Genomic DNA, 144,179 nt, shown 5'->3' with positions numbered 1-144,179 from the left:
TCTTTATTGTCATTCACTTTCACTTTAGAGTGAAAAAAGAACAGCATTTCGTTTCAATAGACTCAGGATAGAGTAGGGATGTGCTTACATGAATAAGTGGATTTATACACTATCTATAAAACGTATGTCTAAAATATATATTACATACATTACAGCCGGTTTATATATATTAAGCTATGTATAAAAAAGCTATTAAAATATTTGTATAAAAATGCTAACTAATTACAAATTTCCGTAAAGCAGTCCTGTAAAGGTGTGTGAGGGAGAATTATTATTTTAAGTTCAGCAGTCATATGGCTTCAATGCAGAACCTGGCTGTTCTGCATTGAAAGGAACCTCTTTCCAGAATTCAGCAGTAAGAACAGTCCATGGTGCGGTTGGGAGGTGTCCTTATTGATGTTGTGAGCCCTGGTCAGACAGCGCTTCTTTGCAGTATTCTGTATGGGAGGAAGTGATTTTCTCCACTGTCCTCACCACCCTCTGCAGGGACTTCCTTGTCAGAGGGACAGAAAACTCCATACCAAACAGAGATGCAGTTGGTTAATTTGCTCTCTACTGTATAGTGCTCTGTAGAAGATGGTTAAAATTGGAGGGGGGAGGAGTGCTCTCTTCATCCGTCGCAGAAAGTGCATGCGCTGCTGAGCTCTCTTTACAAGAGCTCTGATGTGATTGGACCAGGTCTGTTATTTGCTAACAGCTATGCCAACGAAAAGCTAGCTCTTCGTTGACGCAGGTGCCCTGTTATACACTTGAGGAGTGAGTTTCATTGATTTACACCAGTTACACAGACAAACACACATTTCAGGCTTACATTAAAAGTACACACACACACGCACACTTTAGCAGTCATAGAATTACCTAAACAAAATAGTTTTGAACCTAACTTTGAATGTCAAAATGGTATCAGCCTCCTTAATTGAGACAGGTCATTTGTTCCAGAGAAGAGGTGCTCTATATGAGAACGCCATACCTCCAGCAGTATTGCTCTATATGAGAACGCCATACCTCCAGCAGTATTGCTCTATATGAGAACGCCATACCTCCAGCAGTGTTGCTCTATATGAGAACGCCATACCTCCAGCAATATTGCTCTATATGAGAACGCCATACCTCCAGCAGTATTGCTCTATATGAGAACGCCATACCTCCAGCAGTATTGCTCTATATGAGAACGCCATACCTCCAGCAGTATTGCTCTATATGAGAACGCCATACCTCCAGCAGTATTGCTCTATATGAGAACGCCATACCTCCAGCAGTATTGCTCTATATGAGAACGCCATACCTCCAGCAGTATTGCTCTATATGAGAACGCCATACCTCCAGCAGTATTTTAAAAATTAATTCTGGGAACCACCACTAGCTGGTATCTTTTGGATCTGATAGGGTGCAAGAAGACCAGAGAGGTGTAGTGGTGCTAATCCATGCAGAGATTTGTAGGTTAATAGTAAGACTTTGAAATCAGTACTGGCTAGGATTGGGAGCCAGTGTAGAGAGACGAGAGTAGATGTTATGTGATCATACTTTCTTGTTCTGGTCAGTTTAGCAGCAGCATTTTGCACCAGCTGTAAATTTTTTATGTAGGTGTTTGGGAGGCCAGAGAATAATACAATGCAGTAGTCCCAAGATATTAGGGTAGATATCAGGGTAGATGTCAGGGGTAGACATCAGGGTAGATGTCAGGGTAGGTATGAGGGGTAGATATCAGGGTAAATATCAGGGTAGATGTCAGGGGTAGATATCAGGGTAAATATCAGGGTACGTATGACGGGTAGATATCAGGGATACATATTAGCGTAGATAGGGTTATATCCTAGTCCAGCGCTCTCTTACCCCACCCAGCGCTCTCTTACCCCACCCAGCGCTCTCTTACCCCACCCAGCGCTCTCTTACCCCACCCACTGCTCTCTTACCCCACCCACTGCTCTCTTACCCCGCCCAGCGCTCTCTTACCCCACCCACTGCTCTCTTACCCCACCCACTGCTCTCTTACCCCACCCAGCGCTCTCTTACCCCACCCACTGCTCTCTTACCCCACCCACTGCTCTCTTACCCCACCCACTGCACTCTTACCCCACCCACTGCTCTCTTACCCCACCCACTGGTCTCTTACCCCACCCACTGGTCTCTTACCCCACCCAGCGCTCTCTTACCCCACCCACTGCTCTCTTACCCCACCCAGCGCTCTCTTACCCCACCCACTGCTCTCTTACCCCACCCAGCGCTCTCTTACCCCACTTACCCCACCCACTGCACTCTTACCCCACCCACTGCTCTCTTACCCCACCCACTGGTCTCTTACCCCACCCACTGCTCTCTTACCCCACCCACTGCTCTCTTACCCCGCCCAGCGCTCTCTTACCCCACCCAGCGCTGTCTTACCCCACCCACTGCTCTCTTACCCCACCCAGCGCTCTCTTACCCCACCCAGCGCTCTCTTACCCCACCCACTGCTCTTTTACCCCACCCAGCGCTCTCTTACCCCACCCAGCGCTCTCTTACCCCACCCACTACTCTCTTACCCCACCCAGCGCTCTCTTACCCTACCCACTGCACTCTTACCCCACCCACTGCTCTCTTACCCAACCCATTGCTCTCTTACCCCACCCATTGCTCTCTTACCCCACCCACTGCTCTCTTACCCCACCCACTGCTCTCTTACCCCACCCACTGCTCTCTTACCCCCCCCCCCAGCGCTCTCTTACCCCACCCACTGCTCTCTTACCCCAACCAGCGATCTCTTCAGGGCTTGAAAATGCAACTGTTTTGGTTGCATATGCTCACTAAATTTGATCCGTGCAACCACAAAATATATTTGAGAAAATTAGTGCAAGTGCAAATAATCGTTGTGGTGTAACCTGTTACAATTTCTTTACAAAACGCTCGCTAATTAGCCTCCTGCACAGTACCTGCTGTGAGCTGATACAGTGACCGGTCTACCATTCTATCCAACGTTACAGTTAAACTTTCATCTTTAATGCAGATTTTAGATCAAATGAGCCTTCAATCACTTAACGTCACTGTGCTCCATTGTCACATGACATGGAGCTGAAAAGACAATATGAACACTATCAGTGGGAGCTACAACATTGGTGCTCCTATCCTTTAAAGTTGGGAGCACCAGTGCTTCTAAGTAAAAAAGTTCAATTCAAGCCCTGCTCTCACCCTCCCCAGCGCTACCACCCCCCCCATCCATCTCTCCATGCCTGCTAGTGATGTGTCGTTCGTGAACGATTCGTTCATTTTGAATGAATCTTTAAAAGGACTCGGGAGTAACGAGTCCTCTCAAAGAGTTATTCGTTCATTTTCTCGTGGCCGCGCATTGGGACTGTTGCATAGGCTCGTCCAAGTAAACAGAAAGGATTCGTTCATTTCCCGACTCGGTCTTCGGGTACAAGTCTTTGGATAATTTTTCACGTGACCTGCATAAGCTATGTACTGGTAGCTAGAGGAAACGAACGATTCGTTCATTTCCCGACTAGGTCTTTCAACGAGTCTTTGGATAATTTTTCACGTGACCTGCATAGGCTCTGTAGTGGTAGCTAGAGGAAACAAATGATTTGTTCATTTCCTGACTCGGTCTTTCTACGAGTCTTTGGATCATTTTTCATGTGACCTGCATTGTATTTTTTTGTAGAGGAAACAGTTTCCTCATTCCCTTTCACGTGGCCACTGTTTTAGTAAGACGTGAATGATATTCGCTAAAGTCATCATATTTACCGGTTTTGTTATTTTCACTTTACATTTACACTTACAGTTTAGTGCAGTGTAATTGTTTGCCGTGATAATTACATTTACATTTATTCATTTAGCAGACGCTTTTATCCAAAGCGACTTCCAAGAGAGAGCTTTACAAAGTGCTAGGTCACTGATAATAACAACAAGATAGCCCCAAAGCATTGCGGGCAGCCAAAACAAGCACACATTGTGAACAACCAAAAAATAAGTGCTAAAGGGCAAAACCATAAGAGCATGTAGTTACAATTTAAACAACATGAATCTGAAGTGCAAGTGTACCTGTAGAAAAAAACAAGCAACAGTAGAATAAAAACATAAAATTAACTAAAAAAATAGAATACAACAGTTTAAATCTGCTACCACTAACCAACAAGAGCAACAAGTCTCTAAGTAAGTCATTGTGATCCATGAGGAAACTAGCATTGGGTTCAACAAACCATTCCTAAGTACCGTTGTACTCCCTGAACAAGTGCGTCTTGAGCCTTCTCTTGAAGGTGGAGAGACAGTCTGTGTCTTTAAATTAAATGCTAGTGTGATAATAAATGACCAAATCATACAAACTGTCATGATACATTATTGTAATGCAGGAATTTATTTTCAAATAGTATCTGCTGGCGCACATGTCATGCACTAACCTACATGAGATATGTGTTTGCAGTGGATGGATAGCCCCCCCCCCCCCCCCCCCCCCCCCCCCCCGTTGAAATGAAGGTATGACTCGAAAAAAGATTCGTTCATTTCACTGAACGAGATTCAAAGAACCGAATCAGTAAAAAGATCCGAACTTCCCATCACTAATGCCTGCCCTGTTGCTAACACAGAAATCCCCAAAACACAATCCTATTAAATCTTTTTTTCTTCATCTCAGAGAGACAGGAGAGAGTGAGAGGTGAGACACAGGTGAGAGAGAGATGGAGGGAAAGAGAAAAGAGACAGGAGAGAGTGAGACACAGGTGAGAGAGAGATGGAGGGGGAGAGACAGGAGAGAGTGAGAGGTGAGACACAGGTGAGAGAGAGATGGAGGGGGAGAGACAGGAGAGAGCGTGAGAGGTGAGACACAGGTCAGAGAGAGAGATGGAGGGGAGAGACAGGAGAGAGTGAGAGGTGAGACACAGGTCAGAGAGAGAGAGATGGAGGGGGAGAGACAGGACAGAGAGAGAGTGAGAGGTGAGACACAGGTCAGAGAGATGGAAGGGGAGAGACTGGACAGAGAGAGAGTGAGAGGTGAGACACAGGTGAGAGAGAGATGGAGGGAAAGAGAAAAGAGACAGGAGAGAGTGAGACACAGGTGAGAGAGAGATGGAGGGGGAGAGACAGGAGAGAGTGAGAGGTGAGACACAGGTGAGAGAGAGATGGAGGGGGAGAGACAGGAGAGAGCGTGAGAGGTGAGACACAGGTCAGAGAGAGAGATGGAGGGGAGAGACAGGAGAGAGTGAGAGGTGAGACACAGGTCAGAGAGAGAGAGATGGAGGGGGAGAGACAGGACAGAGAGAGAGTGAGAGGTGAGACACAGGTCAGAGAGATGGAAGGGGAGAGACTGGACAGAGAGAGAGTGAGAGGTGAGACACAGGTGAGAGAGAGATGGAGGGGGATAGACAGGAGAGAGTGAGACACAGGTGAGAGAGAGATGGAGGGGAGATATAGGAGAGAGAGTGAGTGAGGTGAGACACAGGTGAGAGAGATGGAGGGGGAGAGACAGGAGAGTGAGAGGTGAGACACAGGTGAGAGAGAGATGGAGGGGGATAGACAGGAGAGTGGGACACAGGTGAGAGAGATGGAGGGGGAGAGACAGGAGAGTGAGAGGTGAGACACAGGTGAGAGAGAGATGGAGGGGGATAGACAGGAGAGAGTGAGACACTGGTGAGAGAGATGGAGGGGGAGAGACAGGAGAGTGAGAGGTGAGACACAGGTGAGAGAGAGATGGAGGGGGATAGACAGGAGAGAGTGAGAGTTGAGAGAGATGGAGGGGGAGACAGGAGAGAGTGAGAGGTGAGACACAGGTGAGAGAGAGATGGAGAGGGAGAGACAGGAGAGAGTGAGAGGTGAGAGAGAGATGGAGGGGAAGAGACAGGAGAGAGTGAGAGGTGAGACACAGGTGAGAGAGATGGAGGGTTAGACAGGAGAGAGTGAAAGGTGAGAGAGAGATGGAGGGGGAGAGACAGGAGAGAGAGTGAGAGGTGAGACGCAGGTGAGAGAGAGATGGAGGGGGAGACAGGAGAGAGTGAGAGGTAAGACACAGGTGAGAGAGAGATGGAGGGGGAGAGACAGGAGAGAGTGAGAGGTGAGACACAGGTGAGAGAGAGATGGAGGGGGAGAGACAGGAGAGAGAAAGGTGAGACAGGTGAGAGAGATGGAGGGAGGGAGAGATGGAGAGCGAGAGGGTTACAGGAGTGACAAAGATAGAGGGATATCTTCTAGGGCAGGGGTGGGGAACCTTTTTTCTGCCAAGGGCCATTTGGATATTTATAACATCATTCGGGGGCCGTACAGAATTATCAACTTAAAAATCAGCCTGCTTTATTTGGTCAAACATTAACTCACCCCTAATGCGATGGCTGGAACTGCTTCTATTTGGAGAGGTTTGTGATGTTAGCTGGTATTGATGATGTTGCTACTCGCAACTGGTTTTCCAGGTTTGCGTCGGTCAGCTTGGAGCGCGTTGAGTCTTTGCTAAGGTCAGTTTTGAAAAGAACTGCTTGCAGCAGTGAGTTGTTCCAAACACAGATACATATTTCAATGCATGTCTTCTCAAAGTGGGAAATTCATCCTTACTTAAGTGACGTTTGTAGAACTCAAGCAGTGGAAGGTTGTTGTACCTAGCTTTCAGAACATCATCGCATTGCAGCTGAATTATTTTGTGTTGTAGGTTATCAGGCACATCAGCTGGTTCCACATTGAAAGGTGTAGCAAAGATGTTCAATTCCATCTGTTTACTTTTCACATCCTTGAATCTTTCATTAAATGCCTCAATTAATTTTGCACATTCACCAGCAAATTCTAGTCTTGTAGAAGGCTTTTGTACTTCCAGAGTGGGGAAATGCACCGTGTTATTCTTCTCGAGTTGCACTTTCCATAGCCTAAACTTAGCTTCAAATAATTTCACGTCTGAAAGCAGTGAGCTGATAAGCTGGTTGGGATTCTGCAGCTTGATGTTCAGCCCTGAGAGGTATTTGGTAATGTCCACCATGAATGCTAGATCACACAGCCACTTGCTATCATTGAGTTCCATGACAGGTTTTCCCTTCATCTCCATGAACTGCTTGACCTTATCCTGCAGTTCGTAAAACCTCCTGAGCATGTTCCCGCGGCTCAGCCATTGCACTTCCCAGTGATGAACATGATCACCGTACTCAGCAAGATCACTCAGTAACTCCTTAAACTGGCGGCTGTTAAGCCCTCTGGCTTTGATACAGTTTATGCACGACACTACGGTTGACATCACATTGTTGAGCCATAACGACTGTGCACAGAGACTTTCTTTGTATGATGCAGTGGCATATAATTAAATCATTTGGATCAAGACTGAGACAATTCAGTTCTTTCTTGACAAATGCAACTAACCCCTTTTGCGAGCCCACCATGGCTGGAGCTCCATCAGTAGTAAGACCACTTAACTTTTCAAATGTTAGCTCAAGTTTTTTCATTGATAAAACAAGTCTCTGGAACAAGTCCTCACTTCTTGTAGTGCCATGCATGGCTTCCAGTGAAAGCAGTCCCTCTTGCGTGTCAAACTCGGCAGTTATCCCGCCAACAAAAACGGTCAATTGAGCAGTATTTGTTATGTCCGTTGTCTCATCACAAGCCAGAGATAAAAATTGAAAATCTCCTGCAGAATCCTTCAGTGTTTTTTCAATATCTTGTGCCAAGTCAGTAATCCGATCTGACACGGTTCTCCGAGACAAACTAACATCCTGAAACAATTTGACTTTGTCTGGTGCTAACAACTCCGCAGCAGCAACCATACACTCTTTAACAAACTCTCCCTCAACATGAGGCCTGAGTTTCTTTGCGATTAGCTCGCTCACTACATAACTAGTCTTGATTACGTTGTCTCTGTCACAACAAGGCTTACTGAAAGTGGCTTGTTGTGATTCCAAACTCCGCTGAAGAGCATTTATTTTATCCAGGCGCAATTGACCTCCCAATTCGTTGAGTTTAGCATGTATTGAGCTGCAATGACGCTCCAGATTAGCTTTTTTCATTACTACTAATGCATCGCCACAAACTAGGCACACAGGTTTGCCTTTGACTTCCGCAAAAAAAAATTCATTTGGCCATTTCTCTTGGAAAGATCGACATTCTGTATCAACTTTGCTTTTTTTTGTAATCAACATTTTTGTGAGACCCAGACAGACCCACTCCAGTCAGAGTGGATCATTCCGCGCCTTCAGCAAACACCTTGAAGGCGTCGAACGTTGCTACGCAACGCTGCGCGCCTTCACGGTCCTCCTCCACATATTTAAAAACTGCTGCTGCTCGGCCGTGACCAACGAATAATGCACTTAATAATATGGTACCTCAAGTGCCATGGCGGGCCGGACCAAATGACTTTGAGGGCCGCATACGGACGTTCCCCACCCGTGTTCTAGGGTGTCAGGTGGTGCATGCCCAGACAGACAGACCAGGGGTGCAGATGGAATTTTTTTAATGGGGGGGACCAAGCTGCCAGCAAATGGTTCCAACTCAATTAGTTATTTTGTGTAATATACAGTGCCCTCCAAAAGTATTGGAACAGTGAGGCGAATTCCTTTATTTTTGCTGTAGACTGAAAACATTTGGGCTTGACATCAAATAATGAACGTGAGACCAGAGATCAACGTTTCAGCTTTTATTTCCAGGTATTTACATCAGGATCTGATGCACAACTAAGAAAATATCACATTTTGTTTGAATCCACCCATTTGTCATGTGAGCAAAAGTATTGGAACAGATATACTTAAAACATATTTAAGTGAATAAGACTTAATATTTAGTTGCAAATCCTTTGCTTTCAATAACTGCAGCAAGTCTGTGACCCATTGACGTCACCAAACTTTTGCATTCTTCCTTTTTGATGCTTTCCCAGGCTTTCACTGCAGCCTCTTTCAGTTGTTGTTTGTTTTGTGGGGTTCCTCCCTTCAGTCTCCTCTTAAGCAGGTAAAATGCATGCTCTATAGGGTTTAAGTCTGGAGATTGACTTGGCCAGTCTAATACCTTCCATTTCTTGCCCCTGATGAACTCCTTTGTTGTTTTGGCAGTGTGTTTTGGGTCGTTATCTTGCTGCATGATGAAGGCTCTGCCAATCAGTTTGGTTGCATCTTTCCTTAAATTGGCAGACAAAATGTTTCTGTAGACTTCCGAGGTCATTTTGCTGCTGCCATCATGTGTTACATCCTCAATGAAGATTAATGAGCCCGTCCCAGAAGAAGCCATGCAAGCCCAAGCCATGACATTACCTCCACCGTGTTTCACAGATGAGCTTGTGTGTTTGGGATCATGAGCAGTTCCTTTCTTTCTCCAAACTTTAGCCTTTCCATCACTTTGGTAAAAGTTAATCTTTGTCTCATCAGTCCATAAAACTTTGTCCCAGAATTTTTGAGGTTCATCTCTGTACTTTTTGGCAATTTCCAGCCTGGCCTTCCTATTCTTCTTGCTAATGAGTGGTTTGCATCTTCTGGTGTAGCCCTTGTACTTTTGTTCATGAAGTCTTCTGCGAACAGTAGATAGTGATACCTTCACTCCTGCCATCTGGAGGTTGTTGCTGATCTCACTAACAGTTGTTTTAGGGTCTTTCTTTACAGCTCTCACAATGTTTCTGTCATCAACTGCTGATGTTTTCCTTGGTCTACCTGTTCGACGTCTGTTACTTAGTACACCAGTAGTTTTCTTCTTCTTCAGGACATTCCAAATGGTTGTACTGGCTATGGCCAATGTTTCTGCAATGGCTCTGATTGATTTTCCATCTTCTCTAAGACTCACAATTGCTTGTTTTTCACCCAAAGACAGCGCTCTGGTTTTCATGTTGTTTTCACCTCTGAATACAGTCTGCATAGACAAAACCTATCTTACCCAATCTGAACCTGAGTGTAGACATTCAGTGGTATTTATTGATTGAATAATGTATGTAATAGGACACACCTGGGCAACAAAACACACCTGTCAGTCACATGTTCCAATACTTTTGCTCACGTGACAAATGGGTGGGTTCGAACAAAAAGGTGATATTTTCTAATTTGTGCATCAGATCCTGATGTAAATACCTGGAAATAAAAGCTGAAACGTTGATCTCTGGTTTCACATTCATCGTTTGATGTCAAGCCCAAATGTTTTCAGTCTACAGCAAAAATAAAGGAATTGGCCTCACTGTTCCAATACTTTTGGAGGGCACTGTATATGTATATATATACTGAAGCTGCAATGAACATTAGTATGTCAATCACGCACCAAAACTTCATGCCCTCTGCAAATGTTTTATTAAAACATTTGCTTATCTCAGCAGGATTTAAATGATTACAAATAAAACAATGTGTATGAACACGGAAGTATAAACACTTAAACAAATGTACATAAATAAAAATACGTATAGCCTACATACCATGAGATGTGAAATGAAATTTTAACTTTAAATTAAATATTTGGAATTCCCTATGCAAGTATGACTTTTCATATTATTGTTTTCAATAATAAACAAAATTGATAAAAAAAGAAAAAAAAGAATTCACTCTGCTGCCAAACAAATTTACACTCTAGAAGCAGACTCAATAGGTTCCAAAAACATCTCTCCTCCTTTCATTTCCCTGAAGATATTGCTGGGCAATCCAGTTTGTCAAGTAGGCAACATCTTGGTCAATATGGCACACAACAATTCCATTTAGCTTTTTTAGTGTCATGGTTGATCGCAACCATGTTATCAATCTGCATAACGCACTGCCTACGTTACACACGCCAATACACGCTTACAACGTTACACACGCTAATACATCGCCAACATCGCCTAATCAGCTGGGTAGTTATTAACTGATGCTTGTGGCCTTACGTAGGGAGAGTGGTGGGGACGGATCGGGGTCACTAGGAATCTGGGGGGGACATGTCCAACTGCGCGCATGAGACAGACAGACAGGAGGAGGTAAAGGAGGAACAGAAAGAGTAGGGGGAGGAAGAGGGAGAGTAGGGGGAGGTAAGGGAGAAAATAGGAGAGCACACCTGAAAATGGAGAGCTGCCATGCAGAGACGCACAACACAGAGAGAGAGAGAAGAGGGGGAGAGAGAGAGAGGGAGGGTGGAGAGGGAGAGAAAGAAAAAGAGGTAGCAGGGAGGGACAGCAGTGTAAGAAAATTAAGGTGAACTTGAAACAGCTGGTAAGTCATACTTACATTGGGAAACTTAAATGGCTAACTTAAATTAGTTTATTCTTGAAATGTGATGACTTACTACACAACAAACCACAGATACAGTATTTTCACTGCATGGACTGCATGTTTACTTAAATAATAATTATACAAATTTAAATTAGATTTTTAACTAGAGAGGGTAACATTTCTAGAGAAATTGTGAGGCGTGCTAACGGCCGATAAATAAATAAGCTTGATATTGACTGGCTAATTAACAAGTTGGCTAGAAATACGGTTTGACGCATTTCAAATTTAATTCTTGTCTAGTTTTTGTCATATTTGCCTGAATAAACTTCACATCTTGATAGCAACCAATATGTAAAGGCGTCGCAGGACTGTAATAAACACGGCAAATCATTAAGACCGTTCTGAGACTAAGGATTGGCTGAACGGTTAGGGAATTGGGCTGGTAATCAGAAGTTTGTTGGATCGATTCCCCGGCGTGCCAAAAAATCAAATGTGTCCTTTGGCAAGGCACTTCACCCTACTTGCCTCGGGGGGAATGTCCCTGTACTTACTGTCTGTCGCTCTGGAAGAGTGTAAATGTAGAACATATGAAATAGCAGCATTGAATTGGTATCAGAATCAGAAAGTAGGGTGACCAGATTTGAGTTTGTGAAAAAGAGGACACTTCGTCACGGGGGGGGGGGGGGGGGGGGGGGGGGTATTTAGTCCAGTGCTTCTGTGGCTTTCAGTGGTTGTTTAATGCTTGTTATATTAAAGCAATAATGATAACAAATACAACATTCTAAATAATAAATTGTTTATGGTCACATATTAACATAAGAAAATTAAGACACTTTTCAGTCCTGCTCATATATTCAACAAAGGCAGTTGACCAATGACAGTTCTCTCTACCGTCAGAGCTCGCGCAAGAAGGTGGAACTTAAGGGAGGTACGTTATATTAACTTTATGGGAGATACCCTTCCAAAACTTGTAAGGCCGGGCGTAATAATTAGTTTGTGAAAGACCCAGAAAAAACACAAATATCCAACGAGGCAAAATCCCAGACGATTTTGGAATCCCTGCCGGACGCATTTTTTGGGTCTCAAAAAGAGGACATGTCCGGGTAAAAGAGGACGTCTGGTCACCCTACAGAAAGGATTTTTATTGCCATGAAGTTTGCACAGATAAGGCAGGAAGGTGCATACATTCAACATATAGGAGTAAATCTTAAAGCTCCCATGACATGAAAACTTCACTTTGGGAAGTTATTTGAGAGATCTTATTGGAAGACTTGTTGGTCTTATTGGTTTGTTCTAACAATCTTAAAATGATTGTATTCGCTGTGAAACATATTATTGTTTCTTGCTTTTTCCACAGGTACACTCTTACACTTTTGAGGTTCTTGCTGTTTAATTGTAACTTGTCTAACTACAGGCTGTTATTGTTCTTCCCTTTGGGACTTATTTGGTTTCACAATGTATGCTACATGTCTGGCTACCTGCAATATTTGGGGCTATCTCGTTGTTATGTATGCACTTTGGTAGAAATCTCTCTTGGAAGTCGCTTTGGATAAAACCGTCTGTTAAATGAGTAAATGTAAATTTATTTAATGTGAGTTCCCCTAGCCTGCCTTTCGTCGCCCAGTGGTTAGAAATTTCGAAAGGTGTTAACAGACTTCTCTGCCTTTGAGAAAATGAGAGCTCAATCACTCGGTTTTGTAAACGTCACATAGGGGTGTTACCTACCCTTTCTCTGCTTTTCCCGCCCAGAGAATCTGGCCTGCCCATAAGGAACTGAGCTACAACCGTGCGAGTGCCATATCGGTTTTTCCTAGAGAGACATCATGGCTTGCAAACGAACAAAGCATGAAAGTTGCTCAGTGTTTAGATGTACAAATGAAAACAAAAGTATTTTTACTGGGGCTGTCCCCGACTAAGATTTTCTATGGTCGACCAAAACTCGACTAGGACTTCGATTAATCAAAATGTGAACGTTTTTTTTGTTCTATAAATGTCACAATATTTTTTATCAAACCATTTTGTGTGATGTTTTACCTCACTGTTTAAGAGATAATATCAAAGAAATACATATGTAAGAAGGGAGACTGACAACTCAACAAACATAAATGTACAAAAATGTTCCCGATCTGACTCAACGTAGCTGCTGGACATTCCAGATTCAGCCGCTTTAAAATAAGCTATTAATAATAAGCCTCATGTCACCAGTCCTGTTGTTACCTAATGCCGATATAATACAAAGCGCCTGATTGGTTATTATTTATTATCTATTACAATGTACTACAAATAAAAAATATTGTTTGTTTAACATGCAAATCAGCGCACTATTCACAAGTGCAGCATGCGGAGAAGATAATGTCATTCAAGTTGGATGTGATAGGCATATTCATTTTTCAACCCAGCGCGTGTTAGCATGAGTGAAGTAGGTCAACTTATGGTTTTCAGGTGGTAGGCTACATCATATTCAACGTCAAACTATGAAAAATAAACCGTTGTTGGCAGACTATTTATTCAACGTTTTTTAAGTCACCCGGTACTTTGTAAATGTACTGTAAATGAAATTCTGCTATACTGCAGATTTCTTAGCCATTTTGCCTAATAACACTAACAAAGTAGGCTAAATGGCAGAGTTTGTAGTTCGGCAGACAATTGTGCTCGTGCAGTGTGCTAAAAACGAACAAAACAAAGCACATATTAACAAAAGGGAAAACAATAACACCTTTTCTTTTAAATATATATTTTTTGAGTTGCTTTATTTGTCTTTAATAATATAATCTACAATTTCTGTAGAACATTTCTTTAATTCAGCAATGGTGACACCAGCAGGAATCAGATCTCACACTGCCATACGGCAGCTCAACTACGAAAAATCTAAGTCGACCAAGGGCATATCGACCAGAAAATCGACTAGTCGACTGAGTGGGAACAGCCCTAATTTTTACAGTTCCTTCATCCGAGCCTCTGAAGAACCTGTGTCTTAATTTCATTTTCTCTGGAAATGCGCCAACACAACTTCCCAAAGTTTTGTATGTTGCTGTATATGGTCACCTAGCTTTCTACCCTTAGAACGTGGTTGTAACATTAGCTTTGCAGCTAACAGCTCAGTTACTGTCGCTAATGTAAAGTTAGATAGCATCAAGTATGTGTGTGAATACACATGCTGTAACGCGAGTGTTGTACACTTCTTTGTTATTTGGATAAACGTTCTGCTGTTGGTGTTATGGCGCTGAAGTGGAAGAATATGTACAATGTTTTTAATCAATTTGCAAAGTTAGAAACAGCACTCACTAAGTTTCCATGATGGTATCAATTCGAATCTAGCTTTATTCAGACAATGCAACTTTGGGGCAACTGCTATTATCCTAATATATATGGCAGTGAATCATTGGCCGAAATCATGTTATATCCCAGTACGATACGTGACGCTGTTTTCATTACAACTAGTGGTGATAAAGCCCTTTCCGCTTGACCTCTTCACCACTACCAACAACAACAACATCATCACCTTTTCGAGAAAGACGGCGAACGGAGAGCAAGGTGAAGCTACGTCCCTCTACTTTTCGTGCATGATGACAATAGGACTACTGCAAATGCAAATGGCGATATTGGCTTGTGTTGTTTGTTTGTTTCTGCTGGGCCGGCTCCCGGCAGCGACAACTTATTGTCTCTTTCGACTTCCAGGTCACGACCTGGGGGGGAGGGAGGGAGAAGGTCGGCAGGATCTCAAGCATGCGCAAAGACGCAGAGTCCATAGCCCAATTCACCGTTTACAAGCATGCAATGTCTGAATGATCAACCGACTAGGACAGAGTTATCTCTGGGTGTCGGTTGGATCGTAGTCGGACCGCAATTATTCGAACAAAGGTGTTTACAAGAAAGGGATCATTCTATTTCAGTCCAAAATAAGCCAGTAATTCAAATCCATGTAACCACAGTGATAGAAACAAAGTATGAAGCAAAGTGTTAGATTGGAAGTCTGAGTGACAGAGATTCCAACAAACATGAACAAGATCCCGGGATCAGACTGGACTGTTTCTCTGGACATTCGTCAGATATATATTGTAGTGCTGTCAGTTAAACACATTATTAACTGCGTTAACGCAAACGTATTTTAACGTTGTACATTTTTGGCCTAGCAAACTTCGTAGTTTTTTTCACATGCTGTTGCAACAACTACTGACGTTAGAAAAACTACAACATCACACCGGATCTAGCTAAACCGGAAACAAAACAACAGGCACGCCACACACACTAGTTTGGGCTTGCGAACCGGATAAAGAGTAGTAGGCTAACTTTACGTTTTGAGTGGAAGGCGAGCTCGAGACGCCGAAATGGATGGCAATGCGATTCTGAGTAGAAAGTTTACTTTAAAGAAGTTGCCAAATGTTTCCATTGACAAGACCAAAGTAATCTGTGTGTTTTGCCGTTGTGAACTGAGCTATTATCGCAGCATATCCAGTCTGAAATACCACTTGATGCCAAGCACACAGCTGATGGGAATTCTACGTCCCCTCGTCAAAGCAAAGCAATTGCAATGTTGTTTTCAAAAAAAAATTATAAAAAAAAAAAACTTTGCACTAAGACAAAGCAATCCAATCCACTTTTCCATGTTGAGCATTCAAATGAGAAAAAATAACGGGACAAAAAGAAATCATAGGACATTTAGAATTGTTAACAATGTGCGATTAATCGCGAGTTAATTGACATTAATGCGATTAATCGCGATTAAATATTTGAATCATTTGACAGCACTAATATTTTCCACCTTATTTTATGAGGTTCTACCATTAGTACATTACGTGTTGGTCACAGAATACATTATGATTGTAGGTACCTTTTTTTATCATAGAAAACTCTCCCAGTTTTTTAGGCCTGCTCTGGCTTTGAAGACCAGCTGCTAGGTTTTGGGCATAGGGCCATCACTATGCCTCCTGATAGCTGGGCTTTGTAGTTTTCCATGAAAAAAGCAGATACACTTCTCTCGCACTCAGACCCTAATTATACAATACGTGTTGGTCACAGAATACATTATGATTGTAGGTGCCTTTTTTTACATAGAAAACTCTCCCACTTTATTAGGCCTGCTCTGGCCTTGAAGACCAGCTGCTAGGTTCTGGGCATAGGGCCATAACTATGCCTCCTGATAGCTGGGCCTTGTAGTTTTCTATGAAAGAAGCATATAGACTAGTTTTCTCTCGCACTCAGTCCTTAATCCAGATCTGTACATATTGGGCTTAATATCTTCTATGTTTAGTGGCAATAATAGTCAACAGCTAGTTACAGTAATAACGCATATGCTAAAAAGGTGATTACAATTTACATTTTCAATCATATAAATCCAAAATTATTACCCATCCTCATAATTACGTCAGTGTGATGTTTATTCCTCAACTGTGTGCGATATCCGCCTTTCCTCTCATTGAAATGACTGAGGGCCTCATGTACGTACATTCACAAACGTAGCGTTAGTTGCGTCATGGCCAGCCCGCAGATTGCGCACGCTGTGATACTTTTAGTTTATGGCGTATTTACAAAACCTGCGGTCTTTGGGTAAACAGCGCCTTTCTCCGCCCATAATACCGTAGATTGCAAGCATGCAAACGCGCAATTGAATGGGCCTCCATCTCTTTTTCTATCATGGATCAGCCACCACAGTCAAAACAGCGATGACTGTTTGAAATGATCCTGATGCCAATATTTGTAATGGAGCCAGGAGTTTAACAACTGCTGGAATGGAATGTGAACGCTGAGTCGGAGATTTAGTGTAATCTTTGATTTCTTCCAGTAACTGTAATATTGCATGGATGCTTAATCTGTAACGCGTGATTTTGTGTTCACTCAACTCAGTGTGATCGTTGTGGCAAAAATCCTTTGGCCTATGTGTTCGTCTTGCTCGAATTGCGGCTGCCATTTCACCAGGAAGCATATGCACATCCTGGTTTACGCTGCTTTTAAAAGCGGAGAATTTTCACAGCTAAATGGAACCACGCTTTCACGGGAGGTTTCTGTACATACCGCAGAATACATAATTAGGCGCACTTTGCTTATCTCCTCCCATCTCTTTATGGAAACTCCCACTTTCCCATTGACCCTCCCGTGAATGCATATGCATGACTCGGAAAAGCACATTTGCCATTTTCAGTTCCGCGACAGGCAGTCTGCACTTTTCCTTCAGTGCGGCATGTTTGTACATACCTCGCCATGCTGTTACGCGCAAATTGAGAAACAAATACGCCTGAAGAGGGCGCAAATGCGTTAATACAAGAGGCCCTCATTGTGCACCTCTGCAAGGATCTCCAAGGTGATCAGATAAGGATGGGGAAATTCGAGGCACGTTACAGCAACAGGGCTACAAGCCGTTGCGATACATCCACTGTAGACATTATCGCATGGTGCCGCCTCTCTCCTCCTCATGAGCATTTAAAGCTACAGACACAGAAACAGCGAGTCCAGAGGAAAGCTCAGTGTGGGACTGCTCATAGTGTCTGTAATTCTACACCAAGGGTGAATTTCAGAAAAAGAGACTTAAGATACAGTATTAGGGGACCACTAAGGCCTATATAAAAGCATATAAAAAAAGCATGTCATGGGACCTTTAAATAAGTGGTGAAAGTTTAAACAAGTCTAACTATACTATACAAAATGTGCAAGTCTAATGAACTAATACAAACTAATACTAAGGGGACAGGTATGTAGAATAAAATAAATATAAAATATAAAATAGCTATAATGAGTCGAGTCGGGTACCAAATAGGAAATGCAATACCACCAACATCCACCGGGGCCCTTGCCTCAAGTCGAGGATCGAGGGGTGGGGGTCTGTGTTGAACACAACTTGTATCACCTGTCTAAACCTGTAGTTCCCTCTTCATTACTGCTGGGATATGTAGTCTGAGTTTGACACAAAATGCTACACTTTGACAGGAAGTGTAGCATGGACACATTTCATACGCTTGGAGGGAAGTTATTCGACTGAGCTGGAAAGAATGGTCTGTGGCTAGGCTTTTCATGTTTTCTTAGATTTCATGATCTTTAACATGTTAAATTCATCATAGTTAAAAAAAGAAGAGAGAGAGAGAGAAGATTGTTAGATTTTCCATTCAGCCATTCTAGTAACCTCAGCTCCAGTGAACTTAGGTATGTTAGTGGTGTGACCCAAACCAGGTCAAACGAACATTAGAGATGTTAGCTATCACAAAGACATTAGCTAGGCGTAGCTAGCCCAGAGGAGTTAGCTAGTTTTAGATAGCACAGAGAAATTAGCTGGGTTCAGCTATCTTAGCCACAGGCTAAGGTTAGGTTTAGCTTGGCTAACAGCTCCTGGCTAACAGCCCAGACTCAGCCTTGGCCCCAACCTTCTTAAGTCTCTTCTCCACCTCTGTTTCCCATCTCTCTCCATCCCTCCATCAATGAGCACTGTCGCTCCATGTCCCCCCAGCCACCCTCTCCCTTTTCCTTCCTCCTCTCTCCCTCCCTCCTCCGTACCTCTTCCTCTCTCCCTCCTCTTCCTCCCTCTCTCTCTCCCTCCCCTTCCTCCCTCTCACTCTCCCTCTTCCTTCTCTCTCTGTCCTCCCTCTCTCTCCTCCTTCCTCCCTCTCTCTCTCCCCCTTCCTCCCTCTCTCTCTCCCTCCCCTTCCTCCCTCTCTCTCTCTCTCTTCCTTCTTCTCTCTCTCTGTCCTCCCTCTCTCTCTCTCCCCCTTCTTCCCTCTCTCTCTCCCCAATCCCTCCTTCCCACTCTGTCTGGAGTGCGTTCCACGGTGCATGCCTGTAATGGTTGCTCCATGTGTTTTATTATGGCCTTATTAGAATTTATATCTAACAAGTGTTTCCCTGAAACATGATTCATGTGCTGCCTCACGCTGGCTCAGGGTCCTAATGCAGCAGGACCCTGAGAATCTCCTACCAGAGTTTGGGATCCCCTCCACACTCACACACTCTCTCTGTCTTTCTCTCACACACATGCTTCCCCATCCTACGTAGCACACAAATGGAGGCAACAAGTCTTCCTTGATGTTGTGTGCTCCTCTGATGGTGGTTCCCAGAATGGTGGTTCCCAGAAGGAACAGTCACAGTTTCCAGCCTGGTCCACAACCAGGAGAGAGCTGGTCTCCTCTCCCTCTTTTCCTCTCCTCATTCTCTCCCCTCTCTTTCCTTCTCTCCTCATTCTCTCTCCTATCTCTCCTCATTCACTCTCCTATCTCTCCTCCTCTCCACTCTCCCTCCTCTCATCATTCTCTCTCCTCATTCTCTCCTATCTCTCCTATCTCTCTCCTCCTCTCCTCATTCTCTCTTCTATCCTCATTCTCTCCTATAGTGTATAGTGTCCTGCTGAAGTGAACATCGAGACTGCCGCACTGACTGCAAGTAATCAAGGCTGTTGCTTATATTGCGTTCAGCTAAAACTTAGTCCAGGGGTAGAGCTGAAGGTACAGCAGTTAGATAACTAGTTTAAACTGGTCAAAGAGTAGCTAGCCAGTGAGTCAGTTTCGGTGGCATCAACTCCCCACCTCCATCAGAGACACAGACTGTCTCTCCACCTTCAAGAGAAGGCTCAAGACGCACTTGTTCCGGGAGTACAACGGTACTTAGGAATGGTTTGCTGAACCCAATGCTCGTTTCCTCAAGGATCACAATGACTCTTGCTTAGAGACATGTTGCTATTGTTGGTTAGTGGTAACTGATTTAAACTGTTGTATTTGCTGCGAAATATTCTATTTTTGTTCATCTTATTTTTATTTTTACTGTTGCTTGCTTTTCTACAGGTACACTTGCACTTAGCGATTCATGTTGTTTAATTGTAACTTGCTTAACTACATGCTCTTATGGTTCTTCCCTTTGGCACTTAATTTCTGGTTGTTCACAATGGGCCTCATTCTCGAGCGCAGTTAAGAAGAATTTAAGGAATTTCTTCTGAATTGGATTTAGGAAAATATTTGGCATTCACGAAAGTTTTCTCATCTGAGATTTGTTCTGAACTTCAGAAGACTTTCCGAACTCGAAATAGCAGTCGTAAATCGGCCAGAGTTGTCTCAAATGCGATTCCTTAAAAAACCACAAGGATCAAAGGAATCACATAAAAAAAAACTCTCAGTGTTTGAAGTGTTAATGAAGTTGTGAGAAATCGTGGTGATTGCGTTCAACTATACAGACGATGGCAAGCCGTTTTATCATTCAATCAATGAATTCTTGATATACAGAATTGCATTTTGGATATCAAGAATTCGAATTTTGGATATCAAGAATTCAATTCTGGATATCAACAATTCGAATTCTTGATATCAACAATTCATTGGTTAAATTATAAAACGGCTTGCCATAACAGACATCCTCAGATTTAAATAATTATAATAATTAACCTTGTTAGTCTGCACACTGTTAGATCCAGTGGAGAACAATTGCACTGCTCATCTTACTGGTATTATCATGATGTTGTACTGATGCACCTGTGCACTATGGAGGATTATAGGGGCCAAAACTAAATAAATACTTGGATAAATAAATAATTATATAACACAAAGCTTAAATAAATGACACAAAATATATACATGTTACATGTATTTGTGTGTATATATATATGTTTATGTTTTCATGTGTTTACATTTATTCATTTATATTTACATTTATTTATTTATACTTACATTTATTTATTTATACTTACATTTATGTATTTATACTTACATTTATCCACGGTGAAACTTCCTGCAGCAAAATAAATCTGTCGTCCCCCCGTCACCAAGTCAGGGGGCGGGTCAAAGCCTCTGATTGGTGGTTCAACTTGAATCGACTGCTTTTGACTATTCCAAGGTGGCAGCACCTTGTGCGGATTCAATGAATTAAATATTGAATGCTACAGTGGTCAAAATGTTGGCGGAAGCTGAAGAGATGGAGGCACCTGCCAGTTCACTTTTTTTTACATCATATTGAGAGCTTCGCTGAAATTATAGGAATGATATTGGCCCTAACTGACACACACATCAATGAAAATGTGTTCACGATCCTCAGCGAGATGATACAGCATAGGGGTGGGCATATCGATCTTAAGACCGACAGTGGCCGGTTTGGGAAACCCGGCAACTATCGATACCAACGTTGGTATCAATAGCCTGATTGATAGCGTGATAAGATCGATACTTAAGTTTCATTCCACACTGAGTACACAACTCCCTTTACATCATAGTGGCTGTGCAAACACCGTCTAACTTCGCTCAAACTCACTTTGCCCCTCCACTGCTTTTCTAAGCCCAAAGTATCGGTATTGGCAATACTGGCCCTGTATTTACTCCTTGGTATCGGATCTATACCACATCGTGCAGTGTCGCACACCCCTAGCAGCTGTAGAGTGAGGCGATAGAGGATCCCTCTAGCTTGAAGAGAGCTTGATCGACTGGTTGAGCCTGCCTGGTGTGTAATACTGTTCATTCACCAATCAGAGGCTTTGACCCGCCCCCTGACTTGGTGACGGGGGACGACAGATTTATTTTGCTGCAGGAAGTTTCACCGTGGATAAATGTAAGTATAAATACATAAATGTAAGTATAAATAAATAAATGTAAGTATAAATAAATAAATGTAAGTATAAATGAATAAATGTAAGTATAAATGAATAAATGTAAACACATGAAAACGTAAACATATATATATATACACACAAATACATGTAACATTTATATATTTTGTGTCATTTATTTAAGCTTTGTGTTATATAATTATTTATTTATCCAAGTATTTATTTATTTAGTTTTGGCCCCTATAATCCTCCATAGTGCACTGGTTGCTTTTCGCTTGGCCATAACTTGCGTTCCTGTTGCTTTCCTAATTGTGTCAATTCTGACTGCACACGTCACTGCTGTTGCGTGCCCTTATAAGGAGCTGTCGGGGCGTGTATGTATGCAAATTCAGGAGCACGAGGACGCGCTTTCAACTTAAGGCAACTCTTCCCGGGGAGCACAGCTCAGAAAACTTCTGCTGCGTAGGAACACATTTTCAAGCGTTCATGAATTTGGCGTATGTCTTTTTCTTACGTTGTTTTTCCGAAGCGCGTAAGAAACATTTCAGAAGAAACTTAAGAAAATGTTCGACAATGAGGCCCAATGTGTGCTTCTTGTTTTGGCTACCCGCAATGCTTTGGGGCTATATTGTTGTTATTATCAGTGACCTATGCACTTTGTAAAGCTCTCTCTTGGAAGTCGCTTTGGAGAAAAGCGTCTGCTAAATGAATACATGTAAAGCTCTCCTCCTCTCCACTCTCTCTCCTACTTTCCTCATTCTCTCTCCACTCTCTCCTTTCTTTCCTCCTCTCTTCTCCTCATTCTCTCCCTCTCACACCCCTCCTGTCAGATGAAACATGGAGGGCTTTTGGAAATGTGTTCCCATGCTGGAAGGAGATGAATGGAGGGACACTATGAAAGAGAGATAGGAAGGGAGAGAGAACACTGAGACCATATCATATAACTCAAAGAGAAGGACCTATCTCTGCCCTCCATAATCCCAGCTTCACACACAGACTGGCTAATGTTACTCAGCTGTTAGACCAGCTCCAAACGGAGACAGGCCCACTCCCCCTCCCTCCTTTCTCCCCCCCCCCCTTCTTCCACCCTCCCTTATCTTGCTTTAGTCAGAGCTAGCTTGCTAGCTAACTACTGCAAATTTGCCTAGGTTTTAGCCGTGATGAGGCACACTCCCCCACTGAAAAGCATAGTAAACAAACCAGACATGAAACAAACTTACAAATTAATGTCTGACAGCACAGAATAACAAAGAGTCCAATGTTATGTTTATGTGGCATATAGCTCACAAAACTGTGTTTTGACAATCTATGAAAAAAATCTAAAGTAGGCATGGGTCAATGTGTGATTTTGGTGGTAGGTTATGTGCTGTTCCACTATGGAAAGCCATATGTGCCAAACCCTGTAATTTAGTGTTTGCATTAAGATTACATGTTTGGCCATCTTACATTTACATTTATGCATTTGGCAGATGCTTTTATCCAAAGCGACTTCCAAGAGAAACCTTTACAAAAGAGCATAGGTCCCTGATCATAACAACGAGGTAGTCCCAAACATTGCAAGCAGCCAAAACATGAAGCATATATTGTGAAAAAACTAAACAAGTGCCAAAAGAGAAGACCCATAAGAGTATGTAGTTATACAAGTTACAAATTAAAACAACATGAACCACAAAAAAGTGCAAGACTGTACCTGTAGGAGAACAATCAATAGTAAAATATAGGGTTAGGGTTACAAGTTACAACGGATATGTCACAGTTTTTCTCAATCACTTTGGCTCGATTCTCAAATGAGACACCATTATACTCTTGCACATAAACTGGCATACTCCCTTACATGCACAGTCAAACTTTCTTTATTTACTATCATACTCTCTTACACAGATTGCTATTTTCTCTTAAACACACAAAAATACCCTCTTATATGCACCATCATACTAAAGTATGACAATATATGTGAGAGACAAATAGTATGTGTGAATAAGAATGGTTATATGTAAGAACCATAATTACTGTGTAAATGTAAGGGAATAACTGGATGTGTAAGAGAGAATAATTGTCTATGTGGGAGAGTTTGATTGAAACGGAAGGCAGGAATTGAAAAGGAAGCAGTACTGAATTCTCAGTTCCTGATTGGCTTACACATGAAGAAGAAGGATTTGGGGTACATGTAGCTAATACCCACCTTCCCTATCAAGACCAGACTGAGTGACATGACAAGATGGCAGACAGTGGGTGGCTTCATGAAGCCATTGGACTCATTAAGAACATTTGGAATACTCCAAATGCTGCCGCGTCATTGTCAGAAATGTTGGATCAAAGACGACAGCCATCCACAGGGACGATTTCTAACGTTGATGATGAAATGCTCCAGCTCTTCAGACCTGGATCAGGTGCATCAAGGAGCAGCAGCAGCACTCTGTCAGTATGTGAGGTTATTGTGTTGTATGTGAGACAATGTTGTGTTGTATGTGAGAGAATGTTGTGTTGTATGTGAGAGAATGTTGTGTTGTATGTGAGAGAATGTTGTGTTGTATGTGAGAGAATGTTGTGTTGTATGTGAGAGAATGTTGTGTTGTATGTGAGAGAATGTTGTGTTGTATGTGAGAGAATGTTGTGTTGTATGTGAGAGAATGTTGTGTTGTATGTGAGAGTTGTATGTGAGAGAATAGGAAAGTGTAGTGTGACTGTAAAGTGTAGTGTGTGTGTAGTGTAGTGTAGTGTAGTGTGTGTAGTGTGTACAGTGTAGTGAAGTGTGAGTGTAAAGCGTAGTGTGTAAAGCATAGTGAAATGTGTGTACAGTGTAGTGTGTGTGTAAAGTGTAGTGTGAGTGTAAAGCGTAGTGTAGTGTGTGTACAGTGTAGTGCAGTGTGTGTGTGTGTAAAGTGTAGTGTGTAAAGTGTAGTGTGAGTGTAAAGCATAGTGTAGTGTGTGTACAGTGTAGGGTGTGTGTAAAGTGTAGTGTGTAAAGTGTAGTGTGTGTTAAGTGTAGTGTGTGTAAAGTGTAGTGTGTAAAGTGTAGTGTGTGTTAAGTGTAGTGTGTGTAAAGTGTAGTGTGTACAGTGTAGTGTGTGTAAAGTGTAGTGTGTAAAGTGTAGTGTGTGTAAAGTGTAGTGTGTAAAGTGTAGTGTGTACAGTGTAGTGTGTACAGTGTAGTGTGTGTACAGTGTAGTGTGTACAGTGTAGTGTGTACAGTGTAGTGTGTACAGTATAGTGTGTGTAAAGTGTAGTGTGTACAGTGTAGTGTGTGTAAAGTGTAGTGTGTAAAGTGTAGTGTAGTCTGTACAGTGTAGTGTGTGTGCAGTATAGTGTGTGATCTTGGAAAAAGCTCTGTACCTGTCTGTTTAACGTCTCCCTCAAAGCACAGATAACCTTTGACCCTTATCCCTTGAACCTTACTTCTTGCTAACCAAAAACCCAAAACCTTTTTGGCCGGCTGGAATGGGGGTTGCTCTTGTTGGTTAGTGGTAACTGATTTAAATTGTTGTACTCGCTGTGAAATAATTGTTTACTGTTGCTTGCTTTTCTACAGGTACACTTGCACTTATTGCGATTCATGTTGTTTAATTGTACCTTGTTTAACTACATGCTTCCTCCCTTTGGCACTTATTTTGGTTGTTCACAATATGTCTTTCATGTTTTGGCTACCCACAATGTTGGGGCTATCTTGTTGTTATCAGTGACCTATGCACTTTGTTAACCTCTCTCTTGGAAGTCGCTTTGGATAAAAGTGTCTGCTAAATGAATACATTTAAATGTACCTTCTCGGTGGACGCACACACATGTACACTTACACAAGCCTACACGCACATGTTTCTACACACATACTTACAGTAGATATGCATCTAAACACTGTACATTGTGGGTAGTATATTTATGATCAAGAATCTTTATGATGAGATAACACATACTTTCACAGTCTTTTGGGAGTTGGTCAACTTTTTAAACTAAATGGTTCCCCCACCCAAGTTAACTGATTCAACATAATCTACCTCAACCTGTACAAGTAAAATTCCCTTGGAGCCTTACCTGGTAGTCCACATCCAGCTCCTCCCTGGTACACTATCCTTCTCCCTAGTACACCAACCTCCATCCTCCCTAGTACACTACTCTCCATCCTCCCTAGTACACTACTCTCCATCCTCCCTAGTACACTACTCTCCATCCTCCCTAGTACACTACTCTCCATCCTCCCTAGTACACTAACCTCCTCCATAGTACAGTATCCTCCTCCATAGTACACTACCCTCCTCCCTAGTACACTACCCTCCTCCATAGTACACTACCCTCCTCCATAGTACACTACCCTCCATCCTACCTGGTACACTACCCTCCTCTCTAGTACACTACCCTCCTCCCTAGTACACTACTCTCCTCCCTGGTACACTACCCTCCATCCTTCCTGGTAGACAATGCTCCATTCAAAAAGTGCAGCCTCTCTAAGAGGAGGTGGGGGGTCCTGGGGGCCTGTCTAAGAGGAGGTGGGGGGTCCTGGGGGCCTGTCTAAGAGGAGGTGGGGGGGGTCCTGGGGGCCTGTCTAAGAGGAGGTGGGGGCTCCTGGGGGCCTGTCTAAGAGGAGGTGGGGGGGGTCCTGGGGGCCTCTCTAAGAGGAGGTGGGGGGGGTCCTGGGGGCCTCTCTAAGAGGAGGTGGGGGGGTCCTGGGGGCCTGTCTAAGAGGAGGTGGGGGGTCCTGGGGGCCTGTTTAAGAGGAGGTGGGGGGGGGGGGGGTCCTGGGGGCCTGTCTAAGAGGAGGTGGGGGGGGGGGGGGTCCCATTCCTAAATACCGTTGTACTCCCGGAACAAGTGCATCTTGGTCTTTTCTTGAAGGTGGGGAGACAGTCAGTGTCTCTGATGTAGGTAGGGAGTTGATTCCACCACTGGGGGGCCAGACAGGAGAAGAGCTTGTGTTGGGACCGGCGGTCTTGAGCAGTGGGACCACCGGTCTTCTATCTGAAGAAGACCTTAGGTGGCGGGTGGGGGTGTAAGGCTGCAGGAGAGACTTGGTGTAGTCGGGTGCAGTCCCTTTCACTGCTCGGAAGGTCAGTACCAGGGTCTTGAATCTGATTTGGGCCGTGATGGGTAGCCAGTGGAGAGAGATGAGGAGCGGGGTAACATGGGAGCGTCTGGGTAGATTGTAGACCAGGCGGGCCGCTGCGTTCTGAATCCTCTGAAGAGGGTGGGTTGCGCATGCTGGGAGACTGGCGAGCAGCGAGTTGCAGTAGTCCGACTTGGAGAGGACCAGTGCTTGAAATAGCAGCTGTGGAGTGCTCAGAGAGGTATCTCCTGATCTTCCGGATGTTGTAGAGGGTGAATCTACATGACCGGGAGACTGCAGCAATGTGGGCTGTGAGGGAGAGCTCGTCATCAATGGTAACCCCAAGGTTCCTGGCAGAGGATGAAGGGGTCACCGTCGCAGATCCCAGGGTGATCGAGAGATCGTGGGAGATGGAGGGTTTGGCCGGGATGATGAGAAGTTCTGTTTTGGCGAGGTTCAGCTGGAGGTGGTGCTTGGTCATCCAGGCTGAAATGTCAGTGAGGCAGGCCTCAGTCCTAGTTGAGATCCCCGGATCGGTCAGGGGGGCTGTGGACTAGAGATGTGGACTAGAGGTCTTGAACTAGATGTGTGGACTAGAGGTGTGGACTAGAAGTGACTAGAGGTGTGGACTAGAGATGACTGGAGATGAGGACTAGAGATGACTGGAGATGAGGACTAGAGATGACTGGAGATGAGGACTAGAGGTGACTGGAGATGAGGACTAGAGATGACTGGAGATGAGGACTAGAGATGACTGGAGATGAGAACTAGAGGTGACTAGAGGTGTGGACTAAAGATGACTGGAGATGTGGACTAGAGATGACTGGAGATGAGGACTAGAGATGACTGGAGATGAGGACTAGAAGTGACTAGTGGTGTGGACTAAAGATGACTGGAGATGTGGACTAGAGATGACTGGAGATGAGGACTAGAGATGACTGGAGATGAGGACTAGAGGTGACTAGAGGTGTGGACTAAAGATGACTGGAGATGTGGACTAGAGATGACTGGAGATGAGGACTAGAGGTGACTGGAGATGAGAACTAAAGATGACTGGAGATGAGGACTAGAGATGACTGGAGATGTGGACTAGAGATGACTAGAGATGTGGACTAGAATCAGAATGATTTTATTCGCCATGAATGTTTGCAAAAACAAGGAATTTACTTTGGCAGGGAGGTGCATACATTAAACATATAGGAATATTGAAACTTAAATATGTGGACTAACTATACAAAAGGAGCAAAGTCTAGCTAATACTAAGGGGGGTCTAGCTAATACTAAGGGGAATTAAAAATAAAGAGATCTGTACTTACTGTAAGTCCAGTGGCGTAACTATAGGGAGTGCAGGGAGTGCAGCTGCACTAGGGCCCGTGGCGAAAGGGGGCCCGTCCTCCATCTCAAGTGAGAACTCTACCTGAAGAACTGACCGGGCCCCTCGCTCCGCGTAATTCACATAAAGGTTAACATATGATCCAGACCGATCAATTCGCAAACATTTCTCTGTGTCAGTTATTCTCACCTGCCCAATAAACATTTTAACAATAGTCAGTCTTAACAACAGCAAATAATTCATTTTGCCTCATTTGCCTTTTGCTGAATGAAACAAATCTCGTTTTATTAAGTAGCCTACTATTGTCTGGGTAATATGTTGACAAAGATTCTATAGCCCACCCACACGTTGTGATCGTTTGCCATCCTGTTGTGTTGCATTGCGTTGTGTGTTGAGTAATTGCGGTAAGAAGTCTACCCCATCATGCCCTTCATTCAAAAACACAAAAGTGGCTGCAGGAAGCGGCACAAACACAAAGCGCAGGATGAAAGGGTGGCAAAGCTGGCAAAATGATCTTCATTTGGATTTGTGCGAGGTGTTCAAGAGGACGCTACGTCTGACCCCCAGCCCAACAGCAATGAGTGAAACTCAGCCACCAGGGTAGGCTAACATCCTACTGTCTGGTATAGCCTAATTGAATCCATTTATACATGGCTATTAAACGTCATTAAATGCACGTATAGGCATAAGGCAGCAACCAGGTTAGATATTGAAAACAATGTGCAGGATGTTGTTGGAAAATAGCTAAAGCTAGATAGGCTAAACGTTAAGCTAGCATATCTAGCTAACAAAAATAAAATCAAACATTAACCAATCAATTCACAATGTGTATTGTAATAAGCAGTGTTGGGAAAGTTCAATTTCTACATGAACTAGTTCAGTTTATAGTTCATAATTCAAATAATGAACTAACTAGGTTGTTTCAGTTCTTTTTTTCAATATGTGGCTGCCGTCTGCAATACCGTTCTCTGCCATTACGCAATTCGGCGTTCTCACACTTGCCAGGCATGGACAGTAGAAGAAAGAAAGAAGGCACATGCAGTGATTGACAGGTTGGGCAACCCTGGACACAAGACTGTTAACGGTGTGTTTTTAGCCTGGAAGTCTCTAGAAATCTGGCACCTTATTAAACAAAATTAAAAAGAGTGAACGTGCCATTCACAGACAGAATGAATGCGTCCACTGCACAGTATCGTTCATCAGGCAGTAATACAGTAGGCTACGTTCAGTTCACGTTCACCAAGATTATGAACGAGTTTATGAACGTGTTCAGACGCAACACTGATAATAAGTACATTTCCATGCGCCTCGCTAAGCTGAACACTCAATAATTTTGCCTGACGATAGGTCGGTTAAGGGGCCCGTTGATGAGATCTGCACTCGGGCCCGCCAAGTCATTGTTACGCCGCTGTGTAAGTCGCTCTGGATAAGAGCTGTGTAAGTCGCTCTGGGTAAGAGCGTCTGCTAACTGAATGAATGTGTACTCCTGCCGTCTTGTCTGAGGGAAAAAATTGTTTTTCCCGCGCATTAATTCAGAGCCTGCACAAAAAGAGAGAGGGTTATTCACAGACGGGTCCGTTGTTGTGAGAGAGACGGAACGCAAGCGGGGCAAGAAGGGTCGGCACAAATAAATCAATGTGGGAAACGCTGGGACTAGTTGGGTAGGAGTTTCGGAGGGGAAGGGTGGAAGGAGGGAAGGGAAGGGTGAGGGAGGGTGGAGGGGGACAGGTGGAGAATGCAGAGGGAAAATTTGACTTCTGGTTTAAATTATTATTTTAACAGTGAGAGTTAGTTACAGAGAGTCTCCCCCCCTCTCTCTTCCTCCTCTCTCCCCCCTCTTCTCCCTCCCCCCTCCCCTCCTCTCTCCCCCCCTCCAATCATCTCTCCCCCCCTCCCTCTCTCTCTCTCCCCCCTCCCCTCCTCTCTCCCCCCCTCTTTCTCTCCACTCTTCTCTTCCCTCCTCTCTCCCCCCTCTTTCTCTCCACTCTTCTCTCCCCCCTCCCTCTCTCTCTCCCCCCCTCCCATCTTCTCTCCCCCTCCCTCTCTCCCCCCCTCTTTCTCTCCACTCTTCTCTCCCCCCCTCTCTCCAGGGGGACAGGTTGACCCAGACTGTTTGAGGAGACCTTTCACTGAACACAGATTGGACTCATATGGAGCTCTCGTCACAGACCTGTGAGTGTGTGTGTGTGTGGGTGAATGTGTGTGTGTGGATGGGTTAATGTGTGTAATATACACTCAATATACATGTTCTCATCGCTCACACACACAAACACACACACATTGTTAAGACAAGTATCTAGTTGTTGTTTCGGTTTCGGATAAATATGGTCCTGAATTATCGCAATACCAATAGGGAGAGAAGCGCCAATAAGTGAGAGGTGACTTCCGCTCGATCTAGCATAAAAGGCACTGGCTTAATGAGCGACAGGTGTGCAGAAAGAGAATCTGGACAGGGTGCATCAGTGTGCAGGAGACAACAAGAGACGCTATTGGTGAGTGAGCATTGCATTTGAGGAGAGGATTTGTCTGTTCGGTTTTGTTTGTTTGAATCAAAGTGAAAGTAAAAATGTGTGTTTGTTTCTGGTCGGTGCTTTAATTGCGTTTAATTACTTTATATATCATGCAATGAGTACGTTTGCTACTGTTTATTCATTTGCATGTTTATGTCTTTACTTTTTAGCGGGGAGCTAATTGTGTATGTGCTCTCCTTTTTTCTTCATAACCCAAAGGTTTTCAACCTACTCACCTACTAAATAAAAGTGGAAAAAGAGATTGAGTTGCTACCGTGTCCTCTGTCGTCGCCTTAGGCCTTTTGTCAAGTTAGAGGCAGTCACTGATGTCACACCCAGACATGCATATATACACACAGACGGACATGCACACAGACAGACGGACATACACACAGACGGACATGCACACAGACAGACGGACATGCACACAGACGGACATGCACACAGACGGACATGCACACAGACAGACGGACATGCACACAGACGGACATGCACACAGACGGACATGCACACAGACAGACGGACATGCACACAGACAGACGGACATGCACACAGACGGACATGCACACAGACGGACATGCACACAGACAGACATGCACACAGTCAGACGGACATGCAGACAGACGGACATGCACACAGACGGACATGCACACAGACGGACATGCACACAGACGGACATGCACACAGACAGACATGCACACAGACAGACGGACATGCACACGGCAGACATGCACACAGACAGACATGCACACAGACAGACGGACATGCACACAGACAGACATGCACACAGACAGACGGACATGCACACAGACAGACGGACATGCACACAGACAGACGGACATGCACACAGACGGACATGCACACAGACGGACATGCACATAGACAGACATGCACACAGACGGACATGCACACAGACGGACATGCACACAGACAGACGGACATGCACACAGACGGACATGCACACAGACGGACATGCACACAGACGGACATGCACACAGACAGACATGCACACAGACAGACATGCACACAGAAAGACGGACATGCACACGGCAGACATGCACACAGACGGACATGCACACAGACAGACCTGCACACAGACAGACGGACATGCACACAGACAGACGGACATGCACACAGACAGACGGACATGCACACAGACGGACATGCACACAGACGGACATGCACACAGACAGACATGCACACAGACAGACATGCACACAGACAGACGGACATGCACACGGCAGACATGCACACAGACAGACATGCACACAGACAGACGGACATGCACACAGACAGACATGCACACAGACAGACGGACATGCACACAGACAGACGGACATGCACACAGACAGACGGACATGCACACAGACAGACGGACATGCACACAGACGGACATGCACATAGACAGACATGCACACAGACAGTCATGCATACAGACAGACGGACATGCACAGACAGACATGCACACAGACAGACATGCACACACACAGACGGACATGCACACAGACAGACGGACATGCACACAGACAGACATGCACACAGACAGACGGACATGCACACAGACGGACATGCACACAGACGGACATGCACACAGACAGACGGACATGCACACAGACAAACGGACATGCACACAGACGGACATGCACACAGACGGACATGCACACAGACAGACATGCACACAGACAGACGGACATGCACACAGACGGACATGCACACAGACGGACATGCACACAGACAGACGGACATGCACACAGACAGACGGACATGCACACAGACGGACATGCACACAGACGGACATGCACACAGACAGACATGCACACAGACGGACATGCACACAGACGGACATGCACACAGACAGACGGACATGCACACAGACAGACGGACATGCACACAGACGGACATGCACACAGACGGACATGCACACAGACAGACATGCACACAGTCAGACGGACATGCAGACAGACGGACATGCACACAGACGGACATGCACACAGACGGACATGCACACAGACGGACATGCACACAGACAGACATGCACACAGACAGACGGACATGCACACGGCAGACATGCACACAGACAGACATGCACACAGACAGACGGACATGCACACAGACAGACATGCACACAGACAGACGGACATGCACACAGACAGACGGACATGCACACAGACAGACGGACATGCACACAGACGGACATGCACATAGACAGACATGCACACAGACGGACATGCACACAGACCGACATGCACACAGACAGACGGACATGCACACAGACGGACATGCACACAGACGGACATGCACACAGACAGACATGCACACAGACAGACGGACATGCACACGGCAGACATGCACACAGACGGACATGCACACAGACAGACCTGCACACAGACAGACGGACATGCACACAGACAGACGGACATGCACACAGACAGACGGACATGCACACAGACGGACATGCACACAGACGGACATGCACACAGACAGACATGCACACAGACAGACATGCACACAGACAGACGGACATGCACACGGCAGACATGCACACAGACAGACGGACATGCACACAGACAGACGGACATGCACACAGACAGACATGCACACAGACAGACGGACATGCACACAGACAGACGGACATGCACACAGACAGACGGACATGCACACAGACAGACGGACATGCACACAGACGGACATGCACATAGACAGACATGCACACAGACAGTCATGCATACAGACAGACGGACATGCACAGACAGACATGCACACAGACAGACATGCACACACACAGACGGACATGCACACAGACAGACGGACATGCACACAGACAGACATGCACACAGACAGACAAACAGACTTGCTCGATCCAAAGGGATAGATTGTCCAAAGTTCCAGGGTTCCTTTCTGTCTCTCTCACTCCTGCTTCTCTTTCCCTGCCTCTCTCCCTGCCTTTCTCTTTCCTTCTGTCTCTCTCAATGGCTTTCTCTCTTTTACACACACACACACACACACCAACACAATCTCTCTCACACACTCAAAATCTCACTCTCTCCTGTTCCATTGCTCTGTGCTGATATCACCCCTCTGAACCTCTCTCTCTGAACCTCTCTCTCTGAACCTCTCTCTCTGAACCTCTCTCTCTGAACCTCTCTGTCTCTCTCTCTGAACCACTCTCTCTCTCTCTGAACCTCTCCCTCTGAACCTCTCTCTCTGAACCTCTCTCTCTGAACCTCTCTCTCTGAACCTCTCTCTCTGAACTTCTCTCTGAACCTCTCTCTCTGAACCTCTCTCTCTGAACCTCTCTGTCTCTCTCTCTGAACCACTCTCTCTCTCTCTGAACCTCTCTCTCTGAACCTCTCTCTCTCTCTCTCTGAACCTCTCTCTCTGAACCGCCCTCTCTGAACCTCTCTCTCTCTCTGAACCTCTCTCTCTGAACCGCCCTCTCTGAACCTCTCTCTGAATATCTCTCTCTGAACCTCTCTCTCTCTCTGAACCTCTCTCTCTCTCTGAACCTCCCTCTCTGAACCTCTCTCTCTGAACCTCTTTCTATGAACCTCTCTCTCTCTCTGATTTCATGTATTTGTGTGGCGCCAGCTGGATCCCCAAATCAGTCTGCTTCCCCTCCTCTTGTCTCTGCCCCTCCCCCCCTCCTCCTCCTCTTGTCTCTGCCCCTCCCCCCCTCCTCCTCTTGTCTCTGCCCCCCCCCCCTCCTCCTCCTCTTGTCTCTGCCCCCCCCCTCCTCCTCTTGTCTCTGCCCCCCCCCCTCCTCCTCCTCTTGTCTCTGCCCCCCCCCCCCTCCTCCTCCTCTTGTCTCTGCCCCCCCTCCTCCTCTTGTCTCTGCCCCCCTTCTCCTCCTCTTGTCTCTGCCCCCCCCTCCTCCTCCTCTTGTCTCTGCCCCCCCCCTCTTCCTCTTGTCTCTGCCCCCCCCCTCCTCCTCTTGTCTCTGCCCCCCCCCCTCTTCCTCTTGTCTCTGCCCCCCCCCCTCCTCCTCTTCTCTCTGCCCCCCCCTCCTCCTCCTCTTGTCTCTGCCCCCCCCCCCCTCCTCCTCTTGTCTCTGCCCCCCTCCTCCTCCTCTTGTCTCTACTCCCCCTTCACCTCCCTCTTTCTCTACTCTGCTCCCCCTTCACCCCCTCCTCCTCTCCTCTGTTCCCTCCTCTCTGCTCCCCCTCCTCCTCCTCTCCTTTGTACTCCCCCTTTACCCCCCTCCTCCTTTCCTCTCTGTTCCCCCTTCACCCCTCTTGTTGTGGATGGATGTGTTCCAGCATACAGCCACAATAACAAAACAAAATAAAAAGGCATGAAGCTGGTTTTCTTTGTAACTTAAATAATTTATTTTTTTACTGCTAGAGCACCACAACAATATTGTGTCATGATACAAGTGGGTCAACAACAACATCAATAACATAAACAACAACAATAAGAACAACAAACAGAAAGCTGGATCATGATGTTGGCGCCTCGTTTTTTTCCTGTTAAACAGGAAGTACAGCGGTGCTGATGCCCAAAGGGGGAGGAGTCAGGGACACATCACAGGGGGAGGAGTTAGGAGCGGTGCTGATGGCCAAAGGGGGAGGAGTTAGGAGCGGTGCTGATGCCCAAAGGGGGAGGAGTTAGGACTAGTGCTGATGCACAAAGGGGGAGGAGTTAGGGACACATCACAGGGGGAGGAGTCAGGAGCGGTGCTGATGCCCAAAGGGGGAGGAGTCAGGGACACATCACAGGGGTAGAAGTCAGGGACACATCACGCAACAGCACTCCTCATTTCATATGTGGGGAAGGGGACAAAAAAAGATTAAATAAAAGAAGGAAAAAAAGGAAATTTAAAATAACATCAGTGCAAATTACTCACCCTAACTCTTTCTCATATCCAACTATGTTAATTACTACAGAGGACAAAAACATGACTGACACCTTAACACTTTGAAAGAGGTGTGGGTGAAAAGTTGACCAGTTGGAAGCAAACATAACTATAGTGTTCCAGACCATGACAGTTGATCCAGAGTTGAAACCTCTAAACACACAGATGGAAACACATGTTGTTCTTTATGTTCACCTACTGGAACTCTAACTCTACGGTTACCCTTCTGTAATGTCTTTACTAAACCTCTGTACCTATTAAGAGCATGTAATGACATCTGGACTTGTCTTTCTGGACTTCCTAGAATGACTAGAATCACTTCCTGTACCTACTGTAAGTGTGTGGAGAATTAAGTTGACTGGCCATCACTTGGTTATGCCTGGTTAACACTGCTAAGTTTTCAGAAGCTATCAGAAAAGTGCATGAGGGAACATTAGTTTGTTACAGATCTTCTATAACAGAACTTGTAGGTTTATGGTTCAAATTTTGCTGCTCTTGTTTGGGAAAGAGAGAGTTAGAAGACAGAGGGTTCGGGCCTGTGAGTGCTGTTGAGACAGTAGGTTAAGTAGCTACACATGTGTGGCTTGAGTTCTTCTTCTCTGCCCTTGGGAAAAGTCTTGATCGGAAGGGATCGTGTGACTGTTCTAGAACCAACTGCTGTTCTAGAACTGTTCATTCATACACTTCCACAACCCTAAACCTCTAGAACTGTTCATTCATATACTTCCTAATGTTCTAGAACTGTTCATTCATACACTTCCATAACCCTAACCCTCTAGAACTGTTCATTCATACACTTCCATAACCCTTTCTAACTCCAACTGCTGTTCTAGAACTGTTCACTCATACACTTCCATAACCCTACCTAACTCCATGCAAGTGAGCATCAGTGGCACACTGACCACAACACTAAATATATTAAATAGCAACTAACCCCTAATTAACCCCTAACTAACCCCTAACTAACCCCTAACCCAATACAGTTACTAAACAGACAATACAGTTACTGAACAACCCAATACAGTTACTCAAGAAACAAAAATACAGTTACTGAACAAACAAAATACAGTTACTGAACAACCAAAACAGAAAAGAAACATAGTTTGATAGGATGAGAAATCAGGCTTGAGGGCTGATTAGAATGTGGAACATGGGGTAGGTCTTACTTTCAGGGACTTGTTTCACATATAAACACTCATCATGTATAAACACTCATCATATATTTCCAGTGTTTGACATGCTCTGGTTCAGCTGTGGGGAGATGGTGATGGGCCTTCCAAACTCAGAAACATGACTGTACTAAAGCCTCAATTGTGGGGCTTTGTCTGTTTGTGTGTGTGGGGTATAAAGATTGTGAGTGTGTGTGTGGTGTATGGAGTGTGAGGTGTGTGGTTTATGGAGTGTGAGGTGTGTGGTGTATTGAGTGTGAGGTGTGTGTGTAGAGTGTGGGGTTTGTGTGTGTGTGTAGAGTGTGAGGTGTGTGGTGTATGGAGTGTGAGGTGTGTGTGGTGTAAGGAGTGTGAGGTGTGTGTGTAGAGTGTGGGGTGTGTGGAGTGTGAGGTGTGTGTGGTGTGAGGTGTGTGGTGTATGGAGTGTGAGGTGTGTGTGGTGTGAGGTGTATGGAGTGTGAGGTGTGTGGTGTATGGAGTGTGTGGTGTGTGGAGTGTGAGGTGTATGGAGTGTGAGGTGTGTGGTGTATGGAGTGTGAGGTGTGTGGTGTGTGAGGTGTGTGTGTGTGTGTAGAGTGTGGGGTGTGGAGTGTGAGGTGTGTGGTGTATGGAGTGTGTGGTGTATGCAGTGTGAGGTGTGTGGTGTATGGAGTGTGAGGTGTGAGGTGTGTGGTGTGAAGTGTATGGAGTGTGAGGTGTGTGGTGTATGGAGTGTGTGGTGTATGGAGTGTGAGGTGTGTGTGGCGTATGGAGTGTGAGGTGTATGTGGTGTATGGAGTGTGAGGTGTGTGGTGTGTGGTGTATGGAGTGTGAGGTGTGTGGTGTATGGAGTGTGAGGTGTGTGGTGTATGGAGTGTGAGGTGTGTGGTGTATGGAGTGTGAGGTGTGTGAGGTGTGTGTGTGTAGAGTGTGGGGTGTGTGGTGTGTGGAGTGTGTGGTGTATGGAGTGTGTGGTGTGTGGTGTATGGAGTGTGTGGTGTGTGTGTGTAGAGTGTGGGGTGTGTGGTGTATGGAGTGTGAGGTGTGTGGTGTAGAGTGTGGGGTGTGTGTGTGTGTGTAGAGTGTGAGGTGTGTGGTGTATGGAGTGTGGGGTGTGTGTGTGTGTGTAGAGTGTGAGGTGTGTGTAGAGTGTGAGGTGTGTGTGTAGAGTGTGAGGTGTGTGTGTAGAGTGTGAGGTGTGTGTGTGTGTGTAGATTGTGAGGTGTGTGTGTAGAGTGTGAGGTGTGTGGTGTATGGAGTGTGTGGTGTATGGAGTGTGAGGTGTGTGTGTAGAGTGTGGGGTGTGTGTGTGTGTGTGTGTAGAGTGTGAGGTGTGTGTGTAGAGTGTGAGGTGTGTGTGTAGAGTGTGAGGTGAGTGTGTGTATAGAGTGTGAGGTGTGTGTGTAGAGTGTGAGGTGAGTGTGTGTATAGAGTGTGAGGTGTGTGTGTAGAGTGTGAGGTTTGTGTGTGTGTGGTGTATGTTGAGTGTGTAAGGTGAGTGTGGTGTGTGTTTAGTGTGGGGTATGTGTTTGTGTGTGGTGCGTGTGTGTTGCATACGTGTGTGGTGCGTATGTGTCCTAGCTACACTTGCAGGACTTGACAATCATGTTGGACAGCTGCTCGATCTTGGGCACCTTGCCCACGTAGTAAAGGATGGTGAGGGGCTCCAGGTCCTGAGACACACAGCACGGGGAGGCCGACGCCTCTGGGTTGATTGTGTTGTACAGACCCAGCACCTGGACACGCACACGCATTGTCAAACACACGTAAACACACACATACACGCATTGTCAAACACACGTACACACACAGACGCATGAACAAACACACGTATAACCACACACACGCATGAACAAACACACAAACACACACACAGTGTCAGACACAGGGCTACTATGTGGGTCTACTGCAGACATGTGACCTCTGTTCCCCTGTCTCCTCTGGGGACCCTTTACCCTCAGCCAGCCTCTCACCTTGGAGTGCTGGGTGTCGGCGCTCCAGAGATAGGGACAAGCCCCTGCGCAGAAGTTAGCGTTGTAGCCTTTAGGCTCATGGATCCAGCGCCAGCCCAGGTCCTTCTTGAAGTCGATGTAGAGAGATCGCAGGCAGCAGTTATCCTGCACGTTTCTGTAGAGGTGGAGGGAGAGAGGAATGAGAGAGGGACGACGAGACAGCAGGGATGAGAGGGGGAGGGATAAGAGAAAGGAATGAGCGAGAGGAGAGTGGGGAAAGAGGGTGGAGAGAAAGGAGAAACAGGGTGGCAAGAAAGCAGAAGAATGAGGAAGATGGATAAGATACAAGGGTCAAGCTCAGGGGTCAAGTTCAGGGGTCAGGGGGACATGCTCAGGGGTCAGGGGGACATGTTCAGGGGTCAGGTGGCCATGCTCAGGGGTCAAGGGGACATGTTCAGGGGTCAGGGGGACATGCTCAGGGGTCAGGGCGACATGCTCAGGGGTCAGGGGGACATGTTCAGGGGTCAGGGGGACATGTTGAGGGGTCAGGGGGACATGCTCAGGGGTCAGGAGGACATGTTCAGGGGTCAGGGGGACATGCTCAGGGGTCAAGGGGACATGTTCAGGGGTCAGGGGGACATGCTCAGGGGTCAGGGGGACATGCTCAGGGGTCAGGGGGACATGTTCAGGGGTCAGGGGGACATGCTCAGGGGTCAGGGGAACATGTTCAGGGGTCAGGAGGACATGTTCAGGGGTCAGGGGGACATGTTCAGGGGTCAGGAGGACATGTTCAGGGGTCAGGGGGACATGCTCAGGGGTCAGGGGGACATGCTCAGGGGTCAGGGGGACATGTTCAGGGGTCAGGAGGACATGTTCAGGGGTCAGGGGGACATGCTCAGGGGTCAGGGGGACATGCTCAGGGGTCAGGGGGACATGTTCAGGGGTCAGGGGGACATGCTCAGGGGTCAGGGGAACATGTTCAGGGGTCAGGAGGACATGCTCAGGGGTCAGGGGGACATGTTCAGGGGTCAGGGGGACATGCTCAGGGGTCAGGGGGACATGCTCAGGGGTCAGGGGGACATGCTCAGGGGTCACCTGGAGCAGAAGGCAGCATCCAGCGCCCTCTTGGACCGGTGGCTCTTGTGCTGAGACTCCAGCCGGTAGGATGGCAGCAGCATCATCAGGAGGTGGGGAGCCTGGGCGCTATGACGACGCTTCTTAAACACCTTCAGGTCCCCGCTGTGGAGGGAGCTGTCGTCGATACCTGGGGACAGACAACAGGCCGTGAGGAGGAGCTAGGACACAGCCTGTACCTGGGGTTGTAGGACCTCTGGTTACCTGGGCTGAAGAGGCTCACCTGCAAAGCGGGCCTCCAGCTCTTCGCTCTTGTTGGGGATGATGTAGTTGTTGGATGGGACGAAGGTGCAGCAGGGGCAGTGCAGGCTGATCTTGAACCCGCTGTTTTTGTCTGGAGGGGCAAGAGACAGTCAGGCTGCTAGCAGATCCGAGAGCAGTAGATCAAGGACTCCCAGCGGAGGTGCGGGTGTGGAGTTCAGGGACATAAGTTTGATATCAACTGTGGTGGCATCAGCAGTGTTTTACGCTGTGGTCTGCTGGGGGTGTGGTCTGCTGGGGGTGTGGCCTGCTGGAGGAGGATGCTGGCCAAGCTGACGTCCATCATGCCCAACCTATCTTACCATAACCCTAACCCTCCATGACACTGTGGAAGCACTGAACAGCTCCTTCAGCAGCAGGCTGTGGCTTCTGCCAGTCCAGTTCTGTAGGTCCTTCATCCCGTCTGCCATCAGACTAGTTAAATGAGCAATACAGTGTACACTGTCATTGATCACTGTAAACTGCACTACTGTTAAACACTGTTTCACTGTATATTTCTGTACATCCTTTGCATTGTTTTATATTTATATTTGCTGATTTCTTAATTATTTTTTTACAATTTTTTTCTTTTATCTATTTTAAATCAGCTGCTGTAACTGAAATGTCCCCAGTGTGGGAAGAATAAAGTCAATCAATCAGCTTTGGTAGGGACATCAATTGTTACTGCGAGTGCGCAAGCAAATATTTTGTGCAATAATTTTAGCTCAAATAATGTTTTTTTTCATGTTTTTTTGTTTCATCATGTAATACAATACGTTAGACTCATGTTGTTATTATGTTTGAGTCGAAATAATTGGTAGACCTGTTATTTAGAAACTTTCTTTAGTTTAGCCTACCTCAGTTCTGACTCGCGTGCCGATACCTGGACTCCTGTGTGCGCTACAGGGGCGCAAGCACAGAAGAGCGTGCAGACATGAAATTCTGTGGGCACGCATCGGTTTGTGTTTTCAGTTGACTGCACTTACTTTACAAGCGTTGATTAGGATACTGCGTTTCTTGTTCCAGAATTATCAATCTAAATTAATGCCCTGACCCTAACCCTTATAAAGTAGATTGTTTAACTCAAGCGTGTAAAAAAAGTACTGGGCCACAGCAGATTTATACTGGCCAGTAAAAGGGGTCTAGCGATGCCCCTGGCCCTGCCTCTTACCTCTGTGAAGCAGCCAATTACTGATGGCCCCTGAGCCTGCCTCTTACCTCTGTGAAGCAGCCAATCACTGATGGCCCCTGAGCCTGCCTCTTACCTCTGTGAAGCAGCCAATCACTGATGGCCCCTGAGCCTGCCTCTTACCTCTGTGAAGCAGCCAATCACTGATGGCCCCTGAGCCTGCCTCTTACCTCTGTGAAGCAGCCAATCACTGATGGCCCCTGAGCCTGCCTCTTACCTCTGTGAAGCAGCCAATCACTGACGGCCTCAGTGACATCAAATGAGAGCCACTCCCCGTGGGTGCGCGTACGAACGACCCTGCTGTCTATGTAGCGCTGCGTGGGCGACGTCAGGTCCTTGTGCCCCAGGATCTGTGGAGATGCACCAAAACACACCAATCACAGATGGTTGTATAACGAGGGGTTGGAGCAAAAAGTGGAATATGTGACAGATACGGCAAAAATGTGTTTTATATATTTTTAAGGGTCATGATGACCTCTATCAAAATGGTAAAAGAATACGGTCACTATAATTTTCAAGAAGGCTTAAAACATAAATGCATAAGTGAAAACCTTCAATTTAGAGCAAAATAGGCATAAATTAATTTAATAATTTGTATTTATTATCTGGCAACGACAGTACGAGCGCTCTGATTGGCTAATGGGTAGTCATGCCAGCCGCGTATTACCCTACTTGCCGGTCAATACGGTCCGTATTGCCCTCTGACGTCAGCTTTCAAATCTTTAATGGTCCAGTTAAAATATGCCACGGCTCTCAGAAGAAGCGAAGATTTGTCATCGAAAGTGACTCAGACTAGTGAAGACTAGACTCTTTGAATCACTTGTCGTTATTTTGTGTTGAAATTAAAGCCATTTTAGCAGAACCATGTTGTCCGCTTTCTATCAAGTATCTAGTAATGAGTTGCTAGGCAACACATGAAACACATCGTGAGAAGACTTGAGAGCTAGCTACAATTAGCCTAGAGGTACCATTTAGTTTTGTTTACAAAATGAAAAGAAGCTAAAAATGCCATATAATAAACTACTTACTAACCTCGACCGTTTGGTCATGCCAGGAAATATCAAAGCTCAGCTTTGCCGTATCGACCGAGCGATAGCGAGATCGATACGTTCCAGCCTCAGTTTGATATTTCCCGGCATGACCTCACTCTCGGTTAGTAAGTAGTTAATATTATTTATTATCTTTTGAAACATACATTTCTTGAAACCTAATCTCTATAAAAGTATAGAGTATAGTATATGCTTAAATATGTTGTTTTCAATTACATAATTACAATCAATCAAATCAAGTTTGATTTTCTCTCCTGTAAAATTCAGAAAATGTAACTTATGCCCTTTTGCAACCAGCCCTTGTAGAACAGACCAATCACAGTTGAGCCTGGGAGTAGAAACTACCAATCACCAGCCCGTCAGGATGAGAACAGATTGTAATGTAACATATTAATTTAGCAGAAGCTTTTAGCCAAGCAGTTTACAGAGGGGGATTTGAACCTTTGACCTCTTGATCTGCACTCAAATGCTCTAACCACTGAGCAGTACCGTTGTGTCTCCTCAGTGTCACTCTGGGGAAGGGATGAGAATTGATACGATTTTAACGATTCCGATTCCATATCGATTCCTGCTTATCAATTCGATTCCTTATCGATTCTCTTATCGATTCTTATTAAAAACGTAAACTTAAAAATCGATATGCTCGGTTTAATAACGGGTTAACACGGCAACACGAACGTTTGCTGATAACACACGCCCTCCGATAATGTTTTATCGTTACGATAAAAAATTCTCAAAACTGGTCTTTCAATAAAAACGTGAAGTGATCAATAATGGCGACGAATGCCGGAGCTAAATGTATGCTTCAAACGACGGGACAGAAGATAACTTGATCGACTACACACAATAAAGGCAAATTGCTATACACAGTAACAAGTGGTGGTGATCACTTTGATGCAGTTTAGCTCTACCTTAGGTAGTTAGCGCTGCTGCATGCATCAAACACATGACATTCCCGTAACTTCATTCCGCTGTGTTCAAATGCTTCTTCATATTTGTTGTATTTCCTCCCTTCAACTAAATAGACTTTCGACACGCATTACAAGTGGCGTTGTTGTCATTTTGTCGTGTGAAATACAATCAAACTTTAGAACACTTCTGCCTAGTTGCCATGTTTGCTGCAGTCTGAGTAAACTATAAAAGTTTGCGCATGCGCAATGGCACAGAGAACCGTTAGCAGAATTTTTAAAGAATTTGGCTGACGATTCACTGGGATCTAAACAAGAACTGGTTCTCGATTCCCATCCCTACTCTGGGTTCAACTTCCCAGGTCTGGAACCCCCCCCCCCTCGGGCCTCAGCTTCTCACTGATCGATTAGTCAGGCCTGGGAGGAGCAGAGCAGGAGACAGATGGAGGAGGTGTGGAGGGAGTCGGGAGGGCTGTTATTCCTCCGTCCTGTGTTTATGTTGGCTTGAAGCTCCCTAATTTGTAAAACATTGCTGCTGAGGCTGTGGCTGGATTAGAGGCTGGAGCTGGTGCTGGATTAGAGGTTGGAGGTGAGGGTGAAGCTGGAAGTAGGACTACAGCCATAATCACCAAGACACCCTCCTCACCCAGCCCCCTCTCTGAGAGCCTTTATAAATGAGGTGTGAATATCTGCAGTTATACCATGGTCTGGGTGAATACTCGATTCTGATTGGCTGCAGGGGTGTACATTAAAAGGTGATATGCGGACACCTACTACGTAATTGCAACAAACCTGTCTTTTCACCGTTCTAAATTATTGCGCTGGCAACATAGTATATGAGCCTGTACAAAGTGTCTGAAATAAGTAACCATAACAACAGGGACGCAGTCAAAGCCTCCATTTACATCTTTGAAAGACTTTAACAAGCTAACTTGTATTTACAACAATGAGTGACTTCAATATTTATTTTAACCAGTATATGTACTGTTTGTCAACCGTACACAATGTTATTGCCATTTCTAAAAAGTTGACCCCGGTTTCCGGGGACAGTCCCCGTTTAGGGTGGCCTGTCCCCTGCTGGAGCTGTCCCCGGTGTTCACTGTGACCAACAACAGACCCACAACACTAAGGTGTTCACTGTGACCAACAACAGACCCAGAACACTAAGGTGTTCACTGTGACCAACAACAGACCCAGAACACTAAGGTGTTCACTGTGACCAACAACAGACCCAGAACACTAAGGTGTTCACTGTGACCAACAACAGACCCAGAACACTAAGGTGTTCACTGTGACCAACAACACACCCAGAACACTAAGGTGTTCACTGTGACCAACAACACACCCAGAACACTAAGGTGTTCACTGTGACTAACAACACACCCAGAACACTAAGGTGTTCACTGTGACCAACAACAGACCCAGAACACTAAGGTGTTCACTGTGACCAACAACAGACCCAGAACACTAAGGTGTTCACTGTGACCAACAACACACCCAGAACACTAAGGTGTTCACTGTGACCAACAACACACCCAGAACACTAATTACAGTTTTTCACAAATGTTGACACACAAAAAGCAATTCATGTACCAATCACTCAACCCAATTTGGCACTACTTCACACTCCCTTATCTGCATTAGACTGACTTTCCTTGTTTACACACTGATGTTAATTACACATCACCTTGTTGTCAAAACACCACACACAATATTCAGTTGTTGCACACACTTCTCAAGTAAAGTCTCAAAGCATCAACCTACAACACACAAATATTCAAATCTCTAAACACTCAGGTCTGGTGAGCAATTTGCGATCAGGACTGCAGCATAAAAAGGGCCTGGAGCCTCTGTTTTGTTTGGTGAACAATGGAGAACTTAGAACATATCGACAACCAGAGGAGAGGGGTAAGAGTGAGAAGAGGAGGACAAGGAAGAGGAGGACAAGAAGGAGGAGGAAGGAGACACTATTTTGGCAAAACTCTAAACACATTCTCATTCGCTAAACACATTCTCATTCACTAAACACATTCTCATTCACTAAACACATTTTGCACTGTGATGCACTCGTGCTGCTCAATGTTAAATACAGGCGGCAAACCGTAAACACAACTACAACACAGTTGTCATCTGTGAAACACAATGACAAAAATTGTTCACACTTGTTTCTAATGCTGCTTTGGGACAATGTAAGCTTTCACCGTGGTGTATGTGTACAAGAATAGTGCAACATCAACCAGCATTTTTTACTGTAAATGTTTGCCTTCCAGCCAATACAATTACAGCCCTTTTCTCAGCCCAATTGAAGAGTTCTTCTCTGTGTGGCGGTGAAAGGTTTACAACTGAAACCCATATACCAGGGTACATTTCCTATAGGCAATGGAATTGGCCTGTGGTAACATAGGTGTGTAGTGTTTTCAAGGCTGGATCCAGCACATCAGAGGGTTTTTTCTTTGTTGACAGTACTATGTAAGTTGTGATGGTGACTTGACGTAAGAGATTTGATGGCAAAGAGTCATCTTGCAAAGGTAGTGTCAGATTTAGCATTTTGTGTGTGAGGTTTTCAGTTTTGTGTATGCAGTTTTGATGAAGCCGTTATTGTTTTGAGAAATGTGTGTTAACAATTGTGAAAAACTGTAATATTTTCAAATCAAATTTACATTATTTGTATAACCCTTTTTACAAGCAATGTCACAGAGGGCATCACATACGCCCATAGAACTGCCCCTCGCCAACCTCAAGCTTCAAGGAAGACAAGGAAAAAACTCACTTGAGAAAAAATGTACTAAGAAACCTTAGGATGAGAAATTCCGTGAGGGATCCCCTCCTCCAGAGACGGTTGGCGAAAGAGAGGTGCAGAATTCAGGCTAAACATAGTCATACATCAGGAAAGTGTCAATAGGTGTGTTAAAACACCAAAGAAGTGTTTCCAAGTCCAAAATCAATTTTCTTTATTGCTACAGTAAATTAATTTACAGTGTAAACATTAACAGATTATTCTTAACATGTAACTACATGCCCTGGATGCTGTGTTCTAAATTTTTTTGTGTTGTGCCTAACGATTGCTCCATATTGTTTATAAACGTCAAAAAAAGTTCGGAAACGTTTTTTCAGTCGATTATTCCTCCCCTTCAATAATATTAACTACTTACTAACCGAACGGTCGAGGTTAGTAAGTAGTTTATTATATGGCAATTTTAGCTTCTTTTCATTTTGTAAACGAAAATAAATGGTACCTCTAGGCTAATTGTAGCTAGGTCTCAAGTCTTCTCACGCTGTATTTCATATGTTGCCTAGCAACTCATTACTTTTGATAGAAAGCGGACAACATGGTTCTGCTAAAATGGCTTTAATTTATCTCTCTCATCTAGTAAAAAAAAAAAAAATAAATATAGTGGTGTTTTTTTTTTTTGTTTTTTTTTTTTTTTTTTTTTTTTTTTTTTTTTTTTTGGTTTTTTTTTTTTTTTTTTTTGGGTTATATTATTTTAATTTTTATATATAAAATAAATAAATAAAAAAAAAAAACATAAAATAAAATAACGTTTAAAAAAAAAAAAAAAAAAAAAACGGCTGGAATGACTACCCTTTAGCAATCAGAACACTTGTACCGTCGTTGCCATATAATAACAATTGGTATTGTATTTTTATATCGTTGGAAAGCCTGATTAGTCACCTTTACGAGGTACAACTTGTAAGGATCGTGCATTCGTGGAATGAGCAACACAGCTAACCGTGTGCGTTTTCCGTGTGGGTTTTCCCAATAATGACCGGCGTTCTATAGACCAATTATCACCCTACGTCACACAACTGTCAAGCAGGCTCAACTGCGCTTGTGGGTTGCAAAAGAAGAACTTCTCCCCGTTCTATTACTCTTGAAGTGTCGTTCAGGTCATCATATTTCTCTGGCCACTGGATTGCAGGGCTTGATATGAGCTTTTTGAGGCTCTTGGCCTTTGGACAAATACATTTACGTTCACTTGTCTATGCACAAAAGTCACTTGACCCCGATACCCTTAAATAGCCTGTCCAAGTGATCGGGCAAAACTAGCCTGGCTAACGGAGGTCGCTTTCTCAGGCAAATGACGAATGAAACAGACAGGTTAAAGAAATCCGAGATTCTGGCTATCTTCACCAGACTCGTTTCTACATTAGGCAGTCCTCCCTGAAGTTTCTGGTGTAGAATGCAGTGAAATACAACATTGTGCATACTGCCAGTGAGCGAGTCTGACTGAGGCTAACGTCAAAACAGTGTAACTGGGATGTAGTCTCACTCAGATTGCCAGTTTAAACAAATCAGAAAAATAATCGGACCAGCTGACTAAAAGCAGAATTCCCATATCTCTTCAAAGCTGCCCTGCTCGACTTTTTAGATGTAAAATTGACTTTAAAACTGTAAAATTATGAACTTTGTGACATGGTTGCCGCTCGACTATGCAGTCTGTACCGGGCGACATTGTCACTCAAATTTCAAGACTTTCGTGACCCAAATCAAAATTCTGATGCGACAGATCATTGGGTAATCACTTTCTCTCCTATAGGCATGTCCTCCTCAACGCTTTTGGTCTTTTTAAATTGAACTATTTGTATTATCCGTGTGGTCCTTTTGCCATTTAAAATGCTATCCTTTCCCGGTTTTCTGCAGCCAGAGTGCGCGCGCATCCCGATTGTTTACAAACAAATAATTGGTCTATACATTATCCCGCTTATTACACGGCTACTTGCCAACAAAAATAGCTTAATACCAGGGGCGATTCAAGGATCAGACCTTTAGGGGTGCTCAGCCCCCAAGAAGAATGTGACATGAATACAGTGCCTTGCAAAAGTGCTAAACCCCCTTGCTAATAACAGGCATGCAAACAGGTCAGGGGTGAAAAAGGTGAGAAGGATACGGCGAAGCCCCGACCCTCTAGGGGGGTCCTGGGGCATGCTCCTCCAGAAGAACATTTATTACATTTTAAAGTTAAACGCATTAATCTGATGCACTTTGAGAGCAAAATAAAGAGGCTAGATCTATGTAGAATCTGTGCTCTTGTAACAATGTCATGTTCTGTTAACCATAAAGACATTTCAGTCAAGACAATCACGTATTAGATTTAAGCATTTATTGTTACATGACATGGACATGTAGATTTACTTTGGCGTAGTGGATGATCTAAGGGAAGCACTCACTTGCAGGGAGCAATAGAGATATAATCCCCCTGTTGGATAGATACACAGACAGCATGGGGGAGAAGGGGACGGTGGAGGGTGGCAGCAGAACTGATCATATAACGACCAGGGTGAATGTGTGCATATCCGCGCGTCTTTTAAAGACGCCTTATCGGACGTGGCCCAATGGATATGCGCTGCTACATGGGTGTGGTAGTGGGAGGAGTAAGGCATGCCCGATTGCCATGCCAGAACTAGCTCTTGTATAGCATACATTATAAAAAAAACAATTACACATACGGGATTACCTGTGTTGAACTACTTTAAAAAGCAAAAGTCAAAAGCATCACACTGTAAAGCTAACACACATCCAATATACATAATTTTTTATATTGTATTAAATTTGTTCATGTAGGTGAGTCTCACCTAAAGGTGAGGAGTTTGCATGCTTTTTATAAATCCCTAATTTCACTGGATAACAATTCATAAATGTATGTATTACTATGCACAATATTGAATGAATGAAAAAACTAAGGATGTCCCTTTTTTCATAAACTACCGGCATCAAATGATAATAAACAAACAAAAATATATTTTTAGATTTTCTTTGTAATTATTATCATTTTTAGGGGTGCTGAGATGAAATTTAGGGGTGCAAATCTCAAGTCCCCACAGACAATCGGTAAACCCAGGGAATTGAAAAAAAGAATTGGTTACATCAAACAGGCCCCAGAACATCAGAGATGTATTTTCTAAAGCTGGAAATGCAAACAAACAGGCAACTGTTGCGTCTTTTGAGTGCGCTCTCCTAATTGCCAAAACCAAAAAGCCACACACCATCGAGGAAACTCTGATTAAACCCGCTTGTGTAAAGATGGTAGAAATAATGTGCGGCGCACAGGTGGCTTCCAAACTTAAAACTGTACCTTTATCAAATAATACAGTAAATGACAGAATCAACAGAATGGCAGATGATGTTGAGAAGACGTTAGTAAAAAAAGACATACCCATTGTCTATCCAACTTGATGAAACCTCTACTGTGGCAGATGAAGCAGTACTCATTGCATATGTACAGTATATTGAAGACACAGAAATAAAGCAGGACATTCTTCTATCTACTATATTGTCAACAACGACACGGGGAGAATATATTTTCAATGCGAGCGATACGTACTTTACCAAGCAAAACATTCCCTATAATAATTTAGTTGCGTGCGGCACAGATGGAGCTGCTTCAATGATGGGGAAAATAAGGACTTTAATGCACGAGTAAAGGAAAAGGCTCCTCACTGTCATGTATTTCACTGTATGATACACCGTCAAGCCCTGGCCAGCAAACACCTCTCTGATGAGCTGAATGAAACGCTCAGTACCTTTGTTAAAATTGTCAACTTTATTAAAGCCTGTCCACTGAACAAACAAATCTTTGCAAAATTGTGAAGATGAGGCGCATCAGACATTCCTCCTTCATACCGAAGTGCGCTGGCTATCAAGGGGCCAAGTGTTGGTTCGTTTTATTGAACTGAAAGATAATGGGTAATGGATCCATTCACCGCAAAAGAGGAGGACGTGGAGTATCTAGAAGCGGAGGATGAGCTTGTGGATGTCAAGACAAATTCTCTTCTGAAGAGATTCTTTACCGTACACGGGTACAGACGGTTCTGGCTCGTGAAAAGACCCAACTTGGCCCCGAAGCTTGCACACCATGCCACCACCAGACTCCTCCTGCCATTTGCCACAACGTATCTGTCGGAGACTGCTTTCAGCTCTTTGGTAACCATCAAAACGAAGGCACGCAACAAGTTAGAAGTGCACAATGACTTTCGTTAGGTTGTAATGAAAATCGCACCGGACATCCAATCTCTAGCTCAAGAAATGCAGGCCCAGAGCTCACATTAAATAGCCTTATTACACATTTAAAGTTATTAAAGAAAAGGATAGGCTACAAGGAATTCAAGGAAAACAATACAAGACATTACAAAATATCTAAATACTTTTTTATAAATAGGCCTTTGCAGGGCCGGCCCAAGGCATAAGCGAACTAAGCGGCTGCTTGGGCCACCAGGGGGCCCCCAAAAGCACATTAAGTTACAGCTTAATTTTAAAATAATATTAGGTTAATGGTAATTATACAAATTTGCAATAAACTCAATATTATGTTGACCGGCTGGCAAGGAAGATAATAGCCTACTACTACTGGTTTAATAAATTATCTTGGGGGCCTGCCTTTGTCAGCACCCATACAGCAACATGATGTTGTCGATTGTTCGAGAACAGAAAAGATCAGTCGGCAATCACATTCTGACACGGCAAAAAGAAATGTCACATTCCTCTGGTGCAGAGAAAAGAAAAAATAAGAAAACAGAGGAAGAGAAAAAACAGCAAGATCAAGGTATGTTTGCATGATTAATTACAGTATTTAGCTGTTAACATTTACTGTCTAGAGATAGATGCGTCAAACAAGCCTTCAACGTTAGCTAGAGCTAGCTAGCTTTCATTTTAGTGCAACACTTAGACTAGCTAGCTAACAAAATACAACAATAGCTAGATCCCCGCGTTAAAATTGGCATTTCTTTTGCTGGTATTTTTTATTTATTTTATTTTATTTCACCTTTATTTAGCCAGGTAGGCTAGAGTCTCACATAGAATTAACAAACATGATAAGCACAGTAATTACAAATAAAACGGTTTAACACTGAGGATAAAGGTGCAGGTAGAAATACTGGAGTGCAATGGAGCAAGATTAAATAAATAAATCAATACACTATTGGTGTGAGGTAGATAGATGGGCTGTTTATGTACAGGTGCAGTGATCTGTGAGCTGCTCTGACAGCTAGTGCTTAAAGCTGGAGAGGGAGATGAAAGTCTCCAACTTCAGAGACCTTTGTAATATGTTCCAGTCATTGGCAGCAGAGAACTGGAAAGAAAGTCGACCAAATGAGGAATTGGTTTTAGGGGTAACCAGTGAGATGTACCTGCTGGAGCGCGTGCTACGGGTGGGTACTACCATGGCGACCAATGAGCTAAGGTAAGACGGGGTTTTACCTAGCAGGGATTTGTAAATAACCTGTAGCCAGTGGGTTTGGCGTCGGGTGTGAAGCGATGGCCAGCCAATGAGAGCGTACAGGTCGCAGTGGTGGGTAGTGTATGGGGCATTGGTGACAAAACGGATGGCACTGTGATAGACTACATCCAATTTATAGAGTAGATTGTTGGCGGCTAACTTGTATATGACATCGCCAAAGTCGAGGATTGGTAAGATGGTCAATTTAACAAGGGTATGTTTGGCAGCATGAGTAAAGGATGCCTTGTTGCGATATAGAAAGCCGATTCTAGATGTAATTTTTGAATGCAGGTGCATAATGTGAGTCTGGAAGGAGAGTTTACAATCCAACCAGACACCTAGATATTTATAGTTGTCCATATATTCTAAGTCAGTGCCGTCCAGAGTGTTGATGCTGGACGGACAGGCGGGTGCAGCCAGTGACCGATTGAAAAGCATGCATTTTGTTTTACTTGTGTTTAAGAGCAGTTGGAGGCCACAGAAGGAGAGTTGTATGGCGTTGAAGCTCGTCTGGAGGTTAGTTAGCACAGTGTCTAGAGAGGGGCCAGAGGTATAAAGGATGGTATCATCTGCATAGAGGTGAATCAAAGAATCACCAGCGGCAAGAGCAACATCATTGATGTAAACCGAGAAGAGAGTCGGCCCGAGAATTTAACCCTGTGGCACCCCCATAGAGACTGCCAGAGGTCCGGACAACAGGCCCTCCGATTTGACACACTGAACTCTATCAGAAAAGTAGTTGGTTAACCAGGCAAGGCAATTGTTTGAGAACCCCAGGCTGTTGAGTCTACCAATAAGAATGTTGTGATTGACAGAGTCGAAAGCTTTGGCCAGGTCGATGAATACGGCTGCACAGTAGTGTCACTTATTGATAGCATTTATGATATTGTTTAAGACCTTGAGCATGGCCGAAGTGCACCCATGACCAGCTCTAAAAGCAGATTGCATAGAGGTGAAGGTACGGTGGGATTCCAGATGGTCGGAAACCTGCTTGTTAACAAGGCTTTCGAAGATTTTGGAAAGACAGGGTAAGATAGATATAGGTCTAAAACTCTTTAGATGCATTCACATAGGTGGATTTACCTAGGCGAAGGCATTGGCTACTAGCAAAATAGATTCCCTTCCCTTGGAGCACTGTTGAAATATTTTGGAGCTGGGTGTCAACCAGCGCCACCTGCCCAAAGTGCCAGTGCTACAGTTGATGAGACAGCAGGTCCGTTTTCAGCAATCCCAGATCAGTATATATTGTAGGTATTTAATTTAATATCAGTTTGATAAGAAATAAGAAATACTGTAATACTGTTTATCTTAAAGTTATTTGGAGTTGAAAGTTTGCACTTTTGCACACTGCACATTAGAGGTGGGCGATATGGCCAAATTCTTCTATCACGGTATGAGTAATTTTATATCACGGTTACGGTATATATCACGGTATAGTAATTGTTCTGTAAATTCAATTAAGAAATGGTACAAAATAACCATACCGTACATCATCACACTCTATTATTTATTTATTACAAACAAAAACAACTGCTTCACATGAGACAACACGAGTTAAAAACAAAAGACTCAAACTGTACTGTAGCTACAATATCCAACTTATCGATTAAAGATTTTCTGGACTGCGTGAGCTTTCTAGCTATCTGTCTACCTAGACACAATAATTTGCGTTCGGGGGTTAATAAAGTACCTATCTATCTTATCGACTATGGAAACTTTATCATATGGCTTCAAATTTTACAATGAGGAGGCTAAAAAGTAACACTAGCAGGAAGTAGTATTGCTACGAGTGTTATGCTAGGATGCTAGGTAACGGAAGCTAGCTAGCTTTTTTAATGAATGCTCATTATGTATTTGTAGCCTACTTATCATTTTGATAATAGGCTAATATAGCTAATATAGACACTTAGAGCATGTGTTGCCTTCCTTATAAGACTTATATTAGGCTTTTAAATTTGTTTGCGGCTCCAGACAGAATTGTTTTTGTTTTTTTTGGTCCAATATGGCTCTTTCAACATTTTGGGTTGCCGACCCTGTCCTAGATCAAGAATGCTAGCAATGCCACCAGTGTAATTTTACAACAATAATTTTACAGCGCGAGACATAAAACTTGAACAACAAATTGAATTGGCTACCTGCAGAATGGGACATCAAATATATAAGTAATTAGCATTGGCATGAATGTGGTCCGCTTAGACAAAATACACTCCACATCGAAAATTCCGTCAGACCAACGCAAATGTGCTTCAGGTCAAACGAAAATAGCAAATCAAATAGAAGTTAAACTACAATTCTAAATATCGCAAGAATGCGATTTATATGATGGCTTATATACAATACAACAACCAGACATTTAATTGACACGTGTAATACAAAAATATAGTATAAAGTATGCCGCGGTTGAAACGGTATAGCCAAATCTCTCCCGGTAGACACATTTCTACCGTCGCACGGTATATACCGTCATACCGCCTAGCCCTACTGCACATTAAGAATAATCAATAATAGTTGCATCACAGGGGGGCCCTTAAATCAATTCTGTTTAAGGCCCCATAAAGGCTTGGGCCGGCCCTGGGCCTATGGATGAAAATTCAATCGCTACATTTATTTCATAAGTGATTTTCTGATTAACTGAACATGAGTAGATTATGATTTGCTATTATTATTTTATCATTATAATTATTATGAGTGGAGTGGAGCCTGATGCTGCAAGAAAAAATATATAATTCTGAATCGTTGGGTTTTGTGTTTATTATTCTGCTGCTGTTGCATTTATTAAAAACTTGAGAACAGATGATGTAACTGTCTGATTAACTAATAGTAAAGGCACGGGGAGGGGGGGTCGTTAAGGATTTTGAATGTTAAATTAGGGGTCACCCGGGAAAAAGGTTGGGAACCCCTGATTTAGCAGACTCTTATCCAGATAGTAAGTACAGGGACATTCCCCCGAGGCAAGTAGGGTGGAGTGCCTTGCCCAAGGACACGTCATGCACGGCCTGGAATCAAACCGGCAACCTTCTGATTAATAGCCCGATTCCCTAACCACTCAGCCATCTGACTCCCTATATGTGAATGTGTGTATATATGTGTGTGTGTGTGTGTGTGTATATTACATTACATTTACAATTAGTCATTTAGCAGACGCTCTTAGGCCGAATCCCAATACTCCCCCTTACCCCTGCCCTTAGTTTACCCCTAGCCCTTGGCCCTCGAAACTGAGGGGTAAGGGCTACATATCCCTAAGAAATGGGACGCCACTTGGTTACAGATACGTCATCTAGCACGTATTGATATCTCCACAGGAAGTAGTGTTATGCACTGATATTAAACAAAATTTGCTGATAATTGAATTTACTTAAAAATGTAGACATGCTAGTCAAAGAAATGCGGGACTGTAACATTAGCGTACCAAACGAGCGATTTTTAGAAAGGTTTCTATTAGGAAAATGGTTGCAAATATATATGTTAATGACTGAATATAACACAAAACAAGACTGTCATATTTTTTTAATCAATTAATTAAGCCGAAAATATTACATTTATCGTACTCTCTGGATGATCTGGCCGCCATTGTTGCCGGTCGCGCAGTATTCACATAGCCCTAGGTTTCAAGTAAGCTCCCGATCTTAATTGGTTTTAAGGGGTGTATACCCCTTAGTCTTAGCCCTACCCCTAGCTCAAAAAGAGTATTGGGAAACCACTAGCTCTCACGGGAACACGCAAAACTATGGGGAAGGGGTAAGGGGGAGTATTGGGATTCGGCCTTATCCAGAGTGACTAACAGTAAGTACAGGTACATTCCCCCCGAGGCAACTAGGGTGAAATGCCTTGCCCAAAGATACAATGTCATTTGGCCAGCCAGAATCTAACCGCCAACCTTATGATTAATAGCCCGATTCCCTAACCGCTGAGTCATCTGACCCCTATATGAGTGTGCATGTGTATATATGAGTGTGTGTGCATGAGTGTGCGTGTGTATATATGAGTGTGTGTGCATGAGTGTGCGTGTGTATATATGAATGTGTGTGTATGAGTGTGTGTGTGTATATATGAGTGTTTGTGTATGAGTGTGTATATATGAATGTGTGTGTATGAGTGTGTATAAGTGGGTGTGTATATATGGGTGTGTGTATATATGAGTGTGCGTGTGTATGTATGAGTGTGTGCGTGTGTATGTATGAGTGTGTGCGTGTGTATATATGAGTGTGTGTGTGTATGTATGAGTGTGTGTGTATGTATGAGTGTGTGTGTGTATATATGAGTTAGCGTCAGCCCACCTGGTACAACTCGATGCGTTGCTCCGCCACGCGGGCCTTGGAGTTCTGCAGGCGGAACAGTCGGAGCTCTGCCTTCACCAGGCTGGACGCGTTCTGCTCCAGCGACGACACGTCAAACGACAAACGTCTGAAGTAGGGGTTGTAGTTGGTGGGAGAAATGACGTCTGGGACACACACACACACAATACAAGGTTTTACTCTCCTACTGAGGATACTCACATTCATTCACACACACACATAAATCAAAGTGTTTTATTAGTCACATGCACTGTGTAGCGTAGCATCATCAGTACAGTGACATCATAAGGACAGTGACATCATAAGGACAGTAACATCATAAGGACATTCTTATGATCTGGCAAGCAACATCAACACAGTAGCAACACAAAATGAAAATCTAAAATGCATTAATGCTGCTTTCTGTGTGTGCTGTCAGATCTTAACTGGAAAGGTACTTTGTTTTGAGGAAATTACAAATGTTATTCTGATACAGGAAGTGGTCCTCATGCCAGGAAATATGAAGTGCAGATTCACTTAAGCACAGGTAGTTTGTGTGAGTGTTGGTAAAGCACATAGTGACTGCTAATGGATGGTGAATTGGGGGCTTAGGTTGCTGGGCATTTCCAGGGAAGCTACTGGTAGGACAATGGTTGATGATGTTATCTGTTGATCTGTTTAATGGTAATTATTGTAAAAGTGTGCACAAGTGTTTTTAGTTAGTAATTTATATCTGACTGTTGGGTGTTCGTGTAACATTACATTTACATTTATTCATTTAGCAGACACCTTTATCCAAAGCGACTTCCAAGAGAGAGCTTTACAAAGTGCATAGGTCACTGATAATAACAACAAGATAGTCCCAAAGCATTGCGGGTAGCCAACAAACAGCACACATAGTGAACAACCCAAAAATAAGCGCCAAAGGGAAGAACCATAAGAGCATGTAGTTAAGCAAGTTACAATTAAACAACATAAATCGCTAAAGTGCAAGAGTACCTGTGGAAAAGCAAGCAACAGTAAGATAAAAATGAAAAATAAGATAACTAAAATATAATACTTCGCAGCGAATACAACAGTTCAAATCAGTTACCACCAACCAACAAGAGCATCAAGTCTCTAAGCAAGAGTCATTGTGATCCTTGAGGAAACTAGCATTGGGTTAAGCAAACCATTCCTGAGTACCGTTGTACTCCCGGAACAAGTGCGTCTTGAGCCTTCTCTTGAAGGTGGAGAGACAGTCTGTGTCTCTGATGGAGGTGGGGAGTTGATTCCACCACTGGGGGGCCAGGCAGGAGAAGAGCTTTTGTTGGGACCGGGCGGTCTTGAGCGGTGGGACCACCAGGCAGTTATCTAAAGAAGACCGTAGGTGGCGGGTGGGGGTGTAAGGCTGCAGGAGAGACTTGATGTAGTCGGATGCAGTCCCGTTTACTACTCGGAAGGTCAGTACCAGGGTCTTGAATCTGATGCGGGCCTTGATGGGTAGCCAGTGGAGGGCAATGAGGAGCGGGGTAACGTGGAAGCGTCTGGGTAGATTGTAGACCAGGCGGGCCGCTGCATTCTGAATCCTCTGAAAAGGGCGGGTTGCGCATGCTGGGAGACCGGCAAGCAGCGGTTTGCAGTAGTCCAACTTGGAGAGGACAAGTCCTTGGACAAGCAGCTGGGTGGAGAGCTCAGACAGGTATCTCCTGATCTTCCGGATGTTGTAGAGGGTGAATCTACACGACCGGGAGACCACAGCAATGTGGGCTGTGAGGGAGAGCTCGTCATCCATGGTAACCCCAAGGTTTCCTGGCAGAGGATGAAGGGGTCACCGTCGCAGATCCCAGGGTGATTGAGAGGTTGTGGGAGATGGAAGGTTTGGCCGGGATGATGAGAAGTTCTGTTTTGGCGAGGTTCAGCTGGAGGTGGTGCTTGGTCATCCAGACGGAGTTGTCTGCGAGGCAGGCATCAATCTTAGCTGAGATCCCCGGATCGGTCGGGGGGATCGTCAGGTCACAGCTGCGTGTCGGCAGCGTAGCAGTGGTAAGAGAAGCCATGGGAGGTGATGATTGGTCCAAGTGAGGTGGTGTACAGAGAGAAGAGGAGGGGTTCAAGGACGGAGCCCTGTGGGACACCAGTGGAGAGCGGGTGTCCCACAGGGTCTGACAGTTTGCCTCCCCAGGAGACCTGGTAGGATCTTCCCGACAGGTAGGATGAGATCCACTGGAGTGCAGTGCCAGTGATGCCCATCTCAGAAAGTCTGTAGAGCAGGATCTGGTTAACCATATCAAACGCCGCAGAAAGGTCCAGCAGAATGATGACGGATGACCTGGAAACCGCTCTGGCAGACTGGAGGGCAGTGGCTGTGGAGTGGCCGGTCTTGAAGCCCGATTGGTTAGGGTCAAGCAGGTTCGTGTGTTAGTTCATGTAATGGCATGTTTATTGTAAAGTGGGAGTAATGCTTGTTTGAAGTATGTTGTTTGGTGAAACAATGTAAGGGTGAGAATAACCTGGTGGTTGTTTGTATATTTGATGGAGGACAGTTTGTGAGTGGTGTATCTTTTGTGTTTGTTTCTTGTAAAGACGTGTTGCACCTGAAAAGAAGTATTTAAACCAATGACTAACTAAAATAAATCAAAGAAGAAGACCTTCTGAGGCATGGCACTCGGGCAGCATGCTTCATATCACCCAATGCTTTGTTCTCAGCCCATAAGTTTAGCTCAGATAGAGGCACTACAAAGTCGCACACATGCACGCACACGCGTCCTCGATCACCTTTGTGTTCTGCGCTGCTGCCACACACCACCATCCCCTTCTCCCCCATGTTGTCTGTCTGTTCTCCCCGTGGGGGATTTAACTCGTTGCTCCCTGCCGTCATGCATGGTGCCCCATGTACATCCATTCCGCCAGAGTCAAACCTATTTTCATGTATATGAATAAATTGTGAAATCAATCACGTGTCTTGACTGAACTGTAATGTCCTCAATAAAACATTTAAAACATGGCTGAGATGCTACACTGTGGAAGTGATGTTTTAAAAGTGTCATTGACTGCAAAACTGAGTGTACCTTGTTGAATAACGACGGTTCAGTGGGTAAAATGGACATACAGTGAACCTCAAAGTCCGTTGACAACTCTTTCCTATGAGTTGACGTCAGTTCGGTGGCTCCACCTTTTTTGGCTCTGGTCTGTACCTTTGTCACACCACAATGTCAGGGTTTGCGTAGATTTCAGACACTAGTTTAGCTGCGCGCTGCTCTGTGTACTTCCACGGGAATTACATTGAAGAAAAAGGTTCACCAAAGACAGTTGGATAAAGCAGGATTTGCCAAGCCGCTGTTGCTGAAAAGAGATGCTGTTCCGACAGTATGCTCATCACAACCGCAAGCTGCAAGTATGATTTTGTCGTTAACAGTTATTAGCAATGCTAACATCTCCTGTATCTAGCTATGAGCGGCGCTAGGGAGGGGCTAGCAGGTGCTTCAGCACCCCCAAGAAAGTCCAAAGCACCCCGATAGCACCCCTAAAATAATTGTGTAATTTAATGTAATAAAATTTTGTATTAATTGTGTAAATTCTACGGCGTCTGACACGGAGCAGTCCGCTGATGCGTTTTCCGCGGATGCAGAGACGGCAGCCAGCACAACGGCAGTTCCATTCAAATTGGCATCACGAGTGGCCAAGTTTTGTTCATTTATTAATAGTATTTATATAAAATATATAATTGCGCAGCTCTCCCTGTCAATGATCTAGCACCCCCTCAGCACCTGCATTAAAAATGATCTGGCACAGCTCCTGTATCTAGCATTGTGTGAATTGGTAATGGAGCTAACGTTATTTCATTTTCCTGAAATTCGAATAAATAACCTGTGTTGTCATGTAAATCTACAATTCATGATGCATGTTTGTCTATGTGGTGTCTTTGCTCTGCAGCTTCGCTCGTTGTAAACCAACCAATCAGCGTGCAGCTTATCTATATATTAATGAGCATGCCATAAAAGGGAGAAAACCTCTAGTTTTATTCCAGGGCTATTTCCCTCACTTCAAGAAGTGAGGGAAGAATGGAGCGCGAGATCGACAGCCGGATCGGTGCGGCGTCCGCAGTGATGCGGGCTCTGCATCGGTCCGTCGTGGTGAAGAAGGAGCTGAGTCGAAAGGCGAAACTCTCTATTTACCAGTCGATCTACGTTCCTACCCTCACCTATGGTCACAAACTATGGGTAGTGACCGAAAGAACAAGATCGCGAATACAAGGGGCCGAAATGAGCTTTCTCCGCAGGGTGTCCGGGCTGTCCCTTAGAGATAGGGTGAGAAGCTCGGTCATCCGGGAGGGGCTCAGAGTAGAACCGCTGCTCTTCCGCGTCAAGAGGAGCCAGCTGAGGTGGCTCGGGCATCTGATAAGGATGCCTCCTGGACGCCTCCCTGGTGAGGTGTTCTGGGCACGTCCCACTGGGAAGAGGCCCCGGGGAAGACCCAGGACACGCTGGAGGGACTATGTCTCTCGGCTGGCCTGGGAACGCCTCGGGGTCCCCCAGGAAGAGCTGGTGGAAGTGGCCGGAGAGAGGGAAGCCTGGGTCTCCCTGCTTAGGTCGCTGCCCCCGCGACCCGACCCCTGGACAAGTAGTAGATGACGGACGGACGGACATTTCACAGGGTTGCATTAGGGTGCATAGAATAGCATTTTCAGATGTTACATACCCTTTTCGGAGACCTTAAGGAACTGTGTGAAATACCCTATAAAATCAGTAAATGACCCCTTTAAGTATAGATTTACCGTCTTGTAGAGCCACACACGCACAGCATGCACATTCTCAAGCATAGTGTTCTTTGTGGCTAGCGTTCTGTGTGAGGCTAGCCAGCTAGTGAGCTAGCATTCTGTCTGTGGCTAGCCAGCTAATGAGCGAGCGTTCTGTGTGTGGCTAGCCAGCTAATGAGCGAGCGTTCTGTGTGTGGCTAGCCAGCTAGTGAGCTATCGTTCTGTGTGTGGCTAGCCAGCTAGTGAGCAAGCGTTCTGTGTGTGGCTAGCCAGCTAGTAAGCGAGCGTTCTGCGTGTGGCTAGCCGGCTAGTGAGCAAGCATTTTGTGTGTGGCTAGCCAGCTAGTGAGCGAGCATTTTGTGTGTGGCTAGCCAGATAGTAAGCTATTATTCTGTGTGTGGCTAGCCAGATAGCGCTCTTTGAGCTGGTTGCTAGCTTGCCAGCTAGCATTGTTTCACACAGCCAGCACAGTAGTTTAGTAACACTCACACATTACCCAGAACCATGTGTGTGTTTGTGTCTGTTAGACAGGAGCTTCCTCCACACAGCCGTAGTGACGTGTCTGACGAGCGCGCGGTGACCTTGACAGGCCCGGCTCCCTCAGAAGCAGAGGAAGCCGTGCTGGGAACCACGTGTGTGGTGGTGAGTGTTTGACAGCAGCACACACACACACTGACACACACACTGACACACACACTGACAAACACACTGACACACACACTGACACACACTGACACACACGCTGACACACACGCTGACACACACTCACACACTGACACACACAAACCCTGCTGGGTGGGGAGGGGGCCCTGTGCCCTAAATTGATGGCTGTAACGTTAGGCAGAAGCCCAGGATTAGCAAGCCGCCGTGGCTTGTTTAAAGAGAAAGTACAACCACAATAGCCGTCAAGATATATGGTGAAGAGAGAGGAAGACACAGAGACAGAAATAAATAGAGATGCAGAAGAGAAAGAGGGAAAGGGGAGAGCTAGAGACAGAGAAAGATGAGAGAAAGAAGGTAATAGGTTGGAGAGAGGAAGAGTGAGCAGAGAGAAGGAAAGGGAGAGACCTTGTAAGAACCCAACCATATAGTAGGACCAGCTGAGACCAGCTTCACTGATCATGCAGATGATTTCCTGCCGATGAGTCATGTTTCCCAGCAGGACCAGTGGAGTTTGCTCTGAACTCTTCTTCATGGGAAGCGACACTGTGCCTGATTTCACCTTTGACCTTATTTGTGTAGCGCATACTTTAGCTGCTCACATTCACCCATGAAATACCTTCCAATGCCCTCTCTCAGAACTGCCCTTCTCTCCGTCTATCAGTCTCTCTCACTCTTTCTTTATCACTCTCTCTCTCTCTGCCTCTCTCCTTCTTTCTCCCTCTCTCTCAGCCTCTCTCTCACCCTCTCTCTTAGACTCTCTCCCTCTCTCTTCCTCATTCTCAGCCTCTTTCCCTCTCTCTTCCTCTCTCTCAGCCTCTCTCCCTCTCTGTCTGCCTCACTCTCAGCCTCTCTCCCTCTGTCAACCTCTTTTTTAGCCTCTTAGCCTCACTCTCAGCCTCTCTCCCTCACTCTCAGCCTCACTCTCAGCCTCTCTCCCTCTCTCTTAGCCTCACTCTCAGCCTCTTTTCCTCGCTCGCTGTTTCTGGTGGGTACCAGCGGTGTGGCTGAGCCAACACCAACTTGGTTCAGAGTGACCAGAAGGGCAGATGAGCCAAGACCAACTACTCTCTCCCTGTTAGTCTCTCTCTGTTAGTGTCTCTCTGTTTGTCTCTCTCCAGTTTACTTCTTGTGCATCAACAGAGTAGGTGTGTAGGGGGAGTGTGTGTGTGTGGGGTGGGTGTGTGTATGGGGGGGAGGTGGGGGTATGTGGTGTTTACACACGCCTCTGAAACACATCGTGTCATGAATGGGCCTGCTGTACTTAAACACAACACTGGACACATTGAACTGCAGCTGGGCTAGCTCTCTTGCACACACGCACACGCACCCCCCAACACACACACTTCCTCCACACACACACACACTGTAAAGATGTTGATGTGGTGTTGGGAAGTCTGGGGAACATCAGCCTGCCTGCCCGCCCGCCTGCCTGGTGAAGTGCCTTGCCAAGGGACACAACGTAAAAGTCTGGCCAGGAATCGAACCAGCAACCTTCTGATTGGTAGCCCGACTCCCTAACCGCTCAGCCATCTGACCCTCCCCTTAACTCCTCGTCTGTCTGTATTTTTTTGTCTGTCTTCCTACCTAACTTCCTGTCTGTTTATCTACCTACTTAACTCCGTGTCTGTCTGTCTGCCTACATAACTTCCTGTCTGTCTGTCTGTTTGTCTGTCTGCCTACTTAACTTCCTGCTGAACCCCCTCTCCTCTGGCCTGAGAAGATGAGTGTGAGTGTGTGTTTACGTGTGTGTGTGTGTGTGTGTCGACTGCCAGGCCTTCATTCATGTAAGCCCTCCCTGCCTGAATTGGTCTCACTCCCAACACAGCTGTGTTGAACATGAGATAACACTCCTTTCCCATGAGTAAACAGTTAGCATGCTAGTTCCTGCTAGCACGCTAGTTCCTACTAGAGCGCTAGTTCCTGCTAGAGCGTTAGTTCCTGCTACAGCGCTAGTTCCTGCTAGCGCGCTGTATTTACACACAGGGCGTTAAGAAGCATCTTCTCAGCAAGGCTTAGAAACCAGGGTCACAACCTTTCGAGTGTTTGTCATCCTTTAGTCTACACAACTGACCTCCCCTGACCCCACACAACAACTTCCTGTGACTCATCCCTACTTCCTTTGCTGTGACCTGTGAGTGTATCAGCATTCTTTCCTTTGCAGACCTTCACACCTCAGCTTCTCAATTACAGTACGTGTTTGAGGAGGTGGAACTCTCTCTCCTTCCCTCAGCCAAATAATCTCTCCTTCACGTGTCTCCAACGACACAGTTCAGGAGCGGTTAGCCTAACCCTATGTCTGAGATCTGTCCAGTGAGGCACCTGCAGTGGGCAAACATCTGAGCTTGCAGAGAGGAACACACTATTTAACGTTGAACTGTTTGGTTTGGGCAGTGTGTGGTGGTTTAGGCAGGGTTCACTTTTACAGATGTCCAGCTACTGCCAGCTAAGTGATTTTGTAGCAGTTCTAGAAAGAAAATATTCCAACTCCCATTTCCACATCTCAATCAGGGTCTTTCAGCACTGAAACTGATTTTTCCTGTTCTCTCTCCACCAATACGCAGACCATGAATCACTCTTCTGCCTAGACAACAGAGGTAGAAGTTAGGGGGTAGGAGATAGAGGGTAGAGGATAGGAGGTAGGGGTTTGGAGGTAGGGGGTAGGAGGTAGAGAGTACCAAAGGTAGAGGGTAGGAGGTAGAGGGTAGAGGGTAGGAGTTGGGGGTAAGGAGTAGAGGGTAGGGGGTAGAGGGTGGGAGGTAGAGGGTAGGATGAAGGAGGTAAAGAGTAAGAGATAGAGGGTAGGAGGTAAGGGGTAGAGGGTAAGAGGTAGGATGAAGGGGGTAGGATGAAGGAGGTAGGGAGTAAGAGATAGAGGGTAGGAGGTAGAGAGTAGGAGATAGAGGGTAGTAGTAGAAAAGAGGTAGGGGGTTGGGGGTGAGGGTAAGAGGTACGATGAGGGAGGTTAGAGAGATCCAGAGGATTGTGTTGAACTGGGAAAACTTCCAGGTCTAAATGAAACACTTTGAAATGAAATTATTAGAACCATCTTTCCTGGTTGTTATGAAATCAAAAGAGCACCTGTAATTGTTTTTGCAGGGTTGGCAGGGCACACACATGCTCTCACACACACAGGCACGAATACACACTCAAACAGCAACAGATACACACACATGTATACCTACACACTCATAGCCCCACACAATCACAAGTACAGACACACAAACCACAAATTCACACAAACACAGACACACACACATACAATATGTAATATTAAAACATTTCAGTTACTGCGGAGACCTTTACAGCATAACATGTGGCTTTCATAAAATATGACATTAAGTGGTATATATTTTATGAGGAGATATTTTTTGTTTTCAATGTTGGACTGGACTAGCAACCAATGAATTATGAGGAAAATATCCAAATGTTTATTCAAATTCCCGAAAAGTCCAAATGTATTACTTTGAAAAATTACCGGATGAAACTGTTCGCTACCTCAGTCACTTTCACCATTTGAAAATGGAAACTGAGACCAAACGCTCTGACTGCAAGCTCCCGTTCAGACAGGAGAGAAAAGCATGTGACCTACTTTGGAATATTTCTCACTTCTGTAAGACATGCTCTCAGATTCCCCCCTGGGCTAGACCTGGGAAGGCACAGCCTGTTCCCCCTCTGAGAGGACTATACAGAGACAGAAAGAGGAGGGTAGGGGAGGGTGCCTTGCTGGATAGACTGGGAAGAAGAGCACAGAGAGAGATGGAGACAGATAGAGGGTAGAAAGAGTGAAAGGGAGTTGAGATGGTAAATGGTAGAGGAGAGATTCTCTCCTGTCTGGGTGCCTGTGGATGTCACCTGCCAATAGCAAATTGAAAACAACTCCACACATAATCCAGGGACTAAAAATAGCCAGTGCTTTGTAGAGCCTCCACCCAGGCCTGCCAGTCCTCTCAGCCCTCTTCCCAGCAACACACACACATGTACACACCACACACACACATGTACACGCACACACACATGTACACACACACAAATAACTACATGCACACACACATAACTGCACACACACACATAACTGCACACACACACGTACACACACATAACTGCATACACATTACTGTACACACACATGTACACACACATAACTGCAGACACACACACATTACTGCACACACACAACTGCATATACATTACTGTACACACACATGTACACACACACGCATAACTGCACACCCACCAACACACTGCCACCACCCCAACATACTGCACCACCACACCAACACACTGCCACCACACCCTAGCACACTGCCACCACCCCACCACACTGCCACCACCCCACCACACTGCCACCACCCCAGCACACTGCCACCACACCAACACACTGCCACCACCCCAGCACACTGCCACCACACCAGCACACTGCCACCACACCCCAGCACACTGCCACCACACCAGCACACTGCCACCACACCAACACACTGCCACCACACCCCAGCACACTGCCACCAAACCCCAGCAAACTGCCACCACCCCAGCACACTGCCACCACCCCAGCACACTGCCACCACACCCCAGCACACTGCCACCACACCCCAGCACACTGCCACCACCCCAACACACTGCCACCACACCCCAATACACTGCCACCACACCCCAGCACACTGCCACCACCCCAGCACACTGCCACCACCCCAGCACACTGCCACCACACCAACACACTGCCACCACACCCCAACACACTGCCACCACACCCCAACACACTGCCACCACCCCAACACACTGCCACCACACTGCCACCACACCAACACACTGCCACCACCCTAACACACTGCCACCACACCCCAGCACACTGCCACCACACCAACACACTTCCACCACCCCAGCACACTGCCACCACACCCCAGCACACTGCCACCACACCTCAGCACACTGCCACCACCCCAACATACTGCACCACCCCACCAACACACTGCGACCTCACCCCAGCACACTGCCACCACCCCAGCACACTGCCACCACACCAACACACTGCCACCACACTAACACACTGCCACCACACCAACACACTGCAACTCTCTTTATTTCTCTTTCTTCTCCTTGCTGTCGCTTTATCTCCCTCAGTTACGCAATGCTGCTTGGCAGCAGTTCCATGCTGCAGACTGGATAAATCTGTTATCCAGTTAGTTAGTCCTCCAGCCAGCCAGCCAGCCAGCCAGCCAGCCAGCCAGCAAGATATTCCTGTCGTCAGTCAGTCAGTTTACTAGTCAGTCAGCCAGCCAATCAGCCAGTCAGTCTTTCAGACAGACAACCAGTCAGTAAGTCACTTAACCAGCCAATCAGCCAGACAGTCAGAAAGACAGACAGACAGACAAAAAACTCAATCCATGTTCCTTCCATCCCTAACCCTCCATCACAGAGGAGGAGAGTAGGAATGGAACGTATGAAATAGGAAAGACAGTACACACACACCTGCACCCACACAAACATACATACCTGCACACACTCACACACCTGCCCACACACACAGCTGCACACACACACTCACACACCTGCACACACACACACACGTACTCACACACACTCACACCTGCACACACACACCTGCACACACACACGTACTCACACACACACACCTGCACACACACACGCACTGCAACCCCAGTCCAGAGCCTCTGGGTGTGGTAGTGTGGACATCCCTGAACAAACACAAGCCAAAATTTACTTTCACATGCACACACATGCACTCACACACACTCAACTCAGTTATACTATTTTTCGTTGTTGTTTATTTTATGCATACTTCATTTTATGTTTTGTAAAATATTTTAATATTATATAGGTGGAGGCTTCAAATAAGCCCAGTTGGCTTTTTGCCTCTTCCTGCACGGCGATGCTGCTTGAATTGTGCAACAACAACAAAAATCTGGACCTCCAGAACTGGACCTCCAGAACTGGACCTCCAGAACTTGACCTCCAGAACTGGACCTCCAGAACTGGACTCGGCTCGCCCCTTCTGTTAGTCTTTGGGCCCTTTTCAACTACCTATCAAAACGCAAAGCGCAAGAAACTTTGTGGGCGGGACGTGCTTGGCGCAAGTCTAAAATGGGTTGGTATGAAATAGCTACATTAATAATGGGTGTGGTTTGGGCGTAACGTGCAATAAACCAATCAGACCGTCATCTCACATTCCCTTTAAGAGTAGGCACGCTTGTTCCATGGCGGATTGCTATTTTAATGGCGGATTTGCCAGGCTCACGCGAGGAATGGTTCACAGCCGAGGAGACCGACGTTCTCATCAGGGCCGTAACAGATAGAGAAGTGACATTGTATGAGGCAGAGCAGTTTTCTCATTGCACAAAGTTGCCCACTCATGCTGCTCATTCAAATTCTTATTCTTGTTTTTATATATATATTTTTTTTTAATTGTTATATTTTTAATTGTTTAGTTCTCAGAATTAATTTAACCATTGTACTTTTTTACTTAATTTAACACCCGTATATGTTTATTGCGCAAAGTCATTCCCTTATTTACCAACGTGCTTCTAAGGAGGGAAAAGTCTGCTATAAGTCGAGTGCCAACCAGGAATGATACTTGCGTCGTTGACCAAGTCAATTGCGCTCGGTGCAAGATAGGCTCAAGACATACTTGTTCCGGGAGTACAACGGCACTTAGGAATGCTTGGCTGGACCTGATGTTAATTTCCTCCAGGATCACAATGACTCTTATTGAGAGACTTGTTGCTCTTGTAGGTTAGTTATTACAAAGTTAACTCTTGTACTCGCTGTGAAACATTTCACTGCTGATTGTTCTTCTACAGGTACAGTCTTGCACTTTTTGTGGTTCATGTTGTTTTAATTTGTAACTTGTATAACTGCATGCTCTTATGGGTCTTCCCTTTGGTACTTGTTTAGTTTTTTTCATTATGTATGCTTCATGTTTTGGCTGCTTGCAATCTTTGGGACTACTTCGTTGTTATGATCAGTGACCTATGCTCTTTTGTAAAGCTCTCTCTTGGAAGTCGCTTTGGATAAAAGCATCTTCTAAATGCGTAAAAGTAAGATAGGGCCCTTTATGTTTTGGCTGTTTTCACTTTTCTGTCACACACACACACATATCTGGACACGTATCTGCATACACACAGACGCACCTGTACTCACACACACACACACAAATCCACACGGCACACGACTTTGTTTATTTACAGGAGCATAGAGGCGAGAGACCAGACACATCCATCACACACACATGTACACACGCTGATCACATGCAGGCATTTCTGCTTGCTGACAAACCATCTAGACAAGTTACAATCAATTATGATGTGTCGATTCTTTGGCAACCCTGTGGTGGATGAAGGTGCTCAGATTATACAAAGAGTGTTTATCCCACCAGCCCCAAGGGTCTTCAGAGACAGAAGTAATGCTTCCCTGACCAGTATCTGTGGAAGAGGTATAGGTTCAGCAGGCCCAGCAGTTGATCTTATCTATACAAAAAACGTGTTTAGAAACTCTTAAGGATAAACACATAATAGTAGCCTACCGTCCTTAGTAGAAAGTAGTAGACTATAATAGTGGAAAGGAGAGTAGTAGACTATGCAGAAAGCAAACTCACTGTAGCCAAGCCTTGACACATGTGGGACATTCTTGTACAGGGTTGGTTAGCAAAGGCAACAAATAGGAAATAAGGTACCTTCCTCCAAAGCTGTACTGGAATATTTTCATCAGTTTTCCAGGTCAACTTGAAATACAAAGAATCAAGGAGACTTTTTGTTCAATGACAAAGTATTTTCATTGTTTAAAGTAGCCTATATGTTGACAAGCCTCTGTATTGCTTCATCATCTCACACATGTACACACACACACATAACTGCACACACATACACACAACTGCAGACATAACTGGGTTAGGGTTAAACATAACTGAACACACACTCATAACTGCACACACACACATAACTGCACACACACACACATTTCTGCACATACCTGCACACACACAATTATCTGCACACACTCACACACACACACATTTCTGCACACACACACACATTTCTGTACACACATACAGATTTCTGCACACACACACATATATCTGCACACACACACATTTCTGCACACACACCACACTGCCACCACACCCCAACACACTGCCACCACACCCCAACACACTGCCACCACACTAACACACTGCCACCACACCCCAACACACTGCCACCACACCCGAGCACACTGCCACCACACTAACACACTGCCACCACACCCCAACACACTGCCACCACACCCCAACACACTGCCACCACACCCCAGCACACTGCCACCACCCTAACACACTGCCACCACACCCCAACACACTGCCACCACACCCCAACACACTGCCACCACACCCCAGCACACTGCCACCACCCTAACACACTGCCACCACACCCCAACACACTGCCACCACCCTAACACACTGCCACCACACCCCAACACACTGCCACCACACCCCAACACACTGCCACCACCCCAGCACACTGCCACCACCCCAGCACACGTGACGTACAGGGGAGGATTTGAACCTGGGATCTGCAGGCTTCAAGCTGGGCTGCACACTCTGGTGGGTGTGCTGTCTGTGTGTGTGCATGCAAGAGTGTGTGTGTGTGCATATGTCTGTGTGGGCGTGTGTGTGCATATTGTCTGTCTGTTGTGTATGTATGCATGCTCTGTGGACCCTAGAGGGACATGCCAGGCTGGGGGACTCTAGGAACTGGGAGCTTTAGGCCAATTTATACTTCTGCGTTTTTACGGACACGCACACAGGGAACGCCCTCTCCGTCAAGGAACTCCCTCCCCGTGCCCTCTCCGAGCCCCTCGCAGAGCTCTGCGTGCACCTCCTGATTTTCCTGACTATCTGTCCGTCCGTCATTTTACGGACACCCCTTGGCTGTGATTGGTCCGTATTAAGAACTGCTTGAGTCAGGGGCGGGAGCAGGGTTGCCGTGACCAACAAGAAAATAGAATCCTTTGACCGCCATTGTTGTTTTTACTATTCATATTTCAGCTAAACAGTACATGTAAATCAGCATCTGAATTAAAATGTGACGAGAAATTGGCAGTGTAGTTGCTGAAAATGTGCTTATTTTATTGATGAAACGGCTCATTTGTAAATTTGCTCTGACGTTTCGATAACATAGCTAGCATCGCAGTGCAGCGCTATCTACCGTTCTGGCGGTGAATTGCTTTCAGCACGCAGAGCCGTCGGAGTAGTATAAATTCAACCAATCCGTCTGACTCTGCGTGCGTCTGTCCGTAACGGAGCCGGAGAAGTATAAATCGGCCTTTAGTTTCACAATGGCAGCTTGCCCACATCTAGCAGAAGGTGTCACAGTCGGATCAATGTCCTTTCAAGGCCAGGGGTCTCATTTATAAAACTGTGCGTAGGATTTGCTAATCTAGTATGTCATCATGACCCTGGCATGCGATTGTTCTTTACGGTGAATCATGGCGCATGACAACTTCTCAGACACTGTTAGCCTATTGGTGGAGCCCGAAAACTCAACAAAAAAAAACGTGTGTGAGGAAAACTAAATATATAAATATTACGAGTAATCGTTCTTCACACATGTACTTTCTGCAGTCTGACTACAGTACAGTCATCTGCGTCGCCAATTCCCACTTTCTCCAAAATGTGCGTAGGCCTACGGGAGGGTCTGAGTTTGCGTGGAGGACCGCACATTCTCCCGTCAAGTTTGTTTTTTATTAATCACAGCCTTTGCGTGGAAAGTGGCGTACGCACATTTTCAGCCCCATATTGTGCGTACGCAAGCTTTATAAATGAGACCCAAGAACATTTAGATTTATCTTGGGCAACACTTTACATGAAGGTTACAATTCCTACCATGTAGCTACATAACCATACCTGTAGTGAAACAATGTTATGTAAGAACTGCTCTGTAATTCCACATCATGACAGGTTAGTGGTTAAGCCAAGTTCGTCCCCCAGTGAAACTTGGTGTGGGGGAGGTTGGGCTTTCCAGGTATAAGTGGATGTTAACATTGAACTTGTTTTACATTTAGTCATTTAGCAGACGCTCTTATCCAGAGCGACTTACAGTAAGTACAGGTACATTCGCCCGAGGTAAGCAGGGTGAAGTGCCTTGCCCAAGGACACAACGTAATTTGGCACGGCCAAGAATCAAACCAGAAACCCTTGTGATTAATAGCCCATTCCCTAACCTCAAGAGCCATCTGACTTTACTTGGTGACAAAACCTTCAACTGCCTCCTTATAATATCCATTTACTCTTCACACTCCTCCCCCACAACACACAAACACACACACATCACAAACACACATGCACACACAAACACATACAAATACACACACACGCGGCTGTCAATCTTGTCAACATTCAGACTGAATTGGTCCTTCGCTAAAACACTCCCCAGCCTTGCTGCTGAATGAAGCTGCACTTCACCCAGTAGGCTATAGATTAAATTCCTCTTCGTAGAAGTCACACATTCACTCACTCTCTCTCTCACTGGGTACATATAATGTCCTAACATCAACTGACTCAGTAGAGAGAAGACACCAGGGTTCTCTAACCCCCCCCGCCCCCCCCCCCCCATCCCCACCTGGACGGGGGTCACTGTGTTCACAGGCAGAAAGGAGCAGCAGGGAGCTGAGGGTGTGTTCAGGGAGCCGAGGATCTGTTCAGGGAGCTGAGGATGTATTCAGGGAGATGAGGGTGTGTTCAGGGTTACAGGGAGCTGAGGATGTGTTCAGGGAGCTGAGGGTGTGTTCAGGGAGCTGAGGGTGTGTTCAGGGAGCTGAGGGTGTGTTCAGGGAGCCGAGGGTGTGTTCAGGGAGCTGAGGGTGTGTTCAGGGAGCTGAGGGTGTGTTCAGGGAGCTGAGGGTGTGTTCAGGGAGCCGAGGGTGTGTTCAGGGAGTTGAGGGTATGTTCAGGGAGCCGAGGGTGTGTTCAGGGAGCTGAGGGTGTGTTCAGGGAGCTGAGGGTGTGTTCAGGGAGCCGAGGGTGTGTTCAGGGAGCTGAGGGTGTGTTCAGGGAGTTGAGGGTATGTTCAGGGAGTTGAGGGTATGTTCAGGGTTACAAGGAACTGAGGGTGTGTTCAGGGTTACAGGGAGCTGAGGATGTGTTCAGGCATACAGGCAGTTGAGGATGTGTTTAGGGTTAAAAGGAGCTGATGATGTGTTCATGGAGCTGAGGATGTGTTCAGGGATACATGGAGCTGAGGGTGTGTCCAGGGAGCTTAGGATGTGTTCAGGATTATTGGGAACTGAGAGTGTGTTCAGGGTTACAGGGAGCTGAGGATGTGTTCAGGGAGCTGAGGATGTGTTCAGGGAGCTGAGGATGTGTTTGGGGATACAGGGAGCTGAGGGGTGTGTTCAGGGAGCTGAGGATGTGTTCAGGCAGCTGAGGGTGTGTTCAAGGAGCTGAGGCTGTGTTCAAGGAGCTGAGGATGTGTTCGGGGAGCTGAGGGTGTGTCCATGGAGCTGAGGATGTGTTCAGGGTTACAGGGAGCTGAGGGTGTGTTCAGGGTTACAGGGAGCTGAGGATGTGTTCAGGGAGCTGAGGGTGTGTTCAGGGAGCTGAGGGTGTGTTCAGGGTTACAAGGAGCTGAAGGTGTGTTCAGGGAGCTGAGGGTGCGTTCAAGGAGCTGAGGGTGTGTTCAGGGAGCTGAGGGTGTGTTCAGGGAGCTGAGGGTGTGCTCAGGGAGCTGAGGGTGTGTTCAGGGTTACAAGGAGCTGAAGGTGTGTTCAGGAAGCTGAGGGTGTGTTCAGGGTTACAAGGAGCTGAAGGTGTATTCAGGGAGCTGAGGGTGTGTTCAGGGAGCTGAGGGTGTGTTCAGGGAGCCGAGGGTGTGTTCAGGGTTACAAGGAGCTGAAGGTGTGTTCAGGAAGCTGAGGGTGTGTTCAGGGTTACAAGGAGCTGAAGGTGTGTTCAGGGAGCTGAGGGTGTGCTCAGGGAGCTGATGGTGTGTTCAGGGTTACAAGGAGCTGAAGGTGTGTTCAGGAAGCTGAGGGTGTGTTCAGGGTTACAAGGAGCTGAAGGTGTGTTCAGGGAGCTGAGGGTGTGTTCAGGGTTACAAGGAGCTGAAGGTGTGTTCACGGAGCTGAGGGTGTGTTCAGGGTTACAAGGAGCTGAAGGTGTGTTCAGGAAGCAGCATGTAAGTTGGGCTCAGAAACTTCAACAGCTGAGACCCAGAGAGGTTGGAACATACTGTTTTAACTTTGACTGGGGATGGGATGTGTGAGGGGGTGTATGTATGAGGGTGTGTGTGTACGTGTATAGTTGAGTGGGTTGGGTAATTAGTGTTTGTGTGCTTGTGTGTTTCCGTCTGTGAGCATTGTTACGTAACTGGCACTTTGACACTGAGTCACAGACACGAAAACTGAGTCTCCAATTGCCGTCAGAGAAGAGTGGTACCACACATAGTCCCAGGCTAACTGGTGATTTCACTCCCCCCACCTCCCCCTCCTCTCTCTTTTCACTCTCACCCTCTTTATCTCCCTCACTCCTCCTCTCCCCGTCTACAGGTCTCTGAGATGGCAGGAGTACTGCAACGTTAGAAGTTGAGATTAATAAGGCGTTATTTTAAAATAATCTGTCCTTTTTCTTGAGATGTTGACACAGTATTATTTATATCCTGTGAATGCATTCCTGCCTGCACTTGGCTCCAAGACAGTCCTATTCATATTAAGGATATTTATACAATGGGCAGGGCCAAGCATAACATTTTATGCAAAACATACCTTAGGGCATATCAAATATACCTTAGGGCATATAAAATAAATATACCTTAGGGCATATAAAATAAATATACCTTAGGGCATATCAAATATACCTTAGGGAATATAAAATAAATATACCCTAGGGCATATAAAATTAATATATATTTGGGTATATAAAATAAATATACCTACTGGCATATAAAATATACCATATGGCATATCAAATATACATTAGGGCATATCAAATATACTTTATAAATATAAAATAAATATACCTTTCAATCATTAGATTGACAGTCTGCATGTGTGTGTAAAGGTTATCAGTTTTCAGGCTTATTAGGTCTGTGAGTGGCTGTGGAAACGCAACCTTGTGTAATTGTGGAGTTTGAGTTGGACTGAGCTGCCACATAACTTTTTATCAAACTTTAAAGTTTATGGGTAAATGGTCATACACACAGACTCACACACTCATACTCTCTCTCTCATGCTCTCTCTCTCACAGGCACACAATGTTGTAAAAGAGTAAAAACTGACGATCTGTGCCCTATTTTATAGTATTTTGTCTTCCTTTCTGTTGTTAGACGGTGGTGTGGGGGTATATTGCTGTCTTTGTCCGCATGCACTGACACAAGCAGGAACAGGCGGACTTATAAAATAACATTAATAAACTTAACTGCTGCATGTTTACCCACATACCAAAGACAAGGTAGCCTTTCTCAGGGAGCGCAAAGGGACCAAGGTTAGATCAGTGACCCATTGTAGTCTACGACGCCCGGGCTGCCTGCTAGTTATACAATAACAACTTCTCACAACGGCGCCGGGAGCCCGGCTGGAGGAAACCGTTCCACCTATCTCAAGAGAAGAAGTTCACGTCAGGCTACTTTTGGGTTGATGTATGGCCTCTCTCTCAGAGGCTGTGGTTTCCCTAGCCTGGGCCAAGACAGGGAATAGTTTTTTTCCAAAATAATCAAACACACGTGATACACACAAAGAGACAACTGCAAATCATTTAGACATTCACTGCTACTGGGGTAAAATATGCCTTTTTATAGAGACACGTTTGGGAAAAATGTGTTAAATCGTTACGCGTGAGCCCACATACACACGGACGCGCTCACGAAAACACACACACACAGAGACACAGACACTTACTTTCAGAGGGATAGAAGGGCTGCATGTCGATTTTGTGCACCTCCTTCGCGTAGTACTCCTCCTCGCTCCGCTGGCGCTCGCACGTCGCTGCCCGTTCGTTGGCTTTTTCTTGCAACAGGTCCCGTGTGCTGTTATAGATGGCGACGATGTCCCGAGACACCTCCTCGGGCTCGGGAAAGTTCTCAGGGGGGCTCGTGAGCTTCAGCTTGCTCAGAATCTGCCCTCTGATCGCCTCTATCCGCTTCTTCATAAACTGGTCCATATCCAGCGTACTACATGTTGATAAACTGACAGCCACTGTGGCTACATCCAAGGTCAAGATTAGACTTAAAATGTAGTAGTTCATCTTTCATCAAATCAAATAATGCAGCAGCCTTCTGAATTGTTATTTACAAAAATGAACTAAACGAGATGTGAGAAGAAAATTGAAAAAAACAATTACATTATTTACCCTAAATGGAAAAAGGAAGAAATATTTACACTTAATGTGCCTGCCGAAGCCTGTTATTCTAGACGTCGTTTCTAGTATCAGAAACCCTTAAATGTCACTTGAAAATCCATTAATGTACCTTGAAAGCGAAATGATCTGTATAATCCGTTATAAAGGCGCCGCAGGGGGAAGCAGTAATATGACATTCCCTATAACTTCATAATAAATGCCCCAACAACTAGTGCGTAAAGCTAACCAAACGCCCACTAAACCGCTCTCAAATTAAGCACAACAATTATTTGAAGAACAACAACATAAAACTAACGAGTTCGCTATATCCAGCCGAACAACACAGACGTAAAGCGTGCCGCGGGTTTGCGCCCCGCATCAGAACGCTGTGCTTCCCAACTGTGGCCAGTTCCGCGCTCGACACAAGTCCGTGTTTGATTTTTCTGTGTGAAGGGAGATTTAAAATCCTGATGAACTGTGCATTGACTTCCCTGACGAAGAAGGTTAACCCGTCCTGGCACGAGAAGCGAGTCGATTTGGAAGAGAAAACGTAACTGTGTTTTTAACATATGCGTCTCAGTCTATTGCAGGACAGTGAAAACAAGGTGTAAAAAAATCGAAGTAAGTTGACTATTATCGAGAAGTATCCCAAAAACTATAACGAGTTAACAGAGCTTCCCCGTGTCCTTCTTTCCCCTCACTAAAAATCGGTTACGATATGGTCCTCTGCGTTACGCACGCCAGGGGACAGCATCAACGCACGGCCGCTTGCAGAATAGTTATAAAAGTTAAGGTTAGGTAGGGTGTGGGTTATAAGAGACTAACTCAGCCCCGCTAGGGTTAGGTAGGGTGTGGGTTATACGAGACTAACTCAGCCTCGTGCTCCCCCTTCTACAATTTGAAGCTGTGGTCAATTTAGTCACTTTCGGACCGGGGGACTCCTTCAACTCCAGGTTACGAGACGATTTATTGTAAATATGAGTGTTCGGCATGCCCAACGGGACAGTGCCACCACGGGGTCCTAACGCCAGAAGGATCGTTTGACGTCCACACAGCACTTTGAAGGAGTAGGCCTACTATATGCGCCAATTAGACATCATATCTCACTCAAAATGTGTTGGCGTTGGTTCTAAGAGGACAAAATAAGATGCTTTAGGCCTAAAAGTAATTTATAAATGAATCAGCAGGGAGAATAGTAACGTTGGCCTTCCAGAGGAATGCTGTGTTTGAGTTGAATGGTCAAATAAAGGAATATGTCAATGAGTTTACATTATCTGCGGGCTCCAGGAGTGGGGAAGACTAAGAATGTGTTGTCTATGATATGGTTACTAACACCCCCCCCCCCCCTCCCCCAGGGACAGGAACCTCCTCTCCTCCACTCTTCTCTCCTCCTCCTCTTACCTCCTTTCCTCTCCTCTACTTTCATCCACTCTCCTCTCCCCTCCTTGCCTCTCTTCTCCTCTCCTCCTCACACCTCCTCGCCTCTCTCCCTGCCCCACTCTCCTCTCCTTTCCCACAGTAATACCATTGGTGTGCCAGGTTGATTTACGTTTATGCTCCTCAGAAAATTCCCACTTTTTTCATCATTTGCCAAACCTTTATTCCTGCCCCTCCTTTTTAAAGACCCCCCCCCCCCCCCAAAGCCAGCCATTCATCAGGTGTGACAGGCTCTCAGACCCCCCCACCCCCCCAGGCGCTCAGAATCCAGACCACTGGTGTGAACCAGATGTGGTCACTAAATCAGTACCACAGAGACAGATGTGAGAGCAATAGAGGTGTGTGTGGGGAGTGTGTGTGTGTGTGTGTGTGTGAGGGGGCGTGGAGAATGTACGTGTGGTGTATGTGTGTGAGTTGTGTTGTGTATGGAGTGTGTGGGGTGTAGCAGAGGGAGTATGTATGTGGGGGGTGTGTGTTGGGGGTTGTGTATGGAGTGTGTGTGTTGGGGGTGGGTGGGGTGCGTGTGTGGGGGGTGTGTGTTGGGGGTTGTGTATGGAGTGTGTGTGGTTGGTTATGTGTGTGTGAAGTGTAGGTGGGGAGTGTGTGATTGGGTGTGTGAGTGGGTGTGTGTGTGAGTGGGTGTATGGGGTGTGTCTGTGGTTAAAGGGGTCAAGGAGCTGGGGAGATACAGTTCATGTCTCTCAAACACCTGCTAATCCTAACCCTAACCCAAACACCTGCTTATCCTAACCCAAACACCTGCTTATCCTAACCCTAACCCAAACACCTGCTAATCCTAACCCTAACCCAAAAACCTGCTCATCAGAGAGAACAGAATACACTCTCCTACAGCCTCAGAGCAAAGTACCATCCAGGCTGCTCACCCTGACCGCTCACTTTAAGTCTCCTAACAGCAACTTCTTCATTCAGCAAACATGTTTTTACAAAGAAGCATTGAAGGAGCTGCAGCGAACAGCCATCCTCTGCTACACCCTAACCCTGTTGGCTCCGGTTGAAACAGGTTTTATGTGCATTTAGGGTTAGTATAGTGTACCATCTATTGTTATCTGTAATTTAGGAAGTTTTAGTATTAAGGTTAGTATAGTCGATTATTTGCCAGGTGCTTGCATTGTCTTGTCTTAAGAATTTCAGTGCCCAGTCTAACCTTGTGTTGTTCTGTGTACCTGACAAATAAGACTTGGACTTGAACTCCACACCCATCCTCTGCTACACCCTAACCCTATTGGCTCAGGAACACCCATCCTCTGCTACACCCTAACCCTATTGGCTCAGGAACACCCATCCTCTGCTACACCCTAACCCTATTGGCTCAGGAACACCCATCCTCTGCTACACCCTAACCCTATTGGCTCAGGAACACCCATCCTCTGCTACACCCTAACCCTATTGACTCAGGAACACCCATCCTCTGCTACACCCTAACCCTATTGGCTCAGGAACACCCATCCTCTGCTACACCCTAACCCTATTGGCTCAGGAACACCCATCCTCTGCTACACCCTAACCCTATTGGCTCAGGAACACCCATCCTCTGCTACACCCTAACCCTACTGGCTCAGGAACACAACACAGACAGCATGTCTCTGAATACTAACATTCAATACTGATAACAACTTGTCTTGGGTGCATAGATCCTTTTTTTTATTAAAAAAAAAAAAAGGCACATGAGTAACAAAATAAGGGTCTATGTACAGGATTCATAGGAGGTGTTAATTAACAGGCTGTTAAACAACATTTAATATCTATTACTGGGCTTCAGATGCCATCTCCCAGGCTGGTCTCCCCCCAGGGCAGGCTGGGCTCCTCCGGGCCAGCAGGCAGGGCAGGGGTTGAAGGAGGGGGCCAGACTCTGCAGGAGATGACAGGGGTCTGTCTGGGTGTCACCTCCAGTCCCCCAAACTGGACAGGTGTGGGTCAGACAGGTGTTGGTCAGACCAACCACCATGAGGGAGCAGCTCATGAAACAGTTAGGGTGGAAGCAGGGAGGGGAGGAGGGGTCAGTCTGACCCGCTGTTGTAGTCCCCACCCCCGCTGGCCTCCACCCCCTCCTCCTCGCTCTCCTTGTCCCAGTCCTTCATGGAGGCACCCATCATGTAATCATCCCTGAGGACACTCCACACTGGCTTCTCCTCTGCTCCCTGTGCACACACACGCACACATCAGAATTAGCTTTATTCGACATGTAAGTTCACACAAACAAGGAATTTATTGTGAATATAAATAATTGAGAAACATTTCAATAGTCCAAATAATTATAAAACAAAACTATCCAATGTAAGATATAAAATACTGTATAAAAATTTAAATAAGAGTGCAATATGACTGTTATAGGATAGTGCACTATGACATAAGACATACACACACAAATACACCAAATCCATACACACAGACAAACAATACAAACACACACACCATAAACACAGATGTATTTATGTTTCACATCACAGATACACAAGACACCTAACAGCTCAACCATGCAAAGAAATATTGTTATAAATGTGTTAACTGACTTAAGTTCTGAAAGTCCAGAAAACTACAACTGTCACTCCCAACATCCAGTAGACAACAGTGCCATCTTCAGGATGGACAGAGCAACTACACCAGACCATGCAGGAGCCAGGCCCTCGTCTTCAGCAGCATCTCACACAGAGACCTACAGCTACCCTCATTGGGGCAAGGACCAGAACCCACCGTGTGTTTGAAGGTGGTGGCCCCCCCGGCTGCGGTGCCCCCGGCCTCGGCCCCCCGCAGGACGCTGATGAAGTCTCTCCTGGAGACGGAGGACAGCAGTTTGGCCTTCTTCCTCTCTGAACCACCCGCCTCCTTCACTTTCTCATCCAGAGTCTTCTGGTTGCTTCTCACGGCGTTGAACAGCTGCACCACACCCCTGAGGACAGCACACAGACGAGACACGCGCACACAGACGAGACACACACACACAGACGAGACACACACACACAGACGAGACACACACACACAGACGAGACACACACACACAGACGAGACACACACACAGACGGGACACACACACACAGACGAGACACACACACAGACGAGACACACACACACAGACGAGACACACACACACAGACGAGACACACACACACAGACGAGACACACACACAGACGGGACACACACACACAGACGAGACACACACACAGACGAGACACACACACAGACGGGACACACACACACAGACGAGACACACACACAGACGAGACACACACACAGACGGGACACACACACACAGACGAGACACACACACAGACGAGACACACACACAGACGAGACACACACACAGAGCTCAATTTAAGGACTTTCTTTTCTTCATCTGGCAGGAGTTCTACAGGTCTACATCCTGCTGAGGCACAACAACCACATGCGTGACAGTGTGTGTGAGAGGGAGTGTGTGTGACAGTGTGTGTGAGAGGGAGTGAATGCACGCCTGTAAGTGTGTGAGAGTAGAGCTGGGCGGGATGGGAAAAACTTCAAAGCACGGACGGTAACGGTATATACATTTATATATATCATGATGTATTCCTTTTTCTTAACATTTATAGTCCATTTGTTTGAATAGAATACAATTTGCACCGCTGCGGCTCATCTACCGCACTCATTGACAAACAACCAATCAGCGCGCAGCTTATCTAAATATTAATGAGCATACCATAAAAGGAGAAAAGCTAGCGTTTTTACCCGGGAAGATTTCAGAGGATCTATCTGGGGGCATAGAACAACACCCGGGCCATTTTCAACCCAACCAATGTTACATACCCTATTCGGAGACCTTACAGTGCGTTCACACTGCAGCAACGCAATGCGAGCGACAACATGTTTTCCATTCATTTTCTATGGAGCCAGGCGACTCGCTTGTGTGGTGCATTGTGGGTAGCGACGCAACGCGACACTCGGGGGCACTTTTAGCGTCTGCTAAATGACTAAATGTAAATGTAATTAGAGGCGAGTCCAGTTGGTACCTTTGACAGTAAATTTTTTTTTGGCAGCTTGCAATGTTTGGGACTACCTCGTTGTTATGATCAGTGATCTATGCTCTTTTGTAAAGCTCTCTCTTGGAAGTCGCTTTGGATAGAAGCGTCTGCTAAATGCATAAATGTAAAGTAAATGTTTAATGTGGTGTGCCTTCCATCGAATGCTTCACATCGAAGAATAGCATGTGTGCGCTGGAAATCATCATCAATCCAATGTGAGGTCACACTGATGTAGAACTGTGTAGTGTACTCACAAGTCCATATGTTGGATGTAAATGCAAAAGCCTGTGCTTCAGCAACGTGAGCTTGTATGCGGGAAGTAATGGATTCATGCATTTCAGCGATGATTTTGTCAGCAAAAAAGCGCATAGAGGGGATTTTGTATTGTGGCTCATGCAGAATGAGTAGCTCATTGAATCCAGTGTCTCCCACTATGCTATAAGGCTGCAAGTCAATGCCAATCATTTTCCCAATTGCTGCATGAATGGCTTTGGCTCTTGGGTGATCTGAGGCCCACTGTTGGTTTGGTGTAGGGCTAGCAAAGCTGGTAATGGTCGTCTGGTGTAACTGTGCTGTACCTGAAGTTTCTGGATTTTGGAGACTGAGTAGGCCTACTGAATTTTCATGTTCTTGAACTTCTTTAGGGTGTCTTATTCGCAAATATCTCATCAGTTCCGATGTTGTATATTTTTGGGGGTCCTGTAGCCTGACGTTGTCATACTCATAATTCTAGTCAGAATATGAGTCTGATAACTCCGTTGGGCTGTGACTATGGGAAGTGTGTCAACCGAGCTCGTAAAACAAATGCCTCTTCGCTCAATTCGATAGACCTACAACCAATCAGAGCAACGTAATATGTTGTTTGTTGAAAACGAATTCAACCCAAGCGCTCTTTGGTGACGTTGTTGATTACGTTACTGTTGATCATCTGTCCATCATCGTATAAAGCCCGCCCTGACAATTTAATTGGTCCGAACAGCTCTTGTTCGGATATAGTTTTTCCGCAATCGAGCCCCTCCAGACCCAACTTCCCGACCAAATTATTTTGTGGGTGGGGTTAAGTTGGGCTGGCAGCCAGGCTAGGGGTCCTGGCTACCACGAGACAAATCGGCATTACAAATCTAACATATAGCTCGACTTGAATCGCCTTCTTTTGATTTAAAGTATTGCCAAACAACGCTCTTTCAGTTCCATTTACACGTTCTCACAGCCTATTGTTAACGGTCCACCTACGTAAACACCTTCCTGTAAGCAATGGCGGCGTCATTACGTCGACCAGCGTAGCACAAGTGTAGGATTCGGTGGAAAAAAATTCTAAGATTGACGAATTCCGTCAAAAAGGTTTGGTTTTGTTGTAACAAAAGGTTACAACGTTGGAAGTTGAGTCATAGAAACCAAACATTAAAGCCCAAAAACTAGGCTTTCCTCCATCTGTGCAGTACTGGTTATGAGGATGTGAAGGACTGCTTGCGACGTGTGCATACCGTAATTTTCAGAAAATAAACCGCAGCTTGTACTCCAATGTTAGTTCTTGTGCGGCTTATATTTCAAAGCGGCTTATAGTCCAGCATTCCCCAACCACCGGTCCGCACAGAAAAAATAAGAATTACATCATTTCCTTTTCATTGATTATCAGTCTGAAAGACGTTTTATTCTGAAAAATGACTGGATTCTCTGTAAAGACGTTTGTTTACTCATTTTTTAGCAAGTTTGTGTCCTTCATTGAGCGGTAACTATCACACGCGTCTCTTCCGCTTGACACATGACAGGTGATAGTTACCACTCAATGAAGCCTGCGCTGGTGTTTTGGATGAAGGCTGAATATCCTGAGATTGCAACAAAAGCAATGAAAACCCTGCTTCCATTTCCAACATCCTTTGGAAGCGGGATTTTCTGCCGTGACAGCAATCAAACTAAATCACAGAATAAACTGGATATAAGGAACGCACTTTGGGTGTCACTGTCGTAGCTTAGCCTCGTTTACACATAAAAGTGGGACTGACAGATCGAAAGCTAGCTAGTAATATAACGATGGAGAAAAGGCTAAGAAACGTAAAGATTGGGCTGAAAGATTAAGAGACAACATCACATTCACTAGACAAGGTTTTACCAATTGAAAAACGCCTATGTTTATTTGACATAAAGCTTCAAAAACTATTCTTCACTCAAATCAGCAAAAAACAACAACATTTCTTGCGCTCTCCGCGCTCGCATTAGATGTGAAAGTCACTAGGATCACATCAAACCCAGAATGTGCATGCATTAGCAGGGCAAGTGTGGTGGCGTAGACCTATACGGGGGCCAGTTTGGATCGAAGTCCAGGTCCTATCTTTCCTCCCAGTCCGCCCCTGCCGGTCCGTGAAAATATGTCTTACATGAAACCGGTCCGTGGCGCAAAGAAGGTTGCAGTACACTATCAAGGCTTGGAAATATAGTGACTTGCTAAAGTAGGCAAATGGCTAGTAGAACATAACATGTCATATTCATTTCAGTTAATCAAACAGCTGCAAGACCCAGTGAAATGTTATATGCTAGCTAGCAAAATAACGCTAACATCGCTAACAACATTACTAATTTAACTTTGGTAGTGTAACCAAGCTCTTTGTAAATTTGTTTTAGATATAATTGTGTGGACAATAAGACACGGACGCTGTCTCTTTTCCTAACTTGTATTTTACCACTGCTTTTCTTGACATCGCCATTCGAACAGCCCTCACTGATTTCACGTAATGCTTTCAGCATCAAGCCTACGGCAACTCCTGAGGGACAAAACACCCTTGTCCGTTGTCACATTGAAAGGTCTGCTACAGTAGGCTATCCTCAGGACTTTCAAGCTAGCTAAACTTATACTAAACCCCTCAAAAAAAGTTCGGAAACGTTATTTCGGTCGATTATTCCTCCCCTTAAATAATACCACGTGTTATTGTATATTATATCGTTGGAAAGCCTGATAAATCACCTTTACAACGAGGTACAACTTGTAAGGATCGTGCATTCGTGGAATGAGCAACACAGCTAACCGTGTGGGTAGCGGCCCAAAACATTTTGCCAAAATCCCCTGCAATATTCTTCTGTTGGTATTCACTCTCGTTTTGAGTTGCTTGGTGGATTGGATGATTGCACTCTAGTAATAAGGAAAGTAATAAGGTAAAAACAACACACTGGCTATTTTTACACTTAATTCATTTTACACTGTTAGGGAACTCAGTAGGGTCTGGAAGGTCCATACGCAGCCACAACAGCTTGGCCCCTCCTCCTCATGCTGGTCACCAGCCTGGTCACACACTGCTGTGGGATGGCATCCCATTCCTCAACCAGGATTTGTTGCAAGTCAGCCAACATGTTTGCGTTGGTCACTCTGGCATGTACAGCACGCCCAAGCTGATCACACTTGAAGCTCAAAACAAGAGTGAATACCAACAGAAGAATATTGCAGGGGATTTAGGCAATTTTGGAGGGGGCACTACCCACACAGTTAGCTGTGTTCCAAAAATGTACGACCTTTACAAGTTGTAACTCGTTGTAAAGGTGACTAATCAGGCTTTTCAGCGATTATATTTAATAATACCAATTGGTATTATTGAAGGGGACGAATATATTGACCAAAATAACGTTTCTGAACTTTTGAGGGGTTTATATCTAAAATAATTTTGTAGCCATAACAATGAATTCTGCCACTAAATGAGTGACTTGGCTTTATTTCTGGACATACTATCCACAACCGAAGTGTGTTACACAATTCTGTAAGATCGCCTATACTCATGCATTGCTCTTGGTACCCAGAATGCCCTGCGGCAAGCTGAAAAGCTACTAAGTTAAGGACATAAGCTTAGTTAAATAAGCATTGTTTGGAGTTCTATTCGTTCTGTTTTGATATGTGTAATGCTATGGTCTATAGTTAAGATAATTTGAGTGTTCACCCTGATTGAGGATGTTGTGTAGTTAGATGGCTATCCAAGCTGTCCGCTGTGACAGTGTGTCTGGGCAAGTAATCAATCGTGAGCATTGGTCCGCTCAACGGTAGCCGGCGCAATGGTAACATTGCTTGCTTTCAAAGTGCGGCTTATACTCCGATTTACAAACACAAAGTGCTCATTCTGGGGGGGTGCGGCTATACACGATGCAGCTATTTTCAGAAAAATACGGTAGATTGCAATATTTGTGTCAAAGTTCTGATGGTAATTTTATTTTGTGCCAGGTGTGAATGTGGCTGCTTTTCTGGACGGCTCTACCGTGGTTAGCACGCCATTGTCAAAATCCATATTGTAGGTCAACTTCATACCGGTATATTTCTATAACGTTTATACCATCCACCATGTGTGTGAGAGAGAGAGAGTGCGTGTGTGTCTGGCCGACCTAGTAGCGATCCTCTGAAGGGACCTCTCACTCTCTCGGTCCTTCACCACGTCAGGCTTCTGTCTGCACATGTCCTCCCAGGCTCTCCTCTTCTCCACCTGACGGACAGCAACACAGCACTATTACAGCAGCAACACAGCACCACTACAGCAACAACACAGCACCATTACAGCAACACAGCACCATTACAGCAACACAGCACCATTACAGCTCCTGAGGTCATTTCGTTGTCTGAATTACTCGAAGAAACGCTGCACCAAAAATGAACGTTAAACGCCGCGGCGTTTATTCGAAGAAATACGGTGACTGTGAGATCGAGGTTCTGACAACAGAGGTGGAGGCGAGAAAATGTGTCCCGTTTGGCGGCCTGTCATCGGGTATTAGTGACAAAAGAAAGTCGGCAGAGTGGAAAACTTTCACTATTTGCGCCCTTTCTTGTTTTTAACCTGCAGCACTTTGAGATTTAGCTAAATTTAAAGTGCATTACAAATAAAATTATCATTATTATTATAGGGCCATCAATGCTGTGGGTTCAGAGAACCGGACCATGGCAGAAATTAAGAAGAAATGGTCCGATATAAAACTTGAAGAAACGAGTGGTAGCGCATCATGGTAGCTATAGGGTTAGCGTGACAGCATTTCCTGAGTGATTTTGTCGTTCGTTTGACAGCCTCAAGTTTAACAGAAGTTATTAAGTGGTGGCGGTATAAACAGAAGGCTATATAGCATTTCCCTTTTTGGGTTTTGATGTGATCATCCACATTAGTGATCCAACTTTTATTTTTTATGTTTTTTGAATAGTCAACGTCATAAACGTACTAGTGGAAACTTTTTTTTTTAAATGTTTGGTGAGTCTCTCTCTCTGCACTTTTCAGTTAGAATTTGCCACGTTACAGAGCCAGACAAGACTTTGCGGACGGTCCGCACATTCTGACCCATTCAGACCTACGAACGTTTAAATCAACTGAACTTTTTGGAACATTCTGAAGAGCCGTAGCGTACCTAGATAGAAATAAAGGCCTGCCCCTAATTAAGGCCTGTGCACTTTGCAGCCTAAGTAAATAAAAGACCACGGCCACAATTTGAGGATTTTACGGTATATGTATATTTGATTTGTAATGTCCAGTGTCCATGTTGTACACTACATTGTTATAATTATAGCAGATTGTGATTTATATTGTATTGTGATTTCTATATATAATTATTTTATTATTATTGTATTGTGATTTGATTATTTTTCAAACTATTATTTTGATTTCTTATTCCCAATTTCCAGAGAGGTGTCCAAAACGCTCCCGGACCACAGGCGTGTGCGATTTCCCGATCTGAGCAAGGACGATACAGAACTGACCAAAGAGATCAGGACTGACCAAAGAGATCAGGACAAGGTTCTCGATTACTTGAATGACAAGTACACTGACCCTGGCTACCTTTCTAGATCCAAGGTTAAAGACCAGGTACAACCTTGCCCAAGGACACAACGTCACACAACGGCGGGGAATCGATCCGGCAACCTTCTGATTAGTAGCCCGACTCCCTCACCGCTCAGCCATCTGACTCCCCGCTTGTAAGGGGGGGAACACAACTGCAATGAACTAGCACCTCAACGTTGTGCATCAGATAAAGATAAAATGCAGTACTTCGACTGTCTTCGAGTCGCAAAGGTGCCAACTCCAGCTAGCCTGGCTCTGCCCTCCTACGTACTTCCGCTCAATTTGGATTTTGCTTCTGTACTAGGTCAGGGATGTCGGTTCTGAAGTCGGTTTCCAGAAACACATTTTTTGTAGGTCCAATCAGCGAACAAAGGGAGTGGCTGAGAACGATGACGTTAATGTCGTGCACTTGTTTGAGTAGTTCAGTAATGGCGGCGGAGAAAGATGCGAGCGAAACTATTCTGCGGTTGTGGCAACGCTGCCGAATATAGGTTAAAGCCGGAGCAAGAACATTCCTTGCTGAGTTTTGTTGGTGGCCATGATGTTGTGGCCCTCCTCCCCACGGGGTTCGGGAAAAGTTTGATATTCCAACTACGCAGCTAGCTCCGTTACAGTAGTGGTGAAGGAGTTGGCTAAGGCGAACGCTTGCGATTGGCTATGGCAAATCAGAGTGGCTCTGGGTGGATCCAATAGTTTTAAACTTCAACAGCGGACCCGCCTTCAAGGAAGTTAACGTTTGTCAATAGAGATCCTCTGTACAAATGAAATGTACGAGGGTCTGGTTAGGACCAGGCTAAACTCCAGCTGCCTTTGCAGGACAATCCTCTGGTGAGCGCACCCCAACTTCGTAGCAAGTCTCCATTGTTGACAATAATAAGCCAATTCAGTTCATTCACAGTGTGTGAGTAAAGACTAGCCTCCCGCCCCTTGCTGCTGATCATTCAAAACATAGTCACCGCGAGCATGGCTCTGTGGGACGCTTAAGCATCGTGTTAAACAAAAACAGACAGAAGAAAATAGGGATAAGATAAGGAAGGTTTGGGTTTGGTTAGCTGGTCATTTAGCTATACCAGGTGCCTTTCGTTGAAACGTGTTCAACTTTTCATAAAGTCGATGAGCTTGACAATGTCACTTTTCGTTAACCAACAATCACAGTCTAGTTACTCATCCAGGTTGTGGATAGTACATCTGTAGTGGACAGATTTAGATTTAGCCAGAGTCAAGACTCATTGTGCCTATATATGCTCCTTTTAGCCAGCCTCTTCCTGAGAGCAACACGTTCCCTTTGTTCTATTTTACATCTGTTTTACTTACGAAATAGAAAAGTATCGATAGTAGTATCGATAAAGACTCGAATCGTTAAGCAGTCTCGAAAATGGTATCGATAGCGATAAAAATTAACGATACCCATCCCTAGCCATGACAACAAAATCTTTCTCTGTTGCAACGTTCCCCACTCAGCTTATACGCAAGTTCGCATGCAAGTTTTCAGGCAGTGATAAGCGCGCTCTGTTGATTTGCATGTTAAACAAAACAATATTTTTTATTTGTAGAACATTGTAAGAAATACTAAATACCATCGGCATTCGGTTACAACAGGACTGGTGATACAAGTCTTATTATTAGTAGGCTATTAGTGGCTGAATCTGCAATGTCCAGCAGCCATTGAGTCAGATCGTGAAAATGTTTGTACGTTTTTATTTATTTATTATTAAGCGTTTCAAAGTTCGATTCGTCGATTCAGACGTTTAAGTCGAGTCTTGGTCGACCAAAGAAAATCTTAGTCGGGGACAGTCCTACAGCTTTGGCAGGGACATGTATAGTTAATGCAAGCTTTGTGTTTTCGGTTTGTCAAAACTCAAACTTTAGATTTTCCTGGGGCACAGCAGATTTATACTGGGCACATGCCCCTGTAAAAAGGGTCTAACAACGCCCCTGTGTTAAGTTATGTTTAATAAACGAATACAATAAAAAAACAATGTGCTCCTAAATTTCTTTGTGTGCTCTTAAATGTTTTCATTTATGTACTCCTTGGTGAAAACTCCTGAGCAACACAGCACCACTACAGCAACAGTACAGCAACACAGCACCGCTACAGCAACACAGCACCATTACAGTAACACAGCACCATTACAGCAACACAGCACCACTACAGCAATACAGCACCACTACAGCAACAGTACAGCAACACAGCACCACTACAGCAACAGTACAGCAACACAGCACCGCTACAGCAACACAGCACCACAGCACCACTACAGCAATACAGCACCACTACAGCAACACAGCACCACTACAGCAATACAGCACCACTAAAGCAACACAGTACCACTACAGCAACACAGCACCACTACAGCAACACAGCAACAACACAGCACCACTACAGCAACACAGCACCACTACAGCAACACAGCACCACTACAGCATCTCCACACAAACACACAATAATAACACTGTGTTAATTTAGCACACAGTATTAGGCCGAATCCCAATACTCCCCCTTACCCCTTCCCCCTTCCCCTTAGTTTTGCGCGTTCCCTCGAGAGCTAGTGGTGTCCCAAAACTCTTTTTGAGCTAGGGGTAGGGCTAAGACTAAGGGGTATACACCCCTTAAAACCAAGTAAGATCGGGAGCTTACTTGAAACCTAGGGCTATGTGAATCCTGCGCGACCGGCAACAACGGCGGCCAGATCATCCAGAGAGTCCGATAAATGTAATATTTTCGGCTTAATTAATAGATAAAAAAATGATGACAGTCTTGTTTTGTGTTATACACAGTCCTGAACATATATATTTGAAAAAAATCGCTAGTTTGGTACGCTAATGCGACAGTGTTGAATTGTACAACAGTCCCGCATTTCTCTGACTAGCATGTCTACAGTTTTAAGTAAACTCCATTAGCAGCGAATTTTGTTTAATATCAGTGCATAACACTACTTGCTTTGGAGATATCGATACATAGACGACGTAGCCTACCTGTAACCAAGTGGCGTCCCATTTCCTAGGGCTATGTAGCCCTTACCCCTTACTTTCGAGGGCCAAGGGCTAGTGGTAAATTAAGGGGAAGGGGTAAGGGGGAGTATTGGGATTCGGCCTTAGACTTGGACCTGCGATCTCTTGACCTGCAGTCACATGCTTAACCACTGAGCTACACCCATCGCTGACTGCATACCAGGGAATGTAATCAATGGATCAAACAGACATATTTTGGGATAAATGTATCTTTCACAACTTGGATAAGTGCTTGGTGTAGTTCACCATGTCTTTATTAGCTAACTAATGTAATTGCAATGTTACACTGAATTTAAGTAACTGAAATGTTCTTGTTGCACTGTGGTTCACCATACTTTCCAGCTGAGATGTACCTGGTAAATAGAGACCATTCCTTGACTTCATAACACTGCTATAATGAGGCTGATACTTGATCTTCAGCTGTTATCTATTAGTGCACTAATATGTTGTTTCTGCTGAAAGAATTAAAGTAAAATGTCTCTTGCCTGTTTCTTCCGTTCCAGCTGCTCCTTCCTCTCCTGCTCCCTCCTCCTGTCCAGCTGCTTGTTCTTCAGCAGAATGCTGGGCTTGCTGGCTGGAGTTTTCTTCTGCAGGATCTTGGCCATGGCCTCGGCCCAGCCCGCATTAGGGTTACCCTCCTCTTCACTATTCATATTTTCCTCCAACCCGCTCACTCCATCTTCCTCCTCCGCCTGTCCTCGTTCACTCTCTCCTTCCTTTCCTCCATCGTCAGACTCGCTTCCTTCGCTCCTCTCGTCCTCAGACGGCCCTCCATCGCTCCCTCCCTCCTCCTCTTCTCCATCACTCTCTCCGGCAGAGCCATTGTCGCTGCGAACTTTCCGGTGCTCTGCGTCACCTGAGAAAGAAGCAAGAAGTTGATGTTAGCAGCACGGGCTAACTTCAACACACATTTATTAAGCACAGTTATTAAGCACAGTAATCTGGCAATACTGGTGGTGGCAAAATCAATCAAACTAGCTAGTTCACCCTGACATCTAGTCTAAGTTTATGGATATATAATATGGTTAAGTAGCTACTGGACTGGTTTACTACACGTCCTGAACTAGCCTGCGTGGTATGCTTTCGTATCAGAAAAATCCACTGCCAGCTAACTAACCAGCAAGCTAGCCAACTACATAGCTAGCTAACTGAAGAGTCCAGTTGGGCTGTAAAGAGCGGAGACTGCAACGGTCAACTATTTAACAAAGTGATGAAAGCAGACACAACTGTAATTTAAGCATTCAAACGAATAAATGAAAATGAAATACATTAACATTACCTAATAACTCAGACGAGCTTCTCACATGTGTTTCTTTTACAGTTGCCATTTTTGTACCCGGAACTGAATAGCGAAGTGCAGCGCAACAGTAAAACCATTCCGTGTTGAAATGTAAAGAAAGTTTCCGGTCCTTGCAACCTGTCCACAAGGGGGCAACTACAGTACAGCGTGGCACATAATATCAACTTTCTGCAAGCTCTTTGAACTTTAATTACATAATTGTTAACTAATTAACTACAACTAGAAATCAACATTCCAGCAAATGAACAACATGGACTGTGTGTGTCCAAGAAATAAAGTGAAGAGGATTAGTTTATCTTGACTAATTAACCAACCATCCTCTTTTAATTTCTTCCATGGTTATTCATGTAGTCCTCTACTCCTGTGGCATTATGCGTCAGAATGAGGGTTTTAGTGAGGGGAGAAGCCCTGACCACCGCCTAAACTGACATACTCCAACTCTTAATGCATGACTCTGTTTAACCTCTGGTCTGCACCTCTCTGGTCTGTTTAACCTCTAGTCTGCACCTCTCTTGTCTGATTAACCTCTGGTCTGCAACTCTCTGGTCTGTTTAACCTCTGGTCTGCACCTCTCTGGTCTGTTTAACCTCTGGTCTGCACCTCTCTGGTCTGTTTAACCTCTGGTCTGCACCTCTCTGGTCTGTTTATCCTCTGGTCTGCACATCTCTGGTCTGTTTAACCTCTGGTCTGCACCTCTCTGGTCTGTTTAACCTCTGGTCTGCACCTCTCTGGTCTGTTTAACCTCTGGTCTGCACCTCTCTGGTCTGTTTATCCTCTGGTCTGCACCTCTCTGGTCTGTTTAACCTCTGGTCTGCACCTCTCTGGTCTGTTTAACCTCTGGTCTGCACCTCTCTGGTCTGTTTAACCTCTGGTCTGCACCTCTCTGTGTCGTGTCACCCACCGTCTCTGGAGGAGGGGAGCCCCCACCGACCTGCTCCTCCCAAGGGTTTTGCAAGTTTTCTTTCTGCGTTTTGGGTGCATTTTGATGTGATCATCCACAGTAATGAACAAACTTTTATTTTTATGTTTTTTGAATAGTCAACGTCATAAACATAGTAGTGGAAACTTTATTTTATAATGTTTGGTGAGTTTCGTCACTTTTCAGTTAGAATTCGCTATGTTACAGAGCCAGACAAGACTTTGCGGACGGTCCGCACATTCTTACGTCTGCTCAAAACTTTCCGTGACGGCCCGCACATTCTCACGTCAAGTAAATCTTTATACATCACAAAGTGTGCGTGAAAACCAGCGTACGCAAGCTTTTTGTGCTGGCTCTGGGCTGTGTCCTGGGGGCCGTGAGGGGCTGTGTCCTGGGGGCCGTGGGGGGGTGTGTCCTGGGGCCGTGGGGGGGTGTGTCCTGGGGGCCGTGGGGGGCTGTGTCCTGGAGGCCGAGGGGGGCTGTGTCCTGGGGGGCCGTGGGGGGTTGTGTCCTGGGGGCTGTGTCCTAGGGGCCGTGGGGGGCTGTGTCCTGGAGGCCGAGGGGGGCTGTGTCTTGGGGCCCAGGGGGCTGTGTCCTGGGGGCCGTGGGGGGCTGTGTCCTGGGGGCCGTGGGGGGCTGTGTCCTGGAGGCCGAGGGGGGCTGTGTCCTGGGGGCAGTGGGGAGCTGTGTCCTGGGGGCGTGTGCTCTGACCTGCTCCATGACCTCCGTGGTGACAGGGGTGATCCTGGCTGCAGCGCTGGCCTCCATCCTCCTGGCCGCCTCCCCCAGGCCCGGAGGAGCCCCCTGCAGGGGCAGCACCGGGATGTGGGTTGCAGAAGGGCTGGCTGGGGCGTTTGGAGCCAGCGCCTGCGGAACCACCCTGGGAGTGGTCCAGACCGTCAGGCGTGGTGGGGCTGATCTGGGCCCTCAGCCTGTTCACTGCACTCAAGCCAGCCCTGCAGCTCTTCCTCAAGCTCGCCTGGGCACACGCAGAGGACAGCTGCTACAGCCAGAGGACCGTGGGGCTGGCCTGGGAGAGAGAGAGGAGGGAGAAGGAGGAGAGGAGGGAGAGGGAGGAGAGGAGGGAGAGAGTCACAGTGGAGATAGAGCAGAGGATCATCACTCTGGAGAGGGGAAAGGGTCTGGAGGAGGGAACAGACAGGGAGGCGCAGCACAGGGAGAGGTAGGAGGAGGAGAGAGAGAGGAGGGCGAGGCTGGAGGAGGACTCAAGGGAGTCAAGCCTGCAGGTACAGGATGCTATCAGCAACATGGTGGTGAAGTATGTGGACTTCCTGGCGTTCTCAGGGATTCCGATGACCGTGACTGCTGTGGTTAGCGCAGGCTTTGGCGTGTTGGGATTTGCGGACTGGAGCTTTGTGTTTGTGGTTCTCCTGGCTCTGGTGCTGCTTGCCTCCTTCTTGCTGCTCAGGCCCTCCCAGGCCAGCCTCTCAATAGGGTCCAACTTGACCTCTAGTGACCTGAGGAAAGAGGCCAGCCTCTGAAGGCTGGCAGGCTGCATGGGCATGTACGCCTCCTTCGCCATCCCAGTGCTCACCGTGCACGCAGGGCAGGACGTGGCCTCCAACGCCAACAGGAAGCGTGCGGCGGGCATGGCCATGTCGAGGGAGGACGTCAGCGCATGGATGAACCACACGGCCTTACTACAGGCCCTGGGGGCTGGGGTGTTCACAGCCAGGCTCTGTCAGCTTGCCCTGGGGGCTATGGTGGGTGGGGACCTGGTCCGAAAGGGGGCGGGGAAGGGGAGGGTGGTCATGGGGGCAGCGGGGGCGGCAGGCCTCCTCCTGGTCCTGGTGGTGGCGTCAGGCCCGTGCTGGCCAGGTGGGCAGGGTGGGTGCCCTGCTGGGGGCCGTGGGGGTGGCGTCAGGCCCGTGCTGGCCAGGTGGGCAGGGTGGGTGCCCTGCTGGGGGCCGTGGTGGTGGCGTCAGGCCCGTGCTGGCCAGGTGGGCAGGGTGGGTGTCCTGCTGGGGGCCGTGGGGGTGGCGTCAGGCCCGTGCTGGCCAGGTGGGCAGGGTGGGTGCCCTGCTGGGGGCCGTGGGGGTGGCGTCAGGCCCGTGCTGGCCAGGTGGGCAGGGTGGGTGCCCTGCTGGGGGCCGTGGGGGTGGCGTCAGGCCCGTGCTGGCCAGGTGGGCAGGGTGGGTGCCCTGCTGGGGGCCGTGGGGGTGGCGTCAGGCCCGTGCTGGCCAGGTGGGCAGGGTGGGTGCCCTGCTGGGGGCCGTGGTGGTGGCGTCAGGCCCGTGCTGGCCAGGTGGGCAGGGTGGGTGTCCTGCTGGGGGCCGTGGGGGTGGCGTCAGGCCCGTGCTGGCCAGGTGGGCAGGGTGGGTGCCCTGCTGGGGGCCGTGGGGGTGGCGTCAGGCCCGTGCTGGCCAGGTGGGCAGGGTGGGTGCCCTGCTGGGGGCCGTGGGGGTGGCGTCAGGCCCGTGCTGGCCAGGTGGGCAGGGTGGGTGCCCTGCTGGGGGCCGTGGGGGTGGCGTCAGGCCCGTGCTGGCCAGGTGGGCAGGGTGGGTGCCCTGCTGGGGGCCGTGGGGGGTGGCGTCAGGCCCGTGCTGGCCAGGTGGGCAGGGTGGGTGCCCTGCTGGGGGCCGTGGGGGTGGCGTCAGGCCCGTGCTGGCCAGGTGGGCAGGGTGGGTGCCCTGCTGGGGGCCGTGGGGGTGGCGTCAGGCCCGTGCTGGCCAGGTGGGCAGGGTGGGTGCCCTGCTGGGGGCCGTGGGGGGTGGCGTCAGGCCCGTGCTGGCCAGGTGGGCAGGGTGGGTGCCCTGCTGGGGGCCGTGGGGGGTGGCGTCAGGCCCGTGCTGGCCAGGTGGGCAGGGTGGGTGCCCTGCTGGGGGCCGTGGGGGTGGCGTCAGGCCCGTGCTGGCCAGGTGGGCAGGGTGGGTGCCCTGCTGGGGGCCGTGGGGGGTGGCGTCAGGCCCGTGCTGGCCAGGTGGGCAGGGTGGGTGCCCTGCTGGGGGCCGTGGGGGTGGCGTCAGGCCCGTGCTGGCCAGGTGGGCAGGGTGGGTGCCCTGCTGGGGGCCGTGGGGGTGGCGTCAGGCCCGTGCTGGCCAGGTGGGCAGGGTGGGTGCCCTGCTGGGGGCCGTGGGGGGTGGCGTCAGGCCCGTGCTGGCCAGGTGGGCAGGGTGGGTGCCCTGCTGGGGGCCGTGGGGGTGGCGTCAGGCCCGTGCTGGCCAGGTGGGCAGGGTGGGTGCCCTGCTGGGGGCCGTGGGGGTGGCGTCAGGCCCGTGCTGGCCAGGTGGGCAGGGTGGGTGCCCTGCTGGGGGCCGTGGGGGTGGCGTCAGGCCCGTGCTGGCCAGGTGGGCAGGGTGGGTGCCCTGCTGGGGGCCGTGGGGGTGGCTGCAGGGGGCCTGGCTGCAGGGGGCCACACCTGGGCAAGTGCCATGGGCACAGGGGGGGGGGGGGGGCAATGGCGGGGGCGGTGGCCGTGGGGAAGTGGCATTTTGTCAACATCGGACTGCAGCTGCCCCTGGCTTACGTCTTTGCTAACACCGAGCTATTCTGATCAGCTGTGGTTTTTCACTTTCCATGTGTTTTATTTGGGGATGTTTTGTTCAAAGACAGAAACTGTAGTTTCAGAACATGGGTTTTATAAACAGTTTGGAACTAAGTAGATCAGTGTTCCATACATGTATACAACTAACTGTGAAATGTGAAGATTTGGTTATGTACAATCTTTATTCTTGTTTATCTAACAATAAAAATAATTTAAAAAATATTGCCTTGTCGTTGTTGACTGTACTGTAGGCAGAGTTAGGATCTGATTGGTCTGTGGTATTTATACTGTGTTTCATCAGCCTGACCTCAGACGGAATGTTATCTAAATTGTGTAACCTGAGCTGTTGTTATGTGGTAGAACTTGTTTCTATAACCTGTCTTCACAGTGTCTTGTTTCCATAGCCTGTCTTCAGTGTCTTGTTTCAGTAGCCTGTCTTCACATAATCTTTTTAGAAAACTACAGAGAGAGAGGAGCACAGAGCCGGTACAGAGCCCTTTGGTATGAGAGGCTGAAAAGAGTTTGTCGGGTCCTTCATGCACCTGCACTTGTCACATGACAGCTGTTTACCAGGAAGAGATAAGTAGAGTGCAGAGAAGCAGGAAGTGGAGCAACTGTAGTAATAAAGAGGTTTGCATGAGATAAACTTTAGCTTCAAACAGCAAATCCAGCGACATTTGAAACACAGCACAACTTGTGAGTATTGAAATGTTTTACTTATTATTCAGAGTGATCTTGCTCTACTCATTCACCAAACTGCTATGTGTTCCTAATCTGTGAGTCAAGTGGGAACATGTCTCTCACTTGTTGGGGAATGTTTCCGACTGGCTCCCTGTGGAGGATCAGGTTTCAGGGGTTTCTTCTCCTTTCAGAGATGGGTTTGTGTCCGTTGATTTTACTACTGGCCACGTCCTCGGCCACCTATGCGTTGGACAATGGCTTGCTGAGGACCCCCCCGATGGGTTGGATGGCATGGGAACGATTTCGCTGTAACGTGGATTGCACCAATGACCCCAAACATTGTATAAGGTACAGAACGTTGTATTACAATTATATATATAGCTGCAAGCAGCAATGCGGGTTCCTCCGCAAAATATCATAAAAATGTACTTTGTAGAAGATCAAGAGTTGGAGAACAAGAGAGCAAAATGATTTAACGTTTGACAACAACAACAGACTGAGTGGAGATTAAACTCAGGAGCATGAAGTTGCAAGTCAGCCTCTCTATCATCTCTGCCACACATCATGTGTTGAGCTTTTGTGAATAGAAATGCGAAGAATTTGCTTTGGGACAAAGTTTAAGCAGCTGTAATTCAAACATATTTTGACTAGGGCCGTCAAGCGATTAAAATATTTTATTGCGATTGATTGCATTATTTAATATAGTTAATCGTGATTAATCGCATATTTATTCAATTTATTTAATCGGTTCAAATTTTACCCCAATAAAAGATTTCTTTGTGGGTCACTGGGGGTTCAGTGAACTTTTCTGGGGGGTATCGTGATTACAAAAAGGGATCGTATTATGTTTTATATGGATACCACCAGACTGCTTAACTATCCGAGTGTTAATCAGCCACGGAGCCAGACGTTGTAAACATTCGGGTCTTAGCCCCAACCTAGGACATATGGGTTTGATATAAAATAAAAATTGCCATATATGTAAAATAAACATCGACATTTTTCAATTGGTAAAACCTTGTCTAGTGATGCTATCACTCCGGCCCTGCTCCTATCCATCCTCCCTGACGCCTATCGTTACGGTAGGGCTGCCCGGCCCAGCTATCGGTAGCCTATCTGAGAAAACTTTTTGGAAAAGACGGTTATGGACCCAACCAACTCTATTTGGGAGGGGAGAAATCCCTCACATGGTACAACCCATGCAGAGGCTGAGGTGTCAGAATGCGGAACGTGTGTAGCCTACTTTAAGAGAAGATAGACTAAGGTGACAAATGTAAAAAAAAAAAAAAAAAAAATCCTCAACCGGTCCAAAAGTGAAGCGGCCCACCTGCCCAAAAGTGAAGCGGCCCACCTGCCCAAAAGTGAAGCGGCCCTGTCTTGAACCCTATTTGGTTTGAAAAACCATCAGTCAAAGTTATATTGAGATATTAAGTTATATAAGATATTGAGGCACTGTGGACATTTACATAAATACACCCCTTTCAGCCATTTTGTATTGCGTTTGTTTTTCTATTTCACCCCTATATAAAGACATGTCAAGTCGATTGGATCTATGGTTCGTGAGGAGAATGGTTTTGAAGGTTGTACCAAATTTGGACAGTATAGCAAACTCTATCATGGCGGACTTTATGGGTCCTTGAGGCTTTTTTGTTCCCTATGAGAAATAAGGCATGTATACCAATGTTCCGGTAATTTTAAGTAATCGGGCGCTGGGGAACTCACATAGACTTTGGGCGTGGATTATAGCGCCATCTATGGGCGTACATGAGCCATTAGCGGTCTGGGAGTAATGAGTGACCTGGTGTATCATTGGGCCAAATTTGAAAAAATCGGGTCTAGGACTTTTTGAGCTCTTGAGCCATTTCATGGAGAAGAAAACATTCGGAGGGACCCTAATAGTAGGAATACTAGCTAGGTGAAGTTTTCAAGCTTTGATTCATGAGGCGGTATAAAGATGTGTGTGCGCTTTGCCCTTTCTCTGTCCTCCTTCTCTCTCCCCCTCTTTTTCCCTCTTCTCTTTCTTTAACTCTCTCTCCTTTCCCTCTCTTTCACCTTTCTCTCTTCTCTCTCCTTAACTCTCTCTCATTTCCCTCTTTGACCTTTCTCTCTTCTCTCTCCTTATCACTCTTCCTCTCCATTTCTCTCAATCCATCCGCCCCTCTGTGTCTCTCCTTGCCTCTCTTCCTCTTCCTTTCGCTCTCGCTCCAGTGAGAACCTGTTCCGGGACATGGCTGACCGGCTGTCTGAGGACGGTTGGAAGGAGCTGGGATACGAGTACATCATGATAGACGACTGCTGGACCTCAATGCAGAGAGACAAAGACGGACGTCTGCAGCCTGACCCCAAGAGGTTTACCACTCTCCTCTGTCTCTCTCTCCTCTCTCTCCCCTCTCACCTCTGTCTCTGTCTCTCTGTCTGTCTTTCTGTCCTGTCCTATGATGCTCTTTCTTTTTCTTATTTATTATCTAGGTCTAGTGGCGTTTCCAATTGTTAGCGATAGTGGCAACGGTCGGTTAACAGACAATGGCGTATTTTCCCGACGGAGATGAGGAGTGTGTCCTCTCTCTTTGAGTCATGGTTTCAGGTGCGTACCTGGAGCCGGCTCGACGGTGGAAGACGTGTTAGAAGCGGTGGGGGAGAAGGTAGGGTATGAGTTTATTGCTTCGGCTTCGTGGATGAACAAGGCTGTAGTAGTGTTTGAGTGACGAAAAACTGGTTAATGGGTCAGTGGAGAGCGGCGTGTGGGTGAATTAACTTTACGTTCCTATCACCCCTCTTTTCCACTCCCGCTACTTAAGTTATAGTGTCTAATGTACCACCGTTTATCAGAGACTGTGATCTGGTATGTGAACTTTCCCGGTTTGGAAAGTTTGCTAGCGCTCTGAGGAGGATTCCGCTAGGGTGTAGGAGGAGGAAATTGCAGCATGTTAAGTTGTTTAGGCAACAAATATTTATGATTTTGGATTCACCGACTCAAACGTTGGACATTACGTTGGACATTTTCGTAGAGTTAAAGACGGTGTGAGATGGTATATGGTTTACGCCACAACTGGTAGTTTACAATGTTTCAAATGCGGAGATATTGGTCACAAACGTTTCGCTTGCCCTCATAAGCGAGCAGCAGAACAGGCAAATGGAGCCGGGATGTCACCGGGTAGGAGAGGTTCGGCGAAGAAGCGTAGGTCCCACTCACCCAGGTAACATACTCAACCATGGGAAGTTACGGCAGGTAACCCCGTAGAAAGGAGTGTAGGAGGTAGTATACCGACAGCTGAGCAAGGTGTTTCCCTTCCTAATGTCGAGAACGTAGTGCCTAACGTGGAGCAAGAGGGGGCAGGTCTATGAGTGAGGTACAGGCCCAGCCGCCAAAGGGAGTGCAGCAGGCTGCGAGCGAAGAGTGTGTGAGCAGCGAGGCTCCAGAGGAGGGCGTGGGCAGCAAGGCTTCAGAGGAGGGCGTGGGCAGCGAGGCTTCAGAGGAAGGCGTAGGCAGCGAGGCTTCAGAGGAGGGCGTGGGCAGCGAGGCTTCAGAGGAAGGCGTGGGCAGCGAGGCTTCAGAAGAGGGTGTGGGCAGCGAGGCTTCAGAGGAGGGCGTGGGAAGCGAGGCTTTAGAGGAGGGCGTGGGCAGCGAGGCTCCAGAGGAGGGCGTGGGCAGCGAGGCTTCAGAGGAGGGCGTGGGCAGCGAGGCTTCAGAGGAGGGCGTGGGCAGCGAGGCTTCAGAGGAGGGCGTGGGCAGCGAGGCTTCAGGGAGGGCGTGGGCAGCGAGGCTTCAGAGGAGGGCGTGGGCAGCGAGGCTTCAGAGGAGGGCGTGGGCAGCGAGGCTTCAGAGGAGGGCGTGGGCAGCGAAGCTTCAGAGGAGAGCGTGGGCAGCGTGGCTCCTGCGGAGGAGGTTGCTATCAGCGCGGCTCCTGGGGTCGTCCAGGTGGTGTCCAGGTGGGTAGAGAGGAAGGAGGGTGAAGGGGTCGATGAGGTGTCAGCGGAAACCTCAGTCTGAGAACGCCACGGGGGGAGCTGGCGTGGCCGGGGGGGAGTATGAGATAGGGGAGGTGAGGGAGGAGGCTGGGCCGAGCGGGGCACCGGTAGAAACCCTGTTTGGGTCTGGGGATGCTGCTGCTGTGGGAGTTAGCGAGATAGAGATGAGGGATGGGGAGGATAGTGTTTCAGATATTTCTGGTTCAAGTGTTTCTGACATTGGGAGCCAGGCTCCTGAGCAGGTGCTGTACAAGCTTGAGGAAGTTAACAACTTCCTGGATGAGACTGATGTGGATACGTTTGTGACATCAGTAGGTATTCTCTTGACAAAGCACAACTACGCTGACATTTCCAAGCTTCAGATTGAAGAAGTTGGTGGCAAATATCCGAAAGGGTAAGGTTGCTACTGATAGGAAGTAGCGATGGTTGTAAGGGTCACAGTTTGTATGATTTTCGTCTCTCTTTCTATCTGCTCTGTTTTTCGGTGTCCTGGATTCTTTTCTCCATGGGTAGTTTGAAAGTAGGACCCCTAAATATAAACGGTGGTAGAGACAGGGGTAGGAGGGCAGTGACCTATGAATGGATTAGACAGAAGAAGGTAAATGTAATGTTTTTGCAGGAGACGCATAGTGATATAGGGAATGAAGTTAACTGGCGAATGTAGTGGGAAGGGGAGTATTCCGTAAGTCATGGGAACAGCAGGAGTGCAGGGGTGGCAGTGTTGTTCTCGCAAGGGGTAGGAGGTCAAGTTATATGTAAGGAAGAGTAGAGGAGGGGAGGGCCTTGATAGTGAAGGCGGAGATAGAGGGATTGTTTTTATTTGTTAACGTATATGCTCCAAACAAGGGAGCAGAGGCCTGTTCCATAAAGCGAGTTTACCGATTAAGCCAGACTAATGTCAGTTAGTCAGACTAATTTCTAGTTCATTCGGTTCCATAAAGCTAGCTTAAGTAGTTCGAACTCGGTTAATATGGCAACTTAGGCTGCAAAACTAGTGTGGTCAGGGTCAGACTAACTGTCAGGCTTAGCGTGACTTAATGCTTAACCAGATGTTCCTGTAACACTGAACCAGCGGGAAAACGATGTTTTAACACGTATATTCTCATTTTCTTATTGTCATCAGTTCAATATGTTCAACATTGATAGAAATCAACTTAAATAGGCTACAACATTTAGCCTAATGCAATAAACAATGATGAACAATACTTTGATAGGCTACACACCACAGCCATTAATGTATGGATGTTAGTTTGTGATTTCAAATATTTAGGCATCATGAGGGAGCTGTCATTGTACACGATTTAAAGGGAACGTTCTTTCTGGAAGAAGTCACGTGGCCATGTGCATTGCTTTTGCCGTGGTGGATTGTATGATCCATGTTTTACCTCTCGGGCTGCTTAAGAATAGGTTGCACGCGCAATTAGCTTGACTACTTAAATCTGATTTGAATTAGTAGGACTGCGTGAGCTGAAATTGGCCTTTATGGAACCGCTTTAGCCCCGATTGACTAATTAAACCTATTCAAGTCTGGTTTAGGACTTTAAGTCTAGCTTTTTTGAGCGGCCTTTATGGAACAGGCCACTGAAAGGGTGAGGTTGTTTTCCAAACTGGGACATGCTTTGGATAGGCATGACGAAAGCATAACAGTAGTTATGGGAGGAGATTGGAACTGCACAACAGAGTTTACAGTGGATAGGGTGGGGAAGGAGCCCCACCCAGCATCAGTGGAGGCCCTAAAGCAGTTACTGCAGCGGGGCGGGGTGGTAGATACTTGGAGGGAATGCAATCAGAGTATAAGGCAATAGGTGCTGCAAGGCTAGATAGAATATATACTAGTAGAGTGCTCAGCAACCGGATAATGAATGCATCTATTTGTCTGAATGTGTTCTCTGATCACCACTTGGTGACCATAGATGTTAACCTGGACACTGTACCAAACACCAAATCCTTCTGGCATCTTAATGTGAAGCTTCTGCAGGATACAAAGTTTAGTGAGAGCTTTGGTGTTTTCTGGGAGAGGTGGAGAGGCAGTAAAGAAAGGTTGGAGAATCGTAGGCAATGGTGGGAGATGGGGAAAACACATATAAGGATTTTCTGCCAAAGATATGCAGCCAGTATCTCAGGTCGAGTTAACCCGTTAATTAGTAGCGTCACACATATGTGATAGTTCGAAAGCGGGCCCCACAGAGTACCGTCACACATGTGATTCTGAACATTCCAACCAACTATTTTCCGATAGACAAAAACTATATGACAAACGCTATAGTATGGCTTCAAAATTTACAATTAGGAGGCTAACAAGTAACGCTAGCAGGTAGTAGCATTGCTAACAATCTGGCCGCCTCCAACCTCTGGCATCATTTGGGTGCACTGAAGCCCCCGGCGGCTTGCTTCAGGAACTGCAGAAGACTTTGGTGGATTTCTTTTGGTCGGGTCAGCATTGGATCTGGGCCCCAGTGCTCTACCTGCCAGTGCAGGACGGGGGTACCTGTAGAAAAACAATCAACAGTAAACATATTTCAGTGAGTACAATAATACAATAAATAAAACAATTTTAATCCGTTACAACTAACCAACAAGAGCAACAAGTCTCTCAATAAGAGTCATTGTGACCCTTTAAAAGTCAAAGTCTCGCCTGTCTCTCCTCTCTCTTCTCTGTCTTTCTCTCCTGTCTCTTCTCTGCCTCTCTCTCCTGTCTCTCCTCTCTCTCTTCTCTGTCTCTCTCTGCTGTCTCTCTCCCATGTCTCTCCTGTCTCTCATCTGTCTTTCTCTCCTGTGTCTCCTCTCTCTTCTCTGTCTCTATCTCCTGTCTCTCCTTTCTCACCTCTGTCTCTCTCCTCTGTCTCTCTCTCCTCTGTCTCTCTCTCCTCTGTCTCTCTCTCCTGTCTGTCCTCTCTCTCCTTTGTCTCTCTCTCTCCCATGTCTCTCCTGTCTGTCCTCTGTCTTTCTCTCATGTCTCTCCTCTCTCTCCTCTGTCTCTCTCTCTCTACTGTCTCTCCTCTCTCTCCTCTGTTTCTCTCTCCTGTCTATCCTCTCTCTCCTGCCTCCCCTCTTTTTCACGTCTGTGAAGATGTATTAGATAATGCTCAATTGCTGTGAAAGTACCAAGTCAGTGAAGTGACTAGAAAGTACAAGATCAAGACAAAATCAACGTATTTATTATAGATCTATAAGGTGCAGGTGTCTGATACACTCAAGTTGAGCATCTCAGAAGACTGGACAAGGAATTCAGGAAATCAGGGGAGTTAAATAGTATCACAATATGGGAGAATACAAGACAATGGCCTTGACGTTCCTTCTATTTTCTTTGTTCAATGTTGCATGGCATTATACACTTTGGTAATATTTGACATTTCCTAGTCGCACCTTATTAAGAACTAACTTATGGCTATGCAGGCATAAGCAAACAGCATAACGACAGTTTATCAATGATACAAGCAACATCATTCATAAATAGGCATATTTATCTCCTGGTCATAACCAAAGGTTATGTTCTCATGAGCTTAATATAGCAGGGTATAGATCAAACATTGTTTATTATATTCAGAGCAGTATAAAAGTAATAAAGTAATGGAGCCACTTCTATCCACTGTTTAGTTAGGTTTATTTTAGTATTACTTATTTTAGCCACTTAGGGGGAGTATTGCACTGGGTGGGGCATGTCACTGGGAATTGGGTATATCTACAGGTGTGATTAATCAATTAAGGAAAGGTGTGGATGGCGGAAAACACACGGTTCTTACCGTAGCCGTGAAACCCACTTCACCGACAGCATCTTATTTATTAAACAAACAGCACTGGGTGAAAAGACCAATTTATGTACAATATTCTTCCTCATTTTCTACCTTTATAATACACTGGAACACCACCCAAAGAGAGCTCATGCCTGGACCAAGGATTATTTGCTACACGTTGGGAACACTTTGCTGTCCACACTGAGGCTTATAGGATAGCCTCCACAGTAATCATCATCTTTAGTTATTGTTAACTGATCAGTGGTTTAAGGACAGACCTCTTCACCTGTCTCTCCTGTCTCTTCCCCCTCTCCTCTCTTCCCTCTCTGTCTCTCTTCTCTCCCTCCTCTCCTCTGTCTCTCCTCTCCTCTGTCCTCTCTCCTGTCTCTCTCCCTTGTATCTCCTCTGTCTTATACAGGTCGATCTATACTTAATTGCTTTGCTGTGAGAGTCGTAACTGTGTGTACTGATTACATAAGCTTGGTTCTCTGCACATTTTCCAACCTCCCTCCCCCCATCTACCTCACCTCTCTCCCCCATCTACCTCACCTCCCCGCACACCCCCAGGTTCCCAGGAGGCATTGCTAGCCTGGCGAGGTACGTCCACGACCGAGGCCTAAAGCTTGGCATCTATGCAGACATGGGCTTCCAGACCTGCATGGGCTACCCTGGGACCAACTTGAGCACCATCCACACGGACGCCCACACCTTCGCCAGCTGGGGCGTGGACTTCCTGAAGTTCGACGGCTGCTTTTCCAGCCCCGTGGAGCAGCAGCTAGGTGAGACCAAGAGAGACAAACCACAATGATTTATTGTCTTTGTGAATGCATCAGTAATGTCCATAACAATGTTTATTCCAGTACACACCTGTTACACCACTGTGGTTGTTTCACCTGTTGCACCCGTTACATCTGTTTCACATGTGACATCACTGTAGTTATGTTGCTTTACTGTACTACAGCATACGTGACTGATACTGTGCAAGAGTGTACAGGTGCACTCTTGCACTTTTTGAGGTTCATGTTGTTTAATTGTAACTTGTCTAACTACATGCTCTTATGGTTCTTCCCTTTGGCACTTATTTGGTTTTTCACAATGTATGCTTCATGTTTTGGCTGCCCGCAATGTTTGGGGCTATCTCGTTGTTATGATCAGTGACCTATGCACTTTTGTAAAGCTCTCTCTTGGAAGTCGCTTTGGATAAAAGCGTCTGCTAAATGAATACATTTAAATGCAAATGATACTCTTATGGTGGTCATGTGGTGGAAAGAAATACTTAGTTGAATTTCCTGTGTGATCGTGCAGGGTACCCTCTCATGTCCAAGGCCCTGAACTCCACTGGGAGGCCCATCGCCTACTCCTGCAGCTGGCCCTGCTACAGGGGGGGCCTGCCACCCAAGGTGGGTCTGACAGCTGTCTGCCTGAAGCTCCTGGATATTATTGGATATATTTTCCTTTCGGTTTTAGTTCTGATTTGTTTCCATTAGGGATGGGCATTATTAATCGACGATCGATTATCGATCATTAAGTATTTTGTCGATGACATTATTTGTTCATCGATAAAACTAATGCGTGTTCTGTTGCGTAGTGAGTCTTGAAGGAATGCAATGGATTTCGCTATGTGGCAGCAATTAAACATTTTACCAGACAAAGCCAATGTTTGGAAAAAAACGCCACAGGCCTACTCAGTTACCGGCAAGTTTCCATGTATTTCAAAAGTAAACATGAAGAGGTCACAGCGAAGTGTAGCGTGAGACCATTTTGACTTAAAAATGACTTTGTTCACTGCCAACACTGTAAAGCTGAGTATAAATACAACTCCTCCACAACTCAAATGATCATGTACCACTTGAAGAACGTACATCCGACCCTGGTTAATGGCGGTGCATCCTGCTCTCGGTGTTAGCACGGAGGAGCTGCGATGCACAACGAGCAGAGAAAATTACCCAACGGATCTGCAAGTCCATCGAGATGCGGTGCCTGTCCACTACAGCGGAGTGGAGCGGCTCGGAGCGGCGCGTCGGCTTCCAATTCATTTTCAATAAAACCGGGCGTTGACGTTCGCTTACGATCCCACAATGCCCTACAGGAGCGTCAACGCCCGGTTTCATTGAAAATGAATTGGAAGCCGACGCTCCGCTGTAGTGGACACGCACGGTTACGTATTGTTGAGGGCGAAGGTTTTTATGAAGCTTTGTTAATTAGCCGGAAAAAACGAGGGTCAGTTGTGTTTGAGCACCGGCTTCTAGCTGTCGGCTCTGCTTCTAGGAGTTACAGAAATAGTTGTTTTTCTTGTAATAACTACCAATCTCAATGCGGAAACACGCTGTGTTATTTCTATTTTCACTGCATTTTAATATAGCCTATAAATTGTGAATTTTAATATAAAAATATTAATGATTAATCGAAAATCGATCGTTAATTCTCCCGACGATTGATTAAGACAATTTAATCGAATGCCCATCCCTAATTGCCATCACTCTCTCTCCCTCTCTCTTTTTCTCCCTCTCTTTCTCTCTGCCTCTCTCCCCCCCCCCTCTCTACCTCCCTCTCTCTCTGTCCCAGGTGAACTATACCCTGCTGGGAGAGATATGTAACGTTTGGAGGAACTGGTATGATGTTCAGGACTCCTGGGATAGCATTCAGAGCATCCTGGACTGGTTCTCCAACAACCAGGACGACCTGCAGCCAGCAGCCGGGCCCGGGCACTGGAACGACCCTGATATGGTCTGCAGTGCCGTTACCTTTACATAAGCTTTCTTACATTTTAGTCATTTTAGCAGACTGCCAACAACTACATGAGCAATGTTATCATTACTTGTATAGATTATTTGTCTGATATTCAGGTCATTGTCAGTGACATTACTGTAATGCTGTCAGTGATATTACGGTCTTTGATTTGCTTCCCAGCTGATCATTGGGAACTTTGGTCTCAGCATTGACCAATCCCGTGCTCAGATGGCTGTGTGGGCCATCATGGCGGCCCCTCTCATCATGTCTAACGACCTGCGCTCCCTGGAGGCAGATGCCCGCGCCGTGCTCAGCAATAAGCTGGCCATCGCCATCAACCAGGACCCTCTGGGCATCCAGGGCCGTCGCATCCTGCAGGTCTGAGACGCAGAACACACCCTGCTGGACAAGCTGTTGGATGTTCACAGTCTGAATTAACTCTCTTCCCCCCTCCATCCCCCGTGTCTCTTCTGTCCTCTCCTCCATCCCCTGTGTCTCTTCTCTCCTCTCCTCCATCCCCTGTGTCTCTTCTCCCCTCCATCCCCTGTGTCTCTCCTCTCCTCCATCCCCTGTGTCTCTTCTCCCCTCCATCCCTCGTGTCTCTTCTCCCCTCCATCCCCCGTGTCTCTTCTCCCCTCCATCCCCCGTGTCTCTCCTCCCCTCCATCCCCTGTTTCTCTCCTCCCCTCCATCCCCTGTTTCTCTCCTCCCCTCCATCCCCCGTGTCTCTTCTCTCCCAGGAGAGGACCCGTGTGGATGTGTACTGGAGGCCTCTGTCCCACAAGGCCAGTGCTCTGGTGTTCCTCAGCCGGCGCCAGGATATGCCCTACCGCTACCGCACCTCGCTGGTGACACTCAACTACCCTGCAGGCAACTACGAGGTGAGTCAGAAGGCAAGGACAGTGTAGCAGGGCAGGGGGGAGGCAGGAAGGGAGGCAGGGGGCAAGGGGATGCGGGGAACAAGTTGGGAAATGTGTTTTGTATTTACATTACATGTTTGACAAGAAGACTATCTAGCTGGCCAGCTGTGTCCTTGTCCCCAAATCAATGTCAAGATGTTCACATAGCTATCGGCCAGATAGTCTAGTAACAGTCTAGGCTAAGGCCGCAGCATGTAGCGAGTTGAATGGCACATGGATGTGAGATGACCAGGGTTCTAAATTAACCTTTTTGATCACCAGCCAATGTGGCTGGTAACTTTCTAAAGTAACCACTAACCAGCCAATTAGAATTTCCACTAGCCAAATTCTTTCCGGTGAAAATAAGAACAATTGAGTTTCGCGGAATGCATTTGATCATAAAATAAAGTAAAATTAAGTAAAATGAAAAACGAAAGTATGATGCAAGGGTATGTGAAATCACCCAACCCGGTATATGAATCACCAACACGTGACTTAGGACACACTTTATTGTAGGTTAAATGGCTAAAACGTCCATTCGCGTAATGAGATGGACTCCTGCCCATGCATTTACAGTAACGTTTTTGTCCTAAGCAGGCATTTATTAAACCGACCTGATATACTCTTTATTAAGAACACTATTTACATTACAGAAACTGTCAGTAAGCAAATAACTTTTTTTTCGCGTTGACTACATGCGGCAATCCTTACAAAACAACAGCACAAGCCATTCCCCACCCGCCTGCCATTTGGCATTAGCCTATATTTTCTTTTCTTCGTTTCTCTAGTGCTATCAATATACCTCATCCCCTTCCTCGTTCCTCTTCTCACCCCCAGAAGTTTGTCCTAAACACCGCCGTATTAAGTTAACTTTTTACTTTACTACTGTATCTAGCTATTATTACCTCCTATGATCTTCTATGCTTCGTTTGACTTCCTTGTGTTTTCTGGTGGACGCTCGGTTCATTTCCACGGTGTCTCACGCTGGTTTCACTTCAAACTGCGCGCAGCCAATGGGCATATAAAACGTTAACACGTAGCATTACAGCACAGTGTTCATGGGAAACTTAGGAAGTACTGCCAGGGGGATAAATGACCAAGAACCATGCCGAGAACAGAGCCTTATGTATCATTCATATAATGCCTCATGTATCACCGGCCAAACTGGCTTGTGAGTTTTTATTAACACCCGCATTGTGTTCACCCAAAATGAATTTTAACCCGCATTGGCGGGTTGGCGGGTCTTAATTTAGAACCCTGGAGATGAGCGCCTCAGTGGCGGAACCAGACTTTTATATATGGGGTGGCCAAGGGGTGGCCAGGACTACTTCAGGGGGTCCACAGACCAAGACTGAAAATGTGTGTGTAACCTTAGCCTGGCATCTAAGCAGTGAAAATTATTCATATGATTGCTGATGAGAAATAGAAACAAAAATTCACTTAAGCCTGAGTTCTTCAGTGTGGCCTAGTATGGTCCACTAGGGTTAATTTAATCAAATTATACATTTACTATGAATAGACTGTCTCTACATCTGAATTGCAACTCATTTCTTTCTTACAAACACTGTAGTGTAGGGGTACTCACAAACTGGAGAGACTTTGGTCACTCTGTTTTCATGAATACACTGTATAATCTGGGTCTAACCAGGTTAGATCCTTCTTTTACATTATAACACAACTTTTAGTGTATACTCACACAAAAAAAAATGCCACAGCCATTAAAACAAGAGCACTCATGAATCAACAACCAACTCTTTAAAGTGAGGCTTAATCTGGGGAAAAAACGTTTGTGTAGGCTTACGTGTGTGGCCTACAAACACAGGCTAAACTTGGCAAGTGACTGACTGACTAGTATGCTGCTCTGAGGTCTTGGGGTTGTGCAAGGACTGGGGTCTATTTCCACCTGATCCTGTTTGCTCAGCTTTTTGAAGAAGTCTGCTATCTCACCCTCTCTTTTAGTGTTTGAACAAGCCTTTAGCCTTTTCTTGAAGGTGGGGAGACAGTCAGGGCCTCATGTACATACATTTGCAAACGTAGCGTTATTAGCGCCATGGCCAACCCGCAGATTGCGCACGCTGTGATACTTCAGTTTACGTCGTATTTACGAAACCTGCAGTTCATCGGGTAATCAGCGCCTTTCTCCGCCCACTATACCATAAATTGCGAGCATTTAAACACGCAATTGAATGGGCTTCCTTCTCTCTTTCTATCATGGATCAGCCACCAAAGTCAAAACAGCGAAAACAAAGATTTAGTGATAACGAAATTGATGTGCTTGTTCATGAGGTAACAGCGAATTTAAAAATTATAAAAGGCCGGAATTCCACATCGACACAAAAAAAAATGCAATCTGGACCGAAATGACAAATTCCAGTAACTGTAATTTTGCATGGCTGCTTAATCTGTAACGTGTAATGATTTTGTGTTCACTTAACTGAAAAAGTGTGATCCGTGTGTCTTCGTCTTGCTCGGTAATTACTGCTGTCATTTCACAAGGAGCCATATGCGAGGGAACCTGCGTGCATCCAGGTTTACACCTGCTTTTAAGAGGCGCAGAATTTTCACCGCAAAATTGAAGCGCATTTCACAGGCGTTTTTGTACATACCGCGGAATAAATAATTAGGCGCACTTTACGCATCCCCTCCCATCTCTTTATGGGAAACTCCCACTTTCCTCTTGACCCTCCCGTGAATGCATATGCATGACACAGAAAAGCGCAATTTGTCATTTTCAGTTCCCGCGACAGGCAGTCTGCTCTTTAACCTCAGTGCAGCATGTTTATACAAACCTCGCCATTCTTTTACGTGCAAATTGCAAAACAAATACGCCTGAAGTGGGTGCAAAAACTTTAGTACATAAGGCCCTCTGTGTCTCTGATGGAGGTGGGAGGTTATTCACCATTGCGGAGCCAGACAGGAGAAGAGTTTGGGTTGGGAGCGGGCGCTCTTGAGAGGTGGGACCACCAGACGGTTATCAGAATAAGACCGAAGGTGGCGGGTGGGGGTGTAAGGCTGGACGAGAGACTTGATGTAGTCAGGTGCAGTCCCGTTCACCGATCGGAAGGTTAATACCAAGTTTGATCAAAACCTTAGAGTGAGATTTAATGTAGGCCTATGTTTTGATATGAAACATTACAGAAATAATATCCAAAGCACTCTGGATATCACTAACTAGAAAGACTATTATTACAGTATAATTTGAAATAAAATGAAGAAATACATCTTCAGTCCTTCCTATATTCTCTAACATTTCCCTTAGTTTCAGATAACGTAGGCCTAAGCCAGCCAAACTGAGCCAAAGCTTCTGGTGGCAAAGCAGTTGTGGAGTTTTTGACTGCATCAGTCATAATTTAGCCAAAAAAGGGCTATATTACCAAATGGTCTAGCCTCTCTGGAGTTAATATTTATTTTTTCAAGCTTTCTTCCAACTTACCTTCTCCGTCACGTGTTTGCACGTCTATGTTGCTTACCTAGTAACAAACATATGCTGGCCGAGACTGTTACAAGGCAAAGAACTCCATACTCTCTGACACAGGGGAAATGATACGTGCTGGCGGCAGGAAACTTCACTCTGTGTGCCTGCACCTCGTCCATTAATGTATACAACGTTAGCAGGACAACTGGGTTGGCGTTGCCTTCTCAGCATGAGAAATACAAGATGTGGCGTGTGAATTGGTTGAAATGCTTGTGTCTCATGGTCAATGCGTAAGGCTTGAGAACCCTGTTTTAGATGTTTTGAGAAGACTACAATAAAAAAATATCTAGAGAGATATATAGAATTCCACCCGCCAAAGTGGCTAGTAAGAGTGACTGCTTTACCCGCCACAGCCAAATTCTACCCGCATTTGGCGGGTGGGCGGGAACTAATGTCAAGCCCTAAACAGGATTATATCCTGGGTTAGGGTTAGGCTTTTATGTACTCTGCTCCATCAGTTTGGATGTTTTCAACTGGAAGATTTTGTCCAGATTGGTGTTTTTAGAATATGATTGAAGGATTTGAATGCCGATTCCCTGATCTGTAAATGTTTTAAAATATAATTTTGTCTCCTGATTATGTTATTCTTCTTATTCTTTTACTCAATATCATATAGTTTTAAGATAGTTTTGTTGTAATATGTAATAGCTTCACAGGGAAACTGGAAAAATTGATTTTGTAGCTCAATGAGCCTTCCGGGTTAAATAAAGGCTAAATAAAAATAAACTTCTGCATCAACCAGGAGATATTTTGTTTGGTCTGTCGAAACCTTTGTATACTAAATAGGAGATGTTGGTGTTTGTTGCCAGGCGTATGATGTGTTCTCTGGGAAGCTGGTGACGGGGTTGAAGACTACCACACCCTTCACTGTCACCATCAACCCCTCAGGAGTGGTCATGTGGTACGTCTATCCCACGTCTAACTACGACAAGCCCAAGAGCCACAGCCGATATCGCTTCATTCGAAAAAAGTACAACCTATCTTTCCCTGAGTCTGGAGTTGGGCCTCACAGAGTTCTTTAATCCTTCTTGGAATTTATTTGATTCTGAATTCAGAGACGCCATTAAGAATTATGGGCCCAGTGAAGAGATTGCCATTTGCCCCTTCCCATTTTGGTTATGTCTGTTTTTTCATTCAATACATTTTATTCCAAGCTTTTCGAGTGTCTTTCCCCGATTGGGACCCTGGCGAGTCCCACTTTTACCACACTTCAAATAGTAATGGGAGTTTTGTGATTTTCATGCAATCTGTCTACAATAAACATCTGTGATTTTACTTGTTTCACCTGAGGATGTGAACATTGAAGAATGTTGGAAAACAAGCTTCAATTACTTAGAAGAATGCTGGTTGAGTGCATTTTAATTCAGTGATTTGGGTGTTTTGTTTTATTTTTTTGAAGATGTTTGAAAGTTATTAAAATATATTTAAGATGTAATGTATTTCCTGTTTTGTTGTCCTTCCACCTTTCATCAAAATAAGATAAAAACCATAGTTCATACATTTTGGGAAAATATTATTGAAATGTCAGTATTACCCTTAACCACCAGGTAGCAGTGCAAACTTAGACATACACAATCAGCATTTCTTTTTTTTACTGTTGGGTCTTGAAGGACAGACAGTGTCAGAGTCTCTCTCCCTCTCTCCCTGTCCCTCTCTCACTTTCTGACTCTCTCACTCATTCTATCACTCTCACACTGTCTCACTATCCCTCTCTCACCTTCTCAACTTCACTTTCGCACTCACCTCCCCGCTATCATACAATCTCAGTATCTCACACAATCTGGCTGGCGGATCTTTGGGTCCAGGGGGAAGGAGCTGATCTCTGGGTCCAGGGGAAAGGAGCTGATCTCTGGATCCAGGAAGGAGCTGATCTCTGGGTCCAGGAAAAAGCTGATCTCTGGGTCCAGGAAAAAGCTGATCTCTGGATCCAGGAAGAAGCTGATCTCTGGGTCCAGGAAGGAGCTGATCTCTGGGTCCAGGAAGAAGCTGATCTCTGGATCCAGGAAGAAGCTGATCTCTGGATCCAGGAACAAGCTGATCTCTGGATCCAGGAACAAGCTGATCTCTGGGTCCAGGAAGAAGCTGATCTCTGGGTCCAGGGGGAAAGAGCTGAACTTTGGGTCCAGGAAGAAGCTGATCTCTGGATCCAGGAAGGAGCTGATCTCTGGATCCAGGAAGAAGCTGATCTCTGGGTCCAGGAAGAAGCTGATCTCTGGGTCCAGGGGGAAAGAGCTGAACTTTGGGTCCAGGAAGAAGTTGATCTCTGGATCCAGGAATAAGATGATCTCTGGGTCCAGGAAGAAGCTGATCTCTGGATCCAGGAAGAAGCTGATCTCTGGGTCCAGGAAGAAGCTGATCTCTGGGTCCAGGAAGAAGCTGATCTCTGGGTCCAGGGGTAAAAAGCTGATCTTTGGGTCCGGGAAGAAGCTGATCTCTGGATCCAGGAAGAAGCTGATCTCTGGATCCAGGAGGAAAAAGCTGATCTTTGGGTCCGGGAAGAAGCTGATCTCTGGATCCAGGAAGAAGCTGATCTCTGGATCCAGGAAGAAGCTGATCTCTGGGTCCGGGAAGAAGCTGATCTCTGGGTCCAGGAAGGAGCTGATCTCTGGGTCCAGGGGTAAAGAGCTGAACTTTGGGTCCAGGAAGAAGCTGATCTCTGGATCCAGGAAGAAGCTGATCTCTGGGTCCGGGAAGAAGCTGATCTCTGGGTCCAGGAAGGAGCTGATCTCTGGGTCCAGGGGTAAAGAGCTGAACTTTGGGTCCAGGAAGAAGCTGATCTCTGGATCCAGGAAGGAGCTGATTTCTAGGTCCAGGGGGAAGGAGCTAATCTCTGAGTCCAGGGCGATGCATGCATGGACCCAGTAGCCTCTGTCCGCCCACCTCTTTCCCGCGGCCCCACGGCTGGGGCAGTGAGGGTCTCCTGCCATTATCACGGCTCAGTCCCCTGGCAGACCACCTGCCCAGCGAGGGTACTAACGTAGCAAGCATGTTCACACTCATCCACACCATACGCATGGGTTAGGGTTAGTCTGGGTACCAGCGAGGGTACTAACGTAGCAAACGTGTTCACACTCATCCACACTCATCCACACCACACGCATGTCTGTGTGATGTCTCTCTCTGACTAATTCTGTCATCACTGGTTTAAAGGCATGTCATAAACAGTACAATTGACATTGTCTGTTGAGATTGACATTTGCTATACAGGAAAAGTAATCCATAGTGTGATACAGTTTGTTTCGAGAAAGGCACTTACTGTTTTGCAAAACATAAAAATATATATCAAAGCACCTGAGAAAAACTATAATACAGAGAATAGATTTGATCACTTCACCTTGTGGTAGCTCTTCGGCTGGGACCCTCCGGGGCTTCTCCTCGGGGTCAGGATTCCACACAGGCTTGTAGAGTTAGGAAGGTACTGTGTAGTGGAAAAGGGAAGGTACTGTGTAGTGGAAAAGGGAAGGTACTGTGTAGTGGAGAAGGGCCTAAACTCTGCAACAGGTGTACATACAGTATATACATTCACAGTCTATTACAGCTTTTTACAGTCGCTAGGACACATTTCTCAATACGCAAGTCACATTTTCAAAACTCTTCACACAGTGAGCACAACAGAAGTATATGTGAGCTAAACTGTGGATCATTTATCATTGTTTTGGCACAAAATGCATTCAATGACTACATCTTTCAAATTACATTCATTCTTTTCTGACTTTGACAAAACAACTGCCAAAACTCTATGTACCTACAGGCCAATGTGCACATGCTTACAAACTGTTTTCAAAACTGTTAACCTTCAGTTTAAAACAATAACATAATTCAAAACTGAATAAGAAAGACATTTGCTACATTTCTACAGTAATTTTGTAATGAAATATATTTCAAAACAAAGAATTGCAGATTCTAAGGGAGTCATGTGGCTCACCCTAATTGCCTCGGGGGAATGTCCCTGTACTTACTGTAAGTCGTCTGGATAAGAGCGTCTGCTAAATAACTACATGTAAATGTAAATTTAATGCTATAATATGATCTCTACGGAAGGGTTGTGCTAGGTGAGGAAAGGGATGCTGAGAGAAGAAACAAGCCAGCATTTGTGTGGGACAATGTGGCATGTCACCCCTCCTGTGCAGTCACAGACTGGTTTGCAGCCCATCCCAGAATGGTGTCACTTTTCTTCACACCTTACTCTCCATTCATCAACCCCATAGAATCATTATTCTCCTCATGGGGTTAGAAGGTTTACTGTATGACCACCATCCACATGATCAAATGTCCCTCCTGGACGCAATGAATGCTGGATGCCTGGACACATCAGGCATACCGGAAGATTCTTTCCTAGGTGTATTGCCCTAGATGACATAAGATGTGATGTGGATGAGAACCTATGGCCAAATGCAGAAAATTACAGTAATATTCTATAATCTTGTATCTGTATCAGTGGATGGTGCGTATACAAATTCTTGTATTCTGGAATCAGTGAAAAAAAAAGAAAGATATACAACATATTGAAGCATACTGCATCATGTCTGATTCATTCCAGTGACATGTATTGCAGTGAATTCTAAACAGTAGAGAGGTGTCCTTGTTTTACATAAGAAAACATTGTATAATGCTACCTGTTGTTGGTGATTTTAAGTCATTGTTTTGTGGGTGACAAAGTATGTTTGTTGACTGTCAACCTTGGCTCGTGCTATGGAATAATGAGTTGATTTGAGACATGTATGAAGTGATTTGGTAGTTGCAGTGCATTTTGAATGTGAAATTAACTGCTTTGCCGAGCTGAAAGTTGGGGAGAGAGGATGCAGTGGGGGATGAGGAGAAAGAAAGAGAGGAGGAGGAGGTAAGAAGAAAAAGTCATGGTGCTCTGATTAGCACAGTAGTTAATGAGAGGAGCTAGTGAGCTGACCAGTCATGCAACATTAGCAGCTGACCCTTACACGACAGTTTTGCATCAATAAACATTGACATCATGATGAAGCTATAGAACTATCAGGCTGAATAGCCTCTACAGGAGGCAGTGTGTATGTGATCTGGATGTGAACAGCTTTGTGTTGATTAAAGATGCCGGTGTCAGCTAAAAGATGGAGGGTAGATGAACGGGCTGATTGTCACTCTGCAGAGTAGAGAGCTCTGCCGGAGCATGTCGATGTCAGCTGTTTCACAAACTGTGTGTGAGCTACTGAGAGTGCCTGTGAGACCTACTGTCTGTGTGTGTGTGTGTCCGTTGGCATGTGTGTGTGCATGTGTGTGCATGTCTTTGTGTGTGTATGTGTATGTGTGTGAGTGCATGTGTGTCTGTGTGTGGGTGTGTCTATGTGTGCATATGTCTGTGTGTGCATGCGTGTGTGTGCATGTGTCTGTGTGTGCATGCGTGTGTGTGTGCATGCGTGTGTGTGTGCATGCGTGTGTGTGAGCTTCTCTGACCTGCGGCCCCCTGTTCTTAGAGACAGCATTGCCCATCCATTCTGTCAGCTGTTTATTTGTGTTCATGGTTACCCAAACACTGCATACGTCAACAGAAGGAAGTTTCTTATGAGCTAATGAACTATAGTGAGCAACATCACACACACACCATCTTATTATGGGATGGTGGTATTCCCAGCATTCACTCTCATCCGGAATTAATCTGTTCTCAGCAAGCCAACACTCCACTCTTTGTTACATGTTTGTCTCATTTGGAGAGAGAGAGAGAGAGAGAGAGAAACAAGCTGGTATTGAAAGATTCATCCCTGTGTTAGGGTTAGTCCTAAGGCCGAATCCCAATATTCCCCCTTACCCCTTCCCCCTTCACTATAGTTTTGCGCGTTCCCGTGAGAGCTAATGGTGTCCCAATACTCTTTTTGAGCTACGGGTAGGGCTAACCAAACCAAGTAAGATCGGGAGCTTACTTGAAACCTTGGGCTATGTGAATACTGCATGACCGGCAACAATGGCGGCCAGATCATCCAGAGAGTCCCATAAATGTAATATTTTCGGCTTAATTAATTGAAAACAAAATTATGACAGTCTTGTTTTGTGTTATACACAGTCCTGAACATATATATTTGCAACCATTTTCCTAATTGAAACTTTTCAAAAAATCGCTAGTTTGGTACGCTGATGTTACAGTGCTGAATTGCACAACAGTCCCGCATTTCTTTGACTAGCATGTCTACAGTTTTAAGTAAACTCCATTAGCAGCGAACTTCGTTTAATATCAGTGCATAACACTACTTGCTTTGGAGATATCAATACTTGCTAGACGACGTACCTGTAACCAAGTGGCGTCCCATTTCTTAGGGATATGTAGCCCTTACCCCTTAGTTTCGAGGGCCAAGGGCTAGGAGTAAACTAAGGGCTAGGGGTAAGGGGGAGTATTGGGATTTGGCCTAACCCTGTGTGTGTCAGGGTTAGTCCTAACCCTGTGTTAGAAGGTTAGTCCCAACCCTGTGTTAGAGGGATAGTCCTAACCATGTGTTAATGTTAGTCCTAACCCCGTGTTAGGGTTAGTCCTAACCCTGTGTTAGAGGGTTAGTCCTAACCCTGTGTTAATGTTAGTCCTAACCCTGTGTTAGGGTTAGTCCTAACCCTGTGTTAATGTTAGTGCTAACCCTGTGTTAGGGTTAGTCCTAACCCTGTGTTAGAGGGATAGTCCTAACCCTGTGTTAATGTTAGTCCTAACCCCGTGTTAGGGTTAGTCCTAACCCCGTGTTAGGGTTAGTCCTAACCCTGTGTTAGAGGGTTAGTCCTAACCCTGTGTTAGGGTTAGTCCTAACCCTGTGTTAATGTTAGTCCTAACCCTGTGTTAGGGTTAGTCCTAACCCTGTGTTAGAGGGTTAGTCCTAACCCTGTGTTAGAGGGTTAGTCCTGACCCTGTGTTAGAGGGTTAGTCCTGACCCTTTGTTAGGGTTAGTCCTAACCCTGTGTCAGAGGGTTAGTCCTGACCCTGTGTTAGAGGGTTAGTCCTGACCCTGTGTTAGGGTTAGTCCTGACCCTGTGTTAGGGTTAGTCCTAACCCTGTGTTAATGTTAGTGCTAACCCTGTGTTAGAGGGTTAGTCCTAACCTTGTGTTAGAGGGTTAGTCCCAACCCTGTGTTAGGGTTAGTCCTAACCTTGTGTTAGAGGGTTAGTCCTAATCCTGTGTTAGAGGGTTAGTCCTAACCCTGTGTCAGAGGGATAGTCCTAACCCTGTGTTAGAGGGTTACTGACTAATCTCACGTAGGCTCTTTCTCTCCTCTCTCTTTCCTTCTTCTCTACCCCGTTCCCCCAACCCTCCCCCTTTTCTATCTCCCTGTAATGATGATAGCCATGAATGATTTGAACCTGCAATATCTTGATCTGCTGTTGAATGCTCTACCACTGAACTACACCCTGACCTTGTATACACCGAGCTGGTCTAAATGCTGGTACACATACAGACAGGAGCTAGTAACTATTTCAAAGCACTGTCATAGATAAGATGATATCTTACTTACACTATACTATGTTCACCATGCCTGTCAGCTGAGATGTGGTAACTTTACAATGTGGTTACTGAAAACAGACCTCCTTCACTCTGACCACCTAAATGCTGTGGAACTCTGCACTATTACACTCTACACGGTGGCACGTCTGATCCTTGATCTGCTGCTGTACTTTCTATCTGCACTACTTGTGTGTTGCTTTGGATTGAAGAGTCTGTTAAATGAATAAAATGTAAAATCCTCTACAACAAGCATCTACCTGGGTCTGGGTCAGCCTGGGTCTGGGTCAGTCTGGGTCAGCTTGGGTCTGGGTCACTCTGGGTCTAGGTCTACCTGTGTCTCGGTCAGCCTGGGTCAGCCTGGGTCTGGGTCTAGGTCAGCCTGGGTCAGCCTGGGCCTACCTGGGTCTGGGTCTGCCTGGGTCTAGGTCTACCTGTGTCAGCCTGGGCCTACCTGGGTCTGCCTGGGTCTACCTTGGTCTGGGTCAGCCTGGGACTACCTGGGTCTGGGTTTTCCTGGGTCAGCCTGGGTCTGGGTCAGCCTGGGCCTACCTGGGTCTGGCTCAGCCTGGATCTCGGTCATCCTGGGCCTACCTGGGTCTGGCTCAGCCTGGATCTCGGTCATCCTGGGTCTACCTGGGTCTGCCTTCCATCCTGCCTGGGGGACCTGGAAGAAAGTCAGATAAACCAGGAGACAGTTCTAATAAACCAGGAGACAGTACCAGGACACAGTTTAATAAAGTAGGAGACAGTTCTAATAAAGTAGGAGACAGTCCTAATAAACCAGGACACAGTTCTAATAAACCAGGAGACAGTTCTAATAAACCAGGACACAGTTCTAATAAACCAGGAGACAGTTCTAATAAACCAGGAGACAGTCCTAATAAACCAGGAGACAGTCCTAATAAACCAGGAGACAGTTCTAATAAACCAGGAGACAGTACCAGGAGACAGTTCTAATAAACCAGCAGACAGTTTAATAAACTAGGAGACAGTTCTAATCAACCAGGAGACAGTTCTAATAAACCAGGACACAGTTCTAATAAAGTAGGAGACAGTTCTAATAAACCAGGAGACAATTCTAATAAAGTAGGAGACAGTCCTAATAAACCAGGACACAGTTCTAATAAAGTAGGAGACAGTTCTAATAAACCAGGACACAGTTCTAATAAAGTAGGAGACAGTTCTAATAAACCAGGAGACAGTTCTAATAAAGTAGGAGACAGTCCTAATAAACCAGGAGACAGTCCTAATAAACCAGGACACAGTTCTAATAAAGTAGGAGACAGTTCTAATAAACCAGGAGACAGTCCTAATAAACCAGGAGACAGTCCTAATAAACCAGGAGACAGTTCTAATAAACCAGGAGACAGTACCAGGAGACAGTTCTAATAAACCAGCAGACAGTTTAATAAACTAGGAGACAGTTCTAATAAACCAGGAGACAGTACCAGGAGACAGTTCTAATAAACCAGCAGACAGTTTAATAAACTAGGAGACAGTTCTAATCAACCAGGAGACAGTTCTAATAAACCAGGACACAGTTCTAATAAAGTAGGAGACAGTTCTAATAAACCAGGAGACAGTCCTAATAAACCAGGAGACAGTCCTAATAAACCAGGAGACAGTTCTAATAAACCAGGAGACAGTACCAGGAGACAGTTCTAATAAACCAGCAGACAGTTTAATAAACTAGGAGACAGTTCTAATCAACCAGGAGACAGTTCTAATAAACTAAGAGACAGTTCTAATAAACCAGGAGACAGTCCTAATAAACCAGGAGACAATACCAGGAGACAGTTCTAATAAACCAGAAGACAGTTTAGGGGACTAGTTAGTTCTACGTAATAGGATTTGGGTGTTTCTGTGTTTCTGAGACTTTCTGCTGTTTTACTGGAATTCCTCCGGGTGGGTTAGGCTCCAGCTGGAGACTGAGCGGCTGCTGTTATTACAGCTGGAGACGGCTGCTGCTGTATGCAAGAGCTTTATGTGCGTGTGAGTGTGTATTTATACATGTGTGTGCATGTGTGCGAATATGTGTTTGTGCATGTGTGTGTGTGTGTATGTGTGTGTTTGTGCATGTGGGTGTGTGTGTATGCATGTGTGCGTGTGTGTATGCATGTGTGCGTGTATGTATGTGTGTGTGTGCGTGTGTATGTGTGTGTATGTGTGTTTGTGCTAAATGACATCCTGAAGGAGTTTTGAAGAGAGGGCGCCTGCATGGAATCTTTCACTGGGTAAATAAACACCACCTCACTGAAGCCCTAACCCTAACCTCACTGAAGACAGAGATCACCGCTCCACTACACAACCTCCATGTAGCTTCCACATCACATGCAATATCTGCCAAACACAATAATCCCCACTGAGATCTTGGTCATAAATGAAACGTCTTTCTTCTCATGTGGTTTGCCAGGCCCTCTGCAGTCTCAGAGCCTTGCTGTAGCAGATCAGAGGAATGTTCCGGGTCCGGAGCCAGAGCCGTACCACATGCTGAACACTCCTGCTACAGGGAAGGTAAACTGACGCTTTTTTTTCTTATTCAGAGTACATATGTTCAACCATGTTTTACAACTCGGCTGTGATGCGGCTGTGAGGGAGGTCTCACTGCCCCTGACCCAGCTGGGAGCCTGTCTCACTGCCCCTGGTCCAGCTGGGAGCCTGTCTCCCTGTCTCTGATCCAGCTGGGAGCCTGTCTCCCTGTCTCTGATCCAGCTGAGACCTGTCTCCCTGTGTCTGATCCAGGTGGGAGCCTGTCTCACTGGGGCACTGTATCTGAAACTAGAACTCACTGCTGACCTTCATGTTGTGAGAAGAGAGAATGGGGTTAGGGTTAGGGAAGAGAGAAGAAGAGAAAACAGGGTTACCGTGCGTGTCCACTACAGCGGAGCGGCGAGGAGCGTCAGCTTCCAATTTATTTTCAATGAAACCGGGCGTTGACGCTCGCGTACGCTCCCACAATGCCCTACACGAGCATCAACGCCCGGTTTCATTGAAAATTAATTGGAAGCCGATGCTCCGCGCCGCTGTAGTGGACACGCACGGTTAGGGTTAGGGAAGAGAGAAGAAGAGCGAACAGGGTTAGGGTTAGGGAAGAGAGAAGAATAGCGGACAGGGTTAGGGTTAGGGAAGAGAGAAGAAGAGCGAACAGGGTTAGGGTTAGGGAAGAGAAAAGAAGAGCGAACAGGGTTAGGGTTAGGGAAGAGAGAAGAATAGCGGACAGGGTTAGGGTTAGGGAAGAGAGAAGAATAGCGGACAGGGTTAGGGTTAGGGAAGAGAGAAGAAGAGCGAACAGGGTTAGGGTTAGGGAAGAGAGAAGAATAGCGAACAGGGTTAGGGTTAGGGAAGAGAGAAGAAGAGCGAACAGGGTTAGGGTTAGGGAAGAGAAAAAGAAGAGGGAGAAGGAGTTGTGCAAACGTCATGAACATTTTACTTTTTAATATATTTGTTGTGGTACAAATGTTATTGTAAATTATCTATCCCATTGTAGCGGGTTTTGCTAGTTTAAGATAGAAATACTTAATTTATAATAAAGTATCTAGGAGCACCAACTTAATATTGGTTTATGACAAAGGAATCCTGTTTAATATGTAATAATCAGTTTAATCGTAAGGAATGAATTCGTTCTAAGTGTAGAGCAGATCAAATAACATGAGGGATCAGAATACGTTAAAATTAAACACAATGATTTATTGGAATAAATGTAAATATAATGAACAGGAATGGAAATGTGTTATCGGCTTTGGTAAGAGTTTGATGGGCTAACACATGAATCAAAACATACAATGGGTCAGATGGAAAGAGCGGGAAGGGAGGAGAAGAAGGAATCAAGGCTTTTGTCTAATAGCGGGAATGTCTAGTTGTGAATTAACGGGAGTTAGTAACCCATTGACACTTCCCTGCTGTATGACTATGTTAAGCCTGTGTTCCGCCTCCTCTCTTTCACCAACCGTCTCTCCTGTAGTGAGTTTTTCCTTGTCTTCCCTGAGGGTTTAGGTTGGTTGAGGGGCAGTTCTATGGGTGTATGTGAAGCCCTCTGTGGCATGCTTGCAATGTAAAAAGGGCTGTACAAATAAATGTTGATTTGATTCGACATGTACGTCTAATCAAAACACACAAGATCAATTACTTCACGCCAATGTTACAAGTAGGAAATATAGCTAATCGCATTTACGTTCGCCGGTGTGTTGAAGTTAGTGGTCGAAAACGGAGTCTGTTAACATTTATATTTAATCATTTAGCAGACGCTCTTATCCAGAGAGACTTACAGTAGGTACAGGGACATTCCCCCGAGTCAAGTAGTGTGAAGTGCCTTGCCCAGGGACACACCGTCATTTGGCACGGCTAGGAATCAAACCAGCAACCTGCTGATTGGTAGCCCGATCCCCTAACCGTTCAGCCATCTGACCCCCTTAAATACCACTTAAATTTTGGTAAACAAATCTGTGTAATCCGATTCAAAGGTTCTTTTCCAGAAAGTATAATCCACGGTGAGACTGAGTTTGGTTATCTCAGTGTCGCAGTTGGAATTGCGTTTGGTTACTTCTGCAGAATCGTCCAGAAGGTGTTGCAATCACTATAATGTTGAATCTCAAGAGCTAGGAGAGATCCTTCTTGAAGGCCTATCCTGTCTGGACTTGCTGTATCTACCACTTGCTGTATGGACTCAGCGAGTGGTTATTTGTTGTTGGTATTTATAATCAGACTAAAGAGGAAGTGTCTTGTGGCAGGTGTAACAGTTCATTGGTCAGGTCCTTGTCCTGGGTGTTGTTCAAACTGGTTGTTACTTTTGGATGGTGTCCTTAAAGGGGCGATTGAATGGGTTTTTGGGGTATTTCACACTGTTCCTTAAGGTCTGCAAATAGGGTATGTAACATTGGTTGAAAATGGCCCGGGTGCTGTTTTATGCCCCCTGATAGATCCTCTGAAATGTTCCCGGGAAAAACGCAACACGGCCAACAGCAGCACTCACTGAAACACCGAAGGTGGAGACTTGAAATAAAAATGCGCAAATAAATCTATTGTGTCTACACAACACTGTTTTCAACAGATTGACTACATATCATTTGAAATGATAACATTACTTGTTTTCACTTCTATTGTTGAAGCAAACTGGAGTGACTTAGGTGGGTAGAACGTTAGGCTACAGCTTAGCAACCAAACCATATCGTGATTCTACTCGGCTTCAGTTAGCTAGCTCTAGGTATCTTGCTGAAAAATAACATGACAAAGATCTGGACAAACATGCATCGTGAATTGTAGATTTACAAAACACAGGTTGTTTATTTGAATGAAACACTGTCAGGAACATGAAACAACGTTAGCCCCATTGCCAATAAACTAGGCTAAATTATCACACATTCTACCCATGCTCTTAAGTTAGCAAGCTAAACTAATTTACATGCCTTCAGTCTGGGTGTTACTAGTAACAGTTACTAGCAATGCTAACGTATCCTGTATCAAGCACCTGCCTTTCTCCAGTTCTTTCAAATAGATCACCTAGACAGGCGTTAGCAATAAGTCAGACTGCTGTTCGTTTTCATTTTTTCGGAAGCTTCCCTTCTAATGCCGACTAGTCTAGCTAGAGTCATTTGATGTGTGTAGAAACGTATTTAGCATTCTACCTGGTATGCTATATACAGGACACGTTAGCATTGCTAATAACTGTTAGCACAAAATCATACTGTCCTTATAGCTTGCGGTTGTAATGAGCATACGGTCGGAACAGCACCTCTTTCCAGGTTCAGCTTCCTAGCATATACTGCTTGAAATTGTCCAAGGTTGTCAAAACTGTCTTGGGTGAAATGTTCAGAGCAAATTAATGATTGAGTGTCGAACTTCGCCGGGATCTTCTCATAGACAACAGCAGCCATGCCTGTTGAATGTTTGGCTCCTTGGGAAGACTGTGAGTGTTAGCCTTCCCTGTACTGCCTGGAACACAGCATTTACGACCGTGGTCCATTTTCAATATCCTTGTTATAATTCAAAATAATTCAACGTTTTTCTTTGTAATTCCTTATAAGTAGCCAACACAGAGCAGCGCGCAGCTAAACTAGTATCGGAGATAGACCCTACCTCGGGCTGGTCTGGATGTACATTTTGGGGCGTGACAAAGATACAGACCAGAGCCAAAAAGGGCGGTCCCCCGTCCTACGTCACACAGGTGGCTTTGTTGAAAAGCTAGTGTTTTACAGCCAAATATTTTCTTTTTGAGATTTGCATAGGAAAGAGTTGTCAATGGACTTTGATATTCACTGTATGTTCATTTTACCCACCGAACTGTCGATATTCAACTATAACTAGGTAAAATCGGTTTTGCAATCAATCGCCCCTTTAAAATGTTCATACCTTGCATATACTTCATAATATATCTTTTTTTTTTTTATATACTTTGTTTATTGAATTTTCAATACCAGCATAAAAAAAAAAATCCACTTGTAAGTTGTTGGTAGTAATATAGAACAACACATCAAAGACAACAATGCAGCAAAACAGAGAGACCAATATATGAAAAATACAACAAAATAAATAAAGGAACTTCATAAAATATCTACAAAATAAGTATAAATGTTTTCGTTCATTTAATAAAATCAATTTGATATCAAGGTTGACTGACTTATCATATCAGGAAAGGAAGTTACATTAAAACATCAAATTACATCAACACAGCATTAAAGGGAAAGCATAAATTGTCACACACAAATTCCAATAATCCTTCTAGTGTCTACAAACAGTATTGTCTTTGAGAAATGTTTGTAAATCCATTAAATGTCTGTTTTGAATAAGTCCTTTGTTTAATCCAGAGCTTTCTGGAGTAGGGAGAGGTTGAGGAAGGTGGGCCATTTGGCCAGCCCTTCTCCCTTGCCTGGGGAGGAGACGCCAGTTCTGGTATCAACCGATTGAGGCTCATCCAGAAAGATAGTGGCATTGTATGAAGCGTCATATGATGCAAAGTCGGGGGTTCTTGTGTTCATGTGGTCGGCAGTACTGTGTCTTACTGAGGTGATCAGAAATTGCAGTGTGGAAGGTTTGACACCATGCTACACCTTGAATCTTTGATCTTGGTCCATCTCAAAATGATTTGTAAGTGTGCTGGTCGCCACCCACAGGGGCACTGGGGAAGCACGTCCCACTCAGACCTGTGCAGTCGGGGGTTAGCCCTAACCCGAACACATCTGCTCCTCCACATCTCTGCTTCATGAAAGTCTGGTGGCTGTCTGTTCTATTTCAGTACAGAGCCTTGAAATAGACTTTAACCTCCTCCTTTTCCTTTTCCCCTCCTTTTCCTCTTTCCCTCACTCCTTCTCTCTCTCTCTCCTTCTCTTGCTTCTCCCTCTCTCCTGTTACCTCTCTCTTTCCCTCTCCTCCTGCATGTCAGTCTGCACGTCCGAGCAGGGCAGGAATGGCAGAGCGCCAGCCTTTCAGCTGCATGTCAGTCTGAGTAGGGCAGGATTGGGGAGCAGGGCAGGATTGGGGAGCAGGGCAGGATTGGGGAGCAGGGCAGGAGTGAGGAGCCTAACCCTAAGGGACCCTGTGTTATCCAGCCTTTCAGCTGGCCGGATTGGCGGGGCCAGAGCCACCTGCCAGCTCAGAGCAAGGACACAAAGCATGCTTAGCTAATTTAGCTAAACTGCACAGACAATCACACAGAGTGTGAGGGAAGAGGGCAAAGAAGACTGTATACTGGTGTAGCGTCAGAAGCTGAATGTATGTACCTACATTTGTGTCAGAACTGAGGGAAGTTTGTTGACCTGAAAATAGGCCAATGAGATTAAACTCAAATTGATCAATAAACTATAGCTATGGGTCAACCTTCACCCTGTGGGATGTAGGTGGGTGGGGTTGATAGTGTTGGTGGGCGGGGCATATGGTATTGGTGGGCAAAGTCTGTGTGTAAGTGGGCGTGGGTATATGGTTGTGTGTGGGCGGGGCTATGATGTTGCTGGGTGGGGCTTATTATATAGCTGCCGTGGCTTATGATGTAGCTGGGCAGGGTCCAGGGGTGTCCATCAGGCTATACACCCTGTTCAAAGTTTAATTTTTTGTGTCTAAATTTTTACATTTAGATGTTTCCCTTTATTGTTACTTAGTGTTGTACTGTACATCAGTGATTCTGCAGCATTTGTATCCACTCATATGTACAAAACAGAAACACACAATGTCTACAATGTCACCAGCATATGATGAGGTACTGGCTACCCATCACGGCCCGCATCAGATTCAAGACCCAGGTACTGCTAACCCTAACCCTGCTGACCCAGGTACTGCTAACCCTAACCCTTCTGACCCAGGTACTGCTAACCCTGACCCTTCTGACCCAGGTACTGCTAACCCTGACCCTGCTGACTCAGGTACTCGTAACCCTAACCCTGCTGACCCAGGTACTGGTAACCCTAACCCTGCTGACCCAGGTACTGGTAACCCTGACCCTTCTGACCCAAGTACTGCTAACACTTCTGACCCAAGTACTGCTAACCCTGCTGACCCAGGTACTGCTAACCCTAACCCTGCTGACACAAGTACTGCTAACACTTCTGACCCAGGTACTGCTAACCCTTCTGACCCAGGTACTGACACCTAACCCTTCAGATTCAAACACTCCAAACACTCTCCTCCTCTCTCCTAACCCATGAACTCACGCTGACCTCCAAACTCTCTCCTCCTCTCTCCTAACCCGTGAGGTCATGCTGACCTCCAAACACTCTCCTCCTCTTTACTCCTCTCCTCCTTTTTCCTCTCTACCTCCTCCTATACTCCTCTCTACTCTTTCCTACCTCCTCCTTTCTCCTATACTCCTCTACCCTTTCCTATCTCATACTCTCTCCTCCTTTCTCCACTACTGCTCTCTACTCTCTCCTACCTCCTCCTCTACATTTAGTCATTTAGCAGACGCTCTTATCCAGAGCGACTTACAGTAAGTACAGGGACATTCCCCCCGAGGCAAGTAGGGTGAAGTACCTTGCCCAAGGACACATCGTCATTTGGCACAGCGGGGAATCGATCCGGCAACCTTCTGATTACCTTCTGATTACTGATTACTTCTGATTACTAGCCCAACTCCCTCACCGCCATCTGACCCCACCCCCACTCCTCTACTCCTCTTTCCTCTCTCTTATCTCCCACTCGCTCCCCCTCTCTCATCTCATCCTCTCTCCTCATTAAAGAACACCATAGCAAACGGAGTGTCTAAAAATAAAGATTACAAGACTGCTGCAAGACCAGAAATGGTCTAAGAAGCCTTCACTCTGTTCCCAGACAGTAAGGTAGACAGACAGGTTTCAGTGAGTTGGCCACCTCATACCAAAACTTTGAGTCAACGAAACCAGATACCAGAACCCAGACATGTGTGATATTCCCTGAGGAAGACGTATTGTGTCATGGTCCCTCATAGACGAGTATACCACAGATACATGACAACTCTTGTCTGTGAAAAGTTTCCTCTTATTCAGGGTTGGAAGATCGGCAAGAAAGCTTCAGTAAAATCGCACCAACAACATTTTCGGCTTCTGATTATGTGGGCTACAAAATCCAATATACAGCATGTTGCTGAAACTGGTACTGGGTCATAGTGTCAAAGAACAACTATACCCTCACAGACAACTCTGTATGTCCTCCCTCCCTCCAGTGCCCCACCTGAACATCATGTTCCGGCACCCCCATCCCCCAGACACCTGGCATATTGTGGAAAGAACGTGTGGTCACAATTCCTGTTGATGCACATCCTATCAGCACCACAACACTAACCTCTTAAACAGCATCCTATCAGCACCACAACAATAACCTCGGGTCTGGGTTTGTTTAGGTGTGTGTGTGCGCCTGACCAACCCCCTCATGACACATTCTTGCGAGGTGTCAGAGATAAAGCCAGCTGCTGCTCAGTTAATGTTTAAAAAGAGAGGGGGGAGATAGAGAGGGAGAGAGGGTAAGAGGGGTGGAGGAGAGAGGGGGAGAGAGCAATAGAGAGAAGGGAAGGGGATTAGAGATAGAAAGTTAGAGAGACGAGGGAGGTGTGAATGTTGCTCTGGTATATGATAGGAGGACGAGGGCAGCATGCTTGTATTGTAAAACCTGTTGGTTGGGGTTAGACCCTGTTGGTCACAGCAAACCAGTCAACTCAGCAAGAGAGAAGAAGCTGGTCTGTGCACACACACACACAATAACACATACAAGCGCACGCACATGAACAAAATATAAACACCTGTACAAAGCTTTGTACATTTGCATGCAAACACACACATACACTTTATAACAGACTCCATGCACACACACACTTGACGGCCCTGAAGGTCCGCTAAAGGTGAGCGACAGCGCCTTGCTAGCTCCCACACCTCGGCAACACGAGACCGCTGCGGCTGATTGGCTGAGAGTTAGAAGGAGGGAGGCAGGTAGATGATTGGCTGAGGATCCAAGGGGAACCAAGCAGTGGTGAAGGGAGATCAAACAGCTGAAAGTTGGTGTTACCGACACCCAGGACAGTTATCTCTATTTCACCTGTTGGACTTCACACACACACACATACGGCTTGATCATGCTGGATGAATCTACTGAGCAGAAGAGAAACACCACTCAGATCTTACATAAACCTCAGGAAACTGAGGGTTAACATAAGTACATAACTTATTTAGCACTAGTGCTGTTAGTTACTGTATCCCTGTGTTCACGCTGTTGCTTAGCAAGTACCGTGTCATGGTGTAGGATGACTGATCGACAAGCGCATCATACATTTAAGCAAATTAAGACTTGCATGTGCAGTACGTAATGTCACATTAAATAATGTATTTGAACTCAAGCTTGTGTGGTGCGTCGCTGTATAGAATCATTGCACAGTTTAGGATTATATTAGACTACAGTAATAAAATAATACAAGTCTGGTTCAGTACAGACGTGAAGTGAACACCATTTTGCTACCTGCATATACCTAGCCTGGCTGCCAGCCCAACTTAGTCCAGCTCACAAAAAAATTGGGTCGGGAAGTTGGGTCTGGGGAACCTCGGTTGGGGGAAAACTATGTCCAAACAGGAGCTGTTCAGACCAATCAAATTGTCAGGGCGGGCTTCATACGATGATTGACAGATGATCAACAGTAACGTAATCAACCATGTCACCAAAGAGCGCTTGGGTTGAATTCGTTTTCAACAAACAATATATTACGTTGCTCCGATTGGTTGTAGGTCCATCCAATTGAGTGAAGAGGCATTTGTTTTACGAGTTAGGTTGACACACACCCCATACTCACAGCCCAACAGAGAGTTCTCAGACTCATATTCTGACTAGAATTATGAGTATGACAATGTCAGGGGAGCATATACCTACAGCTAACAAAAACTACAGCCCTGGTTGGTATCGCAGGAAACATGGTTGAAATGCAAAACTGGTAGGCTGTGGTAGCTCTACTTAGCCTACTTATTTTCCCACCCATAAATCTCTGTCAATTTTTGCACTACAAACACAATGGAGGTGCCAAAAATGTAGCTAGGTATGTTATCAGGCTGTGATATTAACACCCTGTATTTTAGTACGCACTTCGGCAGGTAGCTCCTGCGATTCCCACACAGCAGTAGTCTAGTAGTTAGCTAGCTCATAGTACAATTTTCCCAGGGTCAGCTTCATCTCGCATGGCTCTAGACTGAGACCAAATGGTCGCATTTTGCATTGTTACTGACAATGATCGCTTCCAGTAAACTTTTTTTGAATTAGCCATTTTCTCAGCAGATGGTACGCTTGTTTCAAAGGGGATTCTATATTAATGAAAGAATGCAATATGAGTAGGCTAAAAGCTTAAAAATATCACTTGAAGGGAAATATGGACGTTTAACTCATAGAGGTAAGGACCATTTTTACACCGGAGTGCCCAATTTCTTCATTTGATACAACTTTTCAACTATGAGGCTGCTTTAGCCTGTCACCAGTGCTTTAGCCTGTCACCAGTGCTTTAGCCTGTCACCAGTGCACGAAGTGGGCTGGTACTCTACCGGCACTTCTACATTTTACTGTTCAGGCCATTGCACACTGAGTCCGAAATTCGAGTCCGAAATGTTTGCACTTAAAAAAAAACATGACCTCACATTATGTCAATCGCGCTTACACAAACTCGGAAATTTTCGTCCGTCAAAAAAAAGTTCTGATCGAGTTTGATTTTCTGCGTTTTTCGCATCCATAGCCAGCATTTTGATAGTTGTTTTGGCATTTCAGAGCCACCGAATGTTGAGGCTGACGATTGCGAAAAAACGCATACAAACATTTTGCACTCAGTGTGCAAGGGACTTTAAGCATATCTGCACTTTTCCTTGCGTACCGCTACTTCTCGCAAAAAAGTGTGTAGAGTTTCGCAGTTTGTAAGTTGTCATGTTAGCCTGGATTCAGAAAAGTACTAAAAGAACGCATGTGCCAGAGCCAGACACGTCAACAGAGGTCCAAGTCCAGCCAGAAACATCTGGTACGAATCATGAGCTTCAAACTAACATTAGCTTTGATGTGAGCGGAACAGCAAGCGTAAATTAGGAGTCTGCAACTACCAGCCTTAACGTTTATGTTGTTAATAAATAACAATAAATTGTTGTTGTACCAGCAATATCTCCAAGTTTTGGTTTTCACTGTAGAAATCTCAAATGTCATAATGATTTGCCAATGGAAGAGAGTACCGGCATCTTTTTTTCCCCACTTCAAGCACTGCCTACCAGCATTCCCATTGCAGAGGAAATGAGAAGACAACCGTTTCATTCTACACTTCACTGTTAGGGCCTCACTTACTAACATTGCGACCGCAGCTTAATCTGCGCCTTTGCCCAACCTCAAATAGCGCACTGTGTATTTCCGCATTTTGCGTGGTATTTATCAAATCATACCCTCGTCGGGCAATCAGCGCCTTACTCTGCCCTTTAGTGTTAATTAGCGTGCAGTTAAAAGACGGGAGAAATCGCCTGCATGTTACTACCACCATGGGTGATTCGAGGAAAAGAAAAAGAGGGTTCAGCGAACAGGAGATAGAAATATTGGTTCACGAAGTTACAGCTAACATTAACATGTTACGAGGAAGAAATACACCTGTCCTCCCATCACTTTGCGGCACACACCCACTTTTCCTTATACCCTCCCAGCAGCGGTAATCTGTGTTTTAACTCAAGTGCGCTGGCTTTGTAAATATGGTTTTATGTCTTTAGCCGCTATTTTACGCCTGAAATGGGCGCAATCCTGTTGGTAAATGAGCCCCTTAGTATTTTGAATTGTAAATGAGCAGCAACAAATGTGTGCTGTTAAATGTATGCAATCTAAATAATTATGCATTTTTATATAAAATATACAGAAATATCAGTTGTAACATTTTCAGTTAAATAACTGACCCATCTACAACTAATGCAAGCAAACTGGAGTGCAGCTGGCCCTTTTTTGTTCCGCCGCTCTGTTTACCTGCAAGACGGAGGAAGAAGAAACGAGGCCGGCATGCTCGAGTTCTTGATCGAACTGGGAAACGGTGCTTCAAACCTGTTTTTCCAACCATCTTACTTGCTAACGTTCAGTCCATCTACAACAAAATGGATGAACTTAATGCTCGTGTCAAATTCCAACGGGACATCAGGAACTGCTGTGTACTGGCGTTCGTCGAGACCTGGCTGTCTCCGGAGATCTCCGACACGGCGGTTACACCGTCGGGATTTACCATATACCGCCAGGACAGGACAGCTGATTCAGGGAAGTGCAGGGTCTGTGTTATGGTTAACTCTCTCTGAGCTACAGATGTAGCGGTACTAGCATTCCACTGCTCTATTGTCCTTGAGCTGCTAACTGTAAAAATCAAATCCTTCTATCTGCTTCAGGGATTCACTGCGGTCGTCATGAGTGCAGTCTACATCCCCCCCAGGTAGACAAGGCTGCTGCTTTGGATGAACTGTATGGGATTATCAATGGTCTGGAAAATGTGCACCCAGACACAGCCTTCATTGTTGTTGGTGATTTCAACAGAGCCAACATGAAGAAAGTCCTGCCCAAGTACTATCAGCACATTGACTTCTTCACACGTGGAGACCAGATCCTTGACCATTGTTATACAGCATTCAAGAGCAGTTACAAACCCCGCCCTGCTTTTGGGAAGGCTGATCACACCTCCATTTTTCTCCTCCCCGCATATGAACAAAAGCTTAAACAGGTCAGACCGGTTGCGAGGTCAGTTCACTAATGGAGTAACGACAGTATGGCGACCCTCCAGGACTGCTTTGACACCACTGACTGGCTGATGTTCAAGGAGGCAGCAGATGGGGACATAAACGAAGACTCAGACACTGTTTCCAGCTACATCTAACACTGCATTGATGATGTCATCCCCAAGAAGGTTGTCCGGTCTTTCCCTAATCAGAAGCCCTGGGTTGATGCCGCGGTCCGGGCCAAGCTGAGAGCCCGCACTGTCGCATTTAACTCTGGGGATCCTGATCAGTACAGAAAGGCCAGATACGACCTGCTGAAGGCCATCAAAGCAGCGAAAAGGGCTTACAGGACCAAGGTGGAGTCCAGCTACCATGGCTCTGACCCCAGGTGCATGTGGAGTGGACTTAAAGCCATTACAGACTACAAAGGGAGAGGCTACAGTGAGACCCAGTCCTCTGTCCTACTGCCAGACGAGCTGAATTCCTTCTAAGCTCGCTTTGAGAGGGACAGTGACCCTCCTGTAGTGGAGCTACATGGAAGCCTAGCCAGTGGTGTGCCTACACTAACCGCAGCCGAGGTGAGGCAGTGCTTGAAAAAGATCAACCCTCACAAGGCACCTGGCCCAGACGGCATATCAGGTAGGGCCCCCTCAAGGGCTGCGCTGACCAGCTGGCAGGGGTCTTCAGTGACATCTTCAACCTCTCCCTTCACCCGTCTGTACTACCCACCTGCTTCAAGAGGACCACCATTATCCCTGTGCCCAAGGTCACATGTTTGAACGACTATCGCCCGATAGCACTGACCTGTCATCATGAAGTGCTTTGAGCGGCTAGTCAAATCATTCATCTGCTCCTTGCTGCCCCCCACCCTGGACCCTATGCAGTTTGCATAGGTCACAGGTCTACAGACGATGCCATCGCTCTGACTATGCACACCGCTCTCTCCAACCTGGACAAAGGGAATACGTATGTGAGGATGCTGTTCATTGACTACAGCTCAGCATTCAACACCATCATCCCCTCCAGACTGGTCTCCAAGCTTGTGGACCTGAGACTAAGCACCTCCCTCTGCAAGTGGATCTTCCACTTCCTGACGGGGAGGCCACAGGTGGTGAGAATCTGTGACCGCACCTCATCCGCACTGATCACCAACACAGGCACCCCCCAGGGCTGTGTGCTCAGCTCTCCTGTTCTCCTTGTTCACTCACGACTGTGCGGCAACGCACAGCTCCAACCCCCTTGTTAAGTTTGCTGACGACACAACCATTGCGGGCCTCTGACAGTGACGAGTCAGCCTACAGAGAGGAGGTTGACACCCTGACATCATGGTGTCAGGACAATAACCTCTCTCTCAACGTGACCAAGGAGATGATCGTGGACTATAGGAGGCGGCAGGAGGAGGAGCATGCAACCCTACTCATCAACGGATCTGAAGTGGAGAAGTGTTAGTTCCTCGGGGTGAACATCAGCAACGACCTCACCTGGTCTGTTCACTTGGACAAGGTGGTCAAAGTGGCCCGTAAACGCCTCTTCTTCCTGAGGACACTGAAGAACTTTGGTATGGACTCAGTCATCCTCACTATCCTTTACAGATGCAGTATAGAGAGCATTCTGACTGGTTGCATTACAGTGTGGTATGGGAGCAGCACAGACAGGGACCGCAAGGCCCTACGAAGTGTGGCGTTCTGCTCAGAATCAGAATCAGAATGGGATTTATTCTCCATGAAAGTTTGCACAGACAAGGAATTTGCTTTGGCAGGAAGGTGCATACAATAAACATATAGGAATCTTACATTTAAATATGTGGTCTAACTATACTAAAGATACATAAACTAGCAATACTAAGTGGAATACAATAAAATATAAGTGGGCATAAAATAAAATATAAGTTGCCAATTTACAATATAAAATACAATAAATACTGCTGAGTTCATCATTGGCTCCCAGCCCTACAGGACACCTACCACACACGTTGCCTCAGGAAAGCTGGAAGGATTTTAAGAGACTGTTACCACCCATCCTTCAGTCTCTTTACCCCGTTGCCTTCTGGCAGGCGTTACCGCAGCATTTGGTCGCACACACGCAGACTGGACAACAGTTTCTACCCAAGGGCCATCAGGCTTCTGAATGGATATGGACATGGATTCACTTCACACTAGTCACTTTAAACACTGTCACTTTCAGCTACTGGTTGCACTATCAGTAACATAGCACCTCTGTACTTCACTGTACTTCGCCATCAGGCTCCTGTATAGTCATTGACATAGTCCTTGATTGACCTCTCAATAGTTACTTACACACTGTCAGTTACAGCTGCTGGTTGCACTATCATCTGTAAAATTGCACTATTGCACTCACTGTACTCCACCTAGGTTAGAATAGGTTATAGGGTTGAAATAGGTTTTATGTGCACTTAGGGTTAGTTTACAGTATTATTTATTGTTATCTGTAAGTTTTAGGACATTTTAGTATTTAGGGTAAGTATAGTGTATTATTTATTGTTATCTGTATATTTAGGAAGTTTTATTTAAGCTCAGCATAGATGTAAATTATGTTCTGCGTACTTCTATGTTATGCCAGGTGCTTGCGTTGTATTTTCCTAAGAATTTCAGTGCCCAATCTGACCTTGTGTTGTTTTATGTACCTGACAATAAAAGACTTGGGGAGTATTCCAGGTAGCGGGTTTAAAAAACTCTGAGATTAACCCTAAACTCTGAGTTGAGTTACTCTAACATGGGAAACTCTGAAAATTCGGTTCCAGAAAAGCTGATATGAATTTGTTAATTCAACTCGGCAACTCTGAGTTTAGCGCGTACATGAATACTACCAAAAGCCAACATCTATGGAGCTCCGATACTAGGATTCACCATGGCAACCGACGACAAAAAACGTTGTCATACTTCACCACACTTTAGACATAAGTTTTATTTCGTGTTCATGGTCAATCTGAGCACATATTCCGGAAAAAAGCAACACAGCTGTAGCAGCGTAGCCTATAGCTACAATTGGCGTGGGAGACAATTGCTCCCCGAGTCAATGCATTTACTATTTGAATGCAATAGCCAGTCCATACATTGAACATTTAACCCCACTGTCCGTTAATATTACAGGACAAAAAGTGGTGGACTTAATAAAATAGCATGTTCAATGTTATATTACATATAAAAACATACAACGCACAGGTAATGCATATTTTACTTAAAGGCTACGCTTGTGATTGTAGCCTCGACGTCACCATGGTTTTAATCATATTCGACATGATACAAAGTTTAAATATCAATTGGTGCCTATTTCAACTTGTAGTAGCAGTTTCCCTCAACAGAATGCTTTTTATCAAAGGATGATGATGATTACATAAGATGACGAAGAGACATTAATGACTGCTGCCGCAGAAATGGGTGCAGAGTATTATGTATGGTAGCTACTGGTAGTTCTCTCTCCATGTACTTTTATTTACAGGCTTTTTTTGTAATTGTCAGTTACACTGACATTATGAGAATAATGAATTTTAAAACGATTTGCACATTCTGACAACAGGGCATGCTGTATACAGTGAGATGTTTATTTAATGGCAGGTGAATTTTTCATGTGGAACAGTGAAATGTAACTAATGTAATCTCATATATACCCAGTTACAAGTAAATTAGTTGTACAAACTGCACCTCGTGAAGAAAGTGCCAAAAACTGACCAAGAGATGGTGTAGGCTTACTTAGGGTAGAAGATTAAAGGCTAATCTCGAAAAAGATTTACTGGAACACCAGTTACGAGAGGATGCATGGTCACAGGTGATGTTAATTGTAGGAACAATAACCTATATGAATATTAATAGTAGAATTTTCTGAATTTCTATTTTGACCAAGAGATGGTGTACTTAGGGCAGAAGAATAAAGGCTGATCTTGTAAGGCTATCAACCTGCCCCCACCTCTCATATGGTAAAATGTGGAGTTACTGGATGGAGTCTCAACTTGATGGCTCTCACATCTCATTGTGTAACTTACTGTAGCATTGCTAGTCATGTTGATAAGTAAGGGTCAAGATTCTGGTGTGATTGTGTAGTTGTTCTTAAGGAATTGTGAAGCATTGTTCTGTGGATTATTGATCTCCTGAGACGTTCTCCTCAGCTGTAGCTTGTCCTACTCCTTCTTCCTTACTCTTGCTTTCTATCTCTGGTTTACAATAATCATGGTAGAGTAGTTGAAGAGTTAACCTTCATTGATATCATTGATTTGCAATATGATAAAAATGATTTAACCTTAATTTGACCATTCTTGCTCTGATTTAACCCAAAAATCAAAACAGTCAAATAACTGTTATTCCATTGGTATTGGCATTATTTGGTTAATGTTAATACACTGTTCAGTTTCCCATCTTCCTTCAAACCATGGGGGAATTAGTTTCGGTTGTTTGGCGAATATTGACCCCCTACAATGTTGAAATAGATTTGCTGAAACACCAGTTTCAGGATGGAAGGCTTCATCATGTAAATTGTAGGAATCATATGAATCATGTAAATTGTAGGAACAATAGCCTAGGCTAGGCTACTCATTGTGATTTTTTATTTGTAGGCAATGAAGAAGACCAAATACAATTTCAATTATTTGTATTTATTTCAGTGCCCAAAAGCATTTGGTCAATTCTGAGTGCATGTCCACGGCATGTAACACTAGCGACGAAGGTCCAAGGGCTGAGAATGTTGCTAAAAAAAATTATAGATTGTGACGGGAAACGGTACAATTAACTTAGGTATTCATCAGGGAATTAAAGCACATCGAATCGCAATCTTAAAATCGTCTCCCAGCGTATAACTAGGCAAATTAAATTTTGTTCGAGATCGCTTGGCTGAACCAGGAAATGATATGCCGTGTCTGCCAAAGCTATCAGGCTAATAAAGTGGGAGGGGATCGGTAGAAAGTTAACGCAGAGTTTGGCATGGAAAACCTGCTAGCGAGCAGGTTAGTTTCACGGAGTAAGTTACCATGGAAACTAACCAAAAGGTTTCGTTACCTCTCTTTCTGGAACGTGGAACTCAGAGTATGCCTCTTTTCAGGGTTAAACAACTCAAAGTTTTCACTAAACCCGCTACCTGGAATACCCCCCAGAACTTGAACCCCACGATGTTACCCTCTCTAGTTATTATTATTATTATTGGGAATAAAGAATCCCTCTCCACCATCACTTTCTCACTCTCTCTGTTTGTCTCTGTTTCTGTCTATCTTTCTCTTATTGTCTCTGTCATTCTGTCTCTCTTTTTATCTCTCTCATTGTATCTCACTTTTTACTTCTCTCATTGTATCTCTCTTGCTTGTTCTTTCAGTCTGTACTTCTCTACATCTGGCTTCCATCTACCTCATCTCATGTTTCAGCTAATATCCTCAACTTCTCTCATCAGAGGACAGGGTGGTCTTGTCCTCAATTATACAAGGGGGGAGCTTGTTGGGGAGGGTACGGGGGGGGGCTTGTGAGTGGAGGAGGGCATGAGGGGGGGGGCTTTCGGGGGGGTACGCGGGGGGGAGTTTCTTTGGGGGGGCACAAGGGGAGGTGGGGGCTTGTAAGGGGGGGCTTGTCACCCCCCCTCATCTACCTTGTCTTGCCTCATGTCTTGTTTGGATACGATCCTTCTCTTTTGCCTGTCGATTCTGATCCGTTTGTCCGCTGCTAGCTTAGAAATGTTGTTGGAGAAGATATGTAAAGACAGAAAGATAGAGAGGAGAGAGGTATGTGAAGACCGAAATATAGAGAGGAGAGAGATATGTAAAGACAGAAAGATAGAGAGGAGAGAGATATGTAAACACAGAAAGATAGAGGAGAGAGATATGTAAAGACAGAAATATAGAGAGGAGAGAGATATGTAAAGACAGAAAGATAGAGAGGTGAGAGATATGTAAAGACATATTTGCACCTGTGGGATGCACTTCTGTTAACATGCTATTTTATTCAATTACATTCCACCAAAAATGTGTCACCTGTACTATTAATGGACATAGTGGTTAAATGTTCAAAGTATGGACTGGCTACTGCATTCAAATGTATGCATTGACTTGGCCAACAATTCTCTCCCACGCCAATTGTCTCTCCTAACCTGCTACAGCTGTATTGCTTTTTTCTGGAATATGTGCTCAGATTCACCATGAACACGTATTTACACTTCTAACTTAAGTGAAGTAGGAGGACAATTTTTGTTGCCGGGATGCCATGGTAGATCCTCATATCAGAATTCCATAGATGTTGGCTTTTTATAGTCCTCATGCCTGCACTTAACTTAGAGTGGACATACTCCAAATTGATTGAACTAATTCAAATAAGCTGTTCAGGAACCTAAAAGTCAGAGTTTCCCATTTTAGGGTAAATTAGAGTTCAGGGTTAGGCTTATAGTTTGTTAAAGACACTTTCTGGACCCCCCAGTGTCAGAGAACCCTAACCCCACAGTTCTTTCATGCCTATAAACTGAGAGAAAGAGACACTTCTGTATGTATACTGTACCACATGTTTGCTTTGGCAATATTTGATGTGCATCTCAACATGCCACTAGAATGTTTACGTGATAAATTAATATAATTATACAGTTTGTTACTTTGCACTATTATAAATGTTAGTTTTATGGTTGATGTTGATGAAGTTATCTGATATTTGTTAGACAAGCGTCCTCCCTTTGCAACACTGTTTAACTGGAACATTCATGCAAGTAAAGTATAATGAATTGACAGACAGAAAAAGAGAGAGGAAGGTAGAATAGAATAGTAGGTAGAAAGGTGAGTGGTAGAAATAGCCTCAGTGTCTTAAACAGCATCAGCAGTAACATGGGGAAGGCCAGCTGGACAGGCAGCTGACTTGGTGGTCAGGCTGAATTCCCCCCGCTCTACACACACCTGGACACACCCAGACAGGTTTATGCCCACCCACACACATCAAGACACACCCAGACACACCCAGACAGGTTTATGCCCACCCACACACATCAAGACACACCCAGACAGGTTTATGCCCACCCACACACATCAAGACACACCCAGACACATCCAGACAGGTTTATGCACACTCACACACATCAAGACACATCAAGACACACCCAGACAGGTCTATACACACTTGGAGACACCCGGACACATCAAGACAAACCCAGACACATGCAGACACACCCAGACACATCAAGACACACCCAGACAGGTCTATACACACCTGGACACACCCAGACAGGTTTATACCCACCCCCACACATCAAGACACACCCACACACATCCAGACAGGTTTATGCACACCCACACACATCAAGACACACCCAGACAAGTCTATACACACTTAGACACACCCAGACACATCAAGACAAACCCAGACACATTCAGGCACACCCAGACACATCAAGACACACCCAGACAGGTCTATACACACCCAGACAGGTCTATACACACCCAGACACATTCAGACACATCCAGACACACCCAGACAGGTATATGCAAACCCAGACACATTCAGACACATCAAGACACATCCAGACACATTCAGACACACCCAGACAGGTCTATAAACACCCAGACACGCCCAAACAGGTGTATGCACACCCAGACACGCCCAGACAGGTGTATGCACACCCAGACTCATCAAGACACACCCAGACAGGTCCAGACACACCTAGACAGGTCTAGACACACCCAGACACATCCAGACCGGTCTAGACACACCCAGGCATATTTGGACACACCCAAACAGGTCTAGACACACCCAGACGCATCCAGACAGGTCTAGACACACCCAGACATATCTGGACACACCCAAACAGGTCTAGACACACCCAGACGCATCCAGACAGGTCTAGACACACCCAGGCATATCTGGACACACCCAAACAGGTCTAGACACACCCAGACGCATCCAGACAAGTCTAGACACACGCAGACATATCTGGACACACCCAAACAGATTTATACACACCCAGACACACCGAGGTGTATAGATGAGATCATAGGGCCTGCCTGGTTATAACGTTGACCATCTAGAACTAAGAGAAGTTGTGAGAAATCCTCTAAGGAGTTTTTGTCTCTTCTGAGCTTAATATGCTTTGTGTACAAATGGAAGAATTAAATGTGATAAGGACAGATATTTCCCCATATTTTCCGATCGGTCTGGATTAATCTAACCGCAGTTATTTACTCCTATTTGTTCCAGAGGCTAGTTCAGGAAGAGACTACTTTGGATAATCTTTTCCAAGTTTTTTTTTTAATCAATGTTGTACTCAGAGGTGTCAAAAGTATTCAAATTTATTACTCAAGTACATTTACATTTAGTCATTTAGCAGACGTTCTTATGCAGAGCGACTTACAGTAAGTACAGTAGGGAGTCAGGTGGCTGAGCGGTGAGGGAATCGGGCTAGTAATCTGAAGGTCGCCAGTTCGATTCCCGGCCGAGTCAAATGACGTTGTGTCCTTGGGCAAGCCACTTGCCTCGGGGAAATGGCCCTGTACTTACTGTAAGTCACTCTGGATAAGAGCGTCTGCTAAATGACTAAATGTAAATGCAGTAAGTACAGGGACATTCCCCCCGAGGCAAGTGGCTTGCCCAAGGACACAACGTCATTTGGCACGGCGGGGAATCAATCCGGCAACCTTCTGATTACTAGCCCGACTCCCTCACCGCTCAGCCATCTGACTCAACATGTAGAAAGTGAACTTTCCCAACACTTGTTAAATCTTTAACTGGCATGTGGCATCGGAAGTACATGCCACTGACAGGAGGCGGGACATGCCATTTCTCAATGGTTTTATTCTCTATGAATGTTTGCTTATTAATTGTTTAATTTTCAACCAATAACTCAATTAAAACTCACACATACATGTGCATGCATACACACACTACATACACACACAGATACGGCTTCACATATACACACAAATACACACACACACAGACATAAACACATACACACTTTCAATTTTACACACACTGTCATTGGACATAGAGCAACGTACACACACTGAGCAGCTGGTTCCTGCAGAACTACGAGGCTCCTGCTGTCTGACTCTCTGGCCTGTCATTACCCTGCTCCTCCTGCTGTCTGAGTCTCTGGCCTGTCATTACCCTGCTCCTCCTGCTGTCTGACTCTCCTGCCTGTCATTACCCTGCTCCTCCTGCTATCTGACTCTCTGGCCTGTCATTACCCTGCTCCTCCTGCTGTCTGACTCTCCTGCCTGTCATTACCCTGCTCCTCCTGCTATCTGACTCTCTGGCCTGTCATTACCCTGCTCCTCCTGCTGTCTGACTCTCTGGCCTGTCATTACCCTGCTCCTCCTGCTGTCTGACTCTCTGGCCTGTCATTACCCTGCTCCTCCTGCTGTCTGACTCTCTTGCCTGTCATTACCCTGCTCCTCCTGCTGTCTGACACTCCTGCCTGTCATTACCCTGCTCCTCCTGCTGTCTGACTCTCCTGCCTGTCATTACCCTGCTCCTCCTGCTGTCTGACACTCCTGCCTGTCATTACCCTGCTCCTCTTGCTGTCTGACTCTCCTGCCTGTCATTACCCTGCTCCTCCTGCTGTCTGACTCTCTGGCCTGTCATTACCCTGCTCCTCCTGCTATCTGACACTCCTGCCTGTCATTACCCTGCTCCTCCTGCTGTCTGACTCTCCTGCCTGTCATTACCCTGCTCCTCCTGCTGTCTGACTCTCTGGCCTGTCATTACCCTGCTCCTCCTGCTGTCTGACTCTCTGGCCTGTCATTACCCTGCTCCTCCTGCAGTCTGACACTCCTGCCTGTCATTACCCTGCTCCTCCTGCTGTCTGACTCTCTGGCCTGTCATTACCCTGCTCCTCCTGCTGTCTGACTCTCTGGCCTGTCATTACCCTGCTCCTCCTGCTGTCTGACACTAAATCTTACTTTCACTTTCCTCTTGTAATAAAACATGCCGCCCACGCAAATGCATGTGGACAAATTTAGACATGACCGTGGTTTAACCGCTTTGAGATGTTATTTAAACTGTGCCTGGCAGGGCTGTGCCTGGCAGGGCTGAGGAGACGGCACAGAAACACTCTGAGTTCAAACTTAGGAATCAGGTTATGTTTACTTTATGGCATAAAAATACATTACAGTTTTTCTCGATTGCTAACACACAAAAATGGTATGTGTAAGCCATCCTCACAAAACCATGTTGCCAATTCCCAGCAGAAAGACCATGGACCCCAGTCTTTAAACACAATTTACCCTTTTTGACACATTTCTCAGGTTCATTCACACTTCTTTGCAAAACTCTAAACACACCTCTCACTTTAATTGTCACCATTATGTCATTTAGAAAACACTGTCGTTGGAAAAGTCAACTCAAACCAGCACAATTCAAACACCCTTAACAACCAATTATCCTTGTGTAAGCACTAATGAGTAAAAGTACTCAACAACCAATCAGGGGTTTGGACTGAATAAAAAGGGCAACAGGTAAGCACACCTCAACTTTGAAACCATGGAAGCAAATGTCAGAAGACGTGGCAGAAATGTCAGAATGAAAGGAGGTGGACAAGGTAGAGGGAGAGGAATAGGCAGAGGAAGAACATCCATCTCAAATGAGATTCATGCCACTGTATTGGACCATGTTCTAGTACACGGAATGACAATGAGAGAAGCAGGGCTGAGAGTACAGCCAAACCTGAGCCGTTTCACTGTTGCGTCGATTGTCCGGACTTTCAGGGATGAAAACAGGTACCATACTATGAAGTTGTACTTTTATGTACTACAGGTATCTACCATGAACCTATATGCATTACAGTAGAAGAAGCAGAAAATACAAGAAACTGACATGAAGTTGAGTATTTACAGTATATTGTCAATGTATGACAATCTCAAACACTGTTGTGTGTTTGCAGAATTGAAAGTCAACCAGTTGGTGGTGGTAAGCCAAGTATGTTTAGTGTTTCCCAAGTCAATGCCATAGTGAACATGGTTTTGGAAAACAACCTCATATGCCTCAGAGAAATCCAGGCAAGAATAATTGAAGACAATGACATATTCCAAAATATAGTGTCAGCATTTCAACAATTGATTGCATCCTTCAGCACAACCATATGCGCATGAAACAAGTGTACCGAGTTCTATTTGAAAGGAACTCTGAGAGAGTGAAAGAGCTGCGTTTTCAATATGCCTAGGTATGTGTTTACATGTATTCCATAAATTGTGTGTAAATATAGACCATTGGACTGTGTAGACTACATGTTGTAATAGTTTCTATGGCTTACTGTAACAATACTGGATTAGCTGTATTGTAATGTAATCAAATCTCATACAGACAATACTCCAGCTTGATGCCAGTGACACCTTGCATGAGTTGATATTTGTGGATGAGGTAGGATTCAACCTCACAAAGCGCAGACAGAGGGCAAAATATTATTGGCCAATGTGCTCTGGTGGTTGGGCCTGGCCAGCGTGGGGGTAATGTTACACTCTGTGCAGCCATCAGCAACCATGGAGTCCTTCACCGCCATGCTACTCTTGGCCCATATAACACACAACGTCTTCTGGATTTTCTGGATGGCCTACCGGACGCTGTTTTTCAACATGCCCAGAGAGAAGTGCAGCCTTGTTATGTTGGGACAACGTACGTTTCCACCATGCTGTTCTTGTCCCAAACTGGTTCATGAATGATCCAAGATTCACAAATGTGTTCCTTCCACCATACTCACCTTTCCTCAATCCGATAGAGGAGTTCTTCTCAGCATGGCGTTGGAAGGTCTATGACAGAAATCCCTATGTTAAAATCAACCTTCTCCAAGCCATGGAAGATGGCTAGGGGGATGGCTCAGACATGCAAGGGCATTCTTTCCTCGCTGTTTAGCTAGAGAAAACATTACCTGTGACGTGGATGACAATCTCTGGCCTGACCCTGCTCAGAGACAGGATGCTGACCCAGAATGAACAGTAGACTACTGTAGCATACTCAAGCCCTAATTTACCAAAGTGAAAATGCTTTATTTAGTTCCTTGTTTTCCTAGCCTTTGTTCTGCAAATTCCAATTTACTAAAGTAATACAT

The 144,179-nt window shown here is 45.7% G+C and overlaps 3 protein-coding genes across 4 annotated transcripts; 1 reads left to right on the top strand and 2 right to left on the bottom strand.

Moving 5' to 3' along the window:
* Positions 1-37,954: 37,954 nt before the first annotated feature.
* tgfb2 (transforming growth factor, beta 2) lies at positions 37,955-76,065 on the bottom strand. Its single transcript, XM_047037072.1, has 7 exons — positions 74,696-76,065; positions 55,417-55,580; positions 41,187-41,319; positions 39,764-39,874; positions 39,502-39,670; positions 38,428-38,581; positions 37,955-38,190 (listed from the first exon to the last, which is right to left on the bottom strand). The coding sequence occupies exons 1-7, from the start codon at positions 75,039-75,041 to the stop codon at positions 38,032-38,034; spliced, it is 1,236 nt and encodes a 411-aa protein (XP_046893028.1). The 5' UTR covers positions 75,042-76,065; the 3' UTR covers positions 37,955-38,031.
* Positions 76,066-78,217: 2,152 nt separating this feature from the next.
* rrp15 (ribosomal RNA processing 15 homolog) lies at positions 78,218-90,732 on the bottom strand. The gene is made up of 5 exons (XM_047037086.1): positions 90,663-90,732; positions 89,869-90,239; positions 84,939-85,036; positions 79,284-79,479; positions 78,218-78,730 (listed from the first exon to the last, which is right to left on the bottom strand). Exons 1-5 carry the CDS (start codon positions 90,709-90,711, stop codon positions 78,590-78,592), a joined length of 855 nt encoding a protein of 284 aa, XP_046893042.1. The 5' UTR covers positions 90,712-90,732; the 3' UTR covers positions 78,218-78,589.
* Positions 90,733-95,510: 4,778 nt separating this feature from the next.
* On the top strand, positions 95,511-112,029 carry naga (N-acetylgalactosaminidase, alpha). 2 transcript variants are annotated; one of them, XM_047035359.1, is made up of 9 exons: positions 95,511-95,803; positions 95,954-96,136; positions 97,997-98,137; positions 104,059-104,270; positions 104,797-104,891; positions 106,057-106,218; positions 106,402-106,599; positions 106,961-107,101; positions 111,404-112,029. In XM_047035359.1, exons 2-9 carry the CDS (start codon positions 95,982-95,984, stop codon positions 111,614-111,616), a joined length of 1,317 nt encoding a protein of 438 aa, XP_046891315.1. In that variant the 5' UTR covers positions 95,511-95,803; positions 95,954-95,981; the 3' UTR covers positions 111,617-112,029. The 2 variants fall into 2 exon arrangements, with proteins under 2 accessions (XP_046891315.1, XP_046891306.1); XM_047035350.1 differs by having other exon boundaries at positions 95,513-95,803; positions 95,980-96,136.
* The last annotated feature ends 32,150 nt before the right edge of the window (positions 112,030-144,179 follow it).

The sequence above is a fragment of the Hypomesus transpacificus genome, chromosome 2, assembly GCF_021917145.1.
Source record: "Hypomesus transpacificus isolate Combined female chromosome 2, fHypTra1, whole genome shotgun sequence".
Taxonomy (NCBI): Eukaryota; Metazoa; Chordata; class Actinopteri; order Osmeriformes; family Osmeridae; genus Hypomesus; species Hypomesus transpacificus.
The sequence above is the reverse complement of the archived record's forward strand: the minus strand, read 5'-3'. Positions and strand labels throughout refer to the sequence as shown.

Excerpts from the sequence above, each read along its gene's own strand:
- tgfb2 (XM_047037072.1), bottom strand. The coding sequence starts at position 75,041 with ATGAACTACTACATTTTAAGTCTAATCTTGACCTTGGATGTAGCCACA. Across the intron at positions 55,581-74,695 it reads GCCCTTCTATCCCTCTGAAA|ACGTCATTTCTCCCACCAAC; the intron begins GTAAGTGTCTGT and ends TGTGTGTCCCAG. Across the intron at positions 41,320-55,416 it reads AACGCATCGAGTTGTACCAG|ATCCTGGGGCACAAGGACCT; the intron begins GTGGGCTGACGC and ends GCATCTCCACAG.
- rrp15 (XM_047037086.1), bottom strand. The coding sequence starts at position 90,711 with ATGGCAACTGTAAAAGAAACACATGTGAGAAGCTCGTCTGAGTTATTA. Across the intron at positions 85,037-89,868 it reads AGCTGGAACGGAAGAAACAG|GTGGAGAAGAGGAGAGCCTG; the intron begins GCAAGAGACATT and ends GCTGTCCGTCAG. Across the intron at positions 78,731-79,283 it reads CCACCACCTTCAAACACACG|GGAGCAGAGGAGAAGCCAGT; the intron begins GTGGGTTCTGGT and ends GTGTGTGCACAG.
- naga (XM_047035359.1), top strand. The coding sequence starts at position 95,982 with ATGGGTTTGTGTCCGTTGATTTTACTACTGGCCACGTCCTCGGCCACC. Across the intron at positions 104,892-106,056 it reads GGGGGGGCCTGCCACCCAAG|GTGAACTATACCCTGCTGGG; the intron begins GTGGGTCTGACA and ends TCTCTGTCCCAG. Across the intron at positions 106,219-106,401 it reads ACTGGAACGACCCTGATATG|CTGATCATTGGGAACTTTGG; the intron begins GTCTGCAGTGCC and ends TTTGCTTCCCAG.